This window comes from Salmo salar, chromosome 16 (genome assembly GCF_965601325.2).
Source record: "Salmo salar chromosome 16, fSalSal1, whole genome shotgun sequence".
NCBI lineage: Eukaryota > Metazoa > Chordata > Actinopteri > Salmoniformes > Salmonidae > Salmo > Salmo salar.
The window spans coordinates 73,889,785-74,033,609 of record NC_138306.1 but is presented as its reverse complement, the minus strand read 5'-3'; the positions used below and the strand labels follow the sequence as shown (position 1 = coordinate 74,033,609).

The following is a 143,825-nucleotide window of genomic DNA, read 5'->3' as shown; positions in this document are numbered from 1 at the left end:
TTAAATGAGATTCATTTTATCAGGCCAGATACCTGCAATGCAGGCAGAACAGAACAATTGCTTCAGTAAAAGGTAATAAAGTACTTTTCTATTATATTTTGTTCTGCTCAAAGCCAGCGTCCACAGCTACATACATTCAGCCTTCCACAACCGCTGTGATGGCCAGGGACCCACCGTACTTGTGGCCTACAACAAGTCTGGGTTTGTTTTCGGAGGTTACATCAGTAAGGACTACGCCCAGACTACCCAGGCCATCAACGATGATAAGGCCTTTCTCTACAGCATCACCGACCAGAGAGAAAATCCACTGCGTGTGTCCAGTACCAATGGCCAGTACGGTTTCACAGATGGAAAGTATGGTCTTAATGTTGGCGTCTTGTGGTTTCTTAATAATAACACCGCTACAGTTCAAGTTGTTGCAGGGAACAGCTACGCCTTTGAAGGGGAAGAGATGCATGGCAATGACCTGCAGCTGACAGAGTGTGAGGTGTACAGAGTGGAAGGTGAGTGGTCCTTTATAGCCCCTACTCCCTAGGCACTACTGAAACGATTGGATACATGTAACCAATATGGCAAAATATTAAAACCAGTCAGAAGGCAATGTGAATATAATCAAATCAAATGTTATTTGTAACATGCACCGAATACAACAGGTGTAGACCTTACAGTGAAATGCTTACTTACAAGCCCTTAACCAACAGTGCAGTTCAAGAAAGAGTTAAGAAAATATTTATTAAATAAAGTAAAAAAAATGTAATAAAAAGCAACACATAATGTAATGTGTGTTCATTACATTATGTGTTGCTTTTTATTACATTTTTTTTAACTTTATTTAATAAATATTTTCTTAACTCTTTCTTGAACTGCACTGTTGGTTAAGGGCTTGTAAGTAAGCATTTCAGCTGGTTTCAAGCGCAGCAGGTGTTTATTTGTGAAGGACCACAGGAGGAGGCAGGTAGTTGGGTCCAGGGGCAGGCAGAAGGTCATACACAGGAGGAGGCAGGTAGCTGGGTCCAGGGGCAGGCAGAAGGTCATACACAGGAGGCAGGTAGTTGGGTCCAGGGGCAGGCAGAAGGTCATACACAGGGGGTCCAAAAAGGCAACAGTACAGGCAGGGAAAAGGCTAGTAACGTAGTCCGGGAGATCAGGCAGTAGGTAGATAACAGGAAATCCAATAGGCTAAAGTACAGGCAGGGAATAGGCAAAAAGGCGTCATAGTGAGGCAGGCAAAAACTATCATACACGGGAGGAATAAATCACGAGGATAACCAGAGCTCTGAAGGATGTGTGTCACATGTGATAATGGCATACAGGTGTGTGAACAGGTGATTAGAATTCAGGTGATTGGGATCTGGAGAGTGAGCTGCGTTCAGGGGATCTAGGTGTTTGATGGTGTGGGCTGGAAGCAGACATTACACATAACAATAACAAGGCTATATACAGGGGGTACCTGTTCCCGAGTCAATGTTTGGGGGTACATGTTAGTCGAAGTAATTTGTACATGTAGGTAGGGGTAAAGTGAATAGTCCGGGTGGCCATTTGATTAATTGTTCAGCAGCCTTATGGCTTGGGGGTAGAAGCTGTTATGGAGCCTTTTGGACCTAGACTTGGTGCTCCGATACTGCTTGCCATGCGGTAGCAGAGAGAACAGTCTATGAAATGGGTGACTGGGATCTTTGACAATTTTTTTTATCCTTCCTCTGACACCGCCTATTAAATAGGTCCTGGATGGCAGGAAGCTTGGACCCAGTGATGTACTGGGCCGTTCATACTACCCTCTGTAGCGCCTTACGTTCGGATGCCGAGCAGTTGCATACCAGGCGGTGATGCAACCGGTCAGGATGCTCTCAATGGTGCCGCTGTATAACTTCTTGAGGATCTGGGGACCCATGCCAAATCTTTTCAGTCTCCTGAGGAGGAAAAGGTGTTGTCGTGCCCTCTTCATGACTGTCTTGGTGTGTTTAGACCAGGATAGTTGTTGGTGATGTGGACACCAAGGAACTTGAAACTCGCGACCCGCTCCACTACAGCCCCGTCGATGTTAATGGGGGCCTGTTCGGCCCTCCTTTTCCTGTAGTCCTCGATCATCTCCTTTGTCTTGCTCACATTGCGGGAGAGGTTGTTGAAGCAATTAGTGTATTGATTAAATCAGTTGGGTTTTTTTTTTGTCTCAATTTCTGGCAGACTGTGGGGGCCGTCTGAAGACTCCTTGGAGGAAAATTGACTGGGAAGGATATAGGTATCCTGTCTGTTAAATCTCAAAAGCAGTTCAAAAATCATAATACTATGCAACTACTGATGCATCTAGTACCACTTCTGCTCTTCCAATGAATATACTTAAATCAATCATTCGTCTGTCACCCATCTCTCTCTTCCTTTCTCCATCCATCTCTATCATTAACAGCACCAAGGACCGCCTGATGGACTATATCAAGAACTATAAGCCTGAGGTAAAGTCTGTGGTCCAGGCCAGAGTTCTGCTGGTGGGTCCGGTCGGGGCTGGCAAGTCCAGCTTCTTCAACTCCATCAACTCTGTCTTCAAAGGACATGTTACCGGGCAGGCTAACACCGGCAGCGCAGGCACCAGCCTCACCACACAGGTAGTGTTTGTATACCCGCATGAGTGTGTGTGTGGTTGTGTCTTAAAGATGCAGTCCGGGATCTTAAAGGACAATTCTGCCACTTTTCACCTCATATTTATTATCTCCAGCACCATATCAGTGTCTACTTATGGGGAAATTGTTTCTATGATCTGTGATTTAAAAATATAAAAAGAAATGTCTTAAAAAATACTTCTCTGTGACATCACGGGGTAGGATTAAAGGTCAAGAAAACTGTACTTTTCTAAACCTGCAGTGAGTTTCTAGCCAGAGGGAGGGTATTTTCTTGCTCCCCACGTCACCACAATTCTCATAGTTGTTTGAAAACCGCTGTTTAAGTTTTATTGACATATTTTTTTTATGTCATCAGGTAGAACTTTATTATAAAAAATATATATTTTACATTTTAAAACATACCATCTACCCCCCCCTGGATCCCGTTTTGGCCCATGAGCACTACTTTCAAAACTACTGTCTGAAATTATACAAGGCTTATGGAACATCCCTATTGTACTGGACTTAACATTCCAAATCTCTCTCTCTCTGTAGTTCCGTACCTACAGCATCAAGGCAGAGCAGGGTGGGAAGGCTCTCCCTCTGGTCCTGTGTGACACCATGGGCCTGGAGGAAGGACCCAGCGCAGGGCTGGATATAGACGACATCAACAGTATCATGAAGGGCCACGTACAAGACCGGTACCAGGTGAGTAAAACTGGCAAATGGTAGCAGTGGAGGCTGTTGGAGGAAGACAGAATGAATAGAAATGTATCAACAGGAGGATTTCATGTGTTTGATACCAATCATTCCAGCCATTACAATGAGCCTGTCCTCTGAGTTAAAGTAGCACCAGCCTCATGGTAGGGAAAGCATGTGGTTGAAAGTACAGTAGCAGTAGTAGTATATTTATCTTAGGGGCTGAAGTCCTGTTTCTCTCCCCCAGTTCAACCCGTCCATGTCTGTCCAGACGGATGGTGTCGGGTTCTGTAAGTCGCCCAGCCTGAAGGACACGATCCACTGTGTGGTCTACGTACTGGACGCCTGCAAGGTCACTCTGCTCTCTGCCAAGATGGTGGACAAGCTCGCCGCCATCCGCAAGGGGATCAACAAGCTGGGTAAGGAAGGAAGTGAGTGTGCGCGTGGGTTTACATGTCTGTGTATGTGTGTGTTCATGTGTGTTGTGTCACTAGGTGTTCCCCAGCTGGTCCTGCTTACCAAGGTGGATGAGGCCTGTCCTCTAGTGAGAGAAGACCTGACCAACATCTACCTCAGCCACTACATAGAGAGGATGGTGAGTGCATGGCTGAGTCTGGAACCCTATTCTCACATAATACACCATGTTTATTTAACTACAACCGTGTGCGTGTTTGTTTCAGACCCGTGAGGTGAGTGTGTGTCTGGGTGTTTCCCAGTCCTGTGTCCTGCCAGTGAAGAACTACAGTCGGGAGCTTGAGCTGGACATCCACACAGACATCCTCCTGCTCACTGCCGTGGTCCAGATGCTTCGCTACTCTAACAACTACTTTGATGACATCTATCAGGCTGTGGAACAGAAGTCTGAGTGGCTAGGGTATTAGGTGTGATACTGATCTGAAGTCCGTTTGGGATTTTACCTTCTAATAGTTAAGGATAGGATTCTGGGGAATACACTGATCCTAGATGTGTTTAAATGGCAACTTTTAGTTATCGCTTTATAAACCTTTTTGTCTTAATTCTCCGAGGCTATTCCATTCTGACTTTGCCCAGTTACAATTTCAACTGAGTATATCAAACATTAGGAACATCTTCCTAATGTTGATGTTCTTTAGGTGGTGGACACACACGGGAAACTGTTGAACTTGAAAAACCCAGCAGCGTTTCAGTTCTTGACACAAACCGGTGTGCCTGGCACCTACTACCATACCCCGTTCAAAGGCGTTTCAATCTTTTCTCTTTCCCATTCACCCTGTGAATGGCACACACACACAATCCATGTCTCAATTGTCTCAAGGCTTAACAATCCGTCTTTAACCTGTGTCCTCCTCTTCATCTACACAGATTGAAGTGGATTTAATAAGGAACATCATTGAGGGATCATAGCTTTCACCTGGATTCACCTGGTCAGTCTGTCATGGAAAGAGCTGTTCTTAATGTTTTGTCCACTCAGTGTATATTGTAATTAGATACAATATGTGTATGTAGTGTTGTCTGCAGACTCTGTACTGCTATTGGTCAGATAAGACATACAACTGTATACTGCTCATTGTACTTTGTTCAATACAGTATTTTCATTTAACAAAACTAATTGCTGAATAAATATCTGTTGGATATCTAGGGCCTGACTCACTCAGACTTGCTCTACAGTTGTCCAACCTTTCAGAAAGACAGAGAGAGACATCCAGCATAAGAGACATGTGGAGATGCAGTCTGGTACAAACAGCAAACAATTTCACAACAATAATTGAGTAAAAGCAGAAAAGTGAATCCTTTTAATGAAATATTAAGGGAGTATGGTAAAAACATGAATCAGTAACAACAATGTTGATAATGTCTTGAATAATGAAAGTAGTGTGATGGGAAATGTTATATTGTGCGAGACAGCCTTCAAAATGTTCATCTTGTCTTAGTGTCATAAATAATCCTTGGTTCCTGCCTGTGCTTGGTAAAGATATGAGAGCGGGTGAAATGAGCCCCTCCTTAGGACCATCTGGCAGAACACCCAGAATATGTTTTAGAAGTTAAGATAGCCAGACACATGCCGGAACCAGCCCTATGAACCATGCCTATGTAATGTGTCTGTAACCAGTATATAAGAGAACTAACAGGACTGCCCTGGGGGAGCTTACTTCAGACCGGTACTTTATGCATCTAAGTTTGACTTTAACCTCCCCAGCTTGCTGTTAATAAACAACGATTCATGTAATATTGACTTTGAGTGTCCCTGTGTTGAATTTCCACAACAGTAGTATATTAGAAGCTGGGGAACGGGACTATAGATGGGGAGCCCCACCTCTGGTGGACTAAAACCTGGAGGAGTACTGGTGAGATACCTCAATCCATCCGGACCTTATTAACATGCTAGGTTAAAGTAAGGGTTTGCAGAGAAGATAGACACAGACCAACAACATATAGATGCAGGAAACCTATATGTGGTTACATTACTACATCTTACCCAGAAAATATAGGTAACTCAAACAATGTTCTTTGAGTATGTTTACATCCACACTAATAATTGTATATTAAACTGACTATGGCAGTAGGCAGATTATGCAATAGTCATTCAAACACCTTACTCTGTTTATGTTAAATCGGTGTAAAGTCGAAATTGAAGTAAGCATACGCGGATTAAAACACCTGGTTTTCTGAGCAGTCGTTCTAATTATTAGGACATGTAAACCCCTAATTGGGGTTCCAGTGGTGTATTTCATCAGTGCATGTTCTAGCACGAGCCGAGCGAGCCTCCCTCTAGCGCGACTGACGTGTGTTCGGAACAACAATGTATGCGTCTTTCTAAGGAGTTTTCACATACAAACTGTATATGTCTGAACTCCGAATCAAATATTCTACCCAAAAATATAATGGTTGCTGCGGTAGAACGTTTATTTTGATAGCCGATTTTCTGCATTTATCCGTGTGCCATCAGTTAGCCTGATTTCAGATGTGTCCATGCAAACAGGATTATTAGGGAAATGGTTATTCTAAGCAAAGCAAGTAAACATTTTAATCGAACTATTATATTAATCTGGCTATCCACAATAATCGCATTATTGTGAGCATGTAACAGTACTTGTCTCTGTTGGCTCAGGTTTGGGGCGGGGCCGGGGTTTAGATGCATGCAGCTCTTCCTGCTCCTCCAGCTGGTTTTTGAAGAAGCTGTCAGCATAGTTCAACATCTGGTTCAGACTGGGCGGGCAGGATATCAGTGTTCTGATCCTGCTCACACTCCTGGCTGTAGTTGTTCACTGGCAGAATACAAGACACATGAATACCCAGCGACGCACTTAACTCGTGGGTCTGAAAAACACACAAACACATTTAGCAATTACTTAAAGGGATAGTTCACCCAAATTACAAAATTCTACGTTGGTTTCCTTACCCTGTTAGCAGTCTATGTACAAGGTATGACAACAATTGATGCATTGGTTTTATTTCCCTGGCACGGTTTCTAAATGGTAACATTTTAGCATTTGTCGCACAAATCCCATTCAAGTCATTGGACCGTTATTATTAGGACGTTACGCTCAACATGTCCAAATCATCCGAAAGTATCTCAAATTGATTGTGAAGCTCAACAAAGTTACGTATAGATGATTTGAGCATGATGCGCGGAAAACACTAATATAGGTCCCATGACTTGAATGGGATTTGTGCCACAAATGCTAAATGAGTTCTGTGCCACAGATGCATTTGGAAACCATGCCATGGAAACTAAACCGAAGCATGGATTGAGGTCATACCTTGTCCATAGACTGCTTACAGGGTAAGGAAACCGATGTAATTTTGTAATTTGTGGGAACTATACCTTTAACTTAGCCAATTAGCACTTTGTGTTGATCTTTAACAGCCATGCAGTTACATGCAATTAGTAAACATCTCACCTTCCTCTTTATGTAGTGGCTGAGGTAAACACTCTGCAGCTCCTCTGCCACCAGGCGGCAGGCCTCATCCACTTTGGTCAGCAGTAGCAGCTGGAGGCCTCATCCACTTTGGTCAGCAGTAGCAGCTGGAGGCCTCATCCACTTTGGTCAGCAGTACCAGCTGGATGCCTCGTCCACTTTGGTCAGCAGTACCAGCTGGAGGCCTCATCCACTTTGGTCAGCAGTACCAGCTGGAGGCCTCGTCCACTTTGGTCAGCAGTAACAGCCGGAGGCCTCGTCCACTTTGGTCAGCAGTACCAGCCGGAGGCCTCGTCCACTTTGGTCAGCAGTACCAGCCGGAGGCCTCATCCACTTTGGTCAGCAGTACCAGCTGGAGGCCTCATCCACTTTGGTCAGCAGTACCAGCTGGAGGCCTCGTCCACTTTGGTCAGCAGTAACAGCCGGAGGCCTCGTCCACTTTGGTCAGCAGTACCAGCCGGAGGCCTCGTCCACTTTGGTCAGCAGTACCAGCCGGAGGCCTCGTCCACTTTGGTCAGCAGTACCAGCCGGAGGCCTCGTCCACTTTGGTCAGCAGTACGAGCTGGGGAATGCCTGTGATCAACATGCAGTGGGAAATAATAACTCTCAGGAGGATTGCATATGAGAGCAATGCATTTCATGTAATGTTTCACACTGACATAGGAGGGTCTGAATAGGATATACAGTGCCTTCGGAAACTATTCACACCCCTTGACTTTTTACACATTTTGTTACATTACAGCATTATTCTGAAATGGATAAAACAATAATAATAACAATCCTCAGCAATCTACACACAATACCCCATAATGACAAAGTGAAAACAGGTTTTTAGAAAATTGTATAGTTAAAAAAGTGTATAATAAAAAAAAAAATGAAATACCTTATTTACATAAGTATTCAGACCCTTTGCTATGAGACTCAATTGAGCTCAGGTGCATCCTGTTTCCATTGATCATCCTTAAGATGTTTCTACAACTTGATTGGAATCCACCTGTGGTAAATTCAATTGATTGGACATGATTTGGAAAGGCACACACCTGTCTATGTAAGGTCCCACAGTTGACAGTGCATGCCAGAGCAAAAACCAAGCCATGAGGTCGCAGGAATTATCGGTAGAGCTCCGAGACAGGATAATGTCGAGGCAGAGCCAGTCCTCAGTAAAAGGCACATGACAGCCCACTTGGAGTTTTCCAAAAGGCACCAACAGACTCTCAGACCATGAGAAACTAGATTCTCTGGTCTGATGAAACTCTTTGGCCTGAATGCCAAACGTCACGTCTGGAAGAAACCTGGCACCATCCCTACGGTGAAGCATGGTGGTGGCAGCATCATGCTGTGGGGATGTTTTTCAGTGGCAGGGACTGGAATACTAGTCAGGATCGAGGCAAAGATGAACGGAGCAAAGTACAGAGAGATCCTTGATGAAAACCTGCTCCAGAGTGCTCAGGACCTCAGACTGGAGCGAAGGTTCAACCTTCCAACAGGACAACGACCCTAGGCACACAGCCAAGACAATGCAGGAGTGGCTTCGGGACAAGTCTCTGAATGTCCTTGAGTGGCCCAGCCAGAGCCCGGTCTCGAACCCGATCAAACATCTCTGAAGAGACCTGAAAATAGCTGTGCAGCAGCTCTCCCCATCCAACCTGACCGATCTTGAGGATCTGCAGAGAAGAATGGGAGAAACTCCCCAGATACAGGTGTGCCAAGCTTGTAGCATCATACCTAAGAATAATCAAGGCTGTAATCGCTGCCAAAGGGGCTGTGGCGGAAGAATCAGAATTAGTTGGGTAACATAGATAATTAAGATGTCTTATCTGCATAATATGCTTATATGATATACTTGTTATTAGAATGTATCCCTTCGGACTCTGATGTTGGCAGTTATACTTCTTCCCTCGGCTGGGGCTCAGTCACCTGTTTTCCTTCAATTGTTCTCTATTCCTACAATTTTTTATAATAACTGAATTGCTGTATTTTTGGTAAATGGTGTGCAGTTTAGGTTAGGTTAGGTTCAAAGACTGTAATACTTGCTCAGATGTCCAAAGTGCGTTTCTCCAGGGCTTTGCCAGACGACCTCCTAGTCTGTATGGATAGAAATGGGGTTAATTTGCACTGTATCAATGGGCATACATTGTTCCAGGGTATCTTCAAAGGTCTGTTAGTCTAATCCTGTTCATTACATTAAAAAAGTAGAAAAAGTAGTCCACCATAAAAGGAATATGGTACCATGTGAGATTTGTCCTAAGTGACTGTAACTCACCCTCCACTCTGTAGACCGCACCTGCTGTCTCTAACTCTGAATGCTCGGCTTTGAAAAGCCAACTGACATTTTCTCCTGAGGTGCTGACCTGTTGCACCTTCTACAACCACTGTGATTATTATTATTTGACCCTGCTGTTCATCTATGAACGTTGGAACATGTTGTTATAATCTCCACTCGGCACAGCCAGAAGAGGACTGGCTCCTCTTTAGATTTCTTCCTAGGTTCCTGCATTTCTAGGGAGTTTTTCCTAGCCACCGTGCTTCTAAATCTGCATTGCTTGCGTTTGGGGTTTTAGGCTGGGTTTCTGTATAACACTGACATCGGCTGATGTACAAAGGGCTTTATAAATACATTTGATTGATTGATTTGACAGACGTAGTGGCTTTTCTCTCTGGTCAGTGATGCTGTAGAGAAAGGCCTTATCATCATTGATCACCTGTCCAGTCTGGGCGTAGTCCTTACTGATGTAACCTCCGAAAACAAATCCAGCCTTGTTGTAGGCCACAAGTACGGTGGGTCCCTGGCGGTTGCAGCAGTTGCTGAAGTTGATTATCCATGGAAGCTGCCTTTGGATAGAATGGAATCAAATAGAATGTAACATTTTAGCATAGCCTTTCTTTAGTACTTTCAAATTGTTGTATTGATTTAACATTTATGTTTTTTATTGTAACAGCAAAGTAATTGAGGGTTTTTAATGACAACTCTTTGTAATAGCCTGTACTAATGCTGAAACACCAATAAACTAAACCAAAAATAGAATAGAATGGTACTTGATTACCTTTTAGTAAACCAATACAGAAATATAAACACAACATGTAAAGTGTTGGTCACATGTTTCATGAGCTGAAATAAAAGATCCTCGAAATGTTCCATACGCCAACAATTTTTTGTCACAAATTTGTTTACATCCATGTTATTGAGCATTTTTCCTTAGCCAAGATAATCCATCCACCTGACAGGTGTGGCATATCAAGAAGCTGATTAAACAGCATGATCAATACACAATTGCACCTTGTGCTCTGGACAATAAAAGGCCACTCTAAAATGTGCAGTTTTGTCACACAACACAATGCCACAGATGTCTCAAATTTTGAGGGAGCTTGCATTTGGCATGCTGACTGCAGGAATGTCCACTAGAGCTGTTGCCAGAGAATGTAATGCTCATTTCTCTACCATAGGCCGCCTCCACAACATCGCTTTAGAGAATTTGATTGATTTCAGACCACATGTACAGTATGGCGTTGTGTGGGCGAGCGGTTTTCTGATGTAAACGTTGTGAACAGAGTGCTTCATGGTGGAGGTGGGGTTGTGGTACGGGCAAGCATAAGCTACAGACAATGAACACAATTGCACTTTATCGATGGCAATTTGAATGCACAGAGATACCATGATGAGATCCCGAGGCCCATTGTCACACCATCACCTCATGTTTCAGCATGATAATGCTGGAGTTGGTCTCCCCTTTTCTGCTATAACAGTCTCCATTGTTCTGGGAAGGTTTTCCACTAGAATTTTGAACATTGCTACAGAGACTTGCTTCCCCCGTTCTGTGAGCTTGTGTGGTCTGCCACTTCGCGGCTGAGCTGTTGTTGCTCCTAGACGTTTCCACTTCACAATAACAGAACTTACAGTTGACCAGGGCAGCTCTAGCAGGGCAGAAATTGTATGAACTGACTTGTGGGGAATGTGGAATCCAGTGATGGAGCCACGTTGAAAGTCACTGAGCTCTTCAGTAAGGCCATTCTACTGCCAATGTTTGTCTATGGAGATTGCATGGCTGTGTGCTCGATTTTATACACCTGTCAGCAACAGGTGTTGCTGGCATAACTGAATCCATTAATTTGAAGGGGTGTCAATGAATGAAAATATTAATTAAATTAATAACAATTTATTTTGTGTCAAATCGCCAGTTGGCAACCAATCCCTTATGGGATTGATTGACACATAAACAAACATTACAATAATTCACTGTGATAATTCAGTGATAATTCTTCTTCCGGTGTTCTCTGCAGTGTGCATCGCATAAAGAGTTCTAAAAAAGTACAAAATATTTTTCAAAAATCTAATATATATACATAATAAGGTCATCCAACCAGTAATTATATCCCAAGAGCAGGAAAAAATACATACAGTACCAGTCAAATGTTTACTATTTTCTACATTGTAAAATAATAATGAAGACATCAAAACTATGAAATAATACATATAGAATCATGTAGTAACCCAAAAAGTGTTAAACAAATGAAAATATATTTTAGATTCTTCAAAGTAGCTACGCTTTGCCTTGATGACAGCTTTGCACACTCTTGGCATTCTCTCAACCGGCTTCACCTGGAATGCTTTTCCAACAGTCTTGAAGGAGTTCCCACATATGCTGAGCACTTGTTGGCTGCTTTTCCTTCACTCTGAGGTCCAACTCATCCCAAACCATCTCAATTGGGTTGAGGTCGGGTGATTGTGGAGGCCAGGTCATCTGGAGCAGCATTCCATCACTCTCCTTCTTGGTCAAATAGCCCTTACACAGCCTGGAGGTGTGTTTTGGGTCATTGTCCTGTTGGAAAAACAAATGATAGTCCCACTAAGCGCAAACCAGATGGGATGGCGTATAACTGCAGAATGCTGTGGTAGCCATGCTGGTTAAGTGTGACTTTAATTCTAAATTCAGTGGCAAGAAAAAGTATGTGAACCCTTTGGAATTACCTGGATTTCTGCATACATTTTACATAAAATGTGATCTGATCTTCATTTAAGTCACAACAATAGACAAACACAGTGTGCTTAAACTAATAACACACAAATTATTATATTTTTCTTGTCTATATTGAATACATAATTTAAACATTCACAGTGTAGTTTGGGAAAAGTATGTGAACCCTTAGGCTAATGACTTCTCCAAAAGCTAATTGGAGTCAGGAGTCAACTAACCTGGAGTCCAATCAATGGGACGAGATTGGAGATTTTGGTTAGAGCTGCCCTGCCTCATAAAAAACACTCACAAAATGTAAGGTTGCTATTCACAATAAGCATTGCCTGATGTGAATCATTCCTCGAACAAAAGAGATCTCAGAAGGCCTAAGATTAAGAATTGTTGCCTTGCATGAAGCTGGGAATGGTTACAAAAGTATCTCTAAAAGTCAGTCCACGGTAAGACAAATTGTCTATACATGGAGAAATTTCAGCACTGTTGCTACTCTCCATAGGAGTGGCCATCCTACAAAGATGACAGCAAGAACACAGCGCAGAATGCTCAATGAGGTTAAGAAGAGTCCTAGAGTGTCAGCTAAAAACTTACAGAAATCTCTGGAACAAGCTAACATCTCTTTTGGCGAGTCTACAATACGTAAAACACTCAACAAGAATGGTGTTCATGGGAGGACACCATGGAAGAAGCCACTGCTGTCCAAAAAAACATTGCTGCGTGTCTGAAGTTCGCAAAAGAGCATCTGGATGTTCCACAGCGCTACTGGCAAAATATTCTGTGGACAGATGAAACTTAAGTTGTGGTGTTTGGAAGGAACACACAACACTATGTGTGGAGAAAAAAAAGGCACAGCACACCAACATCAAAACCTCATCCCAACTGTAAACTATAGTGGAGGGAGCATCATGGTTTGGGGCAGCTTTGCTGCCTCAGGGCCTGGACAGCTTGCTATCATCGACGGAGAAATGAATTCCCAAGTTTATCAAGACATTTTGCAGGAGAATGTAAGGCTATCTGTCCGCCAATTGAAGCTCAACAGAAGTTAGGTGATGCAACAGGACAACAACCCAAAAGAACTGCGAGGAGTAACAGCCTAACATACGCTGCTAGCCACCATGACAAAGACCAAAGACGGTGGGAGTACCATTGAGGACAGTGAAAGACGGTGGGAGTACCATTGAGGACAGTGAAAGACGGTGGGAGTACCATTGAGGACAGTGAAAGACGGTGGGAGTACCATTGAGGACAGTGAAAGACGGTGGGAGTACCATTGAGGACAGTGAAAGACGGTGGGAGTACCATTGAGGACAGTGAAAGACGGTGGGAGTACCATTGAGGACAGTGCCAGTGGTGTCTCTCACGTAAAGGATCTTTTAAACAAACAAAAAAGAGACCTATAAGCAGTTTTTACAACAACAAGAAAATAGTTTCAAGTGTTTTGTCCAAATATTGTTGTAAATATTAGATTCGTTCCAACGATATTAACAGACACTGATATCTGAAAAGCTTCCTGTTCAGACAAATAGAACACACACACAAGTAGACATGCCCACACATAGCTGTCTTCATATCCGACTAATCTTTATTTTCTAGTGTTGACTACTTTGGTTCAGCAGGGTTGCACTGGATCAATAGGTTCACTTTAAAGGCCCAGTGCAGTCAACATTCTGTTTTTCCTGTGTTTTATATCATATTGTACTAGGGGTGCAACTTTCACTGGGGATGGGGAGGACATGTCCCGGCCACATTCTGAAATTACGTTTTTTTGTCCCCCCCCCCCAGTTTTAGAATTGGAATATGATACAAAACGAGGCAACGGTGTGCTTTAGGACCGTGCGGAAGCCTCCGAGCGGTCGGGTAGGCTGTTTGGAGTGTTTGTCTGACTGGATAAAAATATATATATATATATTATTATTATTATTATTCTAAAACCAAAGTTGCGCTCCTGTATTGTACAACAACAGGTGATGAAACGAACACTCTAAAAGTGTGATTTTGTCAAATCAGTGTTAATTCCTGATAGTTGCTGGTTGAAATGATAATCTACACGGGACCTTCTAATCAGCAGGTTTGCATGGGACGGGAGTTCCACCTTTCCATGGTGACATCACAATGCGGTAAATTGATGAATAGACAAAGAGAGTTCCAAACCTCAGCCAATAAGAGCTGGTTTTCAGTTTTCCCCTCCCCACAAAAACCACTCCTAAGCAGAATTCTTGCTTGGAAATAGTTTTTTTTTTTTTTTTTTTGTGTGTGTGTGTGTGTGTGTGTGTGTGTGTGTGTGTGTGTGTGTGTGTGTGTGTGTGTGTGTGTGTGTGTGTGTGTGTGTGTGTGTGTGTGTGTGTGTGTGTTTGTGTGTGTGTGTGTGTGTGAGAGAGAGATAGAGAGAGGTGGGTTATTTAAGTGGTCTGGTGAGATTAGCCTGTGATGTAGAGTCTCAGGCCTGCTCACTGTGTACACAGTTCTCCTGGACCAAATGAGCAAATGAGAGGTTAGGCATACACACACACCCAAGAGGAAATTGGATGCTGATTAAAGATTGGTCTCAACAGCCAGGGGCTTTGACCTGGGATTATTGGAAAGAGGTGAACAGAGGTGTTCTATCAGACAACGCCTCTCCATCACAACATCCTCTGGCGCGTGTATGTGCGTGCATATGACCCTCTCCGGTCAGTGGTTACGTCTGTCGCTCCGCTCATGTCAGTGGTCATACATATTACTGTAGCTGTATGACGTCAGCAAACGCTATAAAATCAAGCCCTCGCGTCTATCACCCCGAATCATAGCCCACTTCACCCGCCCAGTGTTCACCAAGCCCCTGCTAACCACCTGCAGAGGCCCCGCTGTATCTCCATCCCTTCTGGTTGTTTCAGCACCATGGCCAGCATTCTACTGCTTTTCCTCGCCGCCTCCTGCTGCGCATGTCTCTGTCTCGCTGACGGCGACACCTCGTTGGAGTTTGAGACTCGCGCTCTAGAGTTCCCACACAAATCACAAGAAGAGAAGGATCTGGTAAGTTTAAATAGTTTTATGTTTGTGAAGTTGTTTCGTTTGGCAATGTGTTAGTTTAGTCGATTCATCCCCATCTTTGTACTTGTTTTCTAGCTATATCTATAGAAGTCTATCGTTTTTGTTTTTCTCTTGTCGTGTAGATTGAAGCTTTGCAAGAAGTTCTGGAGAAACTGAAGAACAAACAGATGCCGTTATCAGAAAAGAAGCTCGGCTGGCTGCCGTCGGTAAGATCGACCATTTTAAAGTGGCTAAAGTCCTAGTATAAACACTTTTTAAGTAGTTAGCCTGTCTGTATCGTGCATTTTACTTCTTCATTGAGTCTAGCCTTATATTGCGTGTTTCAAATGGTTAAAACGGGACTTTCGATAAAGGTTCTCAATTGACCGTGTTTAAAAAAGATATAGTTCAGGGGTTGCTAGGATTAATCTGGTTCTGGGAAACCGGTGTAGATGTTTCAGAATCCCATAGTCTGGAGACAGACGCCACCGTCATCATCACTCAATTAATAATCAGACTGTTTGTTTCCAGTGTGACGCGGGCGAGCAGTGCGCTGTTCGCAAGGGTGCGCGTGTCGGAACGCTGTGCGGGTGTCCGCGTGGGACGACCTGCAACTTCTATGTCCTCAAGTGTTTGTGAGAAGAGAAAAGGATAAACAGTGTAGGGAGGGGAGCAGAGAGAAATAGGAGAGAGAGAACAGAAGCTTTTTCCTCATTCTGTGGATCACATTCAGATCGTGGAACGTTCAGACAGAAATATTGTATGTTGAACAGACATGCCTCTTATCTGACATGTAAAGTAAATAGGAATCATGTCAGCTTTACTTTCAGCATGTTGCCCTCTCCTGTCCTGAACGTGACCCTGGTGTGTAATGGAGGGTTTGTTGTCTAACATAAAGGTTGTATCCCAAATAACAATCTATTCCCTATAATGCACTATTTTGGCCAGAGTCCTATGTGTCAGTCCTATGTTGCTTCAGTCAAAAGTATTGCACTTTATAGGGAATAGGGTGTCATTTAAGACACTACCCAACTTGTTCCCTTCATCTGTGCTCTCTGCTGTCTCCTCTATTTGGACTAAGTACAAAGAAATTCACTGTGATTAATAAAGTCCATGATTTACAGTTTTTTGTATTGCTTCAGTGCAATTTTAACAAGTAGGCTATATGGTACATTTTCACTACTCTTAGTACAAAACTCAAAACAGATCACCAACAAGGAAGTTGTTTCAAAACTTGAAGCACATTTTCAATTGACTAAGTATTTCACAATCAAAATCATACAGTCACATTTTCACCAAACTTAATCAGTGTTTCATCTAGAAATACATGTTCATATAACGTAACTGCCGTGCACAATACGATGCTCACTTTTGATATGTTTCTGTTCTCTTTTGTTAAAAGACTATTTACTATTACTTAATCAGACTGCTCTAAATTGATGATCACTTATATGTTTGGTAAACCTATACATTACACAACTAGATCTCACAGTCTCACGTCAGAATTAGACGTACATCCATGTTTCTCAAACTTCACATTTCAAAGTGTTTAAGGTACAGTTTAGGCATTAACTCCAAATGGTTAAGGTAAGGGTTAAGGTTTGGGATAGGCTTAATAAAACAACGATCTCAAAAACAACTTTCTATCGCTGGATTAAAACTTCCAAAATGTGGAATCAGAGGCAGATACTTCTGAAAATCACAACCTAATTGAAGGTAACAGCGTCCACCGTTGCTCCTAGTGGCCGATTTCCACATCATCTCCGGACATCCTCAGATAAGGATGGACGTCGAATACTGACTTGTATACCGGGTGACCTGGCTGACTTTACATGTGAACTGGTTTGTCTGCTACAGATTTTGAGAACTACTTAATGAAAATGTCTGTAAAGTATAAACATAAAAAGTATGGATATATACTTGAATGTACTGCAATGATGACTATTGATTTTACTTCACTGTAAGTAAAAAGAAAAATCTGATATTGACAAGATCAGAGATGTACTGTATGTAACAAATCAAATCAAAAAATGAATGCACAATGAAAGGTTTTGAATGAAGGACTGGGTGCCATACAAGTATTACTAGTTTGGAGTTTTGTTTTAAGAGGATTCAGTTATTCACACGCTTTAGGGACAACACAATGCAGCCAAAGCAATACATAAAACATACAATTCCTGTATAAATAAGAAAAGATTGAAAATAAAAATGACAATAACAAATAAAACCAATATAGGGACTAAAATGCAGAAACAAACAGTCACCAATAGACATGTACACTATAATCATTCCAATACATATTATCTATACTCTCATTATGTCCTCTTGCTGTCTCTCCCCCTACCTTCCATCTCCCTGTCAGACATCTCCCCCCCGGTCCATCCTGGGGGCCCATGACAGTCTCCTGGAGCTCCAGGCTGAGAGGGGGTGGCCATGGAGAGAACGCCCCATTACCGAGGCTCTCCCACTGGGTAGGCTGCTGCTCTGCAGGCCCCCTCCGGCTGACCGTATGGAGCTCACAGTATTACTGAGCCAGCTGTTCCTAGCTGTCTGGAGATCACGTTGCAGCACACCCTTCTGGTGTTCCAGCTCCTACACAGGGGACAACACAACACATCATATATCACTATGGAGTGTGTACTGTCCACAAAACAAGTGTGTAGTGTGCATTATGAAGTGTGTAGTGTGCACTATGAAGTGTGTAGTGTGCTATGAGCTGACCTGGATCTTGCACTTGGCCTCCACCATCTGTAGTTTAGTCTGGGCCAGCTCCTTCTCCAGCTCTGTGACCTGGCCACAGACACACCTTCTCCTGGTTTTGTTCTCTGGTACCAGTCATCTGCTGGTCTGGTTCTTTTTCCTGGTCTCTGCTGGCCTGGTTCTCTGGTGCTGATACTTCTCTGGTACGGAGCTGTGGAACAGAAGCCTTCCATAACAGGAGAATCTAGAGCCTGTCGGCAGCGAGAACACGCCAGCACAGCATTCTGAGAGAGGGAGGAGAGGGGTGGGAAGGGTTTGACGAGAGAGTTCAAAAATGTTTTATTATGAACATGCAGAGTGAGGGGTGATATCCATTCAGAACAAATGATATCATCAAACTGTGTGATTGTCAAACTGTGACATCATCAGACGGTGCCATATTCATCCTCACCCTGAGTTTGTCCAGGTCCTCTCTGTGTGCTGCCTGCAGCCTCTCCACCCGACTGGTCAGCTGGGAACAGATCTGACAGACAGAGGAAACAACATAGCATTAGGATTGTGTGTGTGTGTGTGTGTGTGTGTGTGTGTGTGTGTGTGTGTGTGTGTGTGTGTGTGTGTGTGTGTGTGTGTGTGTGTGCGTGCGTGTGTGTGTGTTGTACCTGTTTGTAGTCTGAGATGATGCCTGAGCTCCTTTTCACCTCTGGATCAGCCTTGTCCTTCAACTGTGAAATGTTCTAACTGTTCTATGCCTGGTATTTAGGATATTTACCCTGGAGTGTTTAGTGTGTGTGTGCGGTGTGTGTGTGTGTGCGTGGGGTGTGTGTGTGTGTGTGTGCGCGTGGGGTGTGTGTGTTTGTGTGCGTGGAGTGTGTGTGTGTGTGCGTGTGTGTGTGCGTGCGTGGTGTGTGTGCCTCTCCTCACAGTGCTATCATCTCCAGAAGGCCAGGGCTGAAAGGGGTTTGTCAGGAGTTTAAACTGGTCCTGCCACTACAGTAATACTTACAATACATCTGAACACAACCCAAGGGAAACAACGACAAACACACTGTCTTTACTTATATGTGACCATTTATGGTCCTTTATTCCTACTATTTGTTCTAATATTACTGTTTTAAAACGGCCTCATCTGACTCCAGGTTGCAGTGCTGTCTATGTTATTCCATCTGCCAAGTCTTGTTCACACAACTCAGGCCCACAGGACAACCAGGTTGTGTCAAAGCATCATAACACTAGCATCTAGACACTAGCATCATAACACTTGCATCTAGACACTAGCATCATAACACTAGCATCTAGATTGACATTGTGTTGTTCCTTATTTATATGTATTCGTCATATTTCTGAGTCTGCTTTTAATTTGCGGTTGGTAGAGCATGGTCCTTGCAATGGCAGAGGAGTTGGTTTGATTCCTGGGACCACCCATACGTAATAAAACCATAAATGAATGCACCAAACGACTGTATAAAAGTGTCTGCTAAATGGTATATATTATTGGATTCATTGTTAGTGAAGAAACACAGACGAGTCCAGGCAGATATACACATTGATTTATCTTCAAAAAGGAACACTGTGCGTTAAACGTGGAATTTATCTTCAGAGTTCATTTGAAAAGGAGACTCAGCTACATGACATCATCGTACACCGCGGGTCAACTTCCTGTTTAGAGACATCATCAACAACAAAATTCCAATCTGTCACTGGCTTTTCCCAATATGGGCATGTCTCAACGAACAGTGCAAATTGTCTGTAATCAGGAAGTTGCCCTGCTGTGTATGATGATGTCATTTTTAATAGAAATAGTCCACCTTTAATAGAAAAAAAATATATAGTATAGAATTAGTGAATTCAATATTAAAGTTATCTTCATTGCCAGACTACAGGCAGCAGTGTCTTTGTGTGAGTGTGACTACATAGCAGTGAACACCAACTTTGAGTGTTTTTTTCCAGTAAATCAACACGTGAACAGATCGATGTCCATTTTCCCATCAACTCTCTAACAAAGAATCACAAAAGGACGAGAAGTGAGGAAGACCAAGATGTGAAGACCATGGCTTTGTCCCATATGGCACCCTATTCCCTAGATAGGGCACTACTTTTGACCAGACCCATATGGACCCTGGTCAAAAGTAGTGCACTGGTTAGGGAATACAGTGCCATTTGGGGCGCACCCTCTGAGAAAAGCGGAAAGTGCATTGTGTGAAAAGAGTACAACATCTCTTTTATCAATACTAGTCTATATTATCAACAGTGTCATAATGAACAGCTTCTAGTAAGTGTACAGCATCTCTGTTTTGAAGGACTGAAGGGTAAGGGCTAAGTCAAACATCATAGAATTAGACAAACAGATGCCCTCGTTGGCTAAAATGTTTGTGTGTGTTTGTATTGTCTTAGCCAGGATTATATATAATGCATCCGGATATCCCCTTACAATAATATTCTTTTTTTTAATCACATGTAAAACTGCAAATTTGACATGTGTTTTTTTTCCTAAGGGTCAGAGGGGTCAACAACGGACATACTGCTCCTTTAAACTCTGGAAGACAAAAATACTTCTTTGAGCTTTAGTCGTTGAATGTAATGTAATTAGACACTCCAGACGTAAAGCAAACCTACAATGAAAACACATATAGCCCTCGTCAGTCACCTAGTTCACATGATCAGGTTTCAGGCAGAGGAGAGAGAGAGACACCAGTGTGTTGCTGTTTCAGTCTATCTTCTCCCATCATCTGTAGTAATCTCCCATAGTCAAACCCAACATCTCCTCCACTGTATAGGTTTACCAGATGACCAGACCTCCACACCGCCGCACCAGACAAGGGTCTGTCTGTGGTTCTGTCCCGATCAGGAGGCTCCGTCTGTAGGTTCAATGTGTGGCTCTCTCCCTTGGATGGGTGGTACTCTGGATGTCTCTGGGTCTCTTTCCCCTGGGAGAAGGAGTGTTTGTATGAGTGCGTGTGTGACGTCAGTGTGTGTGTGATGTGTGTGTCCATGTGTGTCAAACCGGTGTGCTGTAGGGGCGTCTGTTACTGCAGGGTGTGTTAGGGTAGGTGTCAACGGGGCTATAGTAGCTCAAAGGGGATTGGCAGGGCTGGGTCAAAAAGAACGGGGCCTGCGGCGTGTCTGACAGGGGCAGTGATTGACACTCTCCGGGGTTGTCATAGTGATACGTATGGAATCCCAGCCGCTCGGTTCCATTGTGCAGCTCGTCACTAAGTCCCGGGCGTAGCCAGAAGGGGGAGCAGGTGGGGCAGTAGCTGGGGGGAGGGCCCACCTGAAACACACACAATCACCATAGAAATAGAATGATTGAAATAGAATGAGTCCTTCAAATTCAACTGCCTACTGTAGCTCTAGGTTTAGGTCTCGGGTTTGTGGTAGTGCTGTACTCTAACCTCCAGGGGCTCCAGGCAGAGAGGGGTGACAGCCAGGCTGTCCATCCCAGGGGCGCTGCACGATTTGCAGGCAAAGTGAGCCTGAACCACCCCTTGAGCATCCCCTTCTCCATCTCCTCCTCCCGTTCTGTCACCTCCTCCAACCACGGAAGCCAAGTCCACCTCCGACTCATTTTTCTTACAGCAGTAGTACTGGAATTAGTGAAGGGGGGGAGTTTTGTTGGAATCAGTTATTGTTCATGAAAGACTGTGCAGGTAAAACACACACACACGGGCACACACACACACACACACACACACACACACACACACACACACACACACACACACACACACACACACACACACACACACACACACACACACACACACACACACACACACACACACACACACACACACACACACACACAGGTTACCTGGAGCCTGCAGTAGCACAGCACTGCTACAATACAGAGCAGGATGACTGTGGCGAGAAGTCCTCCACTTATTACTACTGTTCCTGCTGACATTAAACTGGTTAGAACTCTCCATCAAACCCTGGAGAAAGAGAGAAGGGGAGAGAGAGAGAGAGAGAGAGAGACAGAGAGAGAGACACAGAGAGAGACACAGAGAGAGAGAGAGACAGAGAGAGCGAGAGAGAGAGAGAGAGAGAGACAGAGAGAGAGAGAGAGAGAGAGAGAGAGAGAGAGAGAGAGAGGAAAGAGAGAGAGAGAGAGAGAGATAGAGAGGTAGGTAGGGGGGAACTACAGTAGTTAGTTAAACTCTATGTTCTTTACTACAACTTCACAGCACATTCAAGGAGTGTAATACTTACGTTCAGCAATGGGTTCTATACCTGCAAGGACAAAGACAATCAAAGGACCTAAATTAGTTTGGTTGGGATAGAACCATGATATAATTGAACTAAGGCCAGGGCCCATGTCTACCATGTGCTTCAGGATAGGATAGCTGATCTAGGATCTGTCCATACAATCTTATTCATCATGAAATAAAACGCTAAACTGATCCTAGATCAGCACTCCTCCGAGACGCTTTTTTGTGGATACAGGCCCAGAACTCACATCAGGAGACAGGTAGAGGTGGAGAGGGGGAGGAGGCAGAGAAGGGGGCGGGGTCCTGCGAGGTCTTGGGGGTGTCGGCCTCAAAACCCCTTCTGGTTGGATCTCCTGCAGAAAGATGAGTTAGAAGATAAAACATGGATCTCTTCATCCATTATATCTACATCAGTCTCCTATCAGCAGGCGAGCGAGAGAGACAGAGAGACAGAGAGAGAGACAGAGACAGAGACAGAGACAGAGAGTCAGAGAGAGAGAGAGAGAAACAGAGAGAGAGACGGAGAGGGAAGGGGCATTCTACAAATCTGTGTGCGTGCGTGAATCTGTGTCCATCAGACAGCTCCTCCTCTATGTCACCATTGCTCTAAATTATATACAGCATGGGCAGGTTAATGCCGTTAAAAGCAATGTGAAATCTCCATCTCTCTTTCTCTCTCTGCCTTTCTCTCTTCCCATCTCTCTCTCCTTCTCCCAACCTCCTACCTCTCTCTACTCCCTCTCTTCTCCTCACCTCCTTCTCTCTCTGTGGACCATGTCCAAGCAGTTCATCACACAACAGGGGCTGATTACAATGGCAAGAGAGACAGAGGGAGGAAAGGAAGAGGGAGAGAGTTAAGCCCAGAGTAAAATATAGGGTTGAAGATTCACCCCTCTATCTTTTCTGACCATCACAGCACACACTGTGTCAGAAAGTGCTGTGGGATTTGACTGTGAACACACACACACACACACACACACACACACACACACACACACACACACACACACACACACACACACACACACACACACACACACACCCCTGTACTGTATGACCTTAAAGGAACCTGTGGTCCCAGGAAGGATCTGCAAAAAATTCCATTAACTAATAACCAGGAGGAAAGAGAGAAAATGGAGGAGAGGAGAAAAACAGGATCACTATATTACCTACGTAAAATAGTCTACAGGGAATTCAGGAGAGGAGAGGAGAGGAGAGGAGAGGAGAGGAGAGGAGAGGAGAGGAGAGGAGAGGAGAGGAGAGGAGAGGAGAGAAGAGAAAAGAGGAGAAGAGAAAAGAGGAGAGGAGAAAAGAGGAGAGGAGAAAAGAGGAGAGGAGAGGATATGAGAGGATATGAGAAGAGAGAAGAGAAGAGAGGAGAAGAGAAAAGAGGAGAAGAGAAGAGAAGAGAGGAGAAGAGAAGAGAGGAGAAGAGAAAAGAGAAGAAGAGAAGAGAAGAGAGGAGAAGAGAGGAGAAGAGAAAAGAGGAGAGGAGAAAAGAGGAGACTTGCAATATCGTAGTAGATCCTCGATATATCTTCTTTTAAATATAATTATATTAATATTTCGTTGTGGTGTGAGTGTGTGTGTGTGTGTGTGTGTGTGTGTGTGTGTGTGTGTGTGTGTGTGTGTGTCTGTGGCTTCTAACTTTTCACAGGAATAAATCTCGGAAAGCCTGCAATTTTAAAGCCCTGGGCGTTCAATTATTCAAAAATCATTCCTGCAACAATATTTTTCCATCAGGGGACAATTTAGCCAGGTAGTCAAGGCGAGACTCTCACTCTCTCCTCTCTCACTCTCTTCTCTCCACTTCTGAAAGCACTCTTCTCTCGTGTAAATAGAGATACACACTCATTCCTAATCTCTGTGTGAGCGTGTGTGTCAGTATGTGTGTGTGTCTAGGACAGCTGCACCACTTGCAGAAATGAACAATGGCAGAAGAGGAAGAGGCAGAGGAGAGAGAAAAGTCTACAGGGAATTCAGTGACACAGGGGTCTTCTATGGCTGCCAATAGACTGTAACTATATGTCCCAGTGTTTGGAGTTTATACTTTATTGAGTTAAAGGTGCTATATGCAACAATTTAGTGATACGAATACAACTGAGAAATACCTGAACTATCTCAGTACATCTTACCTTGTCATAATCCAAAAACATCCGCTGCAGAGTCATGGTGTTCTACTGTTTATGTTGTCTACCTGACGGAGATCTTTGGGTTGAAAAGTTGCACTAAACAGAAGTCGATCTATTCAACACTGGGTATCTGTTCAACACTGGGTATCTATTCAACACTGGGTATCTATTCAACACTGGGTATCTATTCAACACTGGGTATCTATTCAACACTGGGTATCTATTCAACACTGGGTATCTATTCAACACTGGGTATCTATTCAACACTGGGTATCTATTCAACACTGGGTATCTATTCAACACTGGGTATATATTCAACACTGGGTATCTATTCATGCCTTTTTTTTGCAACCTGGACCTGAAAGTCACTGGAAGTATGTACACTGCTTTTGAACTGTTTTCAACATTACACACACGGACACGGACACACACACACACACACACACACACACACACACACACACACACACACACACACACACACACACAGATCCCACCTGTGTAGATCAGCACCAGGAGGATGGCATCCTGTAGGTCAGGAGTGGACCGGCACCTCACAGTCCCCTGGGAAGAGAGACATGACATCATCAGCACAGCACAGGTCAATGTTGAGACATGAGCACAGACATACTGGAACACTACTGGTCTTCAACAGTCTTGCAACTTTGCCTTTGAATTAAGGACGCGTTCCAAACAGTGTTTCTGTGCGTTCTTCCCTTCCTATCACATGAATCGTACCCCACAAACAATGCCGTTATGTAGATGTAATAGTTCCCTGGATCTAGAGCTACACTACTTTTAAAGTGATAGCACTTCTGGTACTCATCTAAGGACATAACTGAGACAGCTGGGTCAGTGATGCCAGGGTATTCTTAAACATAACAGCAGCTACAGTGACATTATAGGAAAGGCGTTAATAACTAGTAATAGTGATAGTTAATGTAATCACACACCGCGGGAAACACAGGACCAATTATTATATATATATATATATTTAAAAAACGTACCTGTCAGATAAACCCGTATCCTGGTATTTCACAAACCTGTGATTGGGATATTCCCTAAAACACTTTCGGTGTGATGGTGTTATGGTCAATGGTGCACTAACTAGCCTACTGTATTACACCGTTGCCCGATGCTTTACTTCGATAGCACAAATCCTTTGCCCTGTTCGCTCCAGCAGCTTGCAGTCAATCCGCTCTATAACCGAACTCTCGTGTTATCCTACTTTTTCATTATCCCTTGTTTCCACACTTTCACCTGTATTGAGACGGCGTGAGAAATAACCCAGCTGACATCTCATGGCATGTCCCAGATGGTGTCCGTAGGGACACAGAGACATCGATACGGGCAGAGATTGTCTGTGGTCGGCGAGGCTTTATCCATCACACCCCTGAGACTGGGGGGTTGGGGAGAATGGCTACTGTTACGCGTAATGCTACTCCCTCCGAGAAAACGCAACAGCCTGCGATATGCGATATGTTTTGGGTATGTAACGGCGCCCTGGGTGGATTCTGCTGATGTAGGATCAGATTACCAAACCTCTCATTTTAACTTTAAACCGCTCATTCTAACTTCAAACTGGCCTCAGATCAGCTTCCTTGGACAACCACATCTATCCTACACCAAGAGGATGGGGGTTAGAGCCCGTTATGAAAACGTTAAATCATAATCTAGGCTTACGTCACTGACCTGAAAAGTAAATATTAAGAAAACTTCTGTTGGACTACCATCCCTTGGCACCCACGACCCAAACATATTAGGCTAGTAAGGTATTTTATTACAGTGTTAGAAAGACAGTCAACGATAACTTTCAATTCGAAATGTCTAACTGCGTGCACGAGGTCTCTAGTCCGAGGGCGTATCCACAGAAATGTGGGCTGTATTCCTCAGGACGTTGGGGAGAAACACATCCAAAATGCTTGCTTGGGCTGGGGAGGTAGACCAACAGTAGTAGGCCTATGTATGCTTTGTGTTTTCCATGATTTTAGGAATTCAGTGCAAAGGGTAAAATTGCAGCTTCAACTTGCATTTGTTTTGACTTTATTAGGCAGCGGAGGACGGAAAGGCGAACACGTGCTACACCAGTGGAGAGATGAGTTCTAGCGACGACGTGAGGTTCAAAATGGACAACAGTAGGCCTAACTTTAGCATATAGCACCAACGTCAATTTGTTTTCAGATGTCTTGGTGCTTATTAAGTTAATTAGGCCGATGCTATTATGTGTCTGTGTGCACACCTGTCTTGTGCTAACTCTTAGGATGACTGTGAGGAGATGAAGGTGTATTTTTCCCAGAGCAAATAGGCCAGTTTGGCGGAATGGGAGAAAAAGCGCTACAGAAACATGAAGAGGAACCACTTAGCCATGCTGGCTATAGGTACTATATATCCCTATGAGGCCATGACTATTGTGATGAAGGATAATGCTCTCTGTTGTTCCTCAGGGGCCTGTTTCAGGACATTAGCCTCAGATAGAAATGTGTTGTGTAGAACAGATACAATTGTCTGTCAGGTTGATCAGGGAATCGTGACCTCTCTATTCATTATATTTCTGTGTGGAAAGTTCGGATTGTGCTACCTCTCTGAATACACCCCAGGTCTGCAGCCGCTGGTCCCTGTGTTTATGAGGCGTGGCCGGGAGGGGAGGGAGAGAGAGCGCAGACCGCCCCCACAAGGACCTAGTGACACAGTGGAGGAAGAGGAAGAATGGACCCCTCACCTGGAGAGACAACACCAGGGTAAAACTCAAAGGAGAAGGGCGAAGAATTCCAGAACACCTACAGAAACCACTTCTAAACCCCCTCAGTCCAGAACACATTCTACAGCCTCCACTTCTAAACCCCCTCAGTCCAGAACACATTCTACAGCCTCCACTTCTAAACCCCCTCAGTCCAGAACACCTTCTACAGCCTCCACTTCTAAACCCCCTCAGTCCAGAACACCTTCTACAGCCTCCACTTCTAAACCCCCTCAGTCCAGAACACCTTCTACAGCCTCCACATCTAAACTCCCTCAGTCCAGAAGACCTTCTACAGCCTCCACTTCTAAACCCCCTCAGTCCAGAACACCTTCTACAGCCTCCACTTCTAAACCCCCTCAGTCCAGAACACCTTCTACAGCCTCCACATCTAAACTCCCTCAGTCCAGAACACCTTCTACAGCTTCCACATCTAAACTCCCTCAGTCCAGAACACCTTCTACAGCCTCCACTTCTAAACCCCCCTCAGTCCAGAACACATTCTACAGCCTCCACTTCTAAACCCCCTCAGTCCAGAACACCTACAGCCTCCACTTCTAAACCCCCTCAGTCCAGAACACATTCTACAGCCTCCACTTCTAAACCCCCTCAGTCCAGAACACCTTCAACAGAAACCTCTTCTAAACCCCCTCAGTCCAGAACACCTCAACAGAAACCTCTTCTAAACCCCCTCAGTCCAGAACAACTAAAACATCAGTGACTACAGGGTCCTATTTCTCACCTGCTACCTCAGCCTCAACCAAAACCCTCAACACAGAGACCTTAACCCCTACTGAGACACAGACCTTAACCTCATCCCCAATCAGAACCAAACGTTCTGACACCACAGCCACACCTAAAACCTCGACTAGCTCAGAGGTGACCCCAGCCTCAGCCACGCCCACTGCTACACAGGAAACCACAAGGTCTGACCCCTTGACCCCAGCCAGACCACAGCTGAGCAGAGGACCAGTGGTGACACGTATTTTCACCTGGATGTGGACTGACTGGGACAGTCACAAAATGGGAAGAGAACCTTCAGGACAACCTCACCTGGATGAGCTGACTGGAGAGAGAGAAGGAGAGGAGAGAGAGAGTAGGGACGAGACGGAGCGGAAGACAAAGAAAGAGAAGGAAAGAGAGGGAGAAGAGGAGAAACAGGAGCCGCTGAACGATGAGAGAGATGGAGAAAAAGAGAGAGAGAGCGAAGGAGAGATAGAATCAGAGTGGGGTAGAGGAGGAGAGCGAAGGAGAGATGGAGGGGAACAGTGGGGGAGAGGAGGAGAACAAAGGAGAGATGGAGGGGAACAGTGGGGGAAGAGGAGGAGAACAAAGGAGAGATGGAGGGGAACAGTGGGGGAGAGGAGGAGAACAAAGGAGAGATGGAGGGGAACAGTGGGGGAAGAGGAGGAGAACAAAGGAGAGATGGAGGGGAACAGTGGGGGAGAGGAGGAGAACAAAGGAGAGATGGGGGAACAGTGGGGGAAGAGGAGGAAAGCGGGAGTGAAGGAGAGAGCACACCCAGCAGCTCTCACAGGGTGAGTGAGGAGGGAGAGAGCGAAGGAGAGAGGATATTTTATTCATGTTGACTAATTCCATGAAGATATCCTCGCAAGTATTTAGTGATCAGTAATAATACATGTCTCTGAGTAACAACAACTCTACTCAGGTGTGAGCCACACCACTGTTGCTACTCTGTGGAACCATTTCCTCTCCTCATAGGACCAAGTGTGTGTGTCAGAGCAGATGAAGAGGGCGTGGCTAAGACAGCAGATGTCAGAGGTGAAGAGATACACTCGAGGTGTGAACCTTCGCAGCAGAGCCAGAGTCAGCTATACTGAGGAAGAGGAGCTGAGAGACGAAGAATACAGTGTATCTCTACGTGAAACCTTCATAAACCTGTTTTTAAGGTCTTTATAGATGCAGTAATTTTGTGATATTTGGTTAAATTGCCCCTAATGTCTTGTTTTATCTACTGGCTAGCATATCAAATCAAATCAAAGTGTATTTGTCACGTGCGCTGAATACAACAGGTGTAGAACTTACAGTGAAATGCTTACTTACAGGCTCTAACCAATAGTGCAAAAAAGGTATTAGGTGAACAATAGGTAGGTAAAGAAATAAAACAACAATAAAAAACAGGCAATATACAGTAGCGAGGCTATAGAAGTAGCGAGGCTACATACAGACACTGGTTAGTCAGGCTGATTGAGGTAGTATGTAGATATGGTTAAAGTGACTATGCATATATGATGAACAGAGAGTAGCAGTAGCGTAAAAGGGGTTGGCGGGTGGTGGGACACAATGCAGATAGCCCGGTTAGCCAATGTGCGAGAGCACTGGTAGGTCGGCCCAATTGAGGTAGTATGTACATGAATGTATAGTTAAAGTGACTTTGCATATATGATAAACAGAGAGTAGCAGCAGCGTAAAAAGAAGGGTTGGGGGGGGGGCACACAATGCAAATAGTCCGGGTAGCCATTTGATTACCTGTTCAGGAGTCTTATGGCTTGGGGGTAAAAACTGTTGAGAAGCCTTTTTGTCCTAGACTTGGCACTCCGGTACCGCTTGCCATGCGGTAGTAGAGAGAACAGTCTATGACTGGGGTGGCTGGGGTCTTTGACAATTGTTAGGGCCTTCCTCTGACACCGCCTGGTGTAGGTACTACCCTCTGTAGTGCCATAGGTACTACCCTCTGTAGTGCCTTGCGGTCAGAGGCCGAGCAATTGCCGTACCAGGCAGTGATGCAACCAGTCAGGATGCTCTCGATGTTGCAGCTGTAGAACCTTTTGAGGATCTCAGGACCCATATACATGATACAATCCTGTAACTAATGGTGCGTTTGTATATTGTGTAGAGAATCTGCTGTTTCTCATCTCTATCAGTCTGTGAGGAGTGCAAGTCTTTCTTCATCGAGGAATGTGAGCTCCACGGTCCCGCCCACTTCATCCCAGACACCCCTGCCCCCCTGGGGGCCCCAGACAGGGCCAGACTCACCCTGTCGCCCAGCCTGGAGGTCAGGACATCAGCCATCCCAGGAGCTGGGCTGGTGGTCTTCAACCACGGACACACCGTGCCCCAAGGGACGCACTACGGACCGTATGAAGGAGAACTCACAGACAAGGAGCTGGCCGGGGAGAGTGGATACTCCTGGGTGGTGAGAGGAGTGGGTGTGTCTGTCTCTGACTATCTGTCTGATTAAAGCGTAACACCAAGTTCTGATTGGCTGAGTGAAATAACTGCTGAGACGCAATTGGTCCTCAGATCTACAAAAGCATGCAGTGACGAGTACATTGATGCCAAGAGAGACACTCACTCTAACTGGATGAGGTGTCTTTTCTCCAGCCTTTTATCCCTCTCTCTATTTTATTTTTATTTATTTCACCTTTATTTAACCAGGTAGGCAAGTTGAGAACAAGTTCTCATTTACAATTGCGACCTGGCCAAGATAAAGCAAAGCAGTTTGACACATACAACAACACAGAGTTACACATGAAGTAAAACAAACCTACAGTCAATAATATAGTAGAAAAATAAGTCTATATACAAAGTGAGCAAATGAGGTGAGATAAGAGAGGTAAAGGCAAAAAAGGCCATGGTGGCGAAGTAAATACAATATAACAAGTAAAACACTGGAATGGTAGATTTGCAGTGGAAGAAAGTGCAAAGTAGAAATATAAATAATGGGGTGCAAAGGAGCAAAATAAATAAATACAGTAGGGGAAGAGGTAGTTGTTTGGGCTAAATTATAGATGGGCTATGTACAGGTGCAGTAATCTGTGAGCTGCTCTGACAGCTGGTGCTTAAAGCTAGTGAGGGAGATAAGTGTTTCCAGTTTTAGAGATTTTTGTAGTTCGTTCCAGTCATTAGCAGCCGAGAACTGGAAGGAGAGGCGGCCGAAGCAGGAATTGGCTTTGGGGGTGACCAGAGCGATATACCTGCTGGAGTGCATGCTACAGGTGGGTGCTGCTATGGTGACCAGTGAGCTGAGATAAGGGGGAACTTTACCTAGCAGGGTCTTGTAGATGACCTGGAGCCAGTGGGTTTGGCGACGAGTATGAAGCAAGAGCCAGCCAACGAGAGCGTACAGGTCGCAGTGGTGGGTAGTATATGGGGCTTTGGTGACAAAACGGATGGCACTGTGATAGACTGCATCCAGCTTGTTGAGTAGGGTATTGGAGGCTATTTTGTAAATTACGTCGCCGAAGTCGAGGAACGGTAGGATGGTCAGTTTTACGAGGGTATGTTTGGCAGCATGAGTGAAAGATGCTTTGTTGCGAAATAGGAAGCCAATTCTAGATTTAACTTTGGATTGGAGATGTTTGATGTGAGTCTGGAAGGAGAGTTTACAGTCTAACCAGACACCTAGGTATTTGTAGTTGTCCACATATTCTAAGTCAGAACCGTCCAGAGTAGTGATGCTGGACAGGCGGGCAGGTGCAGGCAGCGATCGGTTGAAGAGCATGCATTTAGTTTTACTTGTATTTAAGAGCAGTTGGACGCCACGGAAGGAGAGTTGTATGGCATTGAATCTCATCTGGAGGTTAGTTAACACAGTGTCCAAAGAAGGGCCAGAAGTATACAGAATGGTGTCGTCTGCGTAGAGGTGGATCAGATAATCACCAGCAGCAAGAGCGACATCATTGATGTATACAGAGAAAAGAGTCGGCCCAAGAATAGAACCCTGTGGCACCTCCATAGAGACTGCCAGAGGTCCGGACAACAGGCCCTCCGATTTGACACACTGATCTCTATCAGAGAAGTAGTTGATGAACCAGGCGAGGCAGTCATTTGAGAAACCAAGGCTATTGAGTCTGCTGATGAGGATGTGGTGATTGACAGTGTCGAAAGCCTTGGCCAGGTCAATGAATACGGCTGCACAGTATTGTTTCTTATTGATGGCGGTTAAGATATCGTTTAGGACCTTGAGCGTGGCTGAGGTGCACCCATGACCAGCTCTGAAACCAGATTGCATAGAGGAGAAGGTGCGGTGGGATTCGAAATGGTCGGTAATCTGTTTGTTGACTTGGCTTTCGAAGACTTTACAAAGGCAGGGTAGGATAGATATAGGTCTGTAGCAGTTTGGGTCAAGAGTGTCCCCCCCTTTGAAGAGGGGGATGACCGCAGCTGCTTTCCAATCTTTGGGAATCTCAGACGACACGAAAGAGAGGTTGAACAGGCTAGTAATAGGGGTTGCAACAATTTCGGCAGATAATTTTAGAAAGAATGGTTTCAGATTTTGCAGCTCTTTCAGAACATCAGCTGACTGGATTTGGGAGAAGGAGAAATGGGGAAGGCTTGGGCGAGGTGCTGTGGGGGGTGCAGTGCTGTTGACCGGGGTAGGGGTAGCCAGGTGGAAAGCATGGCCAGCCATAGAAAAATGCTTATTGAAATTCTCAATTATAGTGGATTTATCGTTGGTGACAGAGTTTCCTATCCTCAGTGCAGTGGTCAGCTGGGAGGAGGTGCTCTTATTCTCCAAGGACTTTACAGTGTCCTAGAACTTTTTTGAGTTTGTGTTGCAGGAAGTAGATTTCCGATTGAATTAGTTAGCCTTTGCTTTTCTAACTGCCTGTGTATATTGGTTTCTAACTTCCCTGAAAAGTTGCATATCACGGGGGCTGTTCGATGCTAATGCAGAACGCCACAGGATGTTTTTGTGTTGGTTAAGGGCAGTCAGGTCTGGAGAGAACCAAGGGCTATATCTGTTCCTGGTTCTAAATTTCTTGAATGGGGCATGCTTATTTAAGATGGTGAGGAAGGCATTTAAAAAAAATAACCAGGCATCCTCTATTTAAGGGATGAGGTCAATATCCTTCCAGGATACCCGGGCCAGATCGATTAGAGAGGCCTGCTCGCTGAAGTGTTTCAGGGAGCGTTTGACAGTGATGAGTGGAGGTCATTTGACTGCTGACCCATTACGGATGCAGGCAATGAGGCAGTGATCGCTGAGATCTTGGTTGAAAACAGCAGAGGTGTATTTAGAGGGCAAGTTGGTTAGGATGATATCTATGAGGGTGCCCGTGTTTACGGCTTTGGGGTGGTACCTGGTAGGTTCATTCATAATTTGTGTGAGATTGAGGGCATCAAGCTTAGATTGTAGGGTGGCTGGGGTGTTAACCTGTTATGACTAGGGGGCAGTATTTTCACGGCCGGATAAAAAACGTACCCGATTTAATCTGATTATTACTCCTGCCCAGAAACGAGAATATGCATATAATTATTAGCTTTGGATAGAAAACACTCCAAAGTTTCTAAAACTGTTTGAATGGTGTCTGTGAGTATAACAGAACTCATTTGGCAGGCCAAAACCTGAGAAGATTCTGTACAGGAAGTACCCTGTCTGACCATTTCTTGGCCTTCTTGATTATCTCTATCCAATACAGGGGATCTCTGCTGTTACGTGACACTTCCTACGGCTCCCATGGGCTCTCAGAAGGCGGCAAAAAGCTGAATCGTGGCTTTGCAGGCCCTGGCTGAAAAACATTAGCGCGTTTGGATAGTGGCCGGTCAGAGTACTATGAGACTGAGGCTCGTGCACGAGGGGATCCCATGCTTTTATTTTCTCTCTCTTTGTACGTAAACACGCTTTCCCGGTCGGAATATTATTGCTTTTTTACGAGAAAAATGGCATAAAAATTGATTTTAAACAGCGGTTGACATGCTTCGAAGTACGGTAATGGAATATTTAGATTTTTTTTTGTCACGAAACGCGTCGGGCGCGTAACCCTTCGTCACCCTTGGATAGTGTCTTGAACGCACGAACAAAACGCCGCTATTTGGATATAACTATGGATTATTTTGAACCAAACCAACATTTGTTATTGAAGTAGCAGTCCTGGGAGTGCATTCTGACGAAGAACACCAAAGGTAATCAAACTTTTCTAATAGTAAAACGGAGTTTGGTCAGGGCTAAACTTGGTGGGTGTCAAAATAGCTAGCCGTGATGGCTGGGCTATCTACTCAGAATATTGCAAAATGTGCTTTCACCGAAAAGCTATTTTAAAATCGGACACCTCGATTGCACAAAGGAGTTCTGTATCTATAATTCTTCAAATAATTGTTCTGTATTTTGTTAACCTCTCTGGGCTAGGCGGGACGAAATCGTCCCACCTACGCAACAGCCAGTGTAATCCTGTGGCGCGATTTTCAAATACCTTAGAAATGCTTTTACTTCAATTTCTCAAACATATGACTATTTTACACCATTTTAAAGACAAGACTCTCATTAATCTAACCACACTGTCCGATTTCAAAAAGGCTTTACAACGAAAGCAAAACATTAGATTATGTCAGCAGAGTACCCAGCCAGAAATAATCAGACACCCATTTTTCAAGCTAGCATATAATGTCACAAAAACCCAGAAGACAGCTAAATGCAGCACTAACCTTTGATGATCTTCATCAGATGACACACCTAGGACATTATGTTATACAATACATGCATGTTTTGTTCAATCAAGTTCATATTTATATCAAAAACCAGCTTTTTACATTAGCATGTGACGTTCAGAACTAGTATACCCCCCGCAAACCTCCGGTGAATTTAGTAAATTACTCACGATAAACGTTCACAAAAAACATAACAATTATTTTAAGAATTATAGATACAGAACTCCTTTGTGCAATCGAGGTGTCCGATTTTAAAATAGCTTTTCGGTGAAAGCACATTTTGCAATATTCTCAGTAGATAGCCCAGCCATCACGGCTAGCTATTTAGACACCCACCAAGTTTAGCCCTGACCAAAGTCAGATTTACTATTACAAAAGTTTGATTACCTTTGATGTTCTTCGTCAGAATGCACTCCCAGGACTGCTACTTCAATAACAAATGTTGGTTTGGTCCAAATAATCCATCGTTATATCCAAATAGTGGCGTTTTGTTCGTGCGTTCAAGACACTATCCGAAGTGTAAATAAGGGTCACGAGCATGGCGCAATTCGTGACAAAAAAATTCTAAATATTCCATTACCGTACTTCGAAGCATGTCAACCGCTGTTTAAAATAAATTTTTATGCCATTTTTCTCGTAAAAAAGCGATAATATTCCGACCGGGAATCTGCATTTAGGTAAACAGAGGAAAGAAAACAAAGCATTCGGTCGACGCGGGCACGCGCCTGAGTCTCACAGTACTGTAACCAGCCACTACCCAAACGCGCTACTTTTTTTCAGCCAGAGCCTGCAAAGCCACAATTCAGCTTTTTGCCGCCTTCTGAGAGCCTATGGGAGCCGTAGGAAGTGTCACGTTATAGCAGAGATCCTCAGTCTTCAATAAACAGAGGCAAGAAGAACGACACCTTGTCAGACAGGCCACTTCCTGCATGAAATCTTCTCAGGTTTTTGCCTGCCATATGAGTTCTGTTATACTCACAGACACCATTCAAACAGTTTTAGAAACATTAGGGTGTTTTCTATCCAAAGCCAATAAGTATATGCATATTCTAGTTACTGGGCAGGAGTAGTAACCAGATTAAATCGGGTACGTTTTTTATCCAGCCGTGTCAATACTGCCCCCTAGCCCTAACAGGTTAACGTTTATCATGAGTAATTTAGTAAATTCACCGGAAGTTTGCGGGGGGTATGCTAGTTCTGAACGTCACATGCTAATGTAAAAAACTGTTTTTTGGATATAAATATGAACTTGATTGAACAAAACATGCATGTATTGTATAACAATGTCCTAGGGTTGTCATCTGATGAAGATCATCAAAGGTTAGTGCTGCATTTAGCTGTGGTTTTGGTTTATGTGACATTATATGCTAGCTTGAAAAATGGGTGTCTGATTATTTCTGGCTGGGTACTCTGCTGACATAATCTAATGTTTTGCTTTCGCTGTAAAGCCTTTTTGAAATCGGACAGTGTGGTTAGATAAAGGAGAGTCTTGTCTTTAAAATGGTGTAAAATAGTCATATGTTTGAAAAATGGAAGTTTTGGGTTTTTTGAGGAATTTGTAATTCGCGCCATGTCTATCATTGGATATTGGAGCAGGTGTTCCGCTAGCGGAACGTCTAGATGTAAGAGGTTAAGCATGTCCCAGTTTAGGTCACCTAGCAGCACGAGCTCTGAAGGTAGATGGGGGGCAATCAGTTCACATATGGTGTCCAGAGCACAGCTGGGGGCAGAGGGTGGTCTATAGCAGGCGGCAACGGTGAGAGACTTGTTTTTAGAGAGGTGGATTTTTAAAAGTAGAAGTTCAAATTGTTTGGGTCCAGACCTGGATAGTAATACAGAACTCTGCAGGCTATCTCTGCAGTAGATTGCAACACCGCCTCCTTTGGCAGTTCTATCTTGTCGGAAAATGTTGTAGTTAGGGATGGAGATTTCAGAGTTTTTGGTGGTCTTCATGATTCAGGATTCAGACACGGCTAGGACATCCGGGTTGCCAGAGTGTGCTGAAGCAGTGAATAAAACAAACTTGGGGAGGAGGCTTCTAATGTTAACATGCATGAAACCAAGGCTATTATGGTTACAGAAGTCATTAAAAGAGAGCGCCTGGGTAGTAGGAGTGGAGCTAGGCCCTGCAGGGCCTGGATTCACCTCTACATCACCAGAGGAACAGAGGAGTAGAATAAGGGTACGGCTGAAAGCTATGAGAATTGGTCGTCTAGGACGTCCGGAACAGAGAGTAAAAGGAGCAGGTTTCTGGGGGCGATAAAATATCTTCAAGGTATAATGTACAGACAAAGGTATGGTAGGATGTGAATACAGGGGAGGTAAACCTAGACATTGAGTGATGATGAGAGAGATATTGTCTCTAGAAACATCATTGAAACCAGGTGATGTCATCGCATGTGTGAGTGGTGGAACTGAGAGGTTGGATAAGGTATAATGAGCAGGGCTAGAGGCTCTACAGTGAAATAAGCCAATAAACACTAACCAGAACAGCAATGGACAAGACATATTGACATTATGGAGAGGCATGCTTAGCCAGGTGATCAAAAGGGTCTAGTGAGTAGTGAGGTCAGTTGCGGTCACGGCGATTCAGACAGCTAGCCGGGCCATGGGTAGCAAGTTGGCAGAAGATGGTCTGTTTTTAGCCACCTCGTGCGTTTCCATCGGTAGATTAGTGGGGTTACGTGTGGTAGAGGGGACCAATCCAATTGGCAAAAATAGTTATAGTTATAGTGGGCCAAGAAAATTGGCCGATAGACCTATTCAGATAGCAGCCGATAAGACAGCGAACGATTAGCTGGCCGCAGATGGGCGTTCAGGTTACGTCGCGACGGAGGGGCCAGTTGGCTAACTCCCTCATGCAGATAACGTCGGTAGCCCAGTCATGAAGTAATCGACAGTAAAACGGGACCGGATAGGTGATTGTAGCCCAGGAGTGGCTGATGGAACTCTTCAGCTGGCTAGCTCCGGAATAATTGATGTTAGCTCCGGGACCGACGTTAGCCAATAATCACTCGGGTAGCAGCTAGCTAGCTGCAAGATCTAGGTGTAAATGTCCAGAGCTTGCGGTAGGAATCTGGGGATATGGAGAGAAAATAGGTCCGGTATGCTCTGGTCTGAGTCGCGTTGTACAAAACTGGCGATAGCTTTTCGAGCTAAGGGATAGCTGATGACCACCAACCGTGGTTAGCTGAATTCTAATGTTAGCTAGTGAACTGGCTAACTTCTATCTAACTTCTGGCTAACTTCTATCTCTCCATCCATCCCTCTCTCCATCTTATTCTCTCCCAGTCTCTACATCTTTCTATCCTTCTGTGTTTTCATCTTGTTCGATGATGTTGAGTTGGCCTGAATTGATTTAATTTAAGTAGTCTGTCCCACTTAAATAAAAGTGTGTAGTTCTGTCCTTGAGCTGTTCTTGTCTATTAATGTTCTGTATTATGTCATGTTTCATGTTTTGTGTGAACCCCTGGAAGAGTAGCTGCTGCTTTCGCATCAGCTAATGGGGATCCTAATAAACTACCAAATACCTTCCCTCTCTCTTACCACTCCTCCTCTCTCTGTCAGGTATGTGAACTGTGCCCGTAGTGAAGAAGAGCAGAATCTGGTGGCCTTCCAGTACAGAGGAGGGATTATGTACCGCTGCTGTAAGCCTATAACTGTTGGAGAGGAGCTGTTGGTGTGGTACGGAGAAGAATACGCCAGAGACCTGGGCATCATCTTCGACTTCCTCTGGGACAGAAAGAGCTCCGCTAGAGGTACTTTTGGGCTTTCTCTCTCTACCTCTCTCCCTATTCCCTTTCCTCGTCCCTCTAGAACAGGCAGTCATTGTGCAATAATCTGAACAAATGTGTTTCCCTCAGTCAGCTGAATGCACCGCTTACTTCATAGAACCGTGGTTACATGAGTAATCTTCTGTATCCACTATAGGGGCTGGGGCAAACAGAGGTAACAGCGATTTCTAGCTCATGTTCTAATAGTTTTCTTCCTACAAATATGTCTCCTGCTTTTTAACGGTTGCCGCTATTAGCGACTATGACCCCATGCCTGAAAGCTAAGATTGTCAGGAACGCGTATCGTCTGTTTCCATCTATGGCACACACAGGCAGTGTAGGCCTTGTTAGAAGGCAGAGTGATGTGAATGTATCTGCACAGATTGACTAGTGGAAATAAATGTGTTCTCCACAGAAGACCATACACACAGATTGCTTGATGATCATCCCTAATGTTTTCCTGAACTCCAATACCTTTGTGATGCATTTCAATCACCACAAAACATACTTCCTTCCAGTGGTGGAAAAAGTACCCAATTGTTATACTTGAGTACAAGTAAAGATACCTTAGTTGGAAATGGCTCAAGTGAAAGTCACCCAGTAAAATGCTACTTGAGTAAAAGTCTAAAAGTATTTGGTTTAAAATGTACTTAAAGTATCAACAATACATGTAATCGCTAAAATATACTTAAGTATCAAATGTAAAAGTCCAAGTATAAATCATTTAAAATTCCTTTAAGCTATTAAGCTAACCAGACGGCATGATTTTCTTGTTTTTTTAATTTACGGATAGCCAGGAGCACACTTCAACACTCAGACGTAATTTACAAACTAAGCATTTGTGTTTAGTGAGTCTGCCAAATCAGAGGCATTAGGGATGACCAGGGATGTTCTCTTGATAAGTGTGTGAATTAGACCATTTTCGTGTCCTGCTAAGCAAAAAAAGAAACGTCCCTTATTCAGGACCCTGTCTTTCAAAGATAATTGGTAAAAATCCAAATAACTTCACAGATCTTCATTGTAAAGGGTTTTAACACTGTTTCCCATGCTTGTTCAATGATTCATAAACAATTAATGAACATGCGTCTGTGGAACAGTCGTTAAGACACTAACAGCTTACAGACAGTAGACAATTAAGGTCACATTTATGAAAACTTAGGACACTAAAGAGGCCTTTCTACTGACTCTGAAAAAAAAAAAAGAAAGATGCCCAGGGTCCCTGCTCATCTGCGTAAACGTGTCTTAGGCATGCTGCAAGGAGGCATGAGGACTGCAGATGTGGCAAGGGAAATAAATTGCAATGTCCGTACTGTGAGAGGCCTAAGACAGCGCTACAGGGAGACAGGACGGACAGCTGATCGTCCTCGCAGTGGCAGACCACATGTAACAACACCTGCACAGGATCAGTACATCCGAACATCACACCTGCATGACAGGTACAGGATGGCAACAACAACTGCCCGAGTTACACCAGGAATGCACTATCCCTCACTCAATGCTCAGACTGTCTGCAATAGGCTGAGAGAGGCTGGACTGAGGGCCTGTAGGCCTGTTGTAAGGCAGGTCCTCACCAGACATCACCGGTAACAACGTCGCCTATGGGCACAAACCCACCGTCGCTGGACCAGACAGGACTGGCAAAAAGTGCTCTTCACTGACGAGTCACAGTTTTGTCTCAAAAGGGGTGATGGTCGGATTCGCGTTTATCGTCAAAGGAATGAGCGTTACACCGAGGTCTGTACTCTGCGGCGGGATCGATTTGGAGGTGGAGGGTCCATCATGGTCTGGGACAGTGTGTCACAGCATCATCAGACTGAGCTGGTTGTCATTGCAGGCAATCTCAACGCTGTGCGTTACAGGGAAGACATCCTCCTCCCTCATGTGGTACCTTTCCTGCAGGCTCATCCTAACATGACCCTCCAACATGACAATGCCACCAGCCATACTGCTCGTTCTGTGCGTGATTTCCTGCAAGACAGGAATGTCAGTGTTCTGCCATGGCCAGCGAAGAGCCCGGATCTCAATCCCATTGAGCACGTCTGGGACCTGTTGGATCGGAGGGTGAGGGCTAGGGCCATTCCCCCCAGAAATGTCTGGGAACTTGCAGGTGCCTTGGTGGAAGAGTGGGGTAACATCTCACAGCAAGAACTGGCAAATCTGGTGCAGTCCATGAGGAGGAGATGCACTGCAGTACTTAATGCAGCTGGTGGCCACACCAGATACTGACTGTTACTTTTGATTTTGACCCCCCCTTTGTTCAGGGACACATTATTCCATTTCTGTTAGTCACATGTCTGTGGAACTTGTTCAGTTTATGTCTCAGTTGTTGAATCTTGTTATGTTCATACAAATATTTACACATGTTAAGTTTGCTGAACATAAACGCAGTTGACAGTGAGAGGACGTTTCTTTTTTTTGCTGAGTTTAGTACTTTTGGGTGTCAGGGAAAATGTAAGTAAAAAGTACATTATTTTCTTTAGGAATGTAGTCAAGTAAAAGTAAAAGTTGTCCAAAACTTAAATAGTAAAGTACAGATACCCCAAAAAGCTACTTAAGTAGTACTTTAAAGTATTTTTATTTAAGTACTTTCCACCACTGCTTCCTTCAGACTGAAATTTGGCATTATCTGATTTGACATATTTTGTGCAAATATTGAGATAATGATACCCCCAAGTGTCCAAACATTGTGAATCAAATAGCTTCATGGTCCTTGTTAATAGTATTTCAAATAGCATAAATATGAATAAATTTGGGTAGGTTATGGTAGCTCACCCAGTGAGTGCGTTTCACAAATGTGTCTCCCCCAGAAATATTAGAGACTACCACTGCTCTAGAACTACCTGTTCAATTCCCCCTCTCTTTCCATCTCTCTATTCAAGTGAAGTGGAATATAATGATATCATTAGTCTTTCTTTTTCTTTCAGTATTTGCTTCAGTTCTCTATCCAGCTTGCTATTCTCTTTGACCTCTCTGAACACCCCTTCAGTTCTCTATCCAGCTTGCTCTTCTCTTTGACCTCTCTGAACACCCCTTCAGTTCTCTATCCAGCTTGCTATTCTCTTTGACCTCTCTGAACACCCCTTCAGTTCTCTATCCAGCTTGCTATTCTCTTTGACCTCTCTGAACACCCCTTCAGTTCTCTATCCAGCTTGCTATTCTCTTGGACCTCTCTGAACACCCCTTCAGTTCTCTATCCAGCTTGCTATTCTCTTCGTCCTCTCTGAACACCCCTTCAGTTCTCTATCCAGCTTGCTATTCTCTTTGACCTCTCTGAACACCCCTTCAGTTCTCTATCCAGCTTGCTATTCTCTTTGACCTCTCTGAACACCCCTTCTGTTTCTCTCCTCCCCTCCCTCTCTCCTTTCCTTTCAGGTGTGAATGAGTCGTCCCAGTCTCAGATCTTTTCCTGCTCTGGTTGTCCGTTCTCCTTCACGGCTCAGATCTACCTCTACAAGCACATAAAGAGATGCCACAGGGAAGAGTAGTCAGGCTGCCGAGGAGTGGAGGGATTAGATCAGAGACACTAGCACCACCCAGTGGCTCTCAGCGGTGTTCAACAACTCCAGATCGCACCCCCATCACACTCCTCACCCAGAAACACAGAGACACAGGGAAGCCATGACCTCACCACTGCTCTCAGTGTGGGAAGAGTTTCCATCGATCAGGAGACTTAAAGGTACACCAATGTACTCACACAGGAGAAAGGCCATATCACTGTTCACAGTGTGGGAAGAGGTTCAGTGAGTCAGGGAAATTAAAGAGACACCAGCGTATTCACACAGGAGAGAGGCCGTATCACTGCTCTCAGCGTGGGAAGAGGTTCAGTGAGTCGGGGATTGTTAAGAGACACCAGCGTATTCACACATGAGAGAGGCCGTATCACTGCTCTCAGTGTGGGAAGAGGTTCAGTGAGTCGGGGATTGTTAAGAGACACCAGCGTATTCACACAGGAGAGAGGCCGTATCACTGCTCTCAGCGTGGGAAGAGGTTCAGTGAGTCAGGGAAATTAAAGAGACACCAGCGTATTCACACATGAGAGAGGCCGTATCACTGCTCTCAGTGTGGGAAGAGGTTCAGTGAGTCGGGGATTGTTAAGAGACACCAGCGTATTCACACAGGAGAGAGGCCGTATCACTGCTCTCAGCGTGGGAAGAGGTTCAGTGAGTCGGGGATTGTTAAGAGACACCAGCGTATTCACACAGGAGAGAGGCCGTATCACTGCTCTCAGCGTGGGAAGAGGTTCAGTGAGTCAGGGAAATTAAAGAGACACCAGCGTATTCACACATGAGAGAGGCCGTATCACTGCTGTCTTTGTGGGAAGAGGTTCAGTGAGTCGGGGATTGTTAAGAGACACCAGCGTATTCACACAGGAGAGAGGCCGTATCACTGCTCTCAGCGTGGGAAGAGGTTCAGTCAGTCAAGAAGCTTAAAGGAACACCAGCGTACTCACACCTGATCCTATGAGTCACTTGCACCAACTGATTTACCGGTGCCATTCCAAAACCCTAAATGCCGCAAATAGTTTGTTTGCCTGAATAAAAATCCAGTGGAACTGTGTACACCATCTTTGATTCCGTGTGTGCTGTGTGAGAGGAGGGTGACTGCAGTGTGAGAGGAGGGTGACTGCAGTGTGAGAGGAGGGTGACTGCAGTGAGAGAGGAGGGTGACTGCAGTGAGAGACATGTTGAATATGACAGGCCAGGACTCGTCCATGTTTGACCCTTACCTGAATGTTGCCGGGAGCTGGTTATTGACTGCCAATAAGCTGTTATGAACGCTTATAACAAGTCTACATAAGCTATACACTATGCAGAGATAGGACATCCCATAAAACATTCTCCACTAGATGCAGACTACATACTGTATTTATAGAAAGTGTTGTAACCCTACTAAATGCACTGTGAAGGGTTATATTGCCTTATAAACATGCATAGTACCTTATAGAGGTGCAGTTTTAAAGCCTTATGAGACATAGTAATGAACAAGAAGTTGTGATATATTGTGAATATCTATTATGTTACATATGTGATAGAGAGAGTCAGCCCCAAAGACAGTGATAGTGTATCTCATAGAGTTTATTAGATGATGTTATGGTCAGGCAATGAAGGAGAGAGAGTTTGAAAGAAATATTGTGAAAATAGATATTGGTAGTCTATTGGATGATCTTGTGGTATGGGAAGAGGGTAAGGCTCTGGGTAAATGAAGGAATGTCCATGATGGCTGTAGCGGCGGCCATCTTGGGCGAGGCGGGGAGGAAGGTCAGTTTGGACACTTCTCCGTAGGACGAACTGCCGCTCTCTTCCTCATCCCGCTCTCCGTTGCCACGACGACTCTGCTTGTCATCTCCTGGGGGGTCGCCCTCCTCCGGCCCAAAACCCACCACCTAGGGAGGGAGGTCGATGTTAGAGCGCACGCACACACTGCTCACCTATACACACACACACACTGCTCACCTATACACACACACATACACACTGCTCACCTATACACACACACATACACACTGCTCACCTATACACACACACACACTGCTCACCTATACACACACACATACACACTGCTCACCTATACACGCACAAACACTGCTCACCTATACACACACACACACACACACACACACACACACTGCTCACCTATACACACACACATACACACTTACATGTACACTGAGTTTTCTGCAGTTGTGTCCGCGGTGCTCCAGATACCAGGATACCAGCTCTGCTCTGGTCATCTGCTTCAGGGCCTCAATCTACTCACACACACAAACACGTACGCACACGCAGTCGCACATGAAACGTCTGCAGCAACTACAGAAAGCAACTACTGCAGCAACTACAAAATTCTGCACACACCACAAAAACAGAAGAACTGAATTGTCCGGTGTGTGTGTGTCTCACCTCTCTGTGAAGCCTGTTGAAGACATACTGCTGTGTAGCGACCTCGGCCCAGTTCCTGTCCACCTCCTCTCCCAGGTGTGTGTCCTCACACTCCTTTAGGTTGACCAGCGCAGTCACCTGTACACACACACACACACACACCTTCAGCTTAACAAGTAAACTCCAGTACACTCAGATATATAGTCAGTCAGACACACACACCTGTGTGTTGAAGGCACTCTCAGTCAGAGCACTCAACTTCTCTCCAAAGGAAGACAGAAACTCCTCTATCTTCAACTCTACCAGCTCAGTACTGAAAGAGAGATGGAGAGAAGAGATGAGAGAGAGAAGAGATGGAGAGAGAGAGAAGAGATAGTACTTCTAGTCTCGGGAAGACCACATCAAAGTCACTGCAGTGCACAATGTCATTGGTTCATACGGTCAGTATGAGGACCTCACTTGAACTTGGTGGCCTGTGTTTCCACCGTGACAGAGAAGCCCAGGACTCCAGATGTGTTTCTGCAGGTTGGATAAACATGATACCTGGAGGAGAGAGACGGAGGGAGAGAGACGGAGGGAGAGAGAGGGGTTTAAGTTGACTGAGCCAATTGGAAGCTGGAGAAGGTTTAGACACTGGGACGCCGAGGAAGGTTGGGACACTCAGGAAGGTTGGGACACTCAGGAAGGTTGGGACACTCCGGAAGGTCGGGACACTCCGGAAGGTCGGGACACTCAGGAAGGTTGGGACACTCAGGAAGGTTGGGACACTGGGGTTAACACTCCTACTCTTTCCAGAGGTTCCATGGTCTATTTAGTCACCAGACAGACAGAGAAGAGGGAAAAACAGACACTGACCCCAGAGTCTCTTTTGTCCTGAGGAAGTCAAAGCAGGGCTCCTCCATGTGCATCTGGAACCACAACAATAACAACAATATCAACAACACAGAGGTCAGAGGATAGGAGGAAGAAGGGATGAAGGGTTAGGGGATGAAATGATGAACGCTTGTTGGTGTACTCACCACCAGCAGCTCCATCAGTGTGTGTTCTCTGAGGTTTTTCAGACCAGACTGGAGAGAGAGAGAGGGAGAAGGGGAGAGGAAGAGAAGAGAATGAATGAATGTCAGAGGCGAATCAATCAGTCATGAACAGATGAATTGTACCTGTGTGTGTGTGTGTGTGTGTGTGTGTGTGTGTGTGTGTGTGTGTACCTGGTAGTAGACTGTGACCTCTGAGTTGGCGTCTCCCTTGTTCAGTGCTTTGACCTTACAGAGGTGCTGTTTCAGAGGCAGCTCCACCACTCTGAACAACACTGGGACCTCTGCTGGCAGCTTGGAGAACTGCAGCTTACTGACAGACAGACAAGGGACAGCGAGAGGACAGCAAAGATAGTTAGTTGTGTGTGTGTGTGTGTGTGTGTGTGTGTGTGTGTGTGTGTGTGTGTGTGTGTGTGTGTGTGTGTGTGTAAACTTACTCAGTGATGTACTGCAGGAACTGGATTGACTCCTGTAGAGAAAACAGATCCCACTTTAATAAACAGCAGAAATCATACAAGAGGGTAAGAGGGTTTTGTGGAAAGGGTGTGTAATGTGTGTGTGTTTTCATGGTCCAGTCACCTGGCTAGTGAAGTTCCCCTGCACCAGTCCCTCTGCATAGAGCTGGGTCTTGAAGGTTCTGCTGAACTCCATCAGTTCCTCTACAGTCAGACCACCGTCTGCCAGCGCCTGGTACTTCTCTACCATGGACCAGCGACCATGCTCCAGGACCAACAAACGCACGTCCCTGAGAGTGTGTGTTTGGTGAGAGAGAGAGAGAAGACAACGGTGAGATGGGACACATGCCAACAAATCGACCCACACACACACACACACACACACGTGACGTACTTGCCCAGTTTCTCAGGTCGTATGAGGATGTTGAAGTAGGTCTTTTTGAGCTGCTCAGAGAACATACTGAAGACATCTTGACAGGCAGAGAAGTCAGCCAGATGGTCCAGGATCAGATGGAACAGGAGCTACAGAGGAGGGAGTGTGTGAGTGTGGAGTGTGTGGCGCGGCGTGCGGTGCAGTGTGTCTGGGTCTAACTCACAGGCAGTTTGTGGTTGAAGCCCTTGACCTTGATAACCAGTCCGTGTTCTCCTACTGACAGCTTGTAGTCCAGCTGGGCCACGTCAGCCTCGTAGGCTGGTTCTGCTAGGTTATGACCCAGTATGTTCACTAGCAGGTCAAATAACACCAGGCTAGGGAGGGGAGAGAGAGAGGGGGGGGAGGGGAGAGAGAGAGCAGAGGGGCAGGGTGAGAGAGAGAGAGAGAGAGGAGAGAGAGAGAGAGAGGGAGGGAGGAAGGGGCGGGTAGAGAGAAGGGTGGGAGGGAGGGAGAGAGAGAGGGGGAAAGGAGGGTTGGGGATGAGAGAGAGTGGAGAGAGGGAGATAAGCAGAGAGAGGGGGAAAGGAGGGTTGGGGATGAGAGAGAGTGGAGAGAGGAAGGGGCGGGTGGAGAGAGGGAGATAAGCAGAGAGAAACAGGATAAAAAAATGGTGTAAAACAGTTCCTAACTATGGCTGCATTCTCGAGAGGCTAACGATTTTAGCACAATCTCTACCCGTGAAACACTTGTTGGCTAATGGCTAACTAAACCCTGGACTTACTTCTTGGCTGACTGCTGGATGACCGGAGAGATAAGATGGAAGCGGATGTACGCTGAAGGAGAGAAAGAAGAAACATCAGATCAGCAAAGGAGAGAGAGGAAACGTCCTTTCAACGGAGAGAGAGTAGAAACGACAGATCAATGAAATAGCAAAGTTATTGACCATTTTAATTGTTCACTGTTGTAGTAACTCAATCAAATGTATTTTATAAAGCCCTTTATACAGTGAGCGAAAACAGTATTCGATCCCCTGTTGATTTAGTACGTTTGCCCACTGACAAAGAAATGATCAGTCTATAATTTGAATGGTAGGTTTATTTGAACAGTGAGAGACAGAATAACAACAAAAATATCCAGAAAAACGCATGTCAAAAATGTTATAAATTGATTTGCATTTTAATGAGGGAAATAAGTATTTGACCCCCTCTCAATCAGAAAGATTTCTGGCTCCCAGGTGTCTTTTATACAGGTAACGAGCTGAGATTAGGAGCACACTCTTAAAGGGAGTGCTCCTAACCACAGCTTGTTACCTGTAAAAAAGACACCTGTCCACAGAAGCAATCAATCGATCAGATTCCAAACTCTCCACCATGGCCAAGACCAAAGAGCTCTCCAAGGATGTCAGGAACAAGATTGTAGACCTACACAAGGCTGGAATGGGCTACAAGACCATCGCCAAGCAGCTTGGTGAGAAGGTGACAACAGTTGGTGCGATTATTCGCAAATGGAAGAAACACAAAAGAACTGTCAATCTCCCTTGGCCTGGGGCTCCATGCAAGATCTCACCTCGTGGAGTTGCAATGATCATGAGAACGGTGAGGAATCAGCCCAGAACTACATGGGAGGATCTTGTCAATGATCTCAAGGCAGCTGGGACCATAGTCACCAAGAAAACAATTGGTAACACACTACGCCGTGAAGGACTGAAATCCTGCAGCGCCCGCAAGGTCCCCCTGCTCAAGAAAGCACATATACATGCCGTCTGAAGTTTGCCAATGAACATCTGAATGATTCAGAGGACAACTGGGTGAAAGTGTTGTGGTCAGATGAGACCAAAATGGAGCTCTTTGGCATCAACTCAACTGGCCGTGTTTGGAGGAGGAATGCTGCCTATGACCCCAAGAACACCATCCCTACCGTCAAACATGGAGGTGGAAACATTATGCTTGGGGGTGTTTTTCTGCTAAGGGGACAGGACAACTTCACCGCATCAAAGGGATGATGGACAGGGCCATGTACCGTTAAATCTTGGGTGAGAAACTCCTTCCCTCAGCCAGGGCATTGAAAATGGGTCGTGGATGGGTATTCCACCATGACAATGACCCAAAACACACGGCAAAGGCAACAAAGGAGTGGCTCAAGAAGAAGCACATTAAGGTCCTGGAGTGGCCTAGCCAGTCTGCAGACCTTAATCCCATAGAAAATCTGTGGAGGGAGTTGAAGGTTCGAGTTGCCAAACGTCAACCTCGAAATCTTAATGACTTGGAAAATATCTGCAAAGAGGAGTGGGACAAAATCCCTCCTGAGATGTGTGCAAACCTGGTGGCCAACTACAAGAAACGTCTGACCTCTGGGATTGCCAACAAGGGTTTTGCCACCAAGTACTAAGTCATGTTTTGCAGAGGGGTCAAATACTTATTTCCCTCATTAAAATGCAAATCAATTTATAACATTTTTGACATGCGCTTTTCTGGATTTTTTTGTTGTTATTCTGTCTCTCACTGTTCAAATAAACCTACCATTCAAATTATAGACTGATAATTTCTTTGTCAGTGGGCAAACGTACAAAATCGGCAGGGGATCAAATACTTTTTCCCCTCACTGTACATCAGCAGAAGAACAGTTGCCAGGAAAAACACCCTAGGAGAAAGGAACCTATGAAGAAACCTAGAGAGGAACCAGGGTCAGAGTGGCGGACAGTTTTCTACTGGCTGTACCAGATAGACATTAAAGCAAAACTCCACTCAAAAACAATATTTTGGTATTTGTTTCACTAGTCCTTTGTTGATATAGTCCCAAAATGTTTTGCATGTCAGCAATCATGTTTTCAAGATAAATAACATTCAAAATACAGAAATTCAAGCCAGTATGATGCAAATGATAAACTGCTGACATGGACTATATCAACAATGGACTAATGAAACAAATACCAAAAGTTTTTGGGTGGAATTGTCCTTTAAGAGAACATGTGGACATTGACGCCAGATTGTGTGTGTGTGTTATAAAGTAGTTACTTTGAAACACACACTTCACAGACACACACTAGGGCTGGCACAATTACTGTATGGATGAAAACCATTATGAAAATAAAATAACCGTCGTCATTTTTGTTTTTGGGGTACGAAGAGGACGGCCTGGAATTTGTGCAGTGGAGTCTGTTTCTGCTGTAACATGTACTCTAAACAGCGTGATGAAACGTCGTTGCTCCTAGTTGAAACAAGCAAGGTGTTGTAGCAAACAAGTCTTCGGTTGCCTAGGAAACAGCAGCACACACGAAAAGAACGGGCTTGGAACCATAGAATTATCAATTAGAATAATCATTTAATAGGATCTATATGCTTGGAATTTCTTACCCTGGCAATTTGACTGGTAAACTCATGGGTACACTAGGGACGGCTGCATGGTATTGTGAAGTAATGACTTCCATGGTAATGTAGAATGTTCATTCAAATGACGTTCACTGATGTGGCTCTTGTAATGAAATGCATTTTTTCTAACGTCAGTTGAGTTGAATCAAAGATTTTCAATTATATTGACAAGATAGTGGAGTGACCGCTCTAACAATGGAAATATATGTCCTCAAATATGAAAGGCATTCAGGTGGGACCATTCTAGCCAATGAGAGGGCAGATACGTGTGTGTGTGTGAACAACAGGCACAACTGATATAAAGTTGTTTTTTTCAAACCTGGCCAAATTCCACGTGCGTCCACTTATACCAGAGCATTCGTAACAACCTAACCATTACGAAACATATATTTCATCAAATAAGCCTCACGTAGCAATATAGCAATTCGATTTTTGTTGTTGACCAAATTCAACACTTTCTCATTGACCTCCATACAAAAAAATTCCTCACTTCTTGGTCTTATTTTCGTGGATAGAATTTGGGCGGAGTAAACCCTCTCGCTTCGCCTCTTCCTCTGTGGTTGAATGAATAAATCACGGCACATATTGATGAGTACACTTCCTGCTTTGCTCCTGTGGGTACACTCGCAATGATTGCCAGTCCATCCATGATGCCATCATTGACTTCAATGGGGACGCCCATTCCATTAAAAAAAAAAAAATACTATTCAAATGGTTATTACGGAAATCGCGTTATTTGGCTGGCCAATTACCATCATCCAAAATTCCATGACCGCCACAGCCCTAACACACACCTTTGGGTATGTTGAACTTGTTGTCCTTCTTGTACCAGAGGCATCCTCGGTCGTTGGCAGTTACTCTGACTGGCAGCTCAGTATCAGGACAGTCAGACTGCTTCAGGCTGAAATCAGTCGCTGGAAGGAAGACACAAAATATAAACACATTAGGAAGGTTCACAACACACAAACACACACACACACACTAACCGATGAACTTGTTCTCGACAGGGAGGTGCAGGTCAGAGCTGAGCTCAAAGTCTCCGTTCCAGCGCTCTCTCCACTCCTGCTGGATATCTGGACAGAGAAGAGACAACTATCAGGACACTCTCTCTCTTTCTCTACATATTGGGACCATGTTGATATGATCTGGTCCTCTAATAATGCAAACACATACAGTGCCTTCAGAAAGTATACATACATCTTCACTTTTTCCACATTTTGTTGTGTTACAGCCTGAATTTAAAATGGATTACATTTAGATGTTGTGTCACTGGTCTACACACAATGCCCCATAATGTCAAAGTGGAATAATGTTTTTTTTTAAATGTAACAAACTAATTAATAATGAAAAGCTGAAATGTCTTGAATAAATACGTATTTGACCCCTAAAAGCCTAAATACGATCAGGAGTAAACATGTGCTTAACAAGTCACAGAATAAATTGCATGGACTCACTCCGTGTGCAATAATAGTGTTTAACATGATTTTTTAATAACTACCTCATCTCTGTACCCCACACATACAATTATCTGTAAGGTCCCTCGGTTGAGCAGTACATTTCAAGCACAGATTCAACCACAAAGACCAGGGAGGTTTTCCAATGCTTCGCAAAGAAGGGTACCATTGGTAGATGGGTATAAAAATAAAATAAACAGAGATTGAATATCACTTTGAGCATGGTGAAGTTATTAATTACACTTTGGATGGTGTATCAATAGACCCAGTCACTACAAAGATACAAGTGTCCTTTCTAACCCAGTTGCCAGAGAGGAAGGAAACCAGAGTTTAATGGCTGTGATAGGAGAAAACTGAGAATGTATCAACAACATTGTAGTTATTACTCCACAACACTAGCCTGTACAGAATAAAAATATATTCCAAAACATGCATCCTGCTTCCATTAAGGCATTAAAGTAAAACTGCAAAACATGTGGCAAAGAAATAAACTTTATGTCCTGAATACAAAGTGTTATGTTTGGTCCAAATCTAACACATCACTGAGTACCACTCTTCATATTTTCAAGCATGGTGGTGGCTGCATCATGTTATCGGTATGCTTGTCAACGGCATGACTAGGATAAAAATAAACGGAATAGAGCAAAGCACCGGCAATATCCTAGAGGAAAACCTGGTTCAGTCTGCTTTCCAACAGACACTGGGAGACAAATTCACCTTTCAACAGGACATTAACCTAAAACACAAATCTACACTAGAGTTGTTTACCAAGACGATATTGAATATTCCTGAATGGCCTAGTTACAGTTTTGACTTAAAATCGTCTTGAAAATCTATGGCAAGATGTGAAATGGCTGTCTAGCAATGATCAACAACCAACTTGACAGAGCTTGAAGAATTTTAATAGGAATAATGTGCAAATATTGTACAATCCAGGTGTACAAAGCTCTTAGAGACTTACCCAGAAAGACTCACAGCTGTAATCACTGCCAAAGGTGATTCTAACATGTATTGACTCAGGGATGTGAATAACTCTGTAAACTAGATATTTCTGTACTTCATTTTCAATACATTTCTAAAAACATGTTTTCAGTTTGTCATTATGGGTATGGTGTGTAGATGGGTGAGAGAAAAACATATATTTAATCCATTTTGAATTCAGGCTGTAACACAACAAAACGTGGAATAGGTCAAGTGATGTGAATATTTTCTGAAGCCACTGTAGTAGGTATGTATGTATGTATGTATGTATGTATCTCACCCTCTACGCTGTAATGTGTCCCAAACCATTTCTCCCTGAGGGGACAGTGGCCTTCGTGGTCTGGAGAGAGCAGCAACAGGTTGGATCTGTCTGGAGTCAGCAAGGACAGGGCCGCACTGATCACCTACACACACACACACACACACACACACACACACACACACACACACACACACACACACACACACACACACACACACACACACACACACACGATTAGTTTAGTAAGCAAGGAAAGGGCCGCAACGATCACCTAAACAAACAAACACACACACACAAACACACACACACACACACACACACACAGTCCGTACCTCAGGTGAATACTGGAACATGAGCTGGTCTCCGGTGAGGAAGTGTTCTTTAGGAAACAGCTGCATGTTCTCACAGATATCCTCCACATACTCTATAGGGTCTGTCTGAAACACACAGGGGATCATCGGTAGGTTGGGTGCATTCATTCCTGTACTTGTAGATAGGAGGAGAATGCTAGTAGTATTTACCTGTTCCTGGTAGTGAAACTCATTGGCTTCAATCTTTTGAATCTCTTCATAGATCCTACAAAACTTAGAGAGAGAGAGAGAGAGAGAGAGAGAGAGAGAGGCAGAGAGAGAGAGAGAGAGAGAGAGAGAGGCAGAGAGAGAGAGAGCCAGAGGGAGAGAGAGAGAGGCAGAGAGAGAGAGAGAGAGAGAGAGAGAGAGAGAGAGGCAGAGAGAGAGAGAGAGAGAGGCAGAGAGAGAGAGGCAGAGAGAGAGGCAGAGAGAGAGGCAGAGAGAGAGCGGCAGAGAGACAGATAGGCATAGAGAGAGAGAGATGGGGAGAGAGAGAGGCAGAGAGAGAGAGAAAGAGAGACAGATAGGCATAGAGAGAGAGAGCCAGAGGGAGAGAGAGAGAGGCAGAAAGAGAGAGGGAGAAAGAGAGAGGGAGAAAGAGAGATAGATACTCATATACTGTATAAATAAAGCAGATATTCTGCAATTCACATGCCTATAATGAAGCACTAATCACACAGAGACACTACCGTTGTTGGGGGCCCAGGCTCTGCATCATCTTGAGGTACTGGAAGACCAGGTGAGCCACCTGTAGAGAAACACAGATAATGTGTGTACTGTGTACCAATAGTGTGTGTGTATGCACGTTTTACTATACTTGTGAGTACCAAAAGTGCGCACAAGAATTGTAAGCCAACTAAAATTCAGAGAAGTGAGGACATTTTGCCAGTCCTCACTTGTAAAAATACAATTTTAGGCTTAGGTTTATAACTAGGGTTAGGGTTATAATTAGGGTTAGGGAAAATAGGATTTTGAATGTGTGTGTGTGTGTGTGTGTACCAACCTGGTAGAAGTTCTGGAATCCTTGGTCAGTGAGTGTGATGGAGATGGAGAAGATGGAGTAGGTAGAGTTCTGGTCAAAGCCTGTTTCACTGTTCCCTCCAAACAGAGCCATGGCCCAGCACCTACACACACACACACACACACACACACACACACACACACACACACACACACACACACACACACACACACACACACACACACACACCTCAGCACAGTTACCACATAAACATAGCTATAAAGCGGTGCATTATGGGTTATGTAGTCCTGCATGCCGTAGTTCTGACTCACTTCCTCCTGAGAATTGATAGGATGCTACCTGTGCCCTCGTGACCAATCAGCCAAGAGATGTAGTGGAGAGGCTTCACCCTGAGAGAGAGAGAGAGAGAGGTAGAGAGAGAACGGGATGGGGGGGCGGAGAGAGGCAGAAACAGTGAGGCAGAGAGAGAGGTGCATCATCAACTGTAGTATCTCTCCTGTAGTTCCTGTGTTATAAAACTGTATTATCTGTAATAGCTGTATTATCTGTAATAGCTGTATTATCTGTAGCAGCTGTATTATCTGTAATAGCTGTATTATATGTAATAGCTGTATTATCTGTAATAGCTGTATTATCTGTAATAGCTGTATTATCTGTAATAGCTGTATTATATGTAGTAGCTGTATTATCTGTAATAGCTGTATTATCTGTAGTAGCTGTATTATCTGTAGTAGCTGTATTATATGTAGTAGCTGTATTATCTGTAATAGCTGTATTATCTGTAATAGCCGCATTATATGTAGTAGCTGTATTACCTGTAATAGCTGTATTATCTGGAGTACCTGTATTATATACCTGTATTATCTGGAGCAGTTGTATTATCTGTAGCAGCTGTATTATCTGGAGCAGCTGTATTATCTGTAGTAGCTGTATTATCTGTAGCAGCTGTATTATCTGGAGTAGCTGTATTTTCTGTAGCAGCTGTATTATCTGTAGCAGCTGTATTATCTGTAGCAGCTGTATTTTCTGTAGTAGCTGTATTATCTGTAGCAGCTGTATTATCTGTAGCAGCTGTATTATCTGGAGCAGCTGTATTATCTGTGTGATCAAATCCCCGAGCTGACAAAGTAAAAATCTGTCATTCTGCCCCTGAACAAGACTGTTCCCCGGGCGCCGAAGACGTGGATGTTGACTATGGCAGCCCCCCGTACCTCTCTGATTCAGAGTGGTTGGGTTAAATGTGGAAGACACATTTCAGTTGAATATATTCAGTTGTACAACTGAGTAGGTATCCCCCTTTCCCTTTCCCTATATAGCTGTATTATCTGGAGCAGCTGTATTATCTGGAGCAGTTGTATTATCTGGAGCAGCTGTATTATCTGGAGCAGCTGTATTATCTGGAGTAGTTGTATTATCTGTAGTAGCTGTATTATCTGGAGCAGCTGTATTATCTGGAGCAGCTGTATAATCTGGAGTAGTTGTATTATCTGGAGTAGTTGTATTATCTGGAGTAGTTGTATTATCTGGAGTAGTTGTATTATCTGGAGTAGTATTATCTGGAGTAGCTGTATTATCTGTAATATCTTTAATAGCTGTATTGTCTGTAGTAGCTGTATTATCTGTCATAGCTGAATTATCTGTAGTAGCTGTATTATCTGTCGTAGCTGTATTATCTGTCGTAGCTGAATTATCTGTCATAGCTGAATTATCTGTCGTAGCTGTATTATCTGTCGTAGCTGTATTATCTGTCATAGCTGTATTATCTGTCATAGCTGTATTATCTGTCATAGCTGTATTATCTGTCATAGCTGTATTATCTGTCATAGCTGAATTATCTGTCGTAGCTGTATTATCTGTCATAGCTGAATTATCTGTCATAGCTGTATTATCTGTCATAGCTGTATTATCTGTCATAGCTGTATTATCTGTCATAGCTGAATTATCTGTCGTAGCTGTATTATCTGTCATAGCTGAATTATCTGTCGTAGCTGAATTATCTGTCGTAGCTGTATTATCTGTCATAGCTGAATTATCTGTCGTAGCTGTATTATCTGTCATAGCTGAATTATTTGTCGTAGCTGAATTATCTGTCGTAGCTGAATTATCTGTCGTAGCTGAATTATCTGTCGTAGCTGTATTATCTGTCGTAGCTGAATTATCTGTCGTAGCTGAATTATCTGTCGTAGCTGTATTATCTGTCATAGCTGAATTATCTGTCGTAGCTGTATTATCTGTCATAGCTGAATTATCTGTCGTAGCTGTATTATCTGTCATAGCTGAATTATCTGTCGTAGCTGAATTATCTGTCGTAGCTGTATTATCTGTCATAGCTGAATTATCTGTCGTAGCTGTATTATCTGTCATAGCTGAATTATTTGTCGTAGCTGAATTATCTGTCGTAGCTGAATTATCTGTCGTAGCTGAATTATCTGTCGTAGCTGTATTATCTGTCATAGCTGAATTATCTGTCGTAGCTGTATTATCTGTCATAGCTGAATTATCTGTCGTAGCTGAATTATCTGTCGTAGCTGTATTATCTGTCATAGCTGTATTATCTGTCGTAGCTGAATTATCTGTTGTTGTGTTTCTTACCTGTAGTGTTTCTCCTGAGGAGGCAGGGACCAGGTGATGGTCAGAGCATGGACCTTCCTCACAGGAACAACTGAAACACACACACACACACAGCTATGTCTTACTTTACTTGTGAGCATATATTTTTGGGGACCAACAATTGATTCCCATTCAAAATCCTATTTTCATTGAGCTGAACTGAAGCTGTGTGGCTCTAATGGAGATCAGGAGAGAAGTCTGTACAGGTCAGCTCAACAGAGCAGGTGTTCCTACCTCTGTACATCTTGTTGAAGGCTGGAGTATCAAAGGGATCCAGCAGCTCAGAGAAGTCCGGCTTGGGCTGAGCACTGAGGAACAGGGTTCAGTAAGTGTTCGCTAAATGGCCATATTATAATATGAATGGTGAGGGATTAATCTACAGCTGAGACTCACTTGTTGGGCACTCCACTGAAGATCTCCTTCACCCACTCCTCTAGAGTGTCTAGCTTCTCTACACACACACACACACACACACACACACACACACACACACACACACACACCGAGGAGGACAACAGAGTTACATGTGTGACTGAGCGGCTGTGTGTGTGTGTGTGTGTATGTGTGTGTGTGTGTGTGTGGTGTGTGTGTGTGTGTGTGTGTGTGTGTGTGTGTGTGTGTGTGTGTGTGTGTGTGTGTGCGTGCGTGCGTGCGTGCGTGCGTGCGTGTGTCACCTTTAGACTGCACAGCCAGGGTCATGTAGTGGGCAGAGTAATGTCTCTTCCAGAAGGAGCGGAGCCTCTTGTAAACATTGATCCTCTTTTTCCTGGGCTCTGTCTTCAGAGTCTGGGCGTTACCTGGGGAAACCATGACAACCACCGGTGGAAACCATGACAACAGCTCAGTCACATACCACAATAACACAACATCTGTCTCGTTTACACATGACAACACAGTACACAGAGTAGTTCATGTGTGTGTGTGTGTGTGTGTGTGTGTGTGTGTGTGTGTGTGTGTGTGTGTGTGTGTGTGTGTGTGTGTGTGTGTGTGTGTGTGTGTGTGTGTGTGTGTGTGTGTGTGTGTGTGTGTCTGCCCTCACCCCAGCAGAACTTGCCCATGGGGTGACCTGGCTTCGCTAGACTCCCAAACAACATCTCTTTCCTGTGAGAGTCAGACGGCTTGGCCAGTTGGTACTCTGATAAAAGACAGAAGGGGGAGCAGGTCACTACATAACCAGTGCATAAGGTCTGAATAAGGTCAACAACAAAAAATTCTTCCCAGAATGCCTCTCACCGGAGTCGACAGCTTCCACCTCCCTGTCGATGGCGTCTCGGATCATCAGAGGACAGATGAAGAACTGGGCCCATCTGGAGAGAGCCAATCACAGACAGGTACAGAGTCAGATGGACTAATCCGGATCAAGAGACAAGGCACAGAGACTATAATGGTGGTGTGTTGCTGACCTGTCCAGAGCCTCTCTGAATTTCTTTCTCTGGACGTCAAACTGGAAGACGGTTCTCTCACAGTCCGTGGAGGCGTTGTCGCTGCCCCCATGTTTCTTCAAGAAGGCATCAAAACCATTCTCTGATGGGTACTTCTCACTGCCCATGAACACCACTACAGGAGGAGAGGAGGAGAGAGGGAGGAGAGGAGAGGAGAGAGGGAGGAGAGGAGAGAGAGAGGAGAGAGGGAGGAGAGCAAAGTCTATTTATATCCCCTTGTGTCACAAACACAGCATTGAATCAGATTTATCACAACAAAACAAACAATCTCATCCTTAAGGTTCAAGGGTCATCATACTCACTGTGTTCCAGGAAGTGGGCGAGGCCTGGGAGGTCATTGGGGTCACTGAAGCTGCCAATACCCACACACAGCGCTGCAGCAGACTGACACACACACACAAACACACACAAACACACAATCATCAATACCCTTATTACTATTGCTGCTAATGTGCTGATATCTCCTCTTCAGGTCACCCTCTCACCTGTTTCTCTGAGTGTCCCTTCTTCCTCTTCCCTCCATCCTCGTCATCATCAAAGTCACTGTCCTTGTCATCTTCATCTTCTTCAGACTCGTCCTCTGTTCCCTCTCCTGAGTCTTCTTCCTCCTCCCCCAGTTCCTCCTCCTCCTCCTCTGATTCGTCATCTCCAGAGGAGGCGGGACCAGTGAAGTCTGAAATTAGCAGAACTCGAAGCCCATTGGTCAGCTCGACGTACCTGTGGGAGGGGTTAGACAGAGGTAAACACTATTTTCTTATTCTAAGATGCTGACACAACCACACACACAGTTTGGCCCTCCAGCTGTTTACTTTTTACTGCGTGCGAGAGTCTCGCAGACAGACAGACAGACAGACAGACAGACAGACAGACAGACAGACAGACAGACAGACAGACAGACAGACAGACAGACAGACAGACAGACAGACAGACAGACAGACAGACGGACGGAAAGAAACACAATCTCTCTCTCTCACACAGTCTCTCTATCTCACACAGTCTCTCTTTCTCACACACACACACAAACGTTGGTGTGTAAGGTAAAGGTTGATGTTACCTGTACTGTTTGGGGTCACTAGGGGACTTGATGATCTCTGCGTCTCCAGTGTTCTCTCCTCCTCCATCCCCTGCTTCCTGGACTTGGACCTTTGGCTCTGGCTCAGCTTCCTCTCTTTCTTCTTCTCTTTCCTCCCCTCGGTCCGGTCCGGTACTAGAGCCACTGGCCGAGGTACTTCTGGACTTGTTGGTCTGTGGCATTCTGAATAGCGACGACACTTTGGCACTGTGGGGTGACAACAGCGAGCCACGGTGAATAGAACTCAGGGAAACCAATAGACAGGTTATTCAACTCCAGGTCTGGAGGGACTCTTCTCTACTTGGAAGTTCATTCATGTCACTGATTGGGCAGAGAGTCCATTCACCTTGTGTGCCAGGTCTGAGTCAGTCATCTGATTAGCAGGGAAGGATGACAACCAAAGGGGTTTGGGCCCTGCAGGTCTGGAACTGAATAGCCCTGCTCTACTGGCCAACACCGTGACACAGCGTGTCACTCTAAGGACAGCAATGGTGATGGGGTGGACTTCATTTCATTTAAAAGTATTGCTTAAGCTAGACTACCCAGCGAATATTGTATTTTAATGACATGTCTGTCAAGAAGTGCAATAAATGACAGTGATTGAAAGTAAGACTCTGTGAAGCAAACATCTATGTATTAGTTTGATCAGCTGTCAAAAAAATGATGAACATGCCAGACGGGGGGGGGGGGGGGGGGGGGGGGGGGGGGGGGTGCGCAACAATAACATCTATTCACCCAACGCCCGTATTCAGCTGTGTGTCAGCTAAAAAATCAACCCCAGTGCCCTACACTACACCGTCCCCGGCTCGCCTCTCTGCGGGCTTTATGTGGGCTCAGTCAGCACCGCAAGTCAGCCAACTTGTACCGCTAGCAGCAAACTGTAGCAAGCGAGACATCTGTTACAAAATGTCCATAAGATGAAAGATACAGTAACACAGAGAGAGCAGGCTACAGGCTACTTCACAATGATCGATCGACCGACAACACTATCAAAACGCCTCAGACTTTTCTAGGCTAGAGACTCACACAACACATGTCAACCCCCCGTTTCTACTACAGGAATGTATACTTCAAATTGGTTCTATATCCTAGAAATGACACTTGTGTTTTTTCAAGTTTGACAGCTAACGAAGTAGCGTTGGTCCCGGCGATGTTTCCATACCTTGCTTCTTGATATCACAGGGATGGAACCTAGTGTTTCCCCTGCATAAGGTAGGATGATTATTTTTGCCATAAGCAGCGGCTTGATTCGTCGAAAACGAAGAGCGTTTCAACATTGCAACATTTGATTGCTCCGAAACAAGGCAGACACACCCAAGGGCGTGATTACGGGAACTTTGAACGATCGTGATTGGGCAAAAATACCCGGTACGTGGGAACTTCTCTACTCTTCACATTGTGGTTACATTGTAGCAGCAACACAAGACTGTTTGTTACATTGTAACTAACAAATACTGTAGCACTAGCAGCAACAACAAAATGGTTAGGGTCGACAAGTTGTCTGGCAGGACCTATACTTACCACAGTCCCGCGTTACAGCAGGCCATAATGAGTTTATATTTTTCAGTACTCATTCATTGCATCGAGGTAGTTACAGTCGCTTGTTGGCTTGTCCATAGAAAGGCTTGAGATAGGCTACTGTACATTGTGATGCAGATACAGTAGAATACAATTGATACGTTCTATTAAATTGCTTCCTAAATTCCAAACCTTCCAGTGGCAGTGTTAAGCCGCTAGGGGGTAGGCGACAACAGGCAGATATTGATAGAGTTTGTCTGTTGATGGTCTGTAGGCTTACAGTTCAACGTGCGAACCGAGGTAAAGACAGTTTCAGGTTGGATATTCCCCTGTAGTTTTCCTTACGTCCACCATCAGCAGTTAGGGACCGTCAACATAGTGACAAATCACATTTTTCAAATTTCAATAGCTCTACCATTACTCCTAACACTTTCAAAACTGGTTGTAGCTACCCGGTGGCATAGACACACATTGCACACCCTTTATGTTGTCCATTTTCATCTCACATGATTTTACATACATTTTTCAAAATGTAGAATTTCAATAGCTCCTTGGTCATGTGACCTAGTGACTTCAAACAAGGTTCAGAATGCCCACTCAGTGGGCCTACACATTGCACACCCTTTAGTTTGTCTATTTTCATCTCACATGATTTTACATGAATTCAAAATGTACAATTTCATTAGCTCCTTGGTCATGTGACCTAATGTCCGCTGACTACCCTTCTATATTGCACACTCTTGTTTGTGTACTGTAAAATCACGCGGTGTAACGTACATTTTTCCTAGTTTCACATTTGCAATAGCTCCTTGGTCATGTCAATTACACACCTAAGAAGCATGCAGTGTATATACACCCATATTGCATAACCTCTATTCATGTATCGTCTACGTATATTGTTGTACATTATTATTCGTTTGACAATTAGGGGGTTCAGTCCAGTGTTGTGTTTACCCTTTTCTTCAATATTTATCTACAATAATTGGTAGTTCTAAGTACTTATTTTCCCTGTTTTTTATTTTTCCACAGTATTTAACAGTAGTGGTACACAATAGGAGAGAGACAGATAATATCTCCTTTCGTCGTTAATATCAACCATAAAGGAAAAGGGTAAAGTACGAGAGTCATGCTATTAATTGTCCAAAGCAGGGATGGAGAGTGAGCTAGTGAGGTAGGCTGCAGTGGGTTTGCTGGTCAATACATATACTGAACATGTAACCACAGTAATGGTGGTCAGTAAATCAATGAATAAAAATGTAATATTGACAAATTAAACAGAAATTGTAGACCTTTAATCTTTTCCAACATGTCAACAGACACTTAACTTCAATTAAGTATGAAACATTTCACAGCGTTAACTTTCTCTTTATCCCTGGTTGATGTACATTTCAGAGCCTCTTCAGTGTGGATGGGGTATAGCAGACATTTTCAACAACAAAGACAGCACTTCCTGTTTGTGTTCTTTACTCTGTTGAACTCTTTTGTCTTCATTCCTAGTTACAACACATGGAACCACCGTTAACATGCAAAACATTCAGTCAAAACAAAACAAAGCGTAACACGTTGTAAATAATATCAATGCGGTATGACGAATGACGAATTAGCCATCCATTGTGTTATATCATAAATTGTCTTACATGCCGTCACTGTTGTCAAAAGATTCTAAACATGTTAAATAAAGTTACTAACCCAGTCAGTCTTTGGGCCACATCCAGGTTCTTTATCAGTGGCTCACATGAAGCAGTTGTTGGCTTTGTTGAACTCTGAAATCATAGGCATGAACTGAACATATGGTTGTCCCACACAACTACATAAAAATAAAGAATTTACATTTACTTTGAATTAAATGTCATTACATACCAGACATTTTTAGTATATCCTCAGCCATTTCTTTTCGCAGTTGCTCCATGTGTTTTTGTGAAGGTCCTGTATCAATTTGGGAGGGGATGTTGGGGAAGTTCTGTGCAACGTCCTTGGCCGTCTACAACAAAAAATAAAATAGAGTTTTTGACCTAATTGTCACAAAACAGCTAACCATTCATTATTGAAAATTTAACTATCAAACCTGCATTACAAAGACCCCACAGCTGAAGGTGACCTGCTGCATGGTGTGAGTTATTTCCCCTCCTTTCCACTTTATGTCCGCCCAGTCGTCTTTTCCATGGCAGGATCTTCTCATTTTGAAGTATTCTCCTTTTTATGTAAACATAATGGAATTATGATTAGTTATAGGCAAATGAATACACAAGCCAAACTTGTATGCTGTTTTCCTTATCCCTATAATCTAGTAGTAATTTATTAGTAGAGGTCATTTCCTTTATGCCACATTCTACACACAGCCTAAATTATAGGCGCTGAACCATTTACAGGACAATAATAAAGTAACATATAGGATCCAACGCTATCACAGAGTGAATAAATGTAGAGCGTTTGTAGACTTTAAGAAAAACATATGAAGTGACAGTTTCATCAGTACGGGCTTAAAGAAAGTCATATCACAAAGATCACAGATGACAGTGTCCACCAAATCTATGACAACAGAGAATGAATTGGAAGCACCAAAGTGTTTGTCAAAATAAGATCTGAAAATGTCAGTTGTTGAACATAATACTTCTATTTGCAATAGCAATTTATGATATATGCAGTTGAGGAATATTCCATGTACCAACACTACAAGACGGACGTATGACATTCCCACATACAGTATTTTTTACATTTTTTATTCCACCTTTATTTAACCAGGTAGGCCAGTTGAGAACAAGTTCTCATTTACAACTGCGACCTGGCCAAGATAAAGCAAAGCAGTGTGACACAAACAACAACACAGAGTTACACATGGAATAAACAAACGTACAGTCAATAACACAATACAAAAGTCTATATGCAGTGTGTGAAGTAAGATTAGGGAGGTAAGGCAATAAATAGGCCATAGTGGCAAAATAATTACAATTTCGCAAATAAACACTGGAGTGAGATGTGCAGAAGATGAATGTGCAATAGAGATACTGTGGAGCAAAAAAAAAACACACAAAAAAATAACACTATAGGGATGAGGTAGTTGGATGGGCTATTTACAGATGGGCTACGTACAGGTGCAATGATCTGTAAGCTTCTCTGATAGCTGATGCTTAAAGATAATGAGGGAGATATGAGTCTCCAGCTTCAGTGATTTTTGCAATTTGTTCCAGTGATTGGCAGCAGAGAACTGGAAGGAAAGGTGGCCAAAGGAGGAATTGGCATTGGGGGTGACCAGTGAAATATACCTGCTGGAGCACGTGCTACAGGTGGGTGTTGCTATGGTGACCAGTGAGCTGAGATAAGGCGGGGCTTTAACAAGCAAGGACTTATAGATGACCTGGAGCCAGTGGGTTTGGCGATGAATATGAAGCGAGGTCCAGCCAACGAGAGCATACAGGTCGCAGTGGTGGGTAGTATATGGGGCTTTGGTGACGGAACGGATGGCACTGTGATAGACTGCATCCAATTTGCTGAGTAGGGTGTTGGAGGCTATTTTGTAAATGACATTGCCGAAGTCAAGGATCGATAGGATAATCAGTTTTACGAGGGTATGTTTGGCAGCATGAGGGAAAGAGGATTTGTTGTGAAATAGGAAGCCGATTCTAGATTCAATTTTGGATTGGAGATGCTTAATATGAGTCTGGAAGGAGAGTTTACAGTCTAACCAGACACCTAGGTGTTTGTAGTTGTCCACATATTCTAAGTCAGAACAGTCCAGTGTAGTGATGCTAGGCGGGTGGGCAGATGCGGGCAGCGATCGGTTGAAGAGCATGCATTTAGTTTTACTTGCATTTAAGAGCAGTTGGAGCCCACGGAAGGAGAGTTGTATGGCATTGAAGCTTGTCTGGAGGTTAGTTAACACAGTGTCCAAAGAAGGGCCAGAAATATACAGAATGGTGTCGTTTGCGTAGAGGTGGATCAGAGAATTACCAGCAGCAAGAACAACATCATTGATGTATACAAAGAAAAGAGTCGGCCCGAGAATTGAACCCTATGGCACCCCCATAGAGATTGGCAGAGGTCCGGACAACAGGCCCTCCCATTTGACACACTGAACTCTATCTGAGAAGTAGTTGTTGAACCAGGCGAGGCAGTCATTTGAGAAACCAAGGCTGTTGAGTCTGCCGATAAGAATGTGGTGATTGACAGAGTCGAAAGCCTTGGCCAGGTCGATGGATACGGGTGCACAGTATTGTCTTTTGTCGATGGCGATTATGATATCGTTTAGGACCTTGAGCGTGGCTGAGGTGCACCCATGACCAGCTCGGAAACCAGATTGCATAGCGGAGAAGGTACGGTGGGATTCGAAATGGTCGGTGATCTGTTTGTTAACTTGGCTTTCGAAGACCTTAGAAAGGCAGGGTAGGATAGATATAGGTCTGTAACAGTTTGGGTCTAGAGTGTCTCCCCCTTTGAAGAGGGGGATGACCGTGGCAGCTTTCCAATCTTTGGGGATCTCAGACGATACAAAAGAGAGGTTGAACAGGCTAGTAATAGGGGTTGCAACAATTGCGGCAGATAATTTTAGAAAGAGAGGGTCCAGATTGTCTAGCCAAGCTGATTTGTAGGGGTCCAGATTTTGCAGCTCTTTCAGAACATCAGCTATCTGTGTTTGGGTGAAGGAGAAATGGGGGAGGCTTGGGCAAGTTGCTGTGGGAGGTGCAGAGCTGTTGACCGGGGTAGGGGTAGCCAGGTGGAAAGCATGGCCAGCCGTTGAAAAATGCTTATTGAAATTCTCGATAATCGTGGATTTATCGGTGGTGACAGTGTTTCCTATCCTCAGTGCAGTGGGCAGCTGGGAGGAGGTGATCTTTTTCTCCATGGACTTTACAGTGGCCCAGATCTTTTTGGAGTTTGTGCTACAGGATGTAAATTTCTGCTTGAAAAAGCTATCCTTTGCTTTCCTAACTGCCTATGTATATTGGTTCCTGACTTCCCTGAAAATGTGCATATCGCGGGGGCTTTTTGATGCTAATGCAGTACACCACAGGATGTTTTTGTGTTGGTCAAGGGCAGTCAAGTCTGGGTGAACCAAGGGGCTATATCTGTTCCTGGTTCTACATTTTTTGAATGGGGCATGCTAATTTAAGATGGTGAGGAAAGCACTTTTAAAGAATAACCAGGCATCCTCTACTGATGGACAGAGGTCAATATCTTTCCACGATACCCGGGCCAGGTCGATTAGAAAGGCCTGCTCGCTGAAGTGTTTTAGGGAGCGTTTGACTGTGATGAGGGATGGTCATTTGACCGTGGACCCATTACTGACGCAGGCAATGAGGCAGTGATCGCTGAGATCCTGGTTGAAGACAGCAGAGGTGTATTTAGAGGGCAGGATGGTCAGGATGATATCTATAAGGGTGCCCGAGTTTACGGATTTGGGGTTGTACCTGGTAGGTTCCATGATAATTTGTGTGAGATTGAGGGCATCTTGCTTAGATTGTAGGACGGCCGGGGGGTTAAGCATATCCCAGTTTAGGTCACCTAACAGTACAATCTCTGAAGATTAATGGTGGGCAATTCATTCACATATGGTGTCCAGGGCACAGCTGGGGGCTGAGGGGGGTCTGTAACAAGCGGAAACAGTTAGAGACTTATTTCTGGAAAGGTGGATTTTTAAAAGTAGAAGCTTGAACTGTTTGGGCACAGACCTGGATAGCATGACAGAACTCTGCAGGCTGTCTCTGCAGTAGATTGCAACTCCACCCCCTTTGGCAGTTCTGTCTTGGGGAGAATGTAAACACGTACAGAGGCATTTTTCAGCTATGATTTTACCACTCAGAATCCAGAATGGATATGACAATGTGGCCAGCACAGGACGTAATACACCCTTACAACAATCTACTTTTTGATCTTCTTGACTTCTTATCTGGTAAACTGCTTCTATGTGTCAAGAAAATAGCCCCAATTAGGGGTTAGTGTACTCCAGTAAAAAAGGTCTGGTTTAGATTAAAAACTATTGCCCTGTGTCCCCGTTCATAGGGGCATGAGAGACTAGTCAGTGGTAGAATTGAGTTGGCACTTTATTGGCCCAAACACCCATAGACCCACAAGGTTGAGGTTACTCATGGACAGTAATTAGTAATACATTTTTTTTGCATTGATGCATTGCGTCTTCTAACTGTCCAAGAATAGGGTCCAAAGTGTTAGGAAATATTTATTCCCATAAATACAAAGGAGGCTGTCTCTCCTCATACCTCTGGCACTTTAGTCAGACTGTGCACCACAGAGCCAATCAGGAGAGAATACATACAGGTCAACGTTGCCAATTGAAAGTCAAGGGGTGTGTCTGTGCCTTTTGGATTACTCTCTCTTTACAGAGAACCCCTGTGGTTCAAGTCTGCTCTGCGCTTGTCTGAAAGTGACAGAGCCAGCAGCCAAGAGAGTTTTTCACAGTATGTCATAAAAAAGTATTACAGTTATGAATGTATGTAAAATGCTAATATGTATTGGATCCAGTACAATGGAATAACTAAGACCTGAATTTGAATGCAGCGTGTTTCGATTCCTCCTTCTCTTTCTGTCCAGCAGGGTCAACCAAAAACACTTGGCCTGATGGTTCATGCAGATACTGTGGAAGCAATATAGAAATGTATTGATCCCTTAAATGATTTTACTATTAAATGACCCATATCACAACCCTCATACCTCTTCACAAAAATGTACCTAAATCAATTTTGGAAAAAGGATTTTACTCACAAAAGACGTAGGAATTTATTTTCCCAGTTAGAAATAGTAGGCCATGCATCAAATAACTATTTTCATCAGAAAAATTAACCCTCAAATGCAATATTGTATTTTCAAAGTTGTCTGCAGGTGGCTTGTTGTGAATGCACTCAAATATCAAGTCATTATCAGGTTCTGTAAACTGCGTTCTAATACTCAACGTAGAAGGATTTGTCTTAATGTACAGTATATGAAAGTGATGCTATGAAAAGGATTCTTTCACGTTATCAAGCTCAGTGTGACTGACAAATCACTGCCTATTACTGTGATTAAAAAGAGCATATGAAACATTGTTTTTCATGAGGCCTACCTGTGCTCCTTCCTTTAAGCACCTCTGTTTAAACACCTCTCCTGTCATTGATCCATACAACATACAGCCATTTGCGGATCAATTCATTGTCCATGTGAAAGATAGTTATTGCGAGGATGGAACATTTGTTGACTTAAACATTTTTTTTAACACGCATGTAAAATGAAGTCCTGCAAAGCTTAAAGATTTAAGTCCAATAGCATGAGATGAAAGTAGACAAACATCAGAGTGAGCGATATGAAGGTATAGTCAGTGGACATTCTGAACCTTGTTTGAGGTCAGTAGGTCACATAACCAAGGAGCTATTGAAATTTTACATTTGGAAAAATTCATGTAAAAACGTGTAAGATGAAAATGGACAAACTAAAGGGTGTGCAATGTGTAGGCCCACTCAGTGGACATTCTGAACCTTGTTTGAAGTCACTAGGTCACACGACCAAGGAGGTATTGAAACCTTACATTTTGAAAAATTCATGTAAAATCTTGTGAGATGAAAATGGACAACAGAAGGGTGTGCAATATAGAAGGGTGGTCAGTGGACATTCTTAACCTTGTTTGAAGTCAGTAGGTCACATGACCAAGGAGCTATTGAAATTTGAATGTAAAAAAAGTTTGTACTTTGTTTATGCTCCCCAACTAATTCAACTTAGAATACAAAATGCTGCTCACATTTCCACATGCTTATTAGCTTTGGAAGGTGAATTAATGTCCAAATCGTGAAAATAAGACCTGTGCAATGTTGTGCGCAATTTTTCCAACATTATGACACTTATTTGGAGTCTGTGGCTCAAGTGGTTTGAAAGCTACTGAGGTTTGAAAGCGTGAATATCCGTCAAATATCCAACTTGAAACTGTCTTTACCTCGGTAACGTGTGACTGCTTAAGACATGACCTTGCTTTTGGGCCGTTTGCAGAGACACAAATTAGACTCTCATTCTCCTGAACAGACTGAGGACTAATGATAATGTTCTGGATATCCTGATAATGACTAATGAAACCACAGACTTCAGTCTGTTTAATGCAGGACCAGGCCAGGGAAGATTCAACAATACTTACAAAAATACAGTCTACTCTGCTATTTATTTATATTATATTTGTAAACTCTGTCTGTCTGTCTGTCTGTCTGTCTGTCTGTCTGTGTGTGTGTGTGTGTGTGTGTGTGTGTGTGTGTGTGTGTGTGTGTGTGTGTGTGTGTGTGTGTGTGTGTGTGTGTGTGTGTGTGTACTTAGTCTGACTTTAGATTTTAAAGGGCCAAGGTTCCCATGGCAACTGATTAAAACCCTAATTAAAGCAGGAGGTTTAATTAATTAGCTGGTGTGTGTGTGTGTGTGTGTGTGTGTGTGTGTGTGTGTGTGTGTGTGTGTGTGTGTGTGTGTGTGTGTGTGTGTGTGTGTGTGTGTGTGTGTGTTCCAGAACCAAATGCAAGAGACTAGAGTTGAGTAGAAGCCAGAGCAGAGTGTCTTGTCTCTGGCTGGGTAGAGTCCACGGAAGAGGAGAGTAGGGTTAGAAAGAAAGAAAGAAAGAAAGAAAGAAAGAAAGAAAGAAAGAAAGAAAGAAAGAAAGAAAGAAAGAAAGAAAGAAAGAAAGAAAGAAAGAAAGAAAGAAAGAAAGAAAGAAAGAAAGAGGAAGAGAGGGAAGTAATGCAGTCAATTTCAGCGCTGGACAGCTCTTAACACCAGAGTATAAATAGATTACCTATTTTAGAGGCTCCTTCAACAGTCTATAAAGTACACTCACACACACAGTGCAAAGCTCTACCCCCAGAGAATAGACGGAGGTATCTGATTAGCATCTCTGTTGGCTCCCTTTATGATTTTTATTAGGATCCCCAACAGGCGACACCAATGGTGACAGCTAGTCTTACTGGGGCCTGACACATAACAAAAAAGACATTACATACAAAAATACTTCAGAATTGACATGCATTAAAAAAAATAACATAGACATTACAGACTTATTTATAAACAAATATTTTAAAAACTACAACTAAAGTGTGTGTGTGTGTGTCTGTGTGTGTGTCTGTGTGTGTGTCTATCAGTTACACATACATGTCAGTACATACACATAAAAAGTAGGTCACATGGGGGAGAGGTATTGTGCTGTGAGGAGTTGCTTTATTTGTTTTTTTAAATCAGGTTTCTGTTCAGTTGACCTCTATGACAAAAAAGAATTGATGCAGTAAATCTCTCCTCTGCTTTGAGCCAAAAGAGACCAACATGGATATTGTTCACATTGAAGGGCATAACGTGCTGCTCTGTTCTTGGCCAGCTGCAGCTTTTCTAGGTCCTTCTTTGCAGCATTTGACCATCTCACCGGGCAATAGTCAAAATTAGATGAAACGAGGGCTTGCAGAACTTGTGGTTGGCTGTGGTGTTAAAAATGCTGATCATCTCTTTATCACAGACATACCTCTCAACATCTTTACAACAATTGAATCAATATGCCTTGACCATGACAAATTATAGTCTAACTCTTCGTTAAGGGTTGCAGTGATTTCACTAGCTGTGGTCACAGACAATATAATGTTGAATCATCAGCATATAAAAACCCACAGGTTTTGTTTAATGCCAGTGGTAGATCATTACTAAAAATAGAAAACAGTAAAGGAACAAGACAGCTGCCTTGCGGAATACCACACTTTACATGTTTTACATTAGAGAAGCTTCCATTAAAGAAGCCCCTCTGTGTTCTATTGGATAGATAGCTCTCAACCCATGAAATGGTAGATGTAAAGCCACGACAATTTATTTCAGCCAATCATCAGTCATTTGTGTCAGTGCAGTACATGTTGAGTGCCCTTCTCATGTTGAGTGCTCTGTGACGTAGTAGAGTAGTGGCCAGAGGGCACAGACTTAATGTATTGTGAAATCCATTGTAAAATGTATTTTAATATTTAAAAATTGTATTATAATGTTGTCACGCCTGCCCTGGCACTTGAGAGCACCAGGCTGCACATCATTACGTGCATCAGCGCTCATTGGACTCACCTGGACTCCTTCACTTTGTTGATTGCCCCCTCTATATCTGTCTGTTCCTTAGTTTGTTCCCTTTGTCAGCATTATTGTCGTATTGTCGTTTTGTTTTCCCCTGTCCAGACACTGTCCTGGTTTGTTTCATGTCCATGATTTATTAAATATTCACTCCCTGTACCTGCTTCTCGTCTCCCAGCATCTGTTCCTTACAAATGTATACTACTGCCTTAATTTTTGCTGGACCCCAGGAAGAGTAGCTGCTGCCTTGGCATCAGCTAATGGGGATCAATAATAAATACAAATAACAATAAGCATGCTGAAAGTCTGTTGTTAAATTTTTCACAGAGAAATAGCATTGTATCTGGTCAAACACATTTTTTTCAAAAAGTTTGCTAAGAGCCGGCAGCAAGGTGACTGATCGGCTGTTAAAACCAGTAAAGGGCACTTTGTTCTTAATTTGGGGGTCCTCCGTGGATTACAGTTTTTAGGACACTGAGTGTTTTTTTAATGGATTCTGTCTTACAATGTGCCCCTAACCACAGATTTTAGGACCCGATTACTGTGTACTCCAATTGTAATCTTAACCACCAGGGGGATAAATACATACAGTGCATTCGGAAAGTATTCAGACCCCTTGACTTTCCACAAAATGTTTATACGTCACAGCCTTATTCTAAAATGTATTAAATTGTGTTTTTTCCTGATCAATCTTCTACACACAATAGCCAATAATGATGATTAAAAAACAGTTTTTGTGAAATTTTTTCAAATGTATAAAAAATATGAAAGATAACATTTACATAAGTATTCAGTACTTACTCAGTACTTTGTTGACGCACCTTTGGCAGCGATTACAGCCTCGAGTCTTCTTGGGTATGACGCTACGAGCTTGGCACACCTGCATTTGGGGAGTTTCTCCCATTCTTCTCTGCAGATCCTCTCAAGCTCTATCAGGTTGGATGGGGAGTGTCGCTGCACAGCTATTTTCTGGTCTCTCCTGAGATGTTCGATCGGGTTCAAGTCCGAGCTCTGGCTGGGCCACTCAAGGACATTCAGAGACCTGTCCCGAAGCCCCTCCTGTGTTGTCTTGGCTGTGTGATTAGATTCACCTGTTGGAAGGTGCAGGTTTTCATCAAGGATCTCTCTGTACTTTGGTCGGTTCATATTTCCCTCAATCCTGACCAGTCTCCCAGCCCCTGCCACTGAAAAACATCCCCACAGCATGATGCTGCCACCACCATGCTTCACCGTAGGGATGGTGCCAGGTTTCTTCCAGATGTGACGCTTGGCATTCAGGCCAAAGAGTTCAATCTAGGTTTCATCAGACCAGAAAATCTTGTTTGTCATGGTCTGATCCTCCTGTAGGTGCCTTTTGGCAAACTCCAAATGGGCTGTCATGTGCCTTTTACTGAGGATTGGCTTCCGTCTGGCCACTCTACCATAAAGGCCTGATTGGTGGAGTGCTGCAGAGATGGTTGTCCTCCTGGAAGGTTCTCCCATCTACACTCTGGAGCTCTGTCAGAGTGAACATCAGGTACTTGGTCACCTCCCTGACCAAGGCCCTTCTCCCCTGATTGCTCAGTTTGGCCGGGTGGCCAGCTCTAGGAAGAGTCTTGGTGGTTCCAAACTTTTTCCATTTAAGAATGATGGAGGCCACTGTGTTGTTGGGAACCTTCAATGCTGTAGAAATGTTTTGGTACCCTTCCCCAGATCTCTGCCTCGACACAATCCTGTCTTGGAGCTCTATGGACAATTCTTTTAACCTCATGGCTTGATTTTTGCTCTGACATGCACTGTCAACCGTGGGACCTTATACAGACAGGTGTGTGCCTTTCCAAATCACGCCCAATCAATTGAATTTGCCAATGGTGGACTCCAATCAAGTTGTAGAAACATCAAGGATGATCAATGGAAACAGGATGCACCTGAGCTCAATTTCGAGTCTCATAGCAAAGGGTCTGAACACTTATGCAAATAAGATATTTCTAAAAACCTGTTTTTGCTTTGTTATTATGTGGTATTGTGTGTAGATTGACAAGGGGGAAAAAGTATTTAATCAATTTCAGAAAAAGGCTGTAATGTAACAACATGTGAAAAAAGTCAAGGGGTCTGTATACTTTCCGAAGGCACTGTATCTGGTCCTATACCATGTGTATGCGTACACGTGTGTGTGCGTGAATGTACGTGTGTGTGTTTCCATTGTTTGTGCATTATAGCTTTGTGGGAAAACTGTTATCATACACTAATGCACCTGAGAGCTCTGAAATCTATAGCCATCATCTAACACACACACACACAAACAAACACACACACACACACACACACACACACACAAACAAACACACACATTGACATTACTGGAAGTGCCTCAGTCTCTCCCTCTCTCTCTCTGATAAACATCTACGAGAAAAAATTCCCCTTTTTTATCTCTGTCAGGAGAGAGAGATTGAGAGAGAGAGACATATTGAGAGAGTGAGAGAGAGACATATATATAGATATATATATATATATATATAGAGAGAGAGAGAGAGAGAGAGAGAGAGAGAGAGAGATGTAAGTACTACTCCATTACCTGTAGGTAATTCACATTAATGTAAGCTGAGATCAATGTGAAATTGAACTGTAAATGGTTATAATGGTATGTAGGCCAGGCCTGTGTGTATATGTTGTGATGTGCTGTTAGACCCACACTGTAAAATAAAACAGTCATTTATATGGGCATTTTGGGCATTATCAACAGTACAATACTGTGAAACATTAAACTGCAGCAAACTCTAAATGATAGTTCATAGTGGGAAAATGTTGTGGCCAGAAAAATAATTGCTGTATTTGCATATTTTTGGAGCGCACATTTTTTTGGGAACACTAGTGGGTGCATGGTATTTTTGTTCTGGCTCAATAACATATTTTGAGGCGTGCCTTGTCAGAGGCTATGTTTGTTGCACCTGTTAGTGAGAGTGCTGTACCAATTTAATTGGTATGCGGTATTAGTGCCCTATCAATTTAAAATGTATTGGGGACAGATTGGAGTGGCAGCAAGTCTTAAACCATTCATGGTTGAGCATTCTGCCATGTCATGTTGGTCTGTTTGGACTTTTAGTTGGAAGCCTTTGTTAATAAGGCCTCTAGAAGTGTAAGTAATAAAAAACACCATATATTCATTGACATGCTGTAACCTGCTTGCGAAAATTACATGTAATTACAATAAAATACTGTGAATGTAACGTCTGTCGTCGGAAGAAGACCAAGGTGCAGCGGAGTTAGTGTTCATAATTTAATTCAGAAAGAACACTATATAACTACAAAACAAGATACAACCAACAGCTAAACAGTACTGACAGCTAACACACTGAACAGAAACAATTACCCACAAAACCCCAACGGAAAAACATGCACTTATGTGTGACTCCCAATCAACAGCAACGAACATTAGCTGTGCCTGATTTGGGAGCCACACACACCGCCCAAAACAAAGAAATACAAACACATAGACACAAAACATAGAACGCCCACCCAATGTAACACCCTGGCCTAACCAAAATAAAGAACAAAAAACCCCTCTCTATGGCCAGGGCGTTACAGTGAATTAGAAACCCCATCTCCCCTCAATGAATTGAATTAATTCACTCATTCATTACGATTACAGTAGCATTTACTTTGTTACTGTATAATACAGTCAATTCTACGGTATTGTACTGTGTCATTCCACAGTTCTTGCTTTGATTCTGCATTTAGATTACAGTAGGTGTACTGCAATATGAAAAACAGTAACTTACTTGCCAATGAGCTGCTTTGAAGTTACTGTCAAATTCATGGCAACCCCTTTAAGCGCAGGGTGGTGGCTCTCCTCCAGGGGATCGCTCCGGAAAAGAGCGCATTCAGGCCTTAGCCTACCATGGGGTAGCATTGATCTATGTTGGCTATTATGGCCAATCTTTCTCCATGTATTCCTGCACATTATTGTTCGAGCCCAATTCCACTTTTTATTATTAACTAGTGTGTGTGTGTGTGTGTGTGTGTGTGTGTGTGTGTGTGTGTGTGTGTGTGTGTGTGTGTGTGTGTGTGTGTGTGTGTGTACAACCGGTCTATACAGTAGATTCTGTGTATACAGTACAGTAGAACAGCAGAAGATAAGTCAGTCTACCGAGGTGTGCAAGGATGCTGCAAGGATGCCGGCTGGCGCGGGTCGCCATGGTAACTAAAACACCGGTTCTCTAGAAATCCGTTGTCGGTGCTTAAGGGCATGAGCAGAGATGAATAAAGTAATGAGATGATGAATTATTGTCGGTAAAGCGGAAGGCCAGGGTAGGGTACTTTACATCTGTGCATGTGAAGATACAGTTGATAGCCCACTAGGCCTACAGGTTAGGTAACCTAACATCTGCATGGTGTCGTCTGTCAACAGCCCTCGATTGAGGAATAATTCAAAACGAAGAATATTTGGTCACTTTTACAGACCTACCGGTTTTTACGTATAAACCCTTATTTACAAATAGCCCAATGGACATCGATTACATTTACATTGAATGCAGGATCCACCGCTCTAGTACTAAACTGTTTCTTAGCGAAGGAACCTACCCTGTAGCCCTACAGGCCTACTCTGGTTTCCTTTAGGCCTGTGTAATAATAAACAGATATGGCAAATCAGTTGACTTGATTAGAGCGCCAAATGCGCACGCCCGGTCAAATAGAATTAAGCATGGCACTAAATCCAAACTAGCTTCTTCTTCGAATACTTCCCCAGTTTCCCACTTCACTGCACTCCACTCATTCCACCTTTATTTTATTGTCCTTTTGGCTACTTCATTTTCTTTACTTGAATTAGTCTACCCGGTTATCAAAGATGGAGAGACAAGTAATCCTTAATACAATCCGCGCAGCATCATGCGCGTGTTCGGTGGCAGTCCCGCGCCGCAGCTGAGTTCCCGCGGGCAGCACTGTTGAGCGCTGGAGAGGGGAACAGACCTGCATTCTAAAGCGGTGCGCTTTTTCTACGGTTCTCTCTCTCTCTCTCTCTCTCTCTCTCTCTCTCTCTCTCTCTCTCTCTCTCTCTCTCTCCTCTCTCTCTCTCTCTCTCTCTCACTCTCTCTCAATCTCTCTCTCACACTCTCTCTCTCATCCACATTGCAGTCCTGTCACGTTCCCTCTGCTCCCCCCATCCGCCTCAACCGCTCCAGGAGAGGAAAGGAGAGAGGGAAGGAAGAGTGCAGCTGAAAAGCAAACAGACATGTCGACAGCCAACGCATAAAGTCTCCCATCGGCTGTTCGTGGATTTCTTCGCGGGACCAGAGTGAGTAAAGACCTCGTCTCTGCAGATCCACTGCCGCTGTATGGTTCTTAGCGCTAGTGGGAGGGGAAGGGGGTGGCAGACAAAGGCGAATATAAATGGTTTGCGTTAGTGCCAAGGATTTAGTGCCTTAATAGGTTATATTAATGACTATTTGGACACGCACTAATTCTATAATTTCAATTGTGCCCAGTAATGTTACTAATTGACATTCCTGTATGGATATAGCTATTTCCATAGTCTTGGTTTTGGATGGTGCGTTGTGTTTCTAGGGAAGAGTGGCCGGGTTGCGCCGGGCAGGGAAAGCTCTGTATCGGCCCTGGTTGGACAGTGGGTTCGTGAGGAAAGGTAGACGCTGGGATTATGTGACATGAATATGTGTTGTAATAAGCAGCTGCCGCGGTCATTGCTCGTTGGTTTGCGCCAGGGTGCAGGGGATGGAGAACAAGAGGAGGTAGGTAGGAAGGAAGGAAACAAGGAAGGAAGAGTCACGAAAGAAAAGCAAAGTAGGTCTAACCACACCTGTTCTGGATGCATAGATGAGTGGATGGATGGATGAATAGATTTCTGTGAGAGAGAGATGAAAAATGAGAGAGGGTGACAGGAGAGAGAGAGGGGCCTGAGTTATTAGCCAATCGAGTGGCTAGAGCAAGTAAACAGTGTTGTCTTGTAGGTCAGACAATCATTATCCAATGAGGACCAAATTGCAATACTTCAGTAGTGTCTATTTAAATATTGATCCAGCACAATATGTTTAACGTCATAATTATAGTGTGAAAAGGATACTAGAGTCCACTCAATACAAACCTGCATGTATTTATCCACTGAATACAAACCTGCATGTATTTATCCTCTCAATACAAACCTGCATGTATTTATCCACTCAATACAAACCTGCATGTATTTATCCACTGAATACAAACCTGCATGTATTTATCCACTCAATACAAACCTGCATGTATTTATCCACTGAATACAAACCTGCATGTATTTATCCACTCAATACAAACCTGCATGTATTTATCCACTCAATACAAACCTGCATGTATTTATCCACTGAATACAAACCTGCATGTATTTATCCACTCAATACAAACCTGCATGTATTTATCCACTCAATACAAACCTGCATGTATTTATCCACTCAATACAAACCTGCATGTATTTATCCACTGAATACAAACCTGCATATATTTATCCACTGAATACAAACCTGCATGTATTTATCCACTCAATACAAACCTGCATGTATTTATCCACTCAATACAAACCTGCATGTATTTATCCACTCAATACAAACCTGCATATATTTATCCACTGAATACAAACCTGCATGTATTTATCCACTCAATACAAACCTGCATGTATTTATCCACTCAATACAAACCTGCATGTATTTATCCACTGAATACAAACCTGCATGTATTTATCCACTCAATACAAACCTGCATATATTTATCCACTGAATACAAACCTGCATGTATTTATCCACTCAATACAAACCTGCATGTATGTATCTACTGAATACAAACCTGCATGTATTTATCCACTGAATACAAACCTGCATGTATTTATCCACTGAATACAAACCACATGTATTTACCCACTGAATACAAACCTGCATGTATTTATCCACTGAATACAAACCTGCATGTATTTATCTACTGAATACAAACCTGCATGTATTTATCCATTGAATACAAACCGGCATGTATTTATCCACTGAATACAAACCTGCATGTATTTATCCATTGAATACAAACCTGCATGTATTTATCTACTGAATACAAACCTGCATGTATTTATCTACTGAATACAAACTTGCATGTATTTATCCGCTCAGTACAAACCTACATGTATTTATCCACTCAATACAAACCTGCATGTATTTATCCGCTCAGTACAAACCTACATGTATTTATCCACTCAATACAAACCTGCATGTATTTATCCACTGAATCTACAAACCTCTTTCTCTCACACACACAGACACACACATACATACTCTCTCTCTCTCCCCTTCTATTTCTCTCCAGCCAGGGAACACTGTGTGCAGGGAAAAGGAAGGCTTTTGATACAATCAATATCAATAGATTTGAGCTATTTCACTTGGAGCTCTCCTGTGTGTGTCTGTGTGTGCGTGTCTGTGTGTGAGAGAGAGCGAGAGAGAAAGAGAGACACGATATAGCCTTGACTGACTGACTCACGGTTTCTCATGGTTACGCAATCAATCCTCTCTCTTCAGCACAACATTCTGCTCCTCCTCTCCTCTTTTCATAAGACCCTCAGTCCTCTCTTTTCTTTTCTCCTCTTATTTTCTCTCTCTTCTGCTCCCTCTCTTCCTCTGCTCATTTCCCCCTCACTCCAATCTTCTATTTTCTTCTCTTCCCCCTTCTCTCATCTTATCTTCCCTGCTCTCCACTCTTCTTTTCATATCTATCATCCTCTCCTCTCCCCTTTCTTTTCCACTCCCCTTCTCCTCTTCTCCCCCTTGTCCTCTTCCTCTCATTCCATAATCACCTCTCTCTGACATCTCATCTCAGGTTGTCTGTTTATCGTACTGCAGTATTTTCCCAGCCACTGATTCAAATCATTACCTTATCATGACCTTTTATTACATTATCCTTATTGTTACATTATCATCACATTTTTATTGCATGGTCATTGTTGTTACATTACCACTTCACTTTGTTGCATTATCCTTATTGTAACATTGTCGTTGCATTTATTACATTATCCTTATTGTTACATTATCGTTGTTGTAATTGCTGTTATTGTTATCATTGCATTATCAATTATTCTTTTTTTTAACCTTCATTATCATGGCCTTCTTCAGTGTGTGCTAGCTGCTTCTAAACTAATCTCGTCCAGCAGCCGGCCGGCTCTCTGTCTATCTATATGCAGGAGCAATTGAGCCTGAGGACGACTCTCTGTCTGTCTAAATGCAGGAGCAATTTAACTAGCTAGTAGCTTTTGATTGTTATTGTTTTTTGATTAGTAGCCCATTACCTTCTGCATGGTGGCCTCCAAGTTACATGAATCAGGCAAAGAGAGACTCCTGATTTCACCTTCTCCTGGTGTCATTTTCCTGGTTAAAGACAGCATATGGCATCTCTTGTTTTCTAGTGCAGTCTTCTCCTCTCATCCATCCGGCCCTGTGTTTATAATATATTATTTTATTGTCATCATCAGCATCACTCTGACTGTCATTATGATTTTAAAGCAGCCTCTTATGTCCCGAAGAGGTCTTCAGATCCTCTCTCATGCGATCTGCTGTATTATCATGGTAATCAACCTAATGTATTATAATGGACTTGGATTGCTGTTGTCAGTTCCTTGTTGATGAATGTAATGGGTGTTTTCCACATCACTGTCTGGTATGGAACCTAAAGTGTTATGTATCCTGAACCGTGCTATAACTCCTATATAAATATATACTATAAACTTGAATTATATTATAATTAAGCAATAAGGTCAGAGGGGGTGTGGTATATGGCAATATACCAGCTAAGGGCTGTTCTTAAGCATGACGCAACGCGGGGTGCCTGGATACAGCCTTTAGCCGTGGTATATTGGCCATATATCACAAATCCCTGAGGTGCTTTATTGCTATTATAAACTGGTTACCAACGTAATTAGAGCAGTAAAAATACATGTTTTGTCATACCTTTGGTATACGGTCTGATATACCACGGCTGTCAGCCAATCAGCATTCAGGGCTCGAACCACCCAGTTTATAACAATATTTACTCGGCGTTGCGTTGTGCCTAAGAACAGCCCTTAGCCGTGTTATATTGGCCATATACCACACCCCCTCGCGCCTTAGTGCTTAAATATAGCACTATAACTCATATATCTATATGATAAAACGATATAAAATGATATTTTCACTCATGTGAAAACCAAGTTAATTCTGGTACCAGTCCAAGTGTTGGTTCCAGGATGTGAAACCAGAGTACTACCAGGAACAGTAACGTTAATGCGACGGTGCCAGTAGTTCATAAACAAAGGGACATGCATAAGCATCACTCTGCTGGGTCTGAGAGGATCCCATTTAACAGTAGCCATGTGTGTGTTTCTGTATGCAGTGCGGTGAGGGGTGGGTGTGTGCCGCTGCCCTGGGCTGGGCTGAAGGCAGAGGAGGCAGGATGCTGTGGCTCTCCCTGCTGTCTGTGGTGGTCCTGGGTTGTGTGACCCCGACCCAGACACACACTCACACACACACCCCGACGCCCACCTCCACACACACCCCTATGGTGGACAGCTCGGAGGAGGAGGTGGACGAACCGTGCTTCGAGCCGTGCACGTGCGAGGTCAAAGAGGGCGTGTTGCACGTGCACTGTGATGGGCGGGGCTTCACTAACGCCAGCCAGGTGACTGCACTGCATTACCTTCATCTAATGTACTTCATATTATAATATACATACTGCAGTAGTATATTAATAAACAGCCCTGTTTTGCACTGTACTGCATTACTGCACTAAATGTACTGTTCCTGTTTTGGCATATGTGTATTTGTATATGATTAAATAAAGTCAACCAACCAATCAATCAATCAACCAATCAGGTGTCCCAGTCCTGGCTCCGCCCCTTCAAGCTCAACCTGCAGAGGAACTCCTTGAGGCGTCTCTATAGCAACGGCTTCCTGCACCATAGCAATGCCGTGGCGATAAACCTAGGCAACAACGCGCTGCAGGACATCCGTCCCGGGGCGTTTCATGGTCTGGGGACACTGAGACGCCTCTACCTCCACGAGAACAAGCTGGAGGTGTTCCGCAACGACACCTTCTCTGGCCTGGAGGCACTGGAGTACCTGCAGGTAGGCCTGACATCATTACTACCCATCAGAACCATCAATAAACACTGTGGTCAATCCTCGTCAATAATCACTGGGATTAGTCCTCATCCATACTTACTGTGACAACGATAATCATTAAGTTATGTGTGATCTCCTGAGCCTGATGAGTTCTTGTTTGTGTTAAAATGGCACATTTTAACACTTTGACTTTACCTCTATCCCTTCTACCTACAGGCCGACTACAATGTCATCAAACGCATCGACAGTGGGGCGCTACGCTACCTGCATAAATTACGAGTGCTCATCCTCAACGACAACCTGATCCCTGCTCTGCCTCCTCACCTCTTCAGGTATCTAGCTGCTTAATAACCCTGCACTATGTCCACATCAGGGGTCTGTTTCTCACTCTGACCAAGGTAACTGTCTGAAAAAGTTGTTTTGAATCACATTTATAACATGTATCAATCATGTTCCTTATTCTTCAATAACATGATCACCAATTCCAATTCCAATTTTTCGCAATGTGGAAATTGGAATTTCAGTTTCATTCCTGAATTGAAATGGAATTGACCCCAGCCGTAATGATCCCTTCCACCCCCAGATCTGTGTCTCTGACCCACCTGGACCTGCGGGGGAACCGTCTGAAGAGCCTGGCCTACGCCGGGACCCTGGAGTACGTGGGCCGCAGTCTGATGGAGCTCCAGCTGGAGGAGAACCCCTGGATCTGTGGCTGTGAGGCTGTCCAGCTGCAGACCTGGCTGGGACACATCCCCTATACTGCAGTGGTGGGGGACATCACCTGCGAATACCCCTTCCACCTGCATGGGAAAGACCTGAGGGAGATACCACGCAAAGAACTGTGTGCCGGAGAGGTGGAGGGAGAAGGGGAGAAGGAGGGAGAGAGGGAGAAGCATGGAGGGGTACAGCCTCCTCAGCATCCGCCCTCTAACCCAAAAGCAAACCCCAACCCTAGGAGGCCCAGACCCACCAAGCCGTCCTCCATGGTTCACCATCAGAACACACATACCTCATCTTCGTCGACTTCATCATCGGCGGAGCGGAGGGGGAGAGAGAGGTCCCCTCGGCCCACTAAGCGTCCCCGGCCCTCCAGGACGCCCCCCACCCAGCGTAGCCTCCTCCCCAACCAGCCCCCTCCCATCGCAGGGTACCAGACTCGCCCCCCCATCCCCATCATATGTCCTCTGGGGTGCACCTGTAACCTCCACATCTCAGGTACAGTTTGGATGGGACTTCTTTGGCTCAGCAGTATGACATCATCACACACAGCAGGGGGACTTCCTGCTAACAGATATAAACAACAACAAGATTTGAATTTGCCAAGACTGCTACTATTGTGCTCTTCACAATGTGGGCAAGACACAAGGGACACAAACTAACAGGGACAATCATTGCACTATGCACCAGTGACAAATCTGAATTATGTTGTTGTCTGTAAACAGGAAGTCGCCCCATTGTCTGATGATGTCATACTGCTGAGACTAGCTTTGCATATGTGCTCAATCCAAAACACTTTGGGCTGAAATGTATGAAAAGAGCTGTACAAATAAAGTTGATTCAGTATAATTGTTCCAGACCTAGGGTTGACAGTCAACTGTAAGGAGAGCGGCTTCCATAACGTGTCCCAGCTCACGCCACGCCCCCTCAACGGCCGGAAGCTGTACCTCAGCGGCAACCTCATCCAGCGGATCTATAAGTCAGATTTCTGGAATTTTTCCAGTCTGGATCTACTTCACCTGGGAAACAACCGGATCTCCTTTATTCAGGTTTTCACTAGCCAGAGGGTCTCCTTTATTCAGGTTGTCGTTAGCCAGAGGATCTCCTTTATTCAGGTTGTCGTTAGCCAGAGGATCTCCTTTATTCAGGTTGTCGTTAGCCAGAGAGGATCTCCTTTATTCAGGTTGTCATTAGCCAGAGGGTCTCCTTTATTCAGGTTGTCGTTAGCCAGAGGGTCTCCTTTATTCAGGTTGTCGTTAGCCAGAGGGTCTCCTTTATTCAGGTTGTCGTTAGCCAGAGGATCTCCTTTATTCAGGTTGTCGTTAGCCAGAGGGTCTCCTTTATTCAGGTTGTCGTTAGCCAGAGGATCTCCTTTATTCAGGTTGTCGTTAGCCAGAGGGTCTCCTTTATTCAGGTTGTCGTTAGCCAGAGGATCTCCTTTATTCAGGTTGTCATTAGCCAGAGGGTCTCCTTTATTCAGGTTGTCGATAGCCAGAGGATCTCCTTTATTCAGGTTGTCGTTACCCAGAGAGGATCTCCTTTATTCAGGTTGTCATTAGCCAGAGGATCTCCTTTATTCAGGTTGTCGTTACCCAGAGAGGATCTCCTTTATTCAGGTTGTCATTAGCCAGAGGATCTCCTTTATTCAGGTTGTCGTTAGCCAGAGGGTCTCCTTTATTCAGGTTGTCGTTACCCAGAGAGGATCTCCTTTATTCAGGTTGTCGTTAACCAGAGCATCTCCTTTATTTAGGTTGTCGTTAGCCAGAGGATCTCCTTTATTCAGGTTGTCATTAGCCAGAGGGTCTCCTTTATTCAGGTTGTCGTTAGCCAGAGGATCTCCTTTATTCAGGTTGTCATTAGCCAGAGGATCTCCTTTATTCAGGTTGTCGTTACCCAGAGAGGATCTCCTTTTTTCAGGTTGTCGTTACCCAGAGAGGTTCTCCTTTATTCAGGTTGTCATTAGCCAGAGGGTCTCCTTTATTCAGGTTGTCGTTACCCAGAGGATCTCCTTTATTCAGGTTGTCGTTAGCCAGAGGGTCTCCTTTATTCAGGTTGTCGTTACCCAGAGGGTCTCCTTTATTCAGGTTGTCGTTAGCCAGAGGATCTCCTTTATTTAGGTTGTCGTTAGCCAGAGAGGATCTCCTTTATTTAGGTTGTCGTTAGCCAGAGGGTCTCCTTTATTCAGGTTGTCATTAGCCAGAGGGTCTCCTTTATTCAGGTTGTCATTAGCCAGAGCATCTCCTTTATTTAGGTTGTCGTTAGCCAGAGAGGATCTCCTTTATTCAGGTTGTCGTTAGCCAGAGGATCTCCTTTATTCAGGTTGTCGTTACCCAGAGGATCTCCTTTATTCAGGTTGTCGTTAGCCAGAGGGTCTCCTTTATTCAGGTTGTCGTTAGCCAGAGGGTCTCCTTTATTCAGGTTGTCGTTAGCCAGAGGATCTCCTTTATTCAGGTTGACATTAGCCAGAGGATCTCCTTTATTCAGGTTGTCGTTAGCCAGAGAGGATCTCCTTTATTCAGGTTGTCGTTAGCCAGAGGGTCTCCTTTATTCAGGTTGTCGTTAGCCAGAGGGTCTCCTTTATTCAGGTTGTCGTTAGCCAGAGGGTCTCCTTTATTCAGGTTGTCGTTAGCCAGAGGATCTCCTTTATTCAGGTTGACATTAGCCAGAGGATCTCCTTTATTCAGGTTGTCGTTAGCCAGAGAGGATCTCCTTTATTTAGGTTGTCGTTAGCCAGAGGGTCTCCTTTATTCAGGTTGTCATTAGCCAGAGGGTCTCCTTTATTCAGGTTGTCATTAGCCAGAGGGTCTCCTTTATTCAGGTTGTCGTTAGCCAGAGGGTCTCCTTTATTTAGGTTGACATTAGCCAGAGAGGATCTCCTTTATTCAGGTTGTCATTACCCAGAGAGGATCTCCTTTATTCAGGTTGTCGTTACCCAGAGGATCTCCTTTATTCAGGTTGTCGTTAGCCAGAGGGTCTCCTTTATTCAGGTTGTCGTTAGCCAGAGGGTCTCCTTTATTCAGGTTGTCATTAGCCAGAGGGTCTCCTTTATTCAGGTTGTCGTTAGCCAGAGGGTCTCCTTTATTCAGGTTGTCGTTAGCCAGAGGATCTCCTTTATTCAGGTTGACATTAGCCAGAGGATCTCCTTTATTCAGGTTGTCGTTAGCCAGAGAGGATCTCCTTTATTTAGGTTGTTGTTAGCCAGAGTGTCTCCTTTATTCAGGTTGTCGTTAGCCAGAGGGTCTCCTTTATTCAGGTTGTCGTTAGCCAGAGGATCTCCTTTATTCAGGTTGACATTAGCCAGAGGATCTCCTTTATTCAGGTTGTCGTTAGCCAGAGGGTCTCCTTTATTCAGGTTGTCGTTAGCCAGAGAGGGTCTCCTTTATTCAGGTTGTCGTTAGCCAGAGGATCTCCTTTATTCAGGTTGTCGTTAGCCAGAGGATCTCCTTTATTCAGGTTGTCGTTAGCCAGAGGATCTCCTTTATTCAGGTTGACATTAGCCAGAGGATCTCCTTTATTTAGGTTGTCGTTAGCCAGAGCATCTCCTTTATTCAGGTTGTCATTAGCCAGAGGGTCTCCTTTATTCAGGTTGTCGATAGCCAGAGGATCTCCTTTATTCAGGTTGTCGTTACCCAGAGAGGATCTCCTTTATTCAGGTTGTCATTAGCCAGAGGATCTCCTTTATTCAGGTTGTCGTTACCCAGAGAGGATCTCCTTTATTCAGGTTGTCATTAGCCAGAGGATCTCCTTTATTCAGGTTGTCGTTAGCCAGAGAGGGTCTCCTTTATTCAGGTTGTCGTTAGCCAGAGGATCTCCTTTATTCAGGTTGTCGTTAGCCAGAGGATCTCCTTTATTCAGGTTGTCGTTAGCCAGAGGATCTCCTTTATTCAGGTTGACATTAGCCAGAGGATCTCCTTTATTTAGGTTGTCGTTAGCCAGAGCATCTCCTTTATTCAGGTTGTCATTAGCCAGAGGGTCTCCTTTATTCAGGTTGTCGATAGCCAGAGGATCTCCTTTATTCAGGTTGTCGTTACCCAGAGAGGATCTCCTTTATTCAGGTTGTCATTAGCCAGAGGATCTCCTTTATTCAGGTTGTCGTTACCCAGAGAGGATCTCCTTTATTCAGGTTGTCATTAGCCAGAGGATCTCCTTTATTCAGGTTGTCGTTAGCCAGAGGGTCTCCTTTATTCAGGTTGTCGTTACCCAGAGAGGATCTCCTTTATTCAGGTTGTCGTTAACCAGAGCATCTCCTTTATTTAGGTTGTCGTTAGCCAGAGGATCTCCTTTATTCAGGTTGTCATTAGCCAGAGGGTCTCCTTTATTCAGGTTGTCGTTAGCCAGAGGATCTCCTTTATTCAGGTTGTCATTAGCCAGAGGATCTCCTTTATTCAGGTTGTCGTTACCCAGAGAGGATCTCCTTTTTTCAGGTTGTCGTTACCCAGAGAGGTTCTCCTTTATTCAGGTTGTCATTAGCCAGAGGGTCTCCTTTATTCAGGTTGTCGTTACCCAGAGAGGATCTCCTTTATTCAGGTTGTCGTTAGCCAGAGGGTCTCCTTTATTCAGGTTGTCGTTACCCAGAGGATCTCCTTTATTCAGGTTGTCGTTAGCCAGAGGGTCTCCTTTATTCAGGTTGTCGTTACCCAGAGGGTCTCCTTTATTCAGGTTGTCGTTAGCCAGAGGATCTCCTTTATTTAGGTTGTCGTTAGCCAGAGAGGATCTCCTTTATTTAGGTTGTCGTTAGCCAGAGGGTCTCCTTTATTCAGGTTGTCGTTAGCCAGAGGGTCTCCTTTATTCAGGTTGTCATTAGCCAGAGCATCTCCTTTATTTAGGTTGTCGTTAGCCAGAGAGGATCTCCTTTATTCAGGTTGTCGTTAGCCAGAGGATCTCCTTTATTCAGGTTGTCGTTACCCAGAGGATCTCCTTTATTCAGGTTGTCGTTAGCCAGAGGGTCTCCTTTATTCAGGTTGTCGTTAGCCAGAGGGTCTCCTTTATTCAGGTTGTCGTTAGCCAGAGGATCTCCTTTATTCAGGTTGACATTAGCCAGAGGATCTCCTTTATTCAGGTTGTCGTTAGCCAGAGAGGATCTCCTTTATTCAGGTTGTCGTTAGCCAGAGGGTCTCCTTTATTCAGGTTGTCGTTAGCCAGAGGGTCTCCTTTATTCAGGTTGTCGTTAGCCAGAGGGTCTCCTTTATTCAGGTTGTCGTTAGCCAGAGGATCTCCTTTATTCAGGTTGACATTAGCCAGAGGATCTCCTTTATTCAGGTTGTCGTTAGCCAGAGAGGATCTCCTTTATTTAGGTTGTCGTTAGCCAGAGGGTCTCCTTTATTCAGGTTGTCATTAGCCAGAGGGTCTCCTTTATTCAGGTTGTCATTAGCCAGAGGGTCTCCTTTATTCAGGTTGTCGTTAGCCAGAGGGTCTCCTTTATTTAGGTTGACATTAGCCAGAGAGGATCTCCTTTATTCAGGTTGTCATTACCCAGAGAGGATCTCCTTTATTCAGGTTGTCGTTACCCAGAGGATCTCCTTTATTCAGGTTGTCGTTAGCCAGAGGGTCTCCTTTATTCAGGTTGTCGTTAGCCAGAGGGTCTCCTTTATTCAGGTTGTCATTAGCCAGAGGGTCTCCTTTATTCAGGTTGTCGTTAGCCAGAGGGTCTCCTTTATTCAGGTTGTCGTTAGCCAGAGGATCTCCTTTATTCAGGTTGACATTAGCCAGAGGATCTCCTTTATTCAGGTTGTCGTTAGCCAGAGAGGATCTCCTTTATTTAGGTTGTTGTTAGCCAGAGTGTCTCCTTTATTCAGGTTGTCGTTAGCCAGAGGGTCTCCTTTATTCAGGTTGTCGTTAGCCAGAGGATCTCCTTTATTCAGGTTGACATTAGCCAGAGGATCTCCTTTATTCAGGTTGTCGTTAGCCAGAGGGTCTCCTTTATTCAGGTTGTCGTTAGCCAGAGAGGGTCTCCTTTATTCAGGTTGTCGTTAGCCAGAGGATCTCCTTTATTCAGGTTGTCGTTAGCCAGAGGATCTCCTTTATTCAGGTTGTCGTTAGCCAGAGGATCTCCTTTATTCAGGTTGACATTAGCCAGAGGATCTCCTTTATTTAGGTTGTCGTTAGCCAGAGCATCTCCTTTATTCAGGTTGTCATTAGCCAGAGGGTCTCCTTTATTCAGGTTGTCGATAGCCAGAGGATCTCCTTTATTCAGGTTGTCGTTACCCAGAGAGGATCTCCTTTATTCAGGTTGTCATTAGCCAGAGGATCTCCTTTATTCAGGTTGTCGTTACCCAGAGAGGATCTCCTTTATTCAGGTTGTCATTAGCCAGAGGATCTCCTTTATTCAGGTTGTCGTTAGCCAGAGAGGGTCTCCTTTATTCAGGTTGTCGTTAGCCAGAGGATCTCCTTTATTCAGGTTGTCGTTAGCCAGAGGATCTCCTTTATTCAGGTTGTCGTTAGCCAGAGGATCTCCTTTATTCAGGTTGACATTAGCCAGAGGATCTCCTTTATTTAGGTTGTCGTTAGCCAGAGCATCTCCTTTATTCAGGTTGTCATTAGCCAGAGGGTCTCCTTTATTCAGGTTGTCGATAGCCAGAGGGTCTCCTTTATTCAGGTTGTCGTTACCCAGAGAGGATCTCCTTTATTCAGGTTGTCATTAGCCAGAGGATCTCCTTTATTCAGGTTGTCGTTACCCAGAGAGGATCTCCTTTATTCAGGTTGTCATTAGCCAGAGGATCTCCTTTATTCAGGTTGTCGTTAGCCAGAGGGTCTCCTTTATTCAGGTTGTCGTTACCCAGAGAGGATCTCCTTTATTCAGGTTGTCGTTAACCAGAGCATCTCCTTTATTTAGGTTGTCGTTAGCCAGAGGATCTCCTTTATTCAGGTTGTCATTAGCCAGAGGGTCTCCTTTATTCAGGTTGTCGTTAGCCAGAGGATCTCCTTTATTCAGGTTGTCATTAGCCAGAGGATCTCCTTTATTCAGGTTGTCGTTACCCAGAGAGGATCTCCTTTTTTCAGGTTGTCGTTACCCAGAGAGGTTCTCCTTTATTCAGGTTGTCATTAGCCAGAGGGTCTCCTTTATTCAGGTTGTCGTTACCCAGAGAGGATCTCCTTTATTCAGGTTGTCGTTAGCCAGAGGGTCTCCTTTATTCAGGTTGTCGTTACCCAGAGGATCTCCTTTATTCAGGTTGTCGTTAGCCAGAGGGTCTCCTTTATTCAGGTTGTCGTTACCCAGAGGGTCTCCTTTATTCAGGTTGTCGTTAGCCAGAGGATCTCCTTTATTTAGGTTGTCGTTAGCCAGAGAGGATCTCCTTTATTTAGGTTGTCGTTAGCCAGAGGGTCTCCTTTATTCAGGTTGTCGTTAGCCAGAGGGTCTCCTTTATTCAGGTTGTCATTAGCCAGAGCATCTCCTTTATTTAGGTTGTCGTTAGCCAGAGAGGATCTCCTTTATTCAGGTTGTCGTTAGCCAGAGGATCTCCTTTATTCAGGTTGTCGTTACCCAGAGGATCTCCTTTATTCAGGTTGTCGTTAGCCAGAGGGTCTCCTTTATTCAGGTTGTCGTTAGCCAGAGGGTCTCCTTTATTCAGGTTGTCGTTAGCCAGAGGATCTCCTTTATTCAGGTTGACATTAGCCAGAGGATCTCCTTTATTCAGGTTGTCGTTAGCCAGAGAGGATCTCCTTTATTCAGGTTGTCGTTAGCCAGAGGGTCTCCTTTATTCAGGTTGTCGTTAGCCAGAGGGTCTCCTTTATTCAGGTTGTCGTTAGCCAGAGGGTCTCCTTTATTCAGGTTGTCGTTAGCCAGAGGATCTCCTTTATTCAGGTTGACATTAGCCAGAGGATCTCCTTTATTCAGGTTGTCGTTAGCCAGAGAGGATCTCCTTTATTTAGGTTGTCGTTAGCCAGAGGGGCTCCTTTATTCAGGTTGTCATTAGCCAGAGGGTCTCCTTTATTCAGGTTGTCATTAGCCAGAGGGTCTCCTTTATTCAGGTTGTCGTTAGCCAGAGGGTCTCCTTTATTTAGGTTGACATTAGCCAGAGAGGATCTCCTTTATTCAGGTTGTCATTACCCAGAGAGGATCTCCTTTATTCAGGTTGTCGTTACCCAGAGGATCTCCTTTATTCAGGTTGTCGTTAGCCAGAGGGTCTCCTTTATTCAGGTTGTCGTTAGCCAGAGGGTCTCCTTTATTCAGGTTGTCATTAGCCAGAGGGTCTCCTTTATTCAGGTTGTCGTTAGCCAGAGGGTCTCCTTTATTCAGGTTGTCGTTAGCCAGAGGATCTCCTTTATTCAGGTTGACATTAGCCAGAGGATCTCCTTTATTCAGGTTGTCGTTAGCCAGAGAGGATCTCCTTTATTTAGGTTGTTGTTAGCCAGAGTGTCTCCTTTATTCAGGTTGTCGTTAGCCAGAGGGTCTCCTTTATTCAGGTTGTCGTTAGCCAGAGGATCTCCTTTATTCAGGTTGACATTAGCCAGAGGATCTCCTTTATTCAGGTTGTCGTTAGCCAGAGGGTCTCCTTTATTCAGGTTGTCGTTAGCCAGAGAGGGTCTCCTTTATTCAGGTTGTCGTTAGCCAGAGGATCTCCTTTATTCAGGTTGTCGTTAGCCAGAGGATCTCCTTTATTCAGGTTGTCGTTAGCCAGAGGATCTCCTTTATTCAGGTTGACATTAGCCAGAGGATCTCCTTTATTTAGGTTGTCGTTAGCCAGAGCATCTCCTTTATTCAGGTTGTCATTAGCCAGAGGGTCTCCTTTATTCAGGTTGTCGATAGCCAGAGGATCTCCTTTATTCAGGTTGTCGTTACCCAGAGAGGATCTCCTTTATTCAGGTTGTCATTAGCCAGAGGATCTCCTTTATTCAGGTTGTCGTTACCCAGAGAGGATCTCCTTTATTCAGGTTGTCATTAGTCAGAGGATCTCCTTTATTCAGGTTGTCGTTAGCCAGAGGGTCTCCTTTATTCAGGTTGTCGTTACCCAGAGAGGATCTCCTTTATTCAGGTTGTCGTTAACCAGAGCATCTCCTTTATTTAGGTTGTCGTTAGCCAGAGGATCTCCTTTATTCAGGTTGTCATTAGCCAGAGGGTCTCCTTTATTCAGGTTGTCGTTAGCCAGAGGATCTCCTTTATTCAGGTTGTCATTAGCCAGAGGATCTCCTTTATTCAGGTTGTCGTTACCCAGAGAGGATCTCCTTTTTTCAGGTTGTCGTTACCCAGAGAGGTTCTCCTTTATTCAGGTTGTCATTAGCCAGAGGGTCTCCTTTATTCAGGTTGTCGTTACCCAGAGAGGATCTCCTTTATTCAGGTTGTCGTTAGCCAGAGGGTCTCCTTTATTCAGGTTGTCGTTACCCAGAGGATCTCCTTTATTCAGGTTGTCGTTAGCCAGAGGGTCTCCTTTATTCAGGTTGTCGTTACCCAGAGGGTCTCCTTTATTCAGGTTGTCGTTAGCCAGAGGATCTCCTTTATTTAGGTTGTCGTTAGCCAGAGAGGATCTCCTTTATTTAGGTTGTCGTTAGCCAGAGGGTCTCCTTTATTCAGGTTGTCGTTAGCCAGAGGGTCTCCTTTATTCAGGTTGTCATTAGCCAGAGCATCTCCTTTATTTAGGTTGTCGTTAGCCAGAGAGGATCTCCTTTATTCAGGTTGTCGTTAGCCAGAGGATCTCCTTTATTCAGGTTGTCGTTACCCAGAGGATCTCCTTTATTCAGGTTGTCGTTAGCCAGAGGGTCTCCTTTATTCAGGTTGTCGTTAGCCAGAGGGTCTCCTTTATTCAGGTTGTCGTTAGCCAGAGGATCTCCTTTATTCAGGTTGACATTAGCCAGAGGATCTCCTTTATTCAGGTTGTCGTTAGCCAGAGAGGATCTCCTTTATTCAGGTTGTCGTTAGCCAGAGGGTCTCCTTTATTCAGGTTGTCGTTAGCCAGAGGGTCTCCTTTATTCAGGTTGTCGTTAGCCAGAGGGTCTCCTTTATTCAGGTTGTCGTTAGCCAGAGGATCTCCTTTATTCAGGTTGACATTAGCCAGAGGATCTCCTTTATTCAGGTTGTCGTTAGCCAGAGAGGATCTCCTTTATTTAGGTTGTCGTTAGCCAGAGGGTCTCCTTTATTCAGGTTGTCATTAGCCAGAGGGTCTCCTTTATTCAGGTTGTCATTAGCCAGAGGGTCTCCTTTATTCAGGTTGTCGTTAGCCAGAGGGTCTCCTTTATTTAGGTTGACATTAGCCAGAGAGGATCTCCTTTATTCAGGTTGTCATTACCCAGAGAGGATCTCCTTTATTCAGGTTGTCGTTACCCAGAGGATCTCCTTTATTCAGGTTGTCGTTAGCCAGAGGGTCTCCTTTATTCAGGTTGTCGTTAGCCAGAGGGTCTCCTTTATTCAGGTTGTCATTAGCCAGAGGGTCTCCTTTATTCAGGTTGTCGTTAGCCAGAGGGTCTCCTTTATTCAGGTTGTCGTTAGCCAGAGGATCTCCTTTATTCAGGTTGACATTAGCCAGAGGATCTCCTTTATTCAGGTTGTCGTTAGCCAGAGAGGATCTCCTTTATTTAGGTTGTTGTTAGCCAGAGTGTCTCCTTTATTCAGGTTGTCGTTAGCCAGAGGGTCTCCTTTATTCAGGTTGTCGTTAGCCAGAGGATCTCCTTTATTCAGGTTGACATTAGCTAGAGGATCTCCTTTATTCAGGTTGTCGTTAGCCAGAGGGTCTCCTTTATTCAGGTTGTCGTTAGCCAGAGAGGGTCTCCTTTATTCAGGTTGTCGTTAGCCAGAGGATCTCCTTTATTCAGGTTGTCGTTAGCCAGAGGATCTCCTTTATTCAGGTTGTCGTTAGCCAGAGGATCTCCTTTATTCAGGTTGACATTAGCCAGAGGATCTCCTTTATTTAGGTTGTCGTTAGCCAGAGCATCTCCTTTATTTAGGTTGTCGTTAGCCAGAGAGGATCTCCTTTATTCAGGTTGTCGTTAGCCAGAGAGGATCTCCTTTATTTAGGTTGTCGTTAGCCAGAGGATCTCCTTTATTTAGGTTGTCGTTAGCCAGAGAGGATCTCCTTTATTCAGGTTGTCATTAGCCAGAGAGGATCTCCTTTATTTAGGTTGTCGTTACCCAGAGAGGATCTCCTTTATTCAGGTTGTCGTTAGCCAGAGGATCTCCTTTATTCAGGTTGTCGTTAGCCAGAGGATCTCCTTTATTTAGGTTGTCGTTAGCCAGAGAGGATCTCCTTTATTCAGGTTGTCATTAGCCAGAGGGTCTCCTTTATTTAGGTTGTCGTTAGCCAGAGAGGATCTCCTTTATTCAGGTTGTCATTAGCCAGAGAGGATCTCCTTTATTTAGGTTGTCGTTAGCCAGAGAGGATCTCCTTTATTCAGGTTGTCGTTACCCAGAGGATCTCCTTTATTCAGGTTGTCGTTAGCCAGAGGGTCTCCTTTATTCAGGTTGTCGTTAGCCAGAGGGTCTCCTTTATTCAGGTTGTCATTAGCCAGAGGGTCTCCTTTATTCAGGTTGTCGTTAGCCAGAGGGTCTCCTTTATTCAGGTTGTCGTTAGCCAGAGGATCTCCTTTATTCAGGTTGACATTAGCCAGAGGATCTCCTTTATTCAGGTTGTCGTTAGCCAGAGAGGATCTCCTTTATTTAGGTTGTTGTTAGCCAGAGTGTCTCCTTTATTCAGGTTGTCGTTAGCCAGAGGGTCTCCTTTATTCAGGTTGTCGTTAGCCAGAGGATCTCCTTTATTCAGGTTGACATTAGCTAGAGGATCTCCTTTATTCAGGTTGTCGTTAGCCAGAGGGTCTCCTTTATTCAGGTTGTCGTTAGCCAGAGAGGGTCTCCTTTATTCAGGTTGTCGTTAGCCAGAGGATCTCCTTTATTCAGGTTGTCGTTAGCCAGAGGATCTCCTTTATTCAGGTTGTCGTTAGCCAGAGGATCTCCTTTATTCAGGTTGACATTAGCCAGAGGATCTCCTTTATTTAGGTTGTCGTTAGCCAGAGCATCTCCTTTATTTAGGTTGTCGTTAGCCAGAGAGGATCTCCTTTATTCAGGTTGTCGTTAGCCAGAGAGGATCTCCTTTATTTAGGTTGTCGTTAGCCAGAGGATCTCCTTTATTTAGGTTGTCGTTAGCCAGAGAGGATCTCCTTTATTCAGGTTGTCATTAGCCAGAGAGGATCTCCTTTATTTAGGTTGTCGTTACCCAGAGAGGATCTCCTTTATTCAGGTTGTCGTTAGCCAGAGGATCTCCTTTATTCAGGTTGTCGTTAGCCAGAGGATCTCCTTTATTTAGGTTGTCGTTAGCCAGAGAGGATCTCCTTTATTCAGGTTGTCATTAGCCAGAGGGTCTCCTTTATTTAGGTTGTCGTTAGCCAGAGAGGATCTCCTTTATTCAGGTTGTCATTAGCCAGAGAGGATCTCCTTTATTTAGGTTGTCGTTAGCCAGAGAGGATCTCCTTTATTCAGGTTGTCGTTAGCCAGAGGATCTCCTTTATTTAGGTTGTCGTTAGCCAGAGGATCTCCTTTATTCAGGTTGTCATTAGCCAGAGAGGATCTCCTTTATTCAGGTTGTCATTAGCCAGAGGATCTCCTTTATTCAGGTGTCGTTACCCAGATAGGATCTCCTTTATTCAGGTTGTCATTAGCCAGAGGGTGTCCTTTATTTAGGTTGTCGTTACCCAGAGAGGATCTCCTTTATTCAGGTTGTCGTTAGCCAGAGGATCTCCTTTATTTAGGTTGTCGTTAGCCAGAGAGGATCTCCTTTATTCAGGTTGTCAGTAGCCAGAGGGTCTCCTTTATTTAGGTTGTCGTTAGCCAGAGGATCTCCTTTATTCAGGTTGTCGTTAGCCAGAGAGGATCTCCTTTATTCAGGTTGTCATTAGCCAGAGGATCTCCTTTATTCAGGTTGTCGTTACCCAGAAAGGATCTCCTTTATTCAGGTTGTCATTAGCCAGAGGATCTCCTTTATTCAGGTTGTCGTTACCCAGAGAGGATCTCCTTTATTCAGGTTGTCGTTACCCAGAGAGGATCTCCTAGGGTTCAGATTGTCTTTAGCCTGAGGTGTCATACACGGGGAGCACTTATGGCCAAGTTTGATATCTATGATTTAATTATTCGTAAAAACCAAAACATTAGGCCTATATGGACACGAAGCTCCTGTATTTACCTTCTCTTTCTCTCTCGCTCTCTTTCTATTTCTCTGTCCTTGTCTATCTCTCTCTCTCTTTCTGTCTCTCTCTTTCTGTCTGTCTGTCTGTCTGTCTGTCTGTCTGTCTGTCTGTCTGTCTGTCTGTCTGTCTGTCTGTCTGTCTGTCTGTCTGTCTGTCTGTCTGTCTGTCTGTCTGTCTGTCTGTCTGTCTGTCTGTCTGTCTATCTCTCTTTCTATTTCTCTGTCCTTGTCTATCTCTCTCTCTCTTTCTGTCTCTCTCTTTCTGTCTGTCTGTCTGTCTCTCTTTCTCTGTCTCTCTCTCTCCCCTCTCTCTCTGTCTGGTTCCCCAGGAGGGAGCGTTCTCCAGCCTGCCGACCCTGAGGAGTCTCTACCTGAACGGCAACAACCTGCAGAGGCTTAGCCCACACATGTTCCTGGGTCTACTTAACCTCAGGTAGGACTGACTGCCACACACACTCACTCACACACACACACACACACACGTTCCTGGGTCCTGTATGATCATGTCTCCTTGTAGGTACCTGTATTTTGAGTTCAATGAGATCGGTGTGGTGGATGCGGGAGCGTTCAGCCCCATGCCGTCTCTCCAGCTGCTCTTCCTCAACGCCAACCTGCTGAGGTCACTTCCTGTCGGAGTGTTCCAGGGCATCTCCCTCTCTCGCCTCAACCTCCGCAACAACCACTTCCTCAGCCTGCCTGTAGAGGGGGTGTTAGAGCACCTCACTGGACTGGTGCAGGTATGAGGAGGAAGGGAGGGAGGTTTGTAGGGGGTTAGGTGTGTGTGCAGACAGGGTGTGTGTAGTATTGGTATAGGTGTGTGTATCCTGTATGGGCACAGGTGTGTCTGTCAGTCTGTCTGTGAAGGGGAATCTAGAGAATCTAACTGGACTAGTCCAGATGTTCCTCATTTTGTACGGCACCAATCACATTTCTATGGAAACAGATGGAAATAAAGCTTTTCTCATCATCTCCTCCCAGGTGGACCTGCAGCAGAACCCATGGGAGTGCAGGTGTGATGCGGCCCCTCTGAAGCGCTGGCTGGAGGGCCTGAGTGCGGTGGTGGTGGTGGGGGAGGTGGTCTGTCACTCACCAGAAGAGACCACAGGTACTGGGTCTAAGGCTCATGGCAGCACAGTTAACGTTCTAATTAAAAGCATGAGCTGGCGCACACCCAGAGAACATTATTTTGTGTAGAGGTGCTGACTAACGGCGAATAAACTGTAAGCTACGAAAATAAATAAAGAGAGGGGCTATATACATAGAAACTCACAGTCATTTATTGGGTAAAACAGCAACATCTGAAGGCTACCGAACGTCTGCCGAAACATTGGTGTTTTACCCAATAAATGAGTGGGAGTTTATATACTGTATATATAGAGTGTGCAACTCTTTATTTATTTTTCTAGCACAGTTAACATTACCATACCATTCACCATTCCTCTCCCCTTGACGCTTCACACACCTCCCAGGTGTAAAGGAGTGTCTATGTGAATTCATTAATCGGGCACCACTTGTGTGTTCTGAGTCAGCAAGAAACTATCATTTAGCAACAAGGGATAATAAATACAACTTATCACATAATTCTATCTGAAGGCAATTGAGTACTGTTAAATGACAAGGCAATGCATTCATGGAGAAGAGTAGATACTTTATAAACAACAGATTTATTAGGAAATAACCAGGATAATGTGCTGAATGTAAAGGATGAATGAATAATAAAGAGTTTGGCATAATGCTAAATGAAAGGAAGGGAAAAGGTGTGGGGTATTTCCATAGTATTTGATTAAATGGAAAAAAAGACTATATGAAAAGAGACTGGAATTTTTAGGGGAAAGACAGACAATAATAACAGACACAAAAGTAACAAACGCAGATTGCATGCTCACATTCAAATCTGGGAAGATGAGATCGAGCTGGACAACTCTCTTACATATCTGTCTGGAACCAACGGTCTTCAGAGAACTCTCCATGCACACAGAGTCCAAAACGAAGGATTTCAGAAGCAATGTTCCCTCTAAACTGACTGCCGCGCCTAGGAAATACAGGTCTGTGCAGAGACGCACTAGATTGATCTATACTAGTTTCCCCAGTTAAAGGAGTCTACACCAGGGGTGTCAAACTCTTTCCATGGAGGGCGTAGTGTCTGATGGTGAGGGGAGTTCCTTACTAATCAGTGACCTTAATTCATCAATCAGGTACAAGGGAGGAGCGAAAGCCCTCAGACATTCGGCCCTCCGTGGAATTAGTTTGACACCTGTGGTTTACACTATCAGCGTTTCCTTCTACTGTGGGAATTGTGATCGAAACAACATAATATTAGCCGCTTTCAATGAGGCATACCAAAAACACAAGACTTAGTATGTGATTTTGTTTTAAATAGAGCGCACCGGAGGAGGATTCTATTGCATTGACAGACACGAGCGTTCGCGAGAAGATGTGTTCGTTTTGAGATCAATGCATGTAGCCGCGTGTGCACATTTGTTCATATTCTATGCACGTTTCTGAGCTATTAGCTAATTTCTTGTCAGCAATGGGGGAGTGATTGCTTCCTACAAGACTACAAAACATGTACATATCTAGCCAACGTTGAAAAGCGAGTCAGGTAAAGAGCTTTTTTATATCTTAAAGGGGCAGTGTTGCATTTTGAGACCGGCTTGAATAAGCTAAACGTAAGCTAAGAAGCCAATAGGCTTGTCTGACTCTCTGTAGTGATAATGGTGTGGGAATAATAATGCATTGCATTGTGGTTTCTTGCACCATACAACACAATACAGCAACATTTTCAGTCACATACACAATATGACCAAAAGTATGTGGACACCTGCTCGTCGAATGTCAAATTCCAAAATCATGGGCATTAATATGGAGTCTGTCCCCCCCTTTGCTGCTATAACAGCCTCCACTCATCTGGGAAGGCTTTCCACTAGGGCGGACATTGCTGCTGCTTCCATTCAGCAACAAGAGCATTAGTAAGGTCGGGCACTGATGTTGGGCGTTTAGGCCTGGCTCGCAGTTGGCGTTCCAATTCATCCCAAAAGTGTTGGATGGGGTTGAGTTCAAGGCTCTGTGTAGGTCAGTCAAGTTCTTCTACACCGATCTCGACAAACCATTTCTGCATGGACCTCGCTTCGTGCACAGGGCCCAAACTGTTGCCACATAGTTAGAAGCACAGAATTGTCTAGAATGTCATTGTATGCTGTAGCGTTAAGATTTCCCTTCACTGGAACTAAGGGGCCTAGCCCAAACAATGAAAAACAGCCCCAGACCATTATTCCTCCTCCAACAATGAAAAATAGCCCCAGACCATTATTCCTCCTCCACCAAACAATGAAAAACAGCCCCAGACCATTATTCCTCCTCCACCAAACAATGAAAAATAGCCCCAGACCATTATTCCTCCTCCACCAAACAATGAAAAACAGCCCCAGACCATTATTCCTCCTCCACCAAACAATGAAAAACAGCCCCAGACCATTATTCCTCCTCCAACAATGAAAAATAGCCCCAGACCATTATTCCTCCTCCACCAAACAATGAAAAACAGCCCCAGACCATTATTCCTCCTCCACCAAACAATGAAAAATAGCCCCAGACCATTATTCCTCCTCCACCAAACAATGAAAAACAGCCCCAGACCATTATTCCTCCTCCACCAAACAATGAAAAATAGCCCCAGACCATTATTCCTCCTCTACCAAACAATGAAAAATAGCCCCAGACCATTATTCCTCCTCCACCAAACAATGAAAAATAGCCCCAGACCATTATTCCTCCTCCACCAAACAATGAAAAATAGCCCCAGACCATTATTCCTCCTCCACCAAACTTAACAGTTGGCACTATGTATTCGGGCTGGTAGCGTTCTCCTGGCTTCCGCCAATACCAGATTCGTCCAGATGATGAAGCGTGATTCATCACTCCAGAGAATGCGTTTCCACTGCTCCAGAGTCCAATGGAGGCAAGCTTTACATCACTCCATCTGAAGCTTGGCATCGCGCATGATGATCTTAGGCTTGTGTGTGGCTACTCGGCCATGAAAACCCATTTCATGACCCTCCCGACGAACAGTTATTGTGCTGACTTTGCTTCCAGAGGCAGTTGAACTCGGGAGTGAGTGTTGCAAACGAGGACAGATGATTTTTACGTGCACTCAGCAGTCCCGTTCTGTGAGCTTGTGTGGCCTAGCACTTTGCGGCTGAGCCATTGTTGCTCCTAGATGTTTCCACTTCACAATAACAGCACTTACAGTTGACCGGGGCAGCTCTAGCGGGGATGACTTGTTGGAAAGGTGGCATCCTATGACAGTGCCACGTTGAAAGTCACTGAGCGAAAAAAGCTTCTGGATATCAGAACAGCGATTACTCACCTCGAATTGGACAAAGATTTTTTCTTTATTGAGTCTGACGCGAAGGATATACTCTTGCTCCCGGATCAGGTCCAAATCCCCATCATTCGCATGAAGAAAAGACGGAGATACAGGGGGCACAGATCCGGGTGCCTTGTGAGAATTCATCGGCGAGTGGGTAACTCGCCTCTACCATCCGTTCTATTGGCCAATGTGCAATCACTGGAGAATAAACTGGATGAGCTCCGTCAAAAACAGCTGGTGCGCGATGTCTAATATTACGGAAGTCTGTATAAGGCAGTCTTGAAGAGGGTGCGACAACTCCTTTTCCCCCTCAGGAGACTGAAAAGATTTGGCATGGGTCCCCAGATCCTCAAAAGGTTCTACATCTGCACCATCGAGAGCATCCTTACTGGTTGCATCACCGCCTGGTATGGCAACTGCTTGTCATCTGACCGTAAAGCGCTACAGAGGGTAGTGCGTACGGCCCAGTACATCACTGGGGCCAAGCTTCCTGCCATCCAGGACCTATATACTAGGCGGTGTCAGAGGAAGGCCCAAACAATTGTCAAAGACTCCAGTCACCCAAGTCATAGACTGTTCTCTCTGCTACTGCATGGCAAGCGGTAACAGAGCACCAAGTCCAGGTCCAAAAGGCTCCATAACAGCTTCTACCCCCAAGTCATAAGATTGCTTAACAACTAATCAAATAGCCACCCGGACTATTTGCATTAACCCCCCCCTCTTTTTACACTGCTGCTACTCACTGTTTAGTATCTATGCATAGTCACTTTACCCCTACCTACATGTACAAATTACCTCAACTAACCTGTACCCCCGCACATTGACTCGGTACCCCCTGTATAGAGCCTCGTTTAGTAACACTTATTGTGTTACTATGACAAAATGTATTACTACTTTCTTAAAACTCCATTTTTGGTTAAGGGCTTTTCATGGTAAGGTTGTATTAGGCACATGACACATTTGATTTGATATCATGTAACAGCTTTTTCAATAGCTACAGTATTTACAAGTCCTCTAGCTATAACAAACATAACCACACCATGGAACTACAGAATCCTGGGACTATAAGATATGGGAGGTGGCTCCTATAACTATTATATAAATAAGTGTGTAAATCAAAATGCATGACTAAGTCAAATCTAGTTTCTAGACCGGCTTAGGGAGATGTCCACATTAGTGGGACATCAGGTGTAGTGGTACATGTGTGTTGGACGGTACTGTACTATGGTCATTTTGCAACCCAATCACAACTAATGCTTTTGGGTTGTTGCTGAATGTGTTTTTATTGTTCAACAATCTACCTTTTGGTGTTAAAATGAATAGTTATTGGTGGTGTTTTAAAATATAACTACTCATGTAAACCGTTATTATATTTTATGAAATCAGATTTATAGTACTGTCCCACTTCCCTTGAATGGTGTTTGAATAGTGGGACAGGGACATTTTCAGCTATACAATTGCACAAAATGAACTTTTAATCAATTCAAATGTATTTTCCATCATTAGATATTCTAAAATACTTATATATATATATGTGTATATATATGTCTGTGTATATATATATATATATATATATATATATATATAATATATATATGGGAATTTGCTGTGAACGTGGCCCGTGAAGGGAGGTCTTTGCGTATCTGTCTGGCATGGATGTGTGAAGTTGCCGCTCCTCTACACAGGTGTGCAGTGTAGGTGAATGCATGGGGCTCTTCCACTGTTGTTCCTATATTTGTTTGGTTTGTTGTACTTCAGTGACGTAAAGAAAGTGCCTTTCTTTTCATTGTGTATCTTTGTTGTAGGTACAGACCTTCGCTCTCTTTCCCTGGACCTCCTCTGTCCAGACCTGGACACCCACCAGGCCACGGTGGAGAACCAGGGGGAGTGGAACAGCTCCACAGCCCCAGATGGTGATTTCTCTCTGGGCTACCCCGTGCCAGGCCATGGCCCCCTGGGTCCCCTCCCTAAGACTTCCATCCCTCTGTCGGTGTTGGTGCTTAGCCTGCTGGTGCTGTTCGTGTCGGCGTTCTTTGCGGCAGCAGCGCTGATCGCCTATGCCCTGAGGAGGCGGGACAAGCTGCCGTTCCGGCGGCAGGGAGAGGTGGATCTGGCCGGGATCCAGATGGAATGTGGGATATTCACCGAGCAGCAGCACCACAGGTTACCAGTACCGAATACCCCTCCTCCTCCTCTGTCTGCCTTGCAGCATAGCCTCGTCTACGATAGCATCCTCCCTGCCGACCCTGGCCCTAACCCTAACCTCAGTCCCTCAACACACATGTGCAGTAGCCCAGTCTATAAGAATGAGGATGATTCAGTGGTGAAGCAGCAATGGCAACAACAGCAGCAGTTCTCTGCTTCTAAAGAGAAAGGGAACGTGGGAAGATACCACTCGGCGGGGGAGAGAGAGAGCGAAGGACACTATCGTTTGGTGGCAGAGAGAGAGAGAGAGTGGAACATGGAGGTGTCCTCCCCCCCCATCAGTACCATTCCCGGGGCAGTGGGACCCCCTCTTTCAGATCTCCGCGGAAACGGGACCCTCTGCCCAACGGTCATAGACAGCCAGGGCCCCACCCCCAAGGTGGGATTGGTTGACTGCCTGTTTGGGATCTCTGGAATGTCTGCCGCCGTCCCAGAGTTCCGAGACCTGCCGGACAGGCATACACGTCCCCCACCACCCCGGTATCCCCACCCTCCACAACCCCCTCAGCCCCCCGAACCCAAAGAGGAAACTAGAGCCAGCCAATCACTCGTGGTTACTACAATGACAGCGTGCGCGGGGCCAAGTAGTAGTAATCAGAGCCAGAACTCAGAGTTTCCGCGAGAGTTGAGAATGAGACTCAGTACCAAGCCGGATTACATGGAAGTCCTGGACAGATCTTATCAGTTCTAACAGATGTTCTAATGTTACTATGGAACCTCTGGCGATGACAATAAATGACTCCTGTAATATGTCATGTCTTGAACATGTTGATATGCAGAGGTAAACCTGTGTGTGGCGAGAGCTGTTAGGACTAGGAGGAAGTTACCCTTAGATGAGGCTTTGTAAAGGATAAGCTGATCCTAGATCAGTGCCTCAGACTAGCAATTCTTTTTTCTACCGTTGACTAAATACTAAGTATCAGGCTTTTTTTATTCCCAGCATCACAAAGCAAGACAATGTGGTGTGTGTGTGTGTGTGTGTGCGTGTGTGTGCGTGTGTGTGCGTGTGTGTGCGCGTGTGCGTGCGTGTGTGTGTGCGTGTGTGTGTGTGTGTGTGTTCATGCAATGTGGTGGGTGGGAGTATGTGTGTTTATGTTAAACAATGTGGTGGGTGTGTGTGTTTATGTTCGCTCTCTAAAGACCTGCTGATGAGATACTCAGTTGCTCTGCCTCTCCAATTACACCATGAAACACAGTGAGAGTGAAAGAGAGACTGAGACACAGGGAGGAGTCAGGAATGAAGTGGTAAAGAGAGGAGGGGTGTAAACGCAGAGTCCCAGTCTGGCCGCCGTCTAATGTAGCATGAACACTTTCCATATGAAAAGAATGCGGAAGAGGTGATGAAGTGTGTTTACCCTGGACACTACATCCCTGGTATTAGTGTCGCTGTGTCGGAGTGTTACTGTGGACCACAGGATGCTGGTGGTACCTTCATTGAGAAGGACGGGCTCATTGTAATGGCTGGAACAGAATAATGGAATGGTATCAAACGTGTTGGGTACCATTCCATTCACGCCGTCCCAGCCATTATTATGAGCCGTCCTCCTCTCACCAGCCTCCTGTGGTGTGGAAAGAGGGAGAGAGAGATATGACACAGTCAAGTGCCTTAGCAACTAGCAGCCAGACGTGGGTCTAATACACATGTCCGATACATTCAAAAAAGTGCTTGAGATGAGTTTGGATTTAGCTTACACACTTATGGGGCTATTCCGTTGGTGCCACAGTGGTACTGGGCAAACTAACTCAAGGGCAGCTCAAGTACAGTATTTGAATGTATTTGACACACGTATTTGACTGGTGGTCAAGTGGTCAAGGCTTATTTTTCTATGAACACAGATCTATTTATCTAAACAGAGGTTTGAATACTAATGGCTGGGACTCAGAGCTGCTCTGGGAAATTGAAGGCCCTATTCAATCAAAAGCTGAAACAGTATTTCCCGGATTATAGTCAAAAGTAGCCTTCCTCATGTGAAGAGACAGAGGAGTATATTTGCATTTGTAAGAGTTTATTTGTGTTTGTATATTTGCATTTCCTGAATAGGACATTTCCTGAATAGGTTCTCAGGTGGAATATAAGGACCTTTGGGATGCGAGAGAACCATGAGACACAGCTATAAACTCCTAAAGGGGATCCTGACTTAATTACTTTCATCGGACAACGGCAGTCAAGTCACTTCATTGGATTTAAAGTAGGGAAAAGAACAGAAAACCAGGACAAAGCGTTTCGACATGGGAAAGACACTTCTATTAAATATCCATTATTATCTTTTAAAGGAGGTACCTTTTATGCTTTTATCTCCTACAAATATTAGAGGAAATTGTGAATATATTTATTCTTAGTTTCTTGTGTGTTGGAGCTTTGCTACTGTATGGGATCATATTATATCAGTGTATAGCAGAGATGGCCAATCCTCCTCCTGGAGAGATACAGGGTGGTTTCCACTGGTTACCACAGCCACAAAGTCAAGATTGGCCGCATATAAAAAATATATGGGATTTTTTGTTGGCTTTTTGGTTAGGGTAAGGCATAAGGTTAACAGTGTGGTTCTTGTTAGGATTAAGATTATTGTTAGGTTTAAAATCAAATTTTAAGAAGAGACATTGTTGAAATAGGCAGAGTTTAACCATAATTATGACTTTGTGGCTGTGGAAGCTAGTAATAGCCCTACTGTAGGTGCAGGCTTTTGCTCCAGCCCAACATAAACACTCATGTTAGCGATGAAACGCAGCTTGTTGAGAGGGTAACTCTGCAGGAGGAAGTTTGGCCAGGACAATTCTGCATCTGGTTTAGCCCTCTCTACACTGACCACATAATATATACAATAAAGGGTGCTACTCTAAAACCATGGCCTGAATTACACTGTGCCTCACACACACACACACACACACACACACACACACACACACACACACACACACACACACACACACACACACACACACACACACACACACACACTGGCCCAGAGTAGTACATTTCGAGCAGGCTCTTTCATTGCTGTTTGATGTGGTATGTCACACACACACTCACACACAAATACACACACATGCTCCGCTGTCCTCTAATGATGCATGAAGGCAGTATATTGAGGTATGAAGTCTATAAGCAGTGTTAAACCCTTACAAACAAAAAGGGAGATAGAGAGAGAGAATAAAAAAGCGTAACAGAGACTAGAAAGAGAGAGGCCTTAGGACGTGAAACATTGAAGGATATAGATAGTCTCTAATAGTGTGAAATCTACCGTAATAATGGTAGGAAATCTATACAATCTATTTGTGAGGAGAACATCTTAGACTGGGGAGCCTAGGGGCAGTGAGTGTAGGGAGGTGCCATGTGGTGAATTCATTTGGTCTTTGAGGTCTCTGCTGCCTGCTGTTCCTCTGGCTGCCAGGGAGACCAACAATCTGCTGTTAGAGCCACAGTTAGAGGTATCGCAACACAAACGCACATACACGCACGTCTAAGGTGGTTGGTGGGAGGAGATATCGAAGGATGGGTTCATACCTTTCCATTTAGTCTATTTCAGCCTATAAGCCTGTCTTCCTCTCCTTCATTCTCTCTGCACACACATACAAACAACCCACCGGCCACAGACATCAGTTCAACATCTACTTGTGATTTACATCATGTGAAATCAACAAAACATTTCCCCATATCATTGGATTTAGGTGAGAAGTTGGGTGAAAAAAAGACAAAATGCCTTTGCGTTGATGACTTTTTGCAAATCCAATCCAAGACAGTGATATAGAGAGACAGACAGAGTGACATAGAAAGGCAGTGATATAGAGAGACAGATCGAGTGATGTAGACAGACAGATTGACATAGAGACAGACAGATTGATATAGAGAGACAGACAGAGTGATATAGAGAGACAGACAGATTGATCTAGCGAGACAGACAGAATGATGTAGACAGACAGATTGATATAGAGAGACAGACAGATTGATATAGAGAGACAGACAGAGTGATATAGAGAGATACAGTGATATAGAGAGATGACAGAGTGATATAGACAGACAGTGATATAGAGGGACAGACAGATTGATGTAGAGAGACAGACAGAGTGATATAGAAAGATAGACAGTGATATAGAGAGATGGACAGAGTGATATAGAGAGATGGACAGACAGTGATATAGACAGACAGATTGATATAGAGAGACAGACAGAGTGATATAGACAGACAGTGAAATAGAGAAATGGACAGAGTGAAAAAGAGAGATGGACAGATTGATATAGAGAGACAGACAGATTGATATAGACAGACAGATTGATATAGAGAGACAGACAGATTGATATAGAGAGACAGACAGATTGATATAGACAGACAGATTGATATAGAGACACAGATTGATATAGACAGACAGACAGATTGATATAGAGAGATGGACAGAGTGATAGAGACAGACAGGTTGATATAGAGAGAGACAGAGTGATATAGAGAGATGGACAGAGTGATAGAGACAGACAGATTGATATAGAGAGACAGAGTGATATAGAGAGACAGACAGATTGATATAGAGAGACAGACAATGATGTAGAGAGACAGACAGAGTGATATAGAGAGACAGACAGTGATATAGAGAGACAGACAGTGATATAGAGAGATGGACAGAGTGATATAGAGAGATGGACAGAGTGATATAGAGAGATGGACAGAGTGATATAGAGAGATGGACAGAGTGATATAGACAGACAGATTGATATAGAGAGACAGAAAGTGATATAGAGACAGACAGTTATATAGAGAGACAGACAGATTGATATAAATAGACAGACAGTGATAAAGAGAGACAGACAGTGATATAGACAGACTGTGTGATAAAGACAGACAGTGATATAGACAGACTGTGTGATATAGACAGACAGTGATATAGTCAGACAGTGATATAGACAGACAGTGATATAGACAGACTGTGTGATATAGACAGACAGTGATATAGTCAGACAGTGATATAGACAGACAGTGATATAGACAGACTGTGTGATATAGACAGACAGTGATATAGACAGACAGTGATATAGACAGACAGTGATATAGACAGACTGTGTGATATAGACAGACAGTGATATAGACAGACTGTGTGATATAGAAAGACAGTGATATAGACAGACAGTGTGATATAGACAGACAGTGATATAGACAGACTGTGTGATATAGACAGACAGTGATATAGACAGACTGTGTGATATAGACAGACAGTGATATAGACAGACAGTGTGATATAGACAGACAGAGTGATATAGACAGACAGTGATATAGACAGACTGTGTGATATAGACAGACAGTGATATAGACAGACTGTGTGATATAGACAGACAGTGATATAGACAGACAGTGATATAGACAGACTGTGTGATATAGACAGACTGTGTGATATAGACAGACAGTGATATAGAGACAGACAGTGATATAGACAGACTGTGTGATATAGACAGACAGTGATATAGACAGACAGTGATATAGACAGACAGTGATATAGAGACAGACAGAGTGATATAGACAGACAGATTGATATAGAGAGAGACAGTGATATAGACAGACAGTGATATAGAGAGAGACAGAGTGATATAGACAGACAGTGATATAGACAGACAGTGATATAGACAGACAGTGATATAGAGACAGACAGAGTGATATAGACAGACAGATTGATATAGAGAGAGACAGTGATATAGACAGACAGTGATATAGACAGACAGTGATATAGACAGACTGTGTGATATAGACAGACAGTGATATAGACAGACAGTGACATAGACAGACTGTGATATAGACAGACAGTGATATAGACAGACAGTGATATAGACAGACTGTGTGATATAGACAGACAGTGATATAGTCAGACAGTGATATAGACAGACAGTGATATAGACAGACTGTGTGATATAGACAGACAGTGATATAGACAGACAGAGTTATATAGACAGACAGAGTGACATAGAAAGGCAGTGATATAGAGAGACAGACAGAGTGATGTAGACAGACAGTGATATAGAGAGACAGACAGAGTTATATAGACAGACAGATTGATCTAGAGAGACAGACAGAATGATGTAGACAGACATATTGATATAGAGAGACAGACAGATTGATATAGAGAGACAGACAGAGTTATATAGACAGACAGATTGATCTAGAGAGACAGACAGAATGATGTAGACAGACAGATTTATATAGAGAGACAGACAGAGTGATATAGAGAGACAGACAGAGTTATATAGACAGACAGATTGATATAGAGAGACAGACAGAGTGATATAGAGAGACAGACAGAGTGATATAGAGAGACAGACAGTGATATAGAGAGATGGACAGACAGTGATATAGACAGACAGATTGATATAGAGAGACAGACAGATTGATATAGAGAGACAGACAGATTGATATAGAGAGACAGACAGATTGATATAGACAGACAGAGTGATATAGAGAGATGGACAGTGATAGAGACAGACAGGTTGATATAGAGAGACAGATAGAGTGATATAGAGAGATGGACAGAGTGATAGAGACAGACAGATTGATATAGAGAGACAGACAGTGATATAGAGAGACAGACAGTGATATAGAGAGACAGACAGCGATATAGAGAGACGGACAGAGTGATGTAGAGAGACAGACAGTGATATAGAGAGATGGACAGAGTGATATAGACAGACAGTGAAATGGAGAGATGGACAGAGTGATATAGACAGACAGAGTGATATAGAGAGAGACAGAGTTATATAGACAGACAGATTGATATAGAGAGACAGACGGAGTGATATAGACAGACAGTGATATAGACAGACAGTGATATAGACAGACAGTGATATAGACAGACAGTGATATGGAGAGACAGACAGAGTTATATAGACAGACAGAGTGACATAGAAAGGCAGTGATATAGAGAGACAGACAGAGTTATATAGACAGACAGATTGATCTAGAGAGACAGACAGAATGATGTAGACAGACAGATTGATATAGAGAGACAGACAGATTGATATAGAGAGACAGACAGAGTGATATAGAGAGAGACAGAGTTATATAGACAGACAGATTGATCTAGAGAGACAGACAGAATGATGTAGACAGACAGACAGAGTGATATAGAGAGACAGACAGTGATATAGAGAGACAGACAAAGTGATATAGACAGACAGTGATATAGAGAGATGGACAGAGTGATAGACAGACAGAGTGATACAGACAGACAGATTGATATAGACAGACAGATTGATATAGACAGACAGACAGAGTGGTATGGAGAGATGGACAGAGTGATGTAGAGAGACAGACAGTGATATAGAGAGATGGACAGAGTGATATAGACAGACAGTGAAATGGAGAGATGGACAGAGTGATATAGACAGACAGAGATATAGAGAGATGGACAGAGTGATAGACAGACAGAGTGATACAGACAGACAGATTGATATAGACAGACAGATTGATATAGACAGACAGACAGGGTGGTATGGAGAGATGGACAGAGTGATAGACAGGCAGAGTTATACAGACAGAGTGATATAGACAGACAGATTGATATAGCGAGACAGACAGAGTGATATAGACAGACAGACAGGGTGATATAGACAGACAGATTGATATAGAGAGACAGACAGAGTTATATAGACAGACAGTGATATAGACAGACAGTGATATGGAGAGATGGACAGAGGGATATAGACAGACAGTGATATAGAGAGACAGACAGAGTGAAATAGAAAGGCAGTGATATAGAGAGACAGACAGGACAGAGTTATATAGACAGACAGATTGATCTAGAGAGACAGACAGATTGATATAGAGAGACAGACAGAGTGATATAGAGAGACAGACGGAGTTATATAGACAGACAGATTGATCTAGAGAGACAGACAGAATGATGTAGACAGACAGATTGATATAGAGAGACAGACAGATTGATATAGACAGACAGACAGAGTGATATAGAGAGACAGACAGAGTGATATAGACAGACAGATTGATATAGAGAGACAGACAGAGTGATATAGAGAGACAGACAGAGTGATATAGAGAGATAGACAGATTGATATAGAGAGACAGTGATATAGAGAGATGGACAGAGTGATATAGAGAGATGGACAGACAGTGATATAGACAGACAGTGATATAGAGAGACAGACAGTGATATAGAGAGACGGACAGAGTGATATAGAGAGATGAACAGAGTGATATAGAGAGATGGACAGAGTGATATAGAGAGATGGACAGAGTGATATAGAGAGATGGACAGAGTGATATAGAGAGATGGACAGAGTGATATAGAGAGATGGACAGAGTGATATAGAGAGATGGACAGACAGTGATATAGACAGACAGATTGATATAGAGAGACAGACTGAGTGATATAGACAGACAGTGATATAGAGAGATGAACAGAGTGATATAGAGAGATGAACAGAGTGATATAGAGAGATGGACAGATAAATATAGAGAGACAGACAGATTGATATAGACAGACAGATTGATATAGAGAGACAGACAGATTGATACAGAGACAGACAGATTGATATAAAGAGACGGACAGAGTGATATAGAGAGACAGACAGAGTGATATAGTGAGATGGACAGAGTGATATAGAGAGATGGACAGATTGATATAGAGAGATGGACAGATTGATATAGAGAGATGGACAGAGTGATATAGTGAGATGGACAGAGCGATATAGAGAGATGGACAGATTGATATAGAGAGATGGACAGATTGATATAGAGAGATGGACAGTGATATAGAGAGACAGACAGTTATATAGAGAGACAGACAGATTGACATAGATAGACAGACAGTGATATAGAGAGACAGACAGTGATATAGAGCGATGGACAGAGTGATATACAGAGACAGACAGTGATATAGAGAGATGGACAGAGTGATATAGACAGACAGAGTGATATAGCGAGATGGACAGATTGATATAGAGAGACAGACAGATTGTTATGGAGAGACAGACAGAGTGATATAGAGAGACAGACAGTGATATAGAGAGACGGACAGTGATATAGAGAGATGGACAGAGTGATAGACAGACAGATTGATATAGACAGACAGATTGATGTAGAGTGACAGACAGAGTGATAGACACAGACAGTGATGTAGAGAGACAGACAGTGATATAGACAGATAGTGATATGGAGAGATGGACAGAGTGATATAGACAGACAGTGATATAGACAGACAGTGATATAGACAGACAGTGATATAGAGATGGACAGAGTGATATAGACAGACAGTGATATAGACAGACAGTTATATAGAGACAGACAGAGTGATATAGACAGACAGTGATATAGACAGACAGTGATATAGAGATGGACAGAGTGATGTAGACAGACAGAGTGATGTAGACAGACAGAGTGATGTAGACAGACAGAGTGATATAGACAGACAGACAGTGATATAGACAGACAGTGATATAGAGATGGACAGAGTGATATAGACAGACAGTGATATAGACAGACAGTTATATAGAGACAGACAGAGTGATATAGACAGACAGTGATATAGACAGACAGTGATATAGACAGACAGTGATATAGACAGACAGTGATATAGAGATGGACAGAGTGATATAGACAGACAGTGATATAGACAGAGAGTGATATAGAGATGGACAGAGTGATATAGACAGACAGTGATATAGACAGACAGTTATATAGAGACAGACAGAGTGATATAGACAGACAGTGATATAGACAGACAGTGATATAGAGATGGACAGAGTGATGTAGACAGACAGAGTGATGTAGACGGACAGAGTGATGTAGACAGACAGAGTGACATAGACAGACTGTGATATAAACATACAGAGTGATATAGACAGACAGATTGATATAGAGAGACAGACAGAGTGATATAGAGAGATGGACAGAGTGATAGACAGAGAGATTGATATAGAGAGACAGACAGATTGATATAGAGAGACAGTGATATAGAGAGACAGACAGAGTTATATAGACAGACAAATTGATCTAGAGAGACAGACAGAATGATGTAGACAGACAGTGATATAGAGAGATGGACAGAGTGATATAGACAGACAGATTGATATAGAGAGACAGACAGATTGATATAGACAGACAGACAGGGTGATATAGACAGACAGATTGATATAGAGAGACAGACAGAGTGATATAGAGAGATGGACAGAGTGATAGACAGAGAGATTGATATAGAGAGACAGACAGATTGATATAGAGAGACAGTGATATAGAGAGACAGACAGAGTTATATAGACAGACAAATTGATCTAGAGAGACAGACAGAATGATGTAGACAGACAGTGATATAGAGAGATGGACAGAGTGATATAGACAGACAGATTGATATAGCGAGACAGACAGAGTGATATAGACAGACAGACAGGGTGATATAGACAGACAGATTGATATAGAGAGACAGACAGAGTTATATAGACAGACAGTGATATAGACAGACAGTGATATGGAGAGATGGACAGAGGGATATAGACAGACAGTGATATAGAGAGACAGTGATATAGAGAGACAGACAGAGTTATATAGACAGACAGATTGATCTAGAGAGACAGACAGAATGATGTAGACAGACAGATTGATATAGAGAGACAGACAGATTGATATAGAGAGACAGACAGAGTGATATAGAGAGACAGACGGAGTTATATAGACAGACAGATTGATCTAGAGAGACAGACAGAATGATGTAGACAGACAGATTGATATAGAGAGACAGACAGATTGATATAGACAGACAGACAGAGTGATATAGAGAGACAGACGGAGTTATATAGACAGACAGATTGATATAGAGAGACAGACAGAGTGATATAGAGAGACAGACAGAGTGATATAGAGAGATAGACAGATGGATATAGAGAGACAGTGATATAGAGAGATGGACAGAGTGATATAGAGAGATGGACAGACAGTGATATAGACAGACAGTGATATAGAGAGACAGACAGTGATATAGAGAGACGGACAGAGTGATATAGAGAGATGAACAGAGTGATATAGAGAGATGGACAGAGTGATATAGAGAGATGGACAGAGTGATATAGAGAGATGGACAGAGTGATATAGAGAGATGGACAGAGTGATATAGAGAGATGGACAGAGTGATATAGAGAGATGGACAGACAGTGATATAGACAGACAGATTGATATAGAGAGACAGACTGAGTGATATAGACAGACAGTGATATAGAGAGATGAACAGAGTGATATAGAGAGATGAACAGAGTGATATAGAGAGATGGACAGAGTGATATAGAGAGATGGACAGAGTGATATAGAGAGATGAACAGAGTGATATAGAGAGATGGACAGATAAATATAGAGAGACAGACAGATTGATATAGACAGACAGATTGATATAGAGAGACAGACAGATTGATACAGAGACAGACAGATTGATATAAAGAGACGGACAGAGTGATATAGAGAGACAGACAGAGTGATATAGTGAGATGGACAGAGTGATATAGAGAGATGGACAGATTGATATAGAGAGATGGACAGATTGATATAGAGAGATGGACAGAGTGATATAGTGAGATGAACAGAGCGATATAGAGAGATGGACAGATTGATATAGAGAGATGGACAGATTGATATAGAGAGATGGACAGTGATATAGAGAGACAGACAGTTATATAGAGAGACAGACAGATTGACATAGATAGACAGACAGTGATATAGAGAGACAGACAGTGATATAGAGCGATGGACAGAGTGATATACAGAGACAGACAGTGATATAGAGAGATGGACAGAGTGATATAGACAGACAGAGTGATATAGCGAGATGGACAGATTGATATAGAGAGACAGACAGATTGTTATGGAGAGACAGACAGAGTGATATAGAGAGACAGACAGTGATATAGAGAGACGGACAGTGATATAGAGAGATGGACAGAGTGATAGACAGACAGATTGATATAGACAGACAGATTGATGTAGAGTGACAGACAGAGTGATAGACACAGACGGTGATGTAGAGAGACAGACAGTGATATAGACAGATAGTGATATGGAGAGATGGACAGAGTGATATAGACAGACAGTGATATAAACAGACAGTGATATAGACAGACAGTGATATAGAGATGGACAGAGTGATATAGACAGACAGTGATATAGACAGACAGTTATATAGAGACAGACAGAGTGATATAGACAGACAGTGATATAGACAGACAGTGATATAGAGATGGACAGAGTGATGTAGACAGACAGAGTGATGTAGACAGACAGAGTGATGTAGACAGACAGAGTGATGTAGACAGACAGACAGTGATATAGACAGACAGTGATATAGAGATGGACAGAGTGATATAGACAGACAGTGATATAGACAGACAGTTATATAGAGACAGACAGAGTGATATAGACAGACAGTGATATAGACAGACAGTGATATAGACAGACAGTGATATAGAGATGGACAGAGTGATATAGACAGACAGTGATATAGACAGACAGTGATATAGAGATGGACAGAGTGATATAGACAGACAGTGATATAGACAGACAGTGATATAGAGATGGACAGAGTGATATAGACAGACAGTGATATAGACAGACAGTTATATAGAGACAGACAGAGTGATATAGACAGACAGTGATATAGACAGACAGTGATATAGAGATGGACAGAGTGATGTAGACAGACAGAGTGATGTAGACGGACAGAGTGATGTAGACAGACAGAGTGACATAGACAGACTGTGATATAAACATACAGAGTGATATAGACAGACAGATTGATATAGAGAGACAGACAGAGTGATATAGAGAGATGGACAGAGTGATAGACAGAGAGATTGATATAGAGAGACAGACAGATTGATATAGAGAGACAGTGATATAGAGAGACAGACAGAGTTATATAGACAGACAAATTGATCTAGAGAGACAGACAGAATGATGTAGACAGACAGTGATATAGAGAGATGGACAGAGTGATATAGACAGACAGATTGATATAGAGAGACAGACAGATTGATATAGAGAGACAGACAGAAGACCTGACCTCTACATGTTGACCTGTCCTCTACATGTTGACCTGTCCTTTACATGTTGACCTGCCCTTTACATGTTGACCTGTCCTCTACATGTTGACCTGTCCTCTACATGTTGACCTGACCTCTACATGTTGACCTGTCCTCTACATGTTGACCTGTCCTCTACATGTTGACCTGTCCTCTACATGTTGACCTGTCCTCTACATGTTGACCTGACCTCTACATGTTGACCTGTCCTCTACATGTTGACCTGTCCTCTACATGTTTACCTGACCTCTACATGTTGACCTGTCCTCTACATGTTGACCTGTCCTCTATATGTTGACCTGTCCTTTACATGTTGACCTGTCCTCTACATGTTGACCTGACCTCTACATGTTGACCTGTCCTCTGCATGTTGACCTGTCCTATACATGTTTACCTGTCCTCTACATGTTGACCTGTCCTCTACATGTTGACCTGTCCTCTACATGTTTACCTGTCCTCTACATGTTGACCTGACCTCTACATGTTGACCTGTCCTCTACATGTTGACCTGACCTCTACATGTTGACCTGACCTTTACATGTTGACCTGACCTTTACATGTTGACCTGTCCTCTACATGTTGACCTGACCTCTACATGTTGACCTGACCTTTACATGTTGACCTGACCTTTACATGTTGACCTGTCCTCTACATGTTGACCTGACCTCTACATGTTGACCTGTCCTCTACATGTTGACCTGACCTCTACATGTTGACCTGACCTTTACATGTTGACCTGACCTTTACATGTTGACCTGACCTTTACATGTTGACCTGACCTCTACATGTTGACCTGTCCTCTACATGTTGACCTGACCTCTACATGTTGACCTGACCTTTACATGTTGACCTGACCTTTACATGTTGACCTGACCTTTACATGTTGACCTGACCTCTACATGTTGACCTGACCTTTACATGTTGACCTGACCTTTACATGTTGACCTGACCTCTCATGTTGTATTGCTTGTTTGTTTTTGTTTTTTTAAGCACTGAGATTCCTATCATGAAAATCACATAAAAGATGAATCAATTATTATTAGATGTTTCCTCGTCTGTCGATGAGAGAATAGTGTAGGCCTATCTAAATAGCCTATTAAAATGAAAATGTTAATAGTAAAATTACTATTGCATTTATTGTATCACGCATGACTGTAAGTCACTTTGGATAAAAACATCTGCTAAATGGCATATATTGTTATATTATATATATTATTGAAATCTGTTAATTTATTAAAGTCTGTGGGGAATGCACAGTACAGTTTGATGAGATTCCTCTGAGTGAGTGGCTGAGACCCAAAACAAGCAAAAGCAACCCTCCAGCATGGGTGAAGGAGTCTGATATAACCTACAAAGCCCATTTTACTTAAAGCTGCAATATGTAACATTTTGGGTGATCCAACCAAATTCACATAGAAATGTGTGTTGTAGATCTGTCATTATCATTGAAAGCAAGTCTAAGATGCAGTAGATCTGTTCTATGCGATTTTCAATTTCTTTGCTTCGCTGTTTTTACTTTTGGTTTTGTACACCAATTTCAAACAGCTGAAAACTCAATATTTTTATATATGGAAAATATATTTCACAGCGGTTTACCATGGTACAATGATTCTCTACACTATACTTCCTTGTTTTGTCACATAAGTGAACTGTTACAATTTTAGCCACCAGGAAATTGCAGAGCGATCACTGCATAGTGCATCTTTAATACTGTTAATCCATAATCCTAATTAATCCCATTCCATTAATATACTGTTACATGAAGTAGGTGCCTCATCTCTCCCAACCAGAGCTAATAGATGCAGCATTCACGTCCAGACCATTCAGCGTGTGTGTGTGTCTGTGTGTGTGTGCGTATGTGTGTGTGTGTGCGTGTGTGTGTGTGCAAGGAGAGGATGGATTGGATCCTCTCTCTGAATATAATGATTAATTACTCCATACAAAGACTGTGTGTGTGTGTGTGTGTGTGTGTGTGTGTGTGTGTGTGTGTGTGTGTGTGTGTGTGTGTGTGTGTGTGCGTGCGTGCGTGCGTGCGTGCGTGTCAGAAATAGGGTCTCGTGTTTTATTGAGGAGTGAGGGATCTCACTGCGCTGTCTTAGTTATCACTGATAATGATTGAAGGGATAAGGTTGTCAAACACACACACACACACACACACACACACACACACACACACACACACACACACACACACACACACACACACACTCTATCTCTCTCTCTCACACTGATACAGACACACATGCAGACACACACTTTTAATGACGGTGAAGCGCTAAAAAGGCATTTCATATTCATGCCTTTATGTAACTTTACTAACTATTGCAGAGTGTGTGTGTTTTCTCTCTGTAGTTTCCTCATTATTACACCGCTCTTTAAATGTTTCTCTCCCAGTGAGAGAGAAAGGGAGTTTACAGCTTTCTTTTTAGTGCTTTGGTAATATTTTCACAAGTACACTATATATACAAAAGTATGTGGACATCCCTTCAAATGAGTGGATTTGGCTATTTCAGACACACCCGTTGCTGACAAGTGTGTAAAATCGAGCACACAGCCATGCAATCTCCATTGACAAACATTGGCAGTAGAATGGCACTGTCATAGGATGCCCCCTTTCCAACAAGCCCTGCTAGAGCTGCCCCGGTCAACTGTAAGTGCTGTTATTGTGAAGTGGAAACGTCTAGGAGCAACAACGGCTCAGCCCAAAGTGGTAGGCCACACAAGCTCACAGAACGGGACCGCCGAGTGCCGAAGCACGTAGCGTCTGTCCTCAGTTGCAACACTAACTACCAAGTTCCTAACTCCCTCTGGAAGCAACGTCAGCACAATAACTGTTCGTCGGGAGCTTCATGAAATGGGTTTCCATGGCCGAGCAGCCGCACACAAGCCTAAGATCACCATGCGCAATACCAACCGTCAGCTGGAGTGGTGTAAAGGTCGACGACATTGGACTCAAAAGCAGTGGAAATGCGTTCTCTGGCATGATGAATCACGCTTCACCATCTGGCAGTCTGACGGACAAATCTGGGTTTGGCGGATGCCAGGAGAACGCTACCTGCCCCAATGCAGTGCCAACTGTAAAGTTTGGTAGAGGAGGAATAATGGTCTGGTGCTGTTTTTCATGGTTCGGGCTAGGCCCCTTAGTTCCAGTGAAGGAAAATCTTAACGCTATAGCATACAATGACATTCTAGACGATTCTGTGCTTCCAACTTTGTGGCAAAAGTTTGGGGAAGGCCCTTTCCTGTTTCAGCATGACAATGCCCTCGTGCACAAAGCTTAGTCCATACAGAAATGGTTTGTCGAGATCGGCGTGGAAGAACTTGACTGGCCTGCACCGAGCCCTGACCTCAACCCCATCGAACACCTTTGGGATGAATTGGAATGCCGACTGCGAGCCAGGCATAATCGCCCAACATCAGTGACCGAATTCACTAATGCTCTTGTGGCCGAATGAAAGCAAGTTCCCGCAGCAATGTTCCAACATCTAGTGGAAAGCCTTCCCAGAAGAATGGAGGTTGTTTTTGCAGCAAAGGGGGGGACCAACTCCATATTAATGCCCATGATTTTTTAAAGATGTTGGACGAGCAGGTGTCCACATACTTTTTTTTCATGTAGTGTATGTGGTACATTTTCACAACTCTTACGACAAAACTCTAAACAGATCATCAAAAAGGCTATTCTTTCAAAACTTTAAGCACATTTTCGATTGAAGTACAACACACAAAATCACACAGTAACTTTTTGACCAAACCTAATCAGTGTTTCATCTAGAAATACATTTCATACAAAGTCTTTCACAATGCAATGTTCACAATACCTTTCATATGATTCTCTTCTCATTTGACCATCACTTAATCCAACTGAATTTAATGGTTAATCACTTAACCGTTTGGTAAACCTATAGATTTTAAACTGGTTTGTATACTACAGTAAGTGTATTGCTGTCACGTCCTGACCAGCAGATGGAGCTGTTGTTGTAGTTTTGGGGTCAGGACGTGGCAGTCTTGTGTGTGTGATTGTTCTGTGTTGGTCTTGTGACTCCTGATCAGGAACAGCTGGGGATCGTTGTTCCTGATTGGGAGTCATATATGTAGGAGTATGTTTGTCACTTGGTTTTGTGGGTAGTTGTTTTTGCACTGCGTGTTGTGTGCCTGCAAAACTGTTCCTGTCTTATATATTGTTTGAATTATTAAGTGGATGCTCTACTCCTTTATTTTAATTAAAGATGAGTATTCACATACCTGCTGCGCCTTGGTCCATTTTTACAGAAGACAGCCGTTACAGAACTACCCACCACCAAAGGACCAAGCAGCAGAAGAGGAGGAAGCCACAGGAGAGAAAAAGGGAACAATGGACATGGGAGGACGTCCTGGACGGCAAGGGAGCCTACACCTGGGAAGAGATCCTGGCCGGAAGGGATCGCCTCCCATGGGAACAGGTGGAGGCACTCAGGAGAGTGGAGGCAGCTGGACAGAGGAACCATCGGGAACGTTACGCTGGAACACGGTTGGCTAGGAAACCCGAGAGGCAGCCCCAAGATTTTTTTTGGGGGGGGCACACGGGTAGTTTGGCCAGGCCAGGGAAGAGCCGTAAGCCAGCTACCCGTGACTACAGGGAGGTGCGTACGAGGTGGAGGGCGTCATGTTACGCTGAGGTGCGCACCATCTCGCCTATACGGACGCACAGCCCACTTCGCCCAGTACCAGCGCCCCGCAGGTGCCAGGGCAAGGGGAGCATCGAGCCGGAAGGGGTGATGCCAACCCTGCACTCAAGACTGCCAGTGCGCCCTTTCGGTCCGGTGTTTCCCGCTAGACACACTAGCATGGAGGTGCGTGTCTCCAGGCTGGTACGTCCAATACCTGCCCCACGCATCAGGAGTCAACAGTCGTCATCAGAGCTGCCCGCCAGTCAACAGTCGTCATCAGAGCTGCCCGCCAGTCAACAGTCGTCATCAGAGCTGCCCGCCAGTCAACAGTCGTCATCAGAGCTGCCCGCCAGTCAACAGTCGTCGGAGCTGCCCGCCAGTCAACAGTCGTCGGAGCTGCCCGCCAGTCAACAGTCGTCGGAGCTGCCCGCCAGTCAACAGTCGTCGGAGCTGCCCGCCAGTCAACAGTCGTCGGAGCTGCCCGCCAGTCAACAGTCGTCGGAGCTGCCCGCCAGTCAACAGTCGTCGGAGCTGCCCGCCAGTCAACAGTCGTCGGAGCTGCCCGGACTGCGCTGAACTGCCGGAGTGGCCGGACTGCCCTGTTCTGCCGGAGTGGCCGGACTGCCCTGTTCTGCCGGAGTGGCCGGACTGCCCTGTTCTGCCGGAGTGGCCGGACTGCCCTGTTCTGCCGGAGTGGCCGGACTGCCCTGTTCTGCCGGAGTGGCCGGACTGCCCTGTTCTGCCGGAGTGGCCGGACTGCCCTGTTCTGCCGGAGTGGCCGGACTGCCCTGTTCTGCCGGAGTGGCCGGACTGCCCTGTTCTGCCGGAGTGGCCGGACTGCCCTGTTCTGCCGGAGTGGCCGGACTGCCCTGTTCTGCCGGAGTGGCCGGACTGCCCTGTTCTGCCGGAGTGGCCGGACTGCCCTGTTCTGCCGGAGTGGCCGGACTGCCCGGTTCTGCCAGAGGTGCCCGCCTGCCCTGATCTGCCAGGGTGCCCGGCCTGTCAGGATCAGCCCGAGTGGTCCTCCTGCCCTCCGGCCCGGCCCGAGTGGCCCGCATGCCTTCCGGCCCGGCCCGAGTGGCCCGCATGCCTTCCGGCCCGGCCCGAGTGGCCCGCATGCCTTCCGGCCCGGCCCGAGTGGCCCGCATGCCTTCCGGCCCGGCCCGAGTGGCCCGCATGCCTTCCGGCCCGGCCCGAGGGGCCCTCCTGCTCCCCCGGCCCGAGGGGCCCTCCTGCTCCCCCGGCCCGGCCCGAGGGGCCCTCCTGCTCCCCGTCCCGGCCCGAGGGGCCCTCCTGCTCCCCGGCCCGGCCCGAGGGGCCCTCCTGCTGCCCGGCCCGAGGGGCCCTCCTGCTCCCCGGCCCGGCCCGAGGGGCCCTCCTGCCCCCCGGTCCGGCCCGAGGGGCCCTCCTGTCCTCCGGCCCGGCCCGAGGGGTCCGTCTGCCTGGCGCAGCTATCGGCTCCACCGAAGTGGGCGACGCCGAGGGTGGAGCAGGGTCCACGTCCTGCACCGGAGCCACCTCCAGGATAGGTGGGTTGGGGAGGGAGGGTGTAGCACAGTGCCGTCGTTGACGGCAGCCACCCTCCCTTCCCTCCCTTATTGTTTAGGGGTTATTGTTTATGGGTTTTGTTGGGGATTTTGTTTGTTGGTGTTTTTTCGTTGTTAGGTGCATTCCGGGGTCTGCACCTTGAGGGGGGGGTACTGTCACGTCCTGACCAGCAGATGGAGCTGTTGTTGTAGTTTTGGGGTCAGGACGTGGCAGTCTTGTGTGTGTGATTGTTCTGTGTTGGTCTTGTGACTCCTGATCAGGAACAGCTGGGGATCGTTGTTCCTGATTGGGAGTCATATATGTAGGAGTATGTTTGTCACTTGGTTTTGTGGGTAGTTGTTTTTGCACTGCGTGTTGTGTGCCTGCAAAACTGTTCCTGTCTTATATATTGTTTGAATTATTAAGTGGATGCTCTACTCCTTTATTTTAATTAAAGATGAGTATTCACATACCTGCTGCGCCTTGGTCCATTTTTACAGAAGACAGCCGTTACAATTGCCTAATGTGAAACCTGTGCCATCTACTGTAATTTACAGTACAGTAGTATATTACCTTCATCACTTCTAAGGACCATTTGAAACGCGTATCTTGCATTGTTTGCTATTGGATTAACTGGTAATTAAAACGACTACATTGAAAAGATGTTATGTTGTGTTCTGGTGATTAAACCAATGTTCTCATTACATTTCACAATAAACGTATATTTTGAATCAATGGTTGTGTGGTGAGAGATGTTTACAATCCAAATGAAGACACAATGACAGGTTTTGAATGAAAGACTGGCTGCATTACAAGTGTGACCAGTTTTGAGTTTTGCCTTAAGAGTTGTGAGAATGTGTACCACATACTTGTGAAAATACTACCAAAGCTATTCAAACAAACTGTAGAGATAGCTTGTGTGTGTGCGTACGAGTGTGCTGTCTATCAGTGGGGAGCATTGAAACTGGCATTACTCTCTAAAGTTCACCTGATAAATTGACATTAGCCTTGGCTACTAAAAGACAGACTATTACGAGAGCTTGAGAATATAAGGTTATATCTGCAAAAAGATGATTCTGAGAACTGGCTTTAAAGTTCTGAACACTCATTGGTTTGAATGGTGTCAGTAATTTATATATTTTGAAATTAACATGAATTGTGGTATTAATATAGTTAGAGAACATTGAACAGAACAAAGCAATGTCAGTAGCTACATTTTCACCAAAATGCAGATAGAACCTTATCATCCCAAACCATACAAACCGGATTTACCAGCCAGGATGCGCTGTGAGACAGGCATACGCCCATGTGAGATGTCATGCCCTAGATTTCCCTATGGAAACTAAACGTATTTCTCGGCATTGTGTGACCCACAGGTGAGTGAGAGACAGAGAAAAAAAGAGGGCGAGCGAGAGAGAGAGAGAGAGGCTACTGCCGCATAAAATAGTGGACAGTGATATTCACACCATTTCCATGGTCTGGCTGCGTTTCGTGGATTCGACTAAACAATTTGAACTTTGAAAAAATATCAGTGCTTGGATGTGAATTTATCTACGCATCACTACCTTTTTGTTGATATAATTCACTCCTTTTCCTGGACTTACATGCAGGTATATTCAGATCTTTCTTGAAATTGATTGATGTCGGTGCCGGAAATATATACGATATTCGCTTGAAATAAACATGAATAACTAGGCTACTTGCCGTTTCCAAGACATTGTTAAATACATTGTATAACTGTTTGTTTTTTATTATAGTCCCAAACTCTACAAACTGATTCTACCAGCAATGGTGCGCTGTGACACAGGCTTTTCCTCTTTGCAAAATACACCGGTTTGGGATGTGACATTGAGCAGGAAACACGCGTATGAGATGTTCCCCACACCATTGTGGAAATGTATTTTTCCAATTACAGTACAGCTTCTAAGCAGACATTTCTGATTATTCCACATTTAGCTCTATCATCAGAGTTATACAGCCTGTAACTGCATGCTTTTCATGATCAGTAAACATCAATTGATCAAGTATTTTCATACATATGTGATAGTAACCTATTCATTTGGCATGAGCTACCTAGCTAGCTAAGCAAACAACGTGTCATTTAGCATATAATAGGTTAATGGAAAGAGTTTGACATCGGCAAGTCCTCCTCCTGGTAAAGTTGTCAGAACTACTGTCATCACCACTACATCCAGAACAGCGCTGCCAGGATCCTGATGAGAAACTGAAAGGTGTCATCATGTATTTGTTCTCAAACATCCTTTCTGAATTTAAAAGTAATCCAAGAAGTAACCATCTACATTTTCAAAAGTATCTGTAATCTGATTACAATATTTTTGCTAATAACATACCTGATTACAGTTACCATCTAGGTGATATTTGTGTTGGGTGGGTCTTTCCAAATCGTCTTTCTTGATGGGAGGCTTATATTTGGTGTGGGGGTGATGTTTGCCAGGACAGGGAGCCAGGGAAGCGGGTGGATCATAGTGAACCAGATCCTAAATAAAACTAATCTTAACTAATCCAATCTGTAAGTGGTTGGATTCATTTCACCTGTTAATGACATGGTTATGCAGTTTAGACAGTTTAATCTCATTTATCAATCTTTCCTACCTTGGCAGTCATTCTAACTGCAGATTGTGGGTGATGCGCATGATGGCATTTAGCTGTGTGTCGACTCTGTGTGTGTGTGTGTGTGTGTGTGTGTGTGTGTGTGTGTGTGTGTGTGTGTGTGTGTGTGTGTGTGTGTGTGTGTGTGTGTGTGTGTGTGTGTGTGTGTGTGTGTGTGTGTGTGTGTGTGTGTGTGTGTGTGTGTGTGGTAAGCACAGAGACAGAAGAGGAAGCGAGACATTAAGCAGACCAGACCGGACTTAAAAAAAAATATTTGTCCCTCATAGCAGTGGTTGATTTATTTTATTTCACAGTTTAACAAATACATACAGATAGTACAAATCTAGACAGAGCTAATACAACAAAGTCAATTACTTATTTCCATTGTGTCCCTTGCTGTTGTTTCCATTCTGGTCCATGTGGATTTGATATGTTTTTCATGTCATACGTGCTCCCCTGCTGCAAAGTCACTATTGCCCTCTCTGGGACAAATAATGCTGAAAGTTGAAAGTTGAACTTGAGGCCCATTGAGTGTCATTAGATACAGTATTTTGCATGTCATGAATGTCTTAATTTCACTCTAAGGATCAGAGGCTGCGTTTAAACAGGCAGCCCAATTCTGAACTTTTGCCCAATTATGTGCAAAAGAGCTGATCTGATTGGTCAAAAGACCAATTTGTGAGAAAGAACAGAATTGGGCTGCCTGTGTAAACGCAGCCAGGGAGCAAGTGCGACTACATTATTAACTTTCACTTCTCTTCAAAGGTCACCTCAATCTTCATCTTCTATAAACTACCTTCCTAGATCTGGCTTATGATGGTGAAGAGGCGTACATTCCCTCTACTGATAGCTTCTGCTCTGGCAGTTATGGTCTACTTCATCTTCACATTGCCCAGGTACCGTGAAGCCTCTGCCGTACGATCAAGAAATAAAAGTGCCAAAGGGAAAACATTGTCTGGGACACACACATCTGCTGTAGAAATACAACATCTGTCCATGATTCCTCAGGTCACAGCCAGGCAACCAGCAGCACCTCTATCCGTACCACGTCTCTGACCAGTCCATCACGCCTGTCAACGACACCAAACACTTCATGGTGGGGGCCTACAAGGAACATCGTTTGGAGGGAAGCTCCGTACGCATCATCAGTATCTTCAGACGAGACTCTGTCCAGCCTCTGTACTGTGTGTTCTACTGTGGGAGTCACTGGGCTAATGGAACGAAGGCTGAAGTCCAGATGCACTCTGATCACTTTGGTACCTGCTATTTACTATTTGGTTTTAGTCCTGCACTGACACACCTGAATCAACACCTGAATCAATGAAATAAGGGGCTTGGTGATTCGCTGATTAGTTTGTGGATTTACATATGTGACTGTTCTATATTGGGATGAAGGTTTCCACTTCGTGACAACCGACGTCCTTTGTCCGAATCTTCCCGACTGCAACCCGTCACACGTGACCCTCGCCACACAAGCTGACGCCAAGCTCGCTCAGAACCAAACCTTCCTCCGCATCCAGAACCTTGTGAAAAGGGAGGAAGAGGAGTTTCAGTTCAACTTCACTGTCTGTTGGTCCAATTTATTTGGTGATTATAACAACGTGCTTCAGGTCACCCAGACTCTAGAGATGTACAAGTGAGTATTGATTGAGTGATTGGGTCATTGATTGATGGATTGCTTGATTGTTTGATTGATGGATTGCTTGATTGGTTGATTGGTTAATTGATTGATTGATTGATTGATTGATTGCTATGTTGCAGGTTATTGGGAGTGCAGCATGTTGTGGTGTATAACACCAGCTGTGGACCAGACCTGGAGAGACTGCTACAGAGTTACACACAGGAGGGCTTTGTGGAGGTAGGAATTAATTGATTGGATGGATGGATAGATAGGATTCATTAACTGACTGATTGATTGAATGCAGGTGGTGCCCTGGCCTATCGACCAACACATGAACCCTTCCCGTGGGTGGCAGCCCAGTGAACATGGAGGGGACATCCACTACTACGGCCAGTTGACCACTCTAAATGACTGTGTCTACAGACATATGTATCAGTCACGCTATGTACTGCTGAATGACATCGATGAGCTTATAGCTCCATACCAGCATCAAACCCTGCCCCAGATGATGGATGTACTTCAGAGGCAAAACCCAAAGGTAGGGGGAGGACTCAGGGAAGTACTGTGTAGATCATTACGTGTGTAGTATGCATATGTTAGGCTGTGTTTACACAGGCATCCCAATGCAGATTTTTTTCCTCAATTATTGGGCACGTCTGATAGAAATGTGATATTTTCCCCAATTTGTAAACAGCATTTTCTGATCTTTGGTGTTTTTGGTTGTTAATCATTTTGTTGACCAATCACATCAGATCTTTTCACATTAGACACATTGGACAGTGAGAAAAATAGATCAGATATGAAGGAAAATAATCTGAATTAATTCTCTCTCTCTTTCACCTTCTCTCACTCCACCCTCCATCTCCCCAGGCCGAAGTGTTCCTCATAGAGAACCACATCTTCCCTAAGTCCCAGTTTGAGCCCAGTGGAAGGTTTGAACGACCCCGCTGGCGGGATGTTCCAGGGATCAACATCATGGAGCACATCTACAGAGAGGAGCCAGACTATCGCATCTACCACCCCTCCAAGATGATAGTACGGCCCAGGTTAGAATCTACAACCCCTCCAAGATGATAGTACGGCCCAGGTTAGAATCTACAATCCCTACAAGATGATAGTACGGCCCAGGTTAGAATCTACAACCCCTCCAAGATGATAGTACGGCCCAGGTTAGAATCTACAACCCCTCCAAGATGATAGTACGGCCCAGGTTAGAATCTACAACCCCTCCAAGATGATAGTACGGCCCAGGTTAGAATCTACAACCCCTCCAAGATGATAGTACGGCCCAGGTTAGAATCTACAACCCCTCCAAGATGATAGTACGGCCCAGGTTAGAATCTACAACCCCTCCAAGATGATAGTACGGCCCAGGTTAGAATCTACAACCCCTCCAAGATGATAGTACGGCCCAGGTTAGAATCTACAACCCCTCCAAGATGATAGTACGGCCCAGGTTAGAATCTACAACCCCTCCAAGATGATAGTACAGCCCAGGTTAGAATTTACCACCCCTCCAAGATGATAGTACGGCCCAGGTTAGAATCTACAACCCCTCCAAGATGATAGTACGGCCCAGGTTAGAATCTACAACCCCTCCAAGATGATAGTACGGCCCAGGTTAGAATCTACAACCCCTCCAAGATGATAGTACGGCCCAGGTTAGAATCTACCACCTCTTCAAGAAGATAGGTTCTAACCTGGGTCGTACTACCACCCCTCCAAGATGATTGTAACCTGGGCCATACCCTCTACCACCCCTCCAAGATGATAGTAAAGCCCAGGTTAGAATCTACCACCCCTCCAAGATGATAGTACAGCCCAGGTTAAAATTTACCACCCCTCGAAGATGATAGTACAGCCCAGGTTAGAACGTACCACCCCTCCAAGATGATAGTATGGCCCAGAGTAGTATACTAAGAAGCTAACTAGATATACTCAGGATTTTCAGTGGATATTGCTTGTCCTCCTGCCGCTCACTCTAGCAGACTTATAACTGCTCATGCATGTCACACGTGGCTAGTCGAACTCCAAACTCTTCAGAGACAAAGCTGAAACATAAATCCATGGGCAAGTCAGTGCCACATTTAAATTCTTTCCAAAATCAACATGAAATTAAAGCTATCTTGCAAATTCTGCAGGTTATGGAGTGAAAAAGGTTATTAGAAGTGCCGTCTTTCTGACACGTTCTGACCAGTAAAGGGGTTACTTGTTATTGTAGTTTGGTCAGGACGTGGCAGGGGGGTATTTGTTTTATGTGGGTAGGGGTGTGTGTTTATTTAGAGGGGTGTTTGGTTAGTGTTTTCTGGGGTTTTTGGGCTATGTTCTATGTTAGTATATTTCTATGATCTAGTCTTTTTAGTTCTATGTTTAGTTGATTGATTTGGCCTTCAATTGGAGGAAGCTGTTCCTCGTTGCCTCTGATTGAAGGTCCTATATAGAGGGGTGTGTTTTGTTTGGATTTTGTGGGAAGTTGTGATTGCATAGCTGTGTTTAGCCTGTAATCACGTTCGTTTGTACGGTTTGTTTTCATAGTTAAGTGTTAAAAAATATATATAATGAGCACTCAACCCGCTGCGCTTTGGTCCACCTACTACGACGACCGTTACACTTTCTTTAATTACGTATCGTTCATGCCGTCTTTGGTGTGTTTATCAATGCACAAGCACCTTTTTTCCCCTACAATAAATAAAATAATTTTATAAAGTCATACAAAAGTCATACTGTGAGTGATGTTTCAAATGCATCCTGTCATTACTAAATGTGTAATGTGATAGCTATTTTAATACTACAATTTTTTTACACAAAAAAACATTTGGTTAGTACAATATTTAATCAGTGGTCCTCTTCAAATCAAAGGGATGATGGGAACCTGATCTCATTGGTCCTGAACTCCCGGCTCAGACATTTCATTCAGGATAAGTAGTTAGCCCTGAGTTAGCCTGCCTCGGAGCAGGTTAGTTCCTAAGGATACTTTGCCATAGAAGTGTACCTGGATAAAAGGTGAGCCACATTTGTGTGAGTAGTTATCTCGAGTTGAGCTCAGAGTTTGTAGTATAGGGCTCTGGTTAGAATCTACCAACCCTACAAGATGAATGTACGAGCCAGGTTAGAATAGAATACAACCTCTGTCTAAAAACCCTAGGGCAATGGAGCAGACATCGGTCCACTCTGTCTAACAACCCTTCTGTGTCTCTGACCCCAGGGCAGTGGAGCAGACGTCGGTCCACTCTGTGCTGCGTAACTTCGGGCAGACAGTGAAGGTTCCTCCTAACGTGTGTCATATCATCCATGTCAGAGTTCCCCTACGAGGAGGACTGACCAAGAAGGAGCTGCATGAAGACAAGAGGGTCTGGGACTACGAGAAACAACTGGTGCCTAATGTAGATAAAGCATTGGAGAAGGCAGGACTACTGCGCATGTGAATGGATTTGCTTCATGCTGAACCAAACCTGCAGAGAAGTTTAGCCCCACACTTGAACGCTCTTAGTTGTTGCAGACATTGAAGCGCTATGCTGTTTACTTTGTGCCTCTACGTCATATCGCTGATTCTATCTTTAAGTGTATTACAAATGTAATGAAAGTATGAATAGTATTTTTTAAATGTATTTGATTTTATCTGTACTTAATGTAATTATAATAAAGCCCCTTTACAATGAGTAGGATTGACTGTGCTTTGTGTACTTTTTAAAGTGTACTTTAAATTCATAGCTTAAAAAGTTGTGCTTCAGTATTCTTAGAATACATACAGTTGAAGTTGGAAGTTTACATACACCTTCGCTAAATACATTTAAACTCAGTTTTTCACAATTCCTGACATTTAATCCTAGTAAAAATTCCCTGTTTTAGGTCAGTTATTTTAAGAATGTGAAATGTCAGAATAATAGTAGAGAGAATGATTTATTTCAGCTTTTATTTCTTTCATCACATTCCCACTGGGTCAGAAGTTTACATACACTCAATTAGTATTTGGTAGCATTGCCATTAAATTGTTTAACTTGGGTCAAACATTTTGGGGAGCCTTCCACAAACTTCCCACAATAAATTGGGTGAATTTTGGCCCATTCCTCCTGACAGAGCTGGTGTAACTGAGTCAGGTTTGTAGGCCTCGTTGCTCGCACACGCTTTTTCAGTTCTGCCCACACATTTTCTATGTGATTGAGGTCAGGGCTTTGTGATGGCCACTCCAATACCTTGACTTTGTTGTCCTTAAGCCATTTTGCCACAACTGTGGAAGTATGCTTGGGGTCATTGTCCATTTGGAAGACACATTTGCGACCAAGCTTTAACTTCAAGACTGATGTCTTGAGATGTTGCGTCAGTATATCCACATCATTTTCCTGCCTCATGATGCCATCTATTTTGTGAAGTGCACCAGTCCCTCCTGCAGCAAAGCATCGCCACAAAATGATGCTGCCACTCCCGTGCTTCACGTTTAGGATGGTGTTCTTCGACTTGCAAGCCTCCCCCTTTTTCCTCCAAACATAACAATGGTCATTATGGCCAAACAGTTCTATTTTTGTTTCATCAGACCAGAGGACATTTCTCCAAAAAGTACGATCTTTGTCCCCATGTGCAGTTGCAAACTGTAGTCTGGCATTTTTATGGAGGTTTTGGAGCAGTGGCTTCTTCCTTGCAGAGCGGCCTTTCAGGTTATGTCGATACAGGACTCGTTTTACTGTGGATATAGATACTTTTGTACCTGTTTCCTCCAGCATCTTCACAAGGTCCTTTGCTGTTGTTCTGGGATTGATTTGCACTTTTTGCACCAAAGTATGTTTATCTCTAGGAGACAACGCGTCTCCTTCCTGAGCGGTATGACGGCTGTGTGGTCCCATGGTGTTTATACTTGCGTACTATTGTTCGTTCAGATGAACGTGGTACCTTCAGGTGTTTGGAAACTTCACCCAAGGATGAACCAGACTTGTGGAGGTCTACAATTTTTTTCTGAGGTCTTAGCTAAATTATTTTCATTTTCCCATGATGTCAAGCAAAGAGGCACTGAGTTTGAAGGTAGGCCTTCAAATACATCCACAGGTACACCTCCAATTGACTCAAATTATGTCAGTTAGCCTATCAGAAGCTTCTAAAGCCTAGACATAATTTTCGGGAATTTTCCAAGCTGTTTAAAGGCACAGTCAACTTAGTGTATGTAAACTTCTGACCCACTGGAATTGTGATACAGTGAATTATAAGTGAAATAATCTATCTGTAAACAATTGTTGTAGATGTCCTAACCGACTTGCCAAAACTATAGTTTGTGAACAAGAAATGGATGGAGTGGTTGAAAAACGAGTTTTAATGACTCCAACCTAAGTGTTTGTAAACTTCCGGCTTCAACTGCATACTGGTCTTTAGTTTTAAACCATTTCTCAGCCATGTATCCACCGCTCCACGGAGTCTGGTCTCTATGTAAATGGAGCATACTTCCAAAGTTGTGGCAAAATGGCTTAAGGACAACAAAGTCAAGGTAGAAGGCTACCCGAAACGTTTGACCCAAGTTAAACAATTTAAAGGCAATGCCACCGAATACTAATTGAGTGTATGTAAACTTCTGACCCACTGGGAATGTGATGAAAGAAATAAAAGCTGAAATAAATCATTCTCTCTACTATTATTCTGACATTTCACATTCTTAAAATAAAGTGGTGATCCTAACTGACCTAAGACAGGGATTTTTTACTAGGACTAAATGTCAGGAATTGTGAAAAACTGAGTTTAAATGTATTAGTGTAATGTGTATGTAAACTTCCGATTTCAACTGTATGTGCAGCGTGAGCTGAATACGCTATTAAATGGTTTAAAGACTTCTATAACAGAAAATGGTAAGACCCTTTGAAACTCTCTCTACACAGGAACATTCAGTCTGCAGCTGTTTATGCATTGTTAGCCTAGGAAACGCAACTGAAAACGAGAGACAAAGAACAATTTCCTCTCACCAATATAGATGACAAGGCCCGCTGAACACGGCGTAGTACACCTCTGGAAGATACGTTCTAACAGACACTCCGAGACCAAGAAGCTACGACTACAAAGGACATGGTGACCTCTGTTACACAACCAGAGACTTTCTGTCGACTGGCTCCCCAGAAAATGGACCCGGTGATTTCAACAGAGAGAGACGACAAAGACATACAAGCGTAAATATGCACATTGCATTTCTAATCCGAATGAGCGGTTGTTAGGGTGCTAAATATCCATTTTTACGATTAGCGTATAATTCAACTGTATGTACGATAGTTGAATTCCTTTGTCTCTCCTTCTCCCGCTCTTTCGCTCCCTTTCATTGTGTAACCAGCCATCATATCGGGTTAGTCCACTAAGGACTTTTCATTGTGTAACCAGCCATCATATCGGGTTAGTCCACTAAGGACTTTTCATTGTGTAACCAGCCATCATATCGGGTTAGTCCACTAAGGACTTTTCATTGCATCATGTTAATAATCAGTGTTTAATCTATCCTGTGTGTGTGTTTATGTAATTCTGTGTGATTATATAGTTAGTTTGTAAATAAATAATTAGGCCAATTTGTGTATCGCTGATTCATCATGGAGACTAGGGTTCATGTAGATTTATAGGATATTACGACGTTCAGAATGAGACTGAAATAGGAGCAAATCATTGATGGATGACGGCTAGTATATCGAGATATTCTGATATTCTTGAGTTAAGTTGGGAAACAGTAACTCGTTAAATAAACTTTTCCCGTGGTACCCCAGATTACTACTTAATTAATTGTTATATGATTAATTTAATTTAATTGTGTAATAATTGAATGTGGTAGGTAATTACTCGATTAATAGCCATGATACAGCAGCTACACATCAGAACACTCAACCCTCAACCTTTGCCCACTGACTGGGAGAGGAACCTAACTCTGCCCATCATCGTGAGATGCTGCCACCATTCCAGATTGTTTATATTGCACTTAACATACTCAGCTTCACATACTGTAAAAAACATGTATATTTACCCTTATTTTACCATGTAAGTGGACTGAGAACACTTTCTCATTCACAGCAACGACCTGGGGAATTGTTACAGGAAAGAAGAGGGGGGATGAATGAGACAATTGGCAGTACATCTTTACTCTTCCGAGCCTCCTCTCCAAGTGCCTCCGCTCAATGCAACACTTCTAGACGAACCTCCTCTACTTGGCTCAGGAGTTTCTTCATAGAGAGGGAAATATTATTAGATACAAATGTAATTGATCAGATACATCATGCAACATATCTACAATTTAACATTTCAGGTTTTAATAGTTATTACTGCTATCACACACACTGATGAATCAGTCTTACCTTACGATGACATTGCAAGTGCAGCTATTGTCCTCCCCCTTAAAGCCAAGGGAACTTATAACTTGTGGTCACCATCAAACCTGCCTACAATAAGTAGCCTACTTAATATACCTGCTCTTACTGTATACCTGTAGCTTTGTTGCATATTACTGATATATTATGCATACCTGCAACAGCTCTCAGCATATTATGTAGGATGGTACACACTATTCAGCCATGGTCCTGTAGAGCCATGGGGTAAGCAGAGTTGAGGTCAAGCCTATCACTTACAAGCCCTCCAGTGTTAGTCCTTATGGTGTTAGTCCTCATAGTTCTAGCTGGAACAAAAGCCTGCACACCCTGTGGCTCTCCAGGAACTGGGTTGGTGACCAACGCCCTACATGCCAAGACAGGTCAGCAAAGCCTGATCCCTACTAACCAAAGTATAGGCAGGCCTACTATACTTTATAGCAGATGTAGTCTCTTGTTATTGTGGAGTTGGCCTTAAAACCACTCAAACGCCCATAAATGCAGTCTTGCTCTGGACCTGTGCTCAGAGCCCAGGGTCTTGGTCCTTTGGCACTAATTCCTGAAACCCAAATCAACCCCTAGCACCTGGGAACTTGTGTGCATCTGGAAGTATTGGATAGGTGTAAGCAATATGTAGCTCCATCTTGACCTCTGACAGGCCAGGTGGGATTCAGGAAATGTTCTGGCTGTGATGTGCTGTTTTTGTATTTTTACATTGGTATTGGTACACTGGATTTATTTTAGTTTAGCTAGCCGACTATGTCTCAAAATCAATCTATGTATCTATTTATCTGTAGTAATTTCTCATGGTCCATTCTCATCCATGATGTCTTGCTGCTTGTGTCACATCTAGTAAAAAAATATACTTACTTAAAATATGATACATTTTACCATACGAATGGCACACACACACAATCCATGTCTCAATTGTCCGAAGGTTTAAAAATCCTTCTTTAACCTGTCTCCTTCCCTTCATCTACACTAATTGAAGTGGATTTAACAAGTGACATCAATAAGGGATCATAGCTTTCGCCTGGTTAGTCTATGTCACAGAAAGAGCAGGTATTCATAATGTTTTGTACACTCAGTGTATATTATGGCAACATAAATAATGTTTTCTGAATTTTGGGTCCATACCAAAAGGTTCTCTCAGTTTACAGATAAGCCATTTAGCAGAAGCACTTATCCAGAGCAATTTACAGGAGAAATTAGGGTTAAGTGCCTTGCTCAAGGGAACATCGCCAAACTTTTCACCATCTTTTTTAAGAGAGATTTTTTCCTGAGTAAACAGATTTGATCTGAGAAAAAAACAGAATGACAGAGTGCTTTAGAGAGACAGACACAGTGAGACAGTTGACATCATGTCACTAGCTATGTTTCCATTAACTTGTCCAGTGGTTTTTTTGTCGACTTTTAGAAAGTTTGCATAGAAAATAGATGTGACAATTGCCTGCTAGGGTGCGTTTCCGTTTAACTACAGTATCTTGTGTCCATAAAAACAGCTGGACGTAATATTGTCACACCACTTTTTCGCAAAACCCTACGGTATCAAATAAAGGGTTTCCATTATCCATTTAGGCAAATTGCGCATTAATAATTTGGCGACAGCCTGTATGTCCTCTAACCTACTGTATCTGTTTCATGTCTCAGGTATAGCCAATGAAAGCCAGCATGTATAGAATGCAATAATGAACTAACCATTGCCATAAAACATCCCGTATGCACTATATATGCCGTTTCCATTACACATGTCTTAAATTAAAAAAATTGCGACATTGCTTTTGTCTAATTGCAGCCTGGTCTCATAGACTAGACCTTACATAGTAAAAGTACATCCGAAACACTCACATTAGTATGATCTGTTACGTTTGGTATGGTTACATTAGGTGGATGGGTGGGCGTATAACACAAATGTCTAGTCACCGAAAAGTTGTGAGTTGAAATCTCATAATGGACAACCTTAGCATATTAGCTAATTTGCAACTTTTCAACTACCAACTACTTTCTAGCTACTTTGTAACTACTTAGCATGTTAGCTCAACCTCCCCCTAACCCTAACCTTAACCATTTAACCTAACTAATACATTTTACCCTAACCTAGAATTCGAAACATGTCATATGTTTTGTAAAATGCATAACATATTGTACATTTTGCAAATTCGTAAAATATTGTATGTTTTATAAATTCATGACATATCATAATACATCGATTGTATCAGATTTACATTGAGAATAATACAAAATGCTCTGAGACCAGGTTGCTAAGAAACCCGGGTCAATTGAAACCTGCCTATTATTACATCAGCGACAGCTTCAGAGATTTTAGTTTTTTCTTACAAAGTGGTGGTTTTTCCTGTTTCTCCTCCGCAGGAGTTTTCATTGTAATTTTGTCTTTGTCACTCTCTCTCTCCCCTGTTCTACTTTCTCAACGCTCTCATTTTGTACCTTTCTCTCTATACTACTCTCTACCTCACTCAATTTTTAATCTCCTACTTTCCTCTCTAGGCTACTACAAGACAGACAATTACAAGAGCTTGGGAATAGGAAGTTCTATCTGCAAAAAGATGATTCTGAGATAACTGGCTTTAAAGTTCTGAACACTCATTGGTTTGAATGGTGTCAGTAATTTGTATCTTTTGAACTTAACATGAATTGTGGTATTAATATAGTTAGAGAACATTGAACAGAACAAGGCTATGTCATTAGCTACATTTTTACCTAAATGCAGATAGAACCTTACAGTCCCAAACTCTACAAACCGGATTTACCAGCAAGAATGTGCAGTGACACAGGCTTTTCCCCTTGGCAACATGCATCAGTTAGCGTTAAAGGGGGAAATTCCCATATGAGACGTCATGCCCGAGCTCTAGGGTCCCCCACCATTATGGAAATGAAATGTATTTCTTCAATTACAGTGCAGCTTCCGCCATCGGCATTGTGTGACCCACAGATGAGAGAGAGAGAGAGAGAGAGAGAGAGAGAGACAGAGAGACAGAGAGAGGCTACTGTCGCATCCTGTAGTAGGCTGTAATATCCACACCATTTCCATGGTCTGGCTGCATCTAGTGGATTTTACTAAACAATTTGATCTTTGAAACTATCTACACATCACTACCTTTTCCTGGACTTACACACAGATATATTCAGATCCTTCTTGAAATTGATTGATGTTGGTGCGAGAAATATATACGATTTTCTAAAAACCATTAACAACTAGGCTACTAGCTGTTTTCAAGAGATTGTTAAATATATTGTGTAACTAATTGTTTTTAATAACATTACCTCTTGAATAGCAGAGTCAGAACTACACAGACATTTCTGATTATTCCACATTTAGCTCTATCATCAGAGTTATACAGCAAGTAACTGCATGCTTTTCATGATCAGTAAACATCAAGTTGATCATGTATTTTCAGATACGTGATAGTAACCTATTCATTTGGCATGAGCTACCTAGCTAGCTAAGCAAACAACGTGTCATTGAGCTTGCTTTATCATAGATTAGTCTTTTGGAAAGAGTTTGACATCGGCAAGTCCTCCTCCTGGTAAAGTTGTCAGTCAGAACTACTGTCATCACCACTACATCCAGAACAGCGCTGCCAAGATCCTGATGAGAAACTGAAAGGTGTCATCATGTATTTGTTCGCAAACATCCTTTCTGAAATGAAAAGTAATCCAAGAAGTAACCATCTACATTTTCAAATGTATCTGTAATCGGATTCCAATATGTTTTGCTGATAACATACCTGATTACAGTTACAGTTTGTAACTGATTACAGTTACAGTCCAGGTGAGATTTGTGTTGGGTGGGTCTTTCCAATCGGCATTCTTGATGTGAGGCCTATATTTGCTGGGTTGAAGAGTTCCTCCTGGAGCGGCAGGTATGGGACGGTGGAGACTTTTTCAATCATTTTGTGGGTTTTTGCGAGTCTCCGGATACAATGCATTCGGAAAGTATTCAGACCCCTTGACTTTTTCCACATTTTGTTACGTTACAGCCATATTCTAAAATTGATTAAATAAAACAGTTCTCAATCTACACACAATACCCCGTAACGACAAGCAAAACCAGGTTTTTAGAAATGTTTGCAATTGTATTACAAGTAAAAGACGGAAATGTCCCATTTCAAATCAAATCAAAGTATATTTGTCACCCTTCCCCAGATCGCTGCCTCGACACAATCGTGTCTCTGAGCTCTACGGACAATTCCTTCGAAGTCATGGCTTGGTTTTTGCTCTGACATGCACTGTCAACTGTTGGACCTTATATAGACAGGTGTGTGCCATTCCAAATCATGTCCAATCAATTGAATTTACCACAGGTTGACTCCAATCTGTTATGCGGAGTGGAACAAGGGAACCCAAGAGCAGACTCAGACAAGGAGACTGGGATGAAGTAACCAAGGTATTTATTGAAAAGGGGGGAAGATGGAGTGCAGGCCAGGGGAAGCTTGGGCGGGTTGCAAGAAACCAGGTGCTGAGGCTGGAGAGAGAGGGGCTGGGACAGGGTAAGCAGGTCTGGAGGGGGATCCAAGGAAGTAGTAGAGTGGGGAATCCAGGACAGAGTAGCAGGATGATGAGACGTGCGACTGGAGACAGGGACCAGAGTCAGAGCGGGCAGAACTGTAGCGGAGAGGAAAACAGAGTCAGGCAAGGAAAACAGGGACAACAGGATAACAGGATCTAAACAGTAACAAACGGCTAGAACCGTAGACTGACTGAGCAGAGATTACGATCTGGCAGCGTGGAAGTGGCAGGGCTGAGTATTTGTAGATGTCTTGATTATGGAACAGGTTGCAGCTGATGGGGATTTGCAGCTGATGGGGATTGCTACACAATCACACACACACAGAGAGAAAGGGAGAGGGAGAGAGTACTAGGAGAGTGGCGGCAGGTCAAGGAGACACAGGATGAGCATTAGAGGGCATGGCAGGAGCAGATGTAACACAATCAAGTTGTAGAAACATCTCAGGGATGATCAATGGAAACAGGATGCACCTGAGCTCAATTTCAAGTCTCATAGCAAAGGGTCTGCATATTTATGTATTTCATTTTTATTTTTTTTATACATTTCAAACATTTATAAAAACCTGTTTCCGATTTGTCATTATGGGGTAGTGTGTGTAGATTGATGAGGAAAACAATTAATTCAATCCATTTTAGAATAAGGCTGTAACGTAACAAAATGTGGAAGAAGTCAAGGGGTCTGAATACTTCTGAATGCACTGTGTGGGTGGGGGGTGATGTTTGCCAGGACAGGGAGCCAGGGAAGCGAGGTGGATCGTAGTGTCGACTCTGTTGTGTATTTGTGTGTGTGTGTGTGGCGACCTTGACCTTACAGGTGCACCGTACTCCCCTTATGGAGAAACCACATGAATTTCCCAAAACACATTTTCATGTGCTCACGTGATCTTATGTGAAGTTAATGTGATAACATGTGACAATATGTAAAGCAACATGTGATAACATGAAACTACACCTAAAAACATGTGATCACATGTCAAGTGTTCCAAAAACACATTTTCACATGAAATCATGTGATTTTCCACATGTGAAATCATGTGATTTTCCACATGTGAAATCATGTGATTTTCTGTAAAGGTCTGCTGCTGAGGTTGAGAGTGCTAGTTCTGGTGGTAGCAGTACTCCCTGTAGAGCCAGCTAGTTTGGAGATGAGGTTGTTCCTGGTTTTGACCTTGGCTGGATGAACTTTCACAGCCAATGAAAGCCCTGTCTCCTGCAGAGTGTCAGTCAGTGTCTGTAGCCTTGGCGATTACTTTGTTAACATGGGTGAAATACATATTTGATTTGTACTGTATTTAGTTTAGCAGACTGCTACAATGGGAGATTGGAATGGAATAGGCCTACCAAAAAAGTGCAAACTCTAATTTACAAAAATTCAAGTACAGATTGACATATGTATAGCTAGCCTGGGTAGGGAGCATACCAGTTTGTTTGAGTTTTCATTCCACTCCTTGTCATGCATAGCATGACACAGTGCAATGAGTGGAATTTCAGCAAACACGTTGTATGTTAGCAAAATAGGCTCTGGATTTTAGTCTAACTGTTAAAGTTGCGACAGTTCGTTTCTGGTAACAGAACAAAATAGTCAGCACATAGTGACTTCTGATTTAGCTGTACTTTAATTAATGCAAACACGTGCGTGGTATATGTGTGGTTCGTATATATACGGTCTCGCTGTTTTACCTCGCAGGGCAAAACAGAGAAGAGAACGACACCTCCTTTATTCTCTCTTTTATTCTCTGACAGAGTTAGTTCCCGCTCAATGCTGGCCTGTCAGAGGGAGGAGGAGCGTGGTTTAAACTTGCTCCTCCTGTCGTCGGCGTGCAGGCTGATCCCAGCGTCGTGACGCACTTCCTGTTGCAGGTTGTAGTTCTTCTTGTCTTCAACAGTTGATTTACTCGTAGTTTATGTACTTAATATTGTAGCATAGCTTCCCCGGTATATTATATAAGTTATGCATACAAATAGCCAGTTCAACCCTAACATAACGTTTTAAGTTTTACTATGTATTTTTGTCGTAGGTCTGCTTGACGTGAGCACATCCATAATCTGTGCTTTAATCCTTTTTGCCATTGCTTCATTTCAACCAACGTGTTTATTTGTAGGCTGGTTTGTCTTGTACCCGAAGTTTCCATAAACATACTCACTCATCACACATCCCACTGGGCACAGACATCAGTTCAACGTCTAGTTTTGATTGACATTTGGTTCAATTGTCAACTAACATGAATTCAACGTGAAATCAGTCACCATGTAATAGGACTTAGTTTAAAAGTTGGGTGAAAATAATATGAAATGCCTTTACGTTGATGATTCTTCAATTTTTGGGGGTTGAAATGACATGGAAACAAGGTTGATTCAACCAGTTTTTGCCAAGTAGGATTGTAGGATAACTTCATCGGGGTAGGGGGTAGTATTTTGATGTCCGGATGAAAAGCATGCCCGTTGTAAACTGTCTGCTGCTCAGGCCCAGAAGGTAGGATATGCATATTATTAGTAGATTTGGATAGAGAACACTCTGAAGTTTCTAAAACTGTTTGAATGATGTCTGTGAGTATAACAGAACTCATATGGCAGGCAAAAACCTGAGAAAAAATCCAACCAGGAAGTGTGGAAATCTGAGGTTTGTAGTTTTTCAAGTGATTCCCTATCCAGTATAGTGTCTGTGGGGTCATTTTGCACTTCCTAAGGCTTCCACTAGATGTCAACAGTCTTTAGAACGTTGTTTCATGCTTCTACTGTGAATGGGGAGAGAATAAGAGCCACTGGAATCAGATGACTGAGAAAATGACATGAGCTCAATCGCGCGCACTGACGTGAGAGTTAGCTGTGTTCCTTTTCATTTCTGAAGACAAAGGAATCGTCCGGTTGGAATATTATGGAAGATTTATGATAAAAACATCCTAAAGATTGATTCTATACGTCGTTTGACATGTTTCTACGAACTGTAATACAACTTTTTTGACTTTTCGTCTGAACTCACTGCGTGAGCACAGTGGATTTGGATTACTTGACTGAACGCGCGAACAAAATGGAGGTATTTGGACATAAAGATGAACTTTATCGAACAAAACGAACATATATTCTGGAACTGGGATTCCTGGGATGCATTCCGATGAAGATCATCAAAGGTAAGTGAATATTTAGAATGTAATTTTGGTCATTTCTGTTGACTCCAAAATGGTGGGTATCTGTATGGCTTGTTTTGATATCTGAGCACTGTACTCAGATTATTGCAAAGTTTGCTTTCGCTGTAAAGCTTTTTTGAAATCTGACACAGCGGTTGCATTAAGAACAAGTGTATCTATAATTCTTTGAATAACAGTTGAATATTTTATCAACGTTTATGATGAGTATTTCTGTAAATTGATGTGCTCATTCACCGGACGTTTTGGGAGGTAAAACATTTCTGAACATTACACGCCAATGTAAAATGGGGTTTTTGGATATAAATATGAACTTTATCGAGCAAAACATACATGTATTGTGTAACATGAAGTCCTATGAGTGCCATCTGATGAAGATCATCAAAAGTTAGTGATTCATTTTAGCTGTATTTCTGTTTTTTGAGACGCCTCTCCTTGCTTGGAAAATGGCTGTGTGGTTTTTCTTGTCTAGGCGCTGTCCTAACATAATCTAATGTTATGCTTTCGCCATAAAGCCTTTTTGAAATTGGACAATGTGGTTGGATTAACGAGAAGTGTATCTTTAAAATGGGATATAATAGTTGTATGTTTGAGAAATTTGAATTATGAGATTTTTGTTGTTTTGAATTTGGCGCCCTGCTATTTCACTGGCTGTTGAATAGTGTGTCCCGCAGGTGGAACACATACCCCACATACCCCAGAGAGGATAAGCAAGCTAGAACCACAGATGAAAGGGAGTAAATTAAAAGTATATTTTCTTCTTTGCTACCACTGTTGCAACCTGGTCTCAGGGGAATTTGTAGGATTTGGCACATAAATCTGTACCCTCCATTTAGTATGATATATTAGGTTTTGTTAGGTTATATTATGAATGGAAAAGCAGCAATATCATATGAATTAGAGGGTGTATAGTATCATACATCTTACCCTGTTGTATAATAGAATACGAATTGGATAAAGTAACATGCAGGTAGCTAGTCCATGCAGGATGAGTGCCAGTTTCTGAGAAATTATGTATTTTGAAGGACAATTAGTTGCATTTAAATTACAAGAGAGAAAAGAGAACAACAATTATATACAAAATAATTAGTTAAAAAAACCTGCTACCAATCAAAAGGGCACTTTTTTCATAGGAGGGCAAAAGGGGAGGTGCCCCAGCAACTCTATGGCTCTATCTGTGCTCGTGCTTGTGTGTGTGTGTAGTAAGCACAGAGACGGAAGAGGACGAGAGACATCCCACTCACTCATTTTTTACTGGTTCATATAGTCAACTAAGCAGATCTGACCTAGCTGCTAATGCATTGGTGCCTTTGTGAAAGCCACCCCATTAATTAAGCAGACCGGAATGGACTATTTGTTTTATATGGTAAACAGCCTAAGTGGGACATCTTCATTTATCGACCATCTTTGGTAAGAGTACTTGGTCATTGATCTCGTCAGGTATCTTCCTGAGGATGTGTTTCAGAGGTTTCTCATTTAGGTCCTGAAACTCCTGCTCTGGCCTGGCCACTAAGAACTCAATACACACACACACAACAACTACAACTGCGATCAACCACGGCACACACCTGTCACTTCCCCTCAAGGCAGTGGTTTATTTTATATGACAGTTTAACAAATACATACATACAGTACAAATCTAGACAGAGATAATACAACAAAGTCAATTACTTATTTCCATTGTGTCCCTTGCTGTTGTTTCCATTCTGGTCCATGTGGATTTGATATGTTTTTCATGTCATACGTGCTCCCCTGCTGCAAAGTCACTATTGCCCTCTCTGGGACAAATAATGCTGAAAGTTGAAACTTGAACTTGAGGCCCATTGAGTGTCATTAGATACAGTATTTTGCATGTCATGAATGTCTTAATTTCACTCTAAGGATCAGAGGCTGCGTTTAAACAGGCAGCCCAATTCTGATCTTTTGCCCAATTATGTGCAAAACAGCTGATCTGATTGGTCAAAAGACCAATTTGTGTAAACACAGCCAGGGAGCAAGTGCGACTACATTATTACCTTTCACTTCTCTTCAAAGGTCACCTCAATCTTCATCTTCTATAAACTACCTTCCTAGATCTGGCTTATGATGGTGAAGAGGCGTACATTCCCTCTACTGATAGCTTCTGCTCTGGCAGTCATGGTCTACTTCATCTTCACATTGCCCAGGTACCGTGAAGCCTCTGCCGTACGATCAAGAAATAAAAGTGCCAAAGGGAAAACATTGTCTGGGACACACACATCTGCTGTAGAAATACAACATCTGTCCATGATTCCTCAGGTCACAGCCAGGCAACCACCAGCACCTCTATCCGCACCACATCTCTGACCAGTCCATCACGCTTGTCAACGACACCAAACACTTCATGGTGGGGGCCTACAAGGAACATCGTTTGGAGGGAAGCTCCGTACGCATCATCAGTATCTTCAGACGAGACTCTGTCCAGCCTCTGTACTGTGTGTTCTACTGTGGGAGTCACTGGGCTAATGGAATGAAGGCTGAAGTCCAGATGCACTCTGATCACTTTCGTACCTGCTATTTACTATTTGGTTTTAGTCCTGCACTGACACACCTGAATCAACACCTGAATCAATGAAATAAGGGGCTTGGTGATTCGCTGATTAGTTTGTGGATTTACATATGTGACTGTTCTATATTGGGATGAAGGTTTCCACTTCGTGACAACCGACGTCCTTTGTCCGAATCTTCCCGACTGCAACCCGTCACACGTGACCCTCGCCACACAAGCTGACGCCAAGCTCGCTCAGAACCAAACCTTCCTCCGCATCCAGAACCTTGTGAAAAGGGAGGAAGAGGAGTTTAAGTTCAACTTCACTGTCTGTGCTTCAGGTCACCCAGACTCTGGAGATGTACAAGTGAGTATTGGTTGATCGGCAGGTAGCCTAGTGGTTAGAGCGTTGGGTCACAAACCGAAAGGTTGCTAGATCAAATCCCCGAGCTGCCAAGGAAGAAAACTGTAGTTCGGCCCCTGAACAAGGCTAACTACCCACTGTTCCTAGGCTGTCACTGTAAATAAGAATTTGTTCTTAACTTTATTTTATTTATTTATTTCACCTTTATTTAACCAGGTAGGCTAGTTGAGAACAAGTTCTCATTTACAACTGCAACCTGGCCACGATAAAGCAAAGCAGTTCGACACATACAACAACACAGAGTTACACATGGAATAAACAAACATACAGTCAATAATACAGTAGAAAAAGTCTATATACAGTGTGTGCAAATGAGGTAAGGTAATAAATAAGACATGGTGGCGAGGTAATAAACACTGGAATGGTAGATGTGTAGAAGAGGAATGTGCAAGTAGAGATACTGGGGTGCAAAGGAGCAAGATAAATAAATAAATACAGTATGGGGATGAGGTAGTTGAATGGGCTATTTACAGATGGGCTATGTACAGGTGCAGTGATCCGTGAGCTGCTCTGACAGCTGGTGCTTAAAGCTAGTGAGGGAGATATGAGTCTCCAGCTTCAGTGATTTTTGCAGTTCGTTCCAGTCATTGGCAGCAGAGATCTGGAAGGAAAGGCGGCCAAAGGAAGAATTGGCTTTGGGGGTGACCAGTGAGAAATACCTGCTGGAGCGCGTGCTACGGGTGGGTGCTGCTATGGTGACCAGTGAGCTGAGATAAGGTGGGACTTTACCTAGCAGAGACTTGTAGATGACCTGGAGCCAGTGGGTTTGGTGACGAGTATGAAGCAAGGGCTAGCCAACGACAGTGTAAAGGTTGCAGTGGTGGGTAGTATATGGGGCTTCGGTGACAAAATGGATGGCACTGTGATAGACTGCATCCAATTTGTTGAGTAGAGTGTTGGAGGCTATTTTGTAAATGACATCGCCGAAGTCGAGGATCGATAGGATGGTCAGTTTTACGAGGGTATGTTTGGCAGCATGAGTGAAGGAGGATTTGTTGCGAAATAGGAAGCCGATTCTAGATTTAATTTTGGATTGCAGATGCTTAATGCGAGTCTGGAAGGACAGTTTACAGTCTAACCAGACACCTAGGTATTTGTAGTTGTCCACATATTCTAAGTCAGAACCGTCCAGAGTAGTGATGCTGGACGGGCGGGCAGGTGCGGGCAGCAATCGGTTGAAGAGCATGCATTTAGTTTTACTTGCAATTAAGAGCAGTTGGAGGCCACAGAAGGAGAGTTGTATGGCATTGAAGCTCGTCTTGAGGTTAGTTAACACAGTGTCCAAAGAAGGGCCAGAGGTATACAGAATTGTGTTGTCTGCGTAGAGGTATATCAGAGAATCACCAGCAGCAAGAGCGACATCATTGATGTATACAGAGAAGAGAGTCGGCCAGAGAATCTGTGGCACCCCCATAGAGACTGCCAGAGGTCTGGACAACAGGCCCTCCGATTTGACACACTGAACTCTATCAGAGAAGTAGTTGGTGAACCAGGTGAGGCAATTGTTTGAGAAACCAAGGCTGTTGAGTCTGCCGATAAGAATTTTGTTATTGACAGAGTCGAAAGCCTTGGCCAGGTCGATGATTACGGCTGCACAGTAATGGCTCTTATCAATGGCGGTTATGATATCGTTTAGGACCTTGAGCGTGGCTGAGGTGCGGTGGGATTCGAAATGGTCGGTAATCTGTTTGTTAACTTGGCTTTGAAAGACCTTAGAAAGGCAGGGTAGGATAGATATAGGTCTGTAGCAGTTTGGGTCTAGAGTGTCTCCCCCTTTGAAGAGGGGGATGACCGCAGCAGCTTTCCAATCTTTGGGAATCTCTAACGATACGAAAGAGCGGTTGAACAGATTAGTAATAGGGGTTGCAACAATTTCGGCAGATCATTTTAGAAAGAGAGGGTCCAGATTGTCTAGCCCGGCTGATTTGTAGGGGTCCAGATTTTGCAGCTCTTTCAGAATATCAGCTATCTGAATTTGGGTGAAGGAGAAATGGGGGTGGCTTAGGTGAGTTGCTGTGAGGGTTGCAGGGCTGTTGACCAGGGTAGGGTTAGCCAG

At 43.7% G+C, this 143,825-nt stretch overlaps 6 protein-coding genes, 1 long non-coding RNA gene and 1 pseudogene across 11 annotated transcripts in view; 6 read left to right on the top strand and 2 right to left on the bottom strand.

Moving 5' to 3' along the window:
- The window catches only part of LOC106574482 (interferon-induced protein 44-like), a 6,214-nt gene extending 709 nt beyond the window's left edge, over nucleotides 1–5,505 (top strand). Inside the window, exons 3-11 of one of the 2 annotated variants that reach the window (XR_006759821.2) lie at nucleotides 114–503; nucleotides 2,185–2,239; nucleotides 2,405–2,600; nucleotides 3,150–3,302; nucleotides 3,541–3,712; nucleotides 3,788–3,888; nucleotides 3,974–4,174; nucleotides 4,635–4,696; nucleotides 4,912–5,505. Coding sequence is in view for 1 of the 2 variants with exons in the window: in XM_045697713.2 (XP_045553669.1) it covers nucleotides 114–503; nucleotides 2,185–2,239; nucleotides 2,405–2,600; nucleotides 3,150–3,302; nucleotides 3,541–3,712; nucleotides 3,788–3,888; nucleotides 3,974–4,174 (1,268 nt within the window). In the remaining variant the exon portion in view is untranslated. The other variant, XM_045697713.2, reaches the window with a different exon arrangement.
- A 9,229-nt stretch (nucleotides 5,506–14,734) lies between these two features.
- On the top strand, nucleotides 14,735–16,291 carry LOC106574584 (cocaine- and amphetamine-regulated transcript protein). Its single transcript, XM_014150559.3, has 3 exons — nucleotides 14,735–15,171; nucleotides 15,312–15,395; nucleotides 15,700–16,291. The coding sequence occupies exons 1-3, from the start codon at nucleotides 15,037–15,039 to the stop codon at nucleotides 15,805–15,807; spliced, it is 327 nt and encodes a 108-aa protein (XP_014006034.1). The 5' UTR covers nucleotides 14,735–15,036; the 3' UTR covers nucleotides 15,808–16,291.
- Nucleotides 16,292–22,322: 6,031 nt separating this feature from the next.
- Nucleotides 22,323–25,691, bottom strand: LOC123727872 (uncharacterized). The gene is made up of 3 exons (XR_006759819.2): nucleotides 25,216–25,691; nucleotides 24,706–24,772; nucleotides 22,323–22,429 (listed from the first exon to the last, which is right to left on the bottom strand). It is a non-coding gene; the product is annotated as an uncharacterized LOC123727872 (long non-coding RNA).
- Nucleotides 25,692–26,552: 861 nt separating this feature from the next.
- On the top strand, nucleotides 26,553–30,147 carry LOC106574486 (uncharacterized). Its single transcript, XM_082962416.1, has 5 exons — nucleotides 26,553–26,586; nucleotides 26,806–26,946; nucleotides 27,601–28,298; nucleotides 28,668–28,827; nucleotides 29,831–30,147. Exons 1-5 carry the CDS (start codon nucleotides 26,553–26,555, stop codon nucleotides 30,145–30,147), a joined length of 1,350 nt encoding a protein of 449 aa, XP_082818542.1.
- A 7,074-nt stretch (nucleotides 30,148–37,221) lies between these two features.
- On the top strand, nucleotides 37,222–42,603 carry LOC106574485 (histone-lysine N-methyltransferase PRDM9-like; annotated as a pseudogene).
- A 564-nt stretch (nucleotides 42,604–43,167) lies between these two features.
- Nucleotides 43,168–60,064, bottom strand: LOC106574483 (nardilysin). 3 transcript variants are annotated; one of them, XM_045697708.2, is made up of 32 exons: nucleotides 59,891–60,064; nucleotides 58,352–58,576; nucleotides 57,783–58,014; nucleotides 57,600–57,681; nucleotides 57,259–57,412; nucleotides 57,089–57,162; nucleotides 56,895–56,990; nucleotides 56,530–56,652; nucleotides 56,249–56,306; nucleotides 56,090–56,163; nucleotides 55,838–55,907; nucleotides 53,557–53,634; nucleotides 53,267–53,387; nucleotides 52,953–53,011; nucleotides 52,435–52,489; nucleotides 52,246–52,350; nucleotides 51,932–52,055; nucleotides 50,203–50,289; nucleotides 50,011–50,130; nucleotides 46,630–46,681; nucleotides 46,072–46,222; nucleotides 45,870–45,997; nucleotides 45,600–45,765; nucleotides 45,458–45,489; nucleotides 45,195–45,333; nucleotides 45,006–45,053; nucleotides 44,842–44,894; nucleotides 44,446–44,529; nucleotides 44,209–44,299; nucleotides 44,008–44,124; nucleotides 43,770–43,859; nucleotides 43,168–43,493 (listed from the first exon to the last, which is right to left on the bottom strand). In XM_045697708.2, exons 1-32 carry the CDS (start codon nucleotides 59,941–59,943, stop codon nucleotides 43,263–43,265), a joined length of 3,372 nt encoding a protein of 1,123 aa, XP_045553664.1. In that variant the 5' UTR covers nucleotides 59,944–60,064; the 3' UTR covers nucleotides 43,168–43,262. The 3 variants fall into 3 exon arrangements, with proteins under 3 accessions (XP_045553664.1, XP_045553666.1, XP_045553665.1); XM_045697710.2 differs by lacking the exon at nucleotides 59,891–60,064 and adding an exon at nucleotides 59,532–59,619; XM_045697709.2 differs by lacking the exon at nucleotides 59,891–60,064 and adding an exon at nucleotides 58,716–59,002.
- Nucleotides 60,065–75,028: 14,964 nt separating this feature from the next.
- LOC106574487 (SLIT and NTRK-like protein 3) lies at nucleotides 75,029–103,346 on the top strand. The gene is made up of 10 exons (XM_014150393.3): nucleotides 75,029–75,200; nucleotides 79,286–79,570; nucleotides 79,765–80,016; nucleotides 80,230–80,345; nucleotides 80,597–81,228; nucleotides 81,589–81,779; nucleotides 94,163–94,266; nucleotides 94,351–94,570; nucleotides 94,812–94,938; nucleotides 100,008–103,346. Exons 2-10 carry the CDS (start codon nucleotides 79,346–79,348, stop codon nucleotides 101,096–101,098), a joined length of 2,958 nt encoding a protein of 985 aa, XP_014005868.3. The 5' UTR covers nucleotides 75,029–75,200; nucleotides 79,286–79,345; the 3' UTR covers nucleotides 101,099–103,346.
- Nucleotides 103,347–120,990: 17,644 nt separating this feature from the next.
- Nucleotides 120,991–127,518, top strand: LOC106574488 (uncharacterized). Of its 2 annotated transcripts, none has more exons than XM_014150396.3 (8): nucleotides 120,991–121,238; nucleotides 123,043–123,134; nucleotides 123,247–123,494; nucleotides 123,634–123,874; nucleotides 124,000–124,096; nucleotides 124,164–124,397; nucleotides 124,730–124,905; nucleotides 127,065–127,518. In XM_014150396.3, the coding sequence occupies exons 1-8, from the start codon at nucleotides 121,233–121,235 to the stop codon at nucleotides 127,282–127,284; spliced, it is 1,314 nt and encodes a 437-aa protein (XP_014005871.2). In that variant the 5' UTR covers nucleotides 120,991–121,232; the 3' UTR covers nucleotides 127,285–127,518. The 2 variants fall into 2 exon arrangements, with proteins under 2 accessions (XP_014005871.2, XP_014005872.2); XM_014150397.3 differs by having other exon boundaries at nucleotides 123,004–123,134.
- Nucleotides 127,519–143,825: the final 16,307 nt, after the last annotated feature.

What these genes read in the sequence shown, in the direction of transcription:
- LOC106574487 (XM_014150393.3), top strand. Translation starts at nt 79,346, where the DNA reads ATGCTGTGGCTCTCCCTGCTGTCTGTGGTGGTCCTGGGTTGTGTGACC. An exon ending in AGGCACTGGAGTACCTGCAG is followed by an intron (nt 80,017 to 80,229) that starts GTAGGCCTGACA and finishes TTCTACCTACAG; the next exon opens with GCCGACTACAATGTCATCAA. An exon ending in ACCTCACTGGACTGGTGCAG is followed by an intron (nt 94,571 to 94,811) that starts GTATGAGGAGGA and finishes ATCTCCTCCCAG; the next exon opens with GTGGACCTGCAGCAGAACCC.
- LOC106574483 (XM_045697708.2), bottom strand. Translation starts at nt 59,943, where the DNA reads ATGAGTACTGAAAAATATAAACTCATTATGGCCTGCTGTAACGCGGGA. An exon ending in CCTCAGGAGAAACACTACAG is followed by an intron (nt 53,635 to 55,837) that starts GTAAGAAACACA and finishes TCTCTCTCTCAG; the next exon opens with GGTGAAGCCTCTCCACTACA. An exon ending in CACTGATGGAGCTGCTGGTG is followed by an intron (nt 44,895 to 45,005) that starts GTGAGTACACCA and finishes TTGTGGTTCCAG; the next exon opens with ATGCACATGGAGGAGCCCTG.
- LOC106574486 (XM_082962416.1), top strand. Translation starts at nt 26,553, where the DNA reads ATGAAGAGGAACCACTTAGCCATGCTGGCTATAG. An exon ending in CCTGGAGAGACAACACCAGG is followed by an intron (nt 26,947 to 27,600) that starts GTAAAACTCAAA and finishes AAACCCCCTCAG; the next exon opens with TCCAGAACACCTCAACAGAA. An exon ending in AGGAGAGATGGAGGGGAACA is followed by an intron (nt 28,299 to 28,667) that starts GTGGGGGAGAGG and finishes CTCTCCTCATAG; the next exon opens with GACCAAGTGTGTGTGTCAGA.
- LOC106574488 (XM_014150396.3), top strand. An exon ending in GATGCACTCTGATCACTTTG is followed by an intron (nt 123,495 to 123,633) that starts GTACCTGCTATT and finishes ATTGGGATGAAG; the next exon opens with GTTTCCACTTCGTGACAACC. An exon ending in CAGACTCTAGAGATGTACAA is followed by an intron (nt 123,875 to 123,999) that starts GTGAGTATTGAT and finishes GCTATGTTGCAG; the next exon opens with GTTATTGGGAGTGCAGCATG.
- LOC106574584 (XM_014150559.3), top strand. Translation starts at nt 15,037, where the DNA reads ATGGCCAGCATTCTACTGCTTTTCCTCGCCGCCTCCTGCTGCGCATGT. An exon ending in CACAAGAAGAGAAGGATCTG is followed by an intron (nt 15,172 to 15,311) that starts GTAAGTTTAAAT and finishes CTTGTCGTGTAG; the next exon opens with ATTGAAGCTTTGCAAGAAGT. An exon ending in AGCTCGGCTGGCTGCCGTCG is followed by an intron (nt 15,396 to 15,699) that starts GTAAGATCGACC and finishes GTTTGTTTCCAG; the next exon opens with TGTGACGCGGGCGAGCAGTG.